Source organism: Psittacula echo (genome assembly GCF_963264785.1).
Source record: "Psittacula echo genome assembly, chromosome: 2".
In the NCBI taxonomy this organism is placed as follows: domain Eukaryota; kingdom Metazoa; phylum Chordata; class Aves; order Psittaciformes; family Psittacidae; genus Psittacula; species Psittacula echo.
This window is the reverse complement of record NC_137737.1, coordinates 78,561,985-78,706,163: the sequence shown is the minus strand read 5'-3', so window position 1 is coordinate 78,706,163 and position 144,179 is coordinate 78,561,985. Positions and strand designations below refer to the sequence as shown.

General features: G+C 36.8%; 1 protein-coding gene across 1 annotated transcript; it reads right to left on the bottom strand.

The window, feature by feature from the left end:
• Positions 1-62,581: 62,581 nt before the first annotated feature.
• CDH10 (cadherin 10) lies at positions 62,582-116,731 on the bottom strand (the record flags this gene model as incomplete). The annotated part of the gene is made up of 11 exons (XM_080609786.1): positions 62,582-63,075; positions 63,901-64,152; positions 65,891-65,999; positions 71,807-71,928; positions 74,298-74,434; positions 76,673-76,926; positions 79,772-79,959; positions 84,166-84,333; positions 84,948-85,067; positions 93,949-94,243; positions 116,501-116,731. The coding sequence occupies 11 exons, from the start codon at positions 116,729-116,731 to the stop codon at positions 62,582-62,584; spliced, it is 2,370 nt and encodes a 789-aa protein (XP_080465912.1).
• Between the last annotated feature and the right edge of the window lie 27,448 nt (positions 116,732-144,179).

Here is a 144,179-nt window from a genome sequence, read left to right as displayed (position 1 = left end):
CAGTCACTCATTAAGATGTTGCACAAGATAGCAAGGCTTATTTGAACTGAAACAGAAAAGGTAGAATTGGACTTATGTGGAACTTGTATATCAAAGAGAATACAGTGCTTAACATGTAGGTGCGCTTTTGACTTCATGGAGTACAAAGAAGCTGCAGTAGTCATGCAGCATTTTTGTAGCCTTAGTTTGATGTGTATGGGAGTGTCATTGTTTTCCTCTAGGTGGCAGGTTTTGGCAAGCTTTGTTGTAGATGTTTAAGTAAATATATAAGTTGTTCAGGATAAATTGTCCAGTTTAACCACTGGCTTCATCCCACTACCTTCTTTCACTAACCAGGATGTGTGTGTGTGTATATAAAAAGCCTTTGCAGTAAGAAACTGGTATTCAGATCCTACCCCTTACTTTTTTGGACCCCAATCTCCATATTTAGTCAGAAGATGAGGTAGGAATTAAACCTCTTGTAGGCAAAGATCTTAAAAGTCTCTTATAAAATGTTATTGTACAAAATAGATCAGGAATGTCTAGTTTTATTTTAAAATGAGTATCTAACTTATAGTAATAGGAAAAGTCAGGGGAAATCCTAGATTTCTATTACTTTCTGAAACTGTTTAGCTGTTTATTAACTTTTGAAAGATATTTAAGCCACGTATCACAATCTTCAAATGAAGGAATTTGTTGTAGTTGCATCCCAAAGGCTGATGGGATGAAGTAACTGTTTTGGAGACTTTAGTTCTTGCTTATAAATTACCATATCTTTCACATACAAAATTCTAACTTTTAGGATTTTGTCTAGTCTAAATACAAATTTTCATATAAGTGGGGGGCTGGGGTGGGGAGCAGAGAGAGGTACTTAATTTCTTAAGCAATGTTTGTCTTGGTTTTAAGAAAATAAAAATGTTATGTATTTACTCCTTCACTTGCCACATTTCTTGTGCATAACTAAGTTTGAATAAGTATGTGCTTGTTTCTGTGTGAAGAAAAGGCAATATGGAAGGAAAAGCTCAGGATACAGAACAACTGCATTATTTTTTTTCCAAAGGAGAATAAAATAAAGCCTGAAATTCAGATTTATCTTTTTGTGAAACTTCTGTGACATTGCTTGTTAACCCACTCATTATACATTATTTCTGAATGTGAAATGACATTGATAATTTAAGTAATATATTGCCAGCATTTCAAAATCACCATTTGGCAATATTCATTCTACACACAGTAATGAAAAATCAATCATAGAGTTTTCAATGTTTTCAATTAGACATTTTTATATCATAAATATGATATATTCATATCAGCTTTTCAAACAAGGCAACTAGGGAACATATTTTCTAGAATCTCTTCAGCTGCAGAAATGCATTGTGACTGAAATGTTGCTAGAATGGATATTGATTGCTGTACTTGCCACCATTTCATGCAGTAATATCCCATGCTAACTCTTTTGTACCTTTATGTCCCATATAACTTTCCATTCAATAATCAAACCCACAGTTCCTGCAATTGCTAAACTCTGGATTTTGTGATGGTAGAGAAAGACTATGATGTTGTGAACAGTATCCTGAAGAATAACTGCTAGGATTCTGAAGATTATACTTTGAAGTATAAATAGGCTTTTGTGCAGTAAGATTGTATTCAAGAATAGCAGACCGCCCTTTAGACGGCAGGGAAATCAAGAAACAGTAAAATGTTCACACAAAATACTTAATGGTTTTCAGGGAACAGAATATTTCTACAATATTACTATATTCATTCAGTACTCAGTTTGTGTGTTGCCTCCGCATGTGAAACTGCCTTTTCTCTATGTTAGTTTTTAGGAAAATGTTCTCTCTTTTTTTTAGTTTTTGCTCTGAACCAGGTTTCCATAAATTACCAAAGGGAGGGTGCCAACAATAGTGTGGAAATTGACAGATCTGTGGCTAAGAGTACCTTGTTTGCTCCCTCTAAAGATGTCACAAAAATTAGCAAGTTCTCAAGCCAATACTAAATGCTCATGGTTTCTCAGTTTCTGCAGCAAAATTTATTCTCAGATAGGATTTCTAGGTGTGGTGGTAATGCCCAAATGAGGGAAAAAATAACACAATGGTAAACTAAAGACATCGGTGTTATCAGCGCTGTTCCCAAGCCAAAAGTCAAAAACACAGCACCGCACCAGCTACAAAGAAGGAGAAAAAATGACTGCTACTGCTAAACCCAGGACAAACACAGTATCTGTAATTTTGTTGACTGAGAGTTATCTCTTCAAGACTGCTTTTATATGCTGTCCTGTAGCACAAGATAAGTTTAAGTAGTTTGGCTTATACAAACAAGCACTAACCTAAGAAAATGGAGAAAGAGAGGAGTTATGTTTCTTGTTTACTGGTGTGAAACGTGCAGTCTCCTTCTTAAAGCAAGCGCATCTTTGATCTCTCTTTCCTGTCAGAACTATTTCCTGACCCTGAGAGTAAAGCAAGAGGGTTTTCAGATGTATGCCAAGAAACGCTCAAATATGCAACAAGATAGCCCTGTTATGTTTGTGCACTGGGATTGTGTACAGGGTTTGTTTTTAGTTTAAAATATTATTTAGCTTGTTTTGGGGTACACTGGTTTACTAAACTCTGATTTGTAAAAGGATATATTTAAAAAAAAGTCTGCAGGTTTTAACAGCTTCCTCTTTGTAATTCTTTACTTCTGTGTCACCAAGGAACAATACTTTTGTCTGCATTCATGATGGCAGCACTTTAGTGCCTCACAAAAGTTATTACCTGTTGTTATCATTGTGTTACCTGTTGTGCCTATCATAAATGTATAAACCCTTGTCCAGGAGGTCCCTTGTATTAACAACTTCTTAGCTCCACCTGTTCATCATACACCCCCCCCCCCCCCCCGAAAAATAAAAGCTGCTAGAGACATCACCTATGTATGCTGCCTGTTGCAGCTTTACTAATGATATTTGAGAAACTGCTACCCACTTTGAGGCAAAGTGATTGTTCCCTAGTGTGGCAGCTACACCTGCCCTGGCAAAAGCCCATAAGCACTTCCAGACAGACAAAACCCCACAAAGAGCTCCTGTTCCACTCACATGGTGGTGGTTGGCAGGTGCAAGGATGAGGAAGTTGGGTCCTGAGCCCATGGGTGGCTACATGACCATGTCTCATCGGAACTCAGATTCTACCAGAGTATAAAAGGAGACCTGTCTCAGAGCCATTTGGAGTTCGTTCTCCTCAGAGCAGTGGGTCTGCAGTCAGGGACTCTCCCCTTTGGTCAGGACATCATCCAAGGGAACTCCTTGAGGTTGAGAGCCCTCCCTTTCAGTGAGTGATTTCACATCTTGGATCATTGCCCATAAAGTTTAAGCACCAGCAGTGCACTGATGAATCCATGTGACACCCCAAATCTGTAATTAATGTTGGTGGAGCTTTAATTGAGTTGGAACAATAAACTTTGTTTACCTCAACTTACTGGTTCTGTGACACTCAGCAAGCAGAATTTTACTCAATTATTTTAAGGTGTTATGTCTCATGGTGACAAAATTAAAACAAAAAAAAGTGGAAAAAAAGCTACTTATTCTATTGTAAACACTGAGTCAGTATATAAAACATATTCATTAAAATCGTATGCTTTTGTTTTTCAAGAAATGATCTGAATGGTTTTGTATTGTCTTCACATAGAAAAATTAGTTCCAGAAAACTGCATGTGGAAAAATTGCATGAGCAGGTTCATTGGAGTTATTACACTTCACTAAAACAAGTCAGTTGCTTAATAATAAGAAAGTCAATATGGAAATTAATTCTAAACAGTTAATGTGTGATATTATTATGATTTGCGGTTTCTGGCTCCACTTCAGTTCTACTGCCTGTTTCTAAGTGTTTTCAGGGATTTGGACACTGGAGAAGGAGAAACAAGAGTTAGGGCACAGGAAAGGGGTGAGGAAGAAAACATTCTGGGAGACAGTGAGCAGGAAATTGAGAAGGGCCTGTTGTGTTGCAGCTCTGAAAGAGATTATAAATTTGCCCAATATCACACAGATGGGTACTCAAAGCTTTGTAGAAAAAACATTGCTATTGCAAAAATATTCCAGCTCCCAAAAACCTTCACAAATAGAAGATAAATGAATGGGGTTTTCTGTTGTTTTGTTAGTAATAATAATATCACAGTATCACAGTATCACAGTATGTTAGAGATTGGAAGGGACCTCAAAAGATCATCTAGTCCAATCCCCCTGCCAGAGCAGGAACACCTAGATAAGGTTACACAGGAATGTGTCCAGGCGGGTTTTGAATGTCTCCAGAGAAGGAGACTCCACAACCTCCCTGGGCAGCCTGTTCCAGTGTTCTGTCACCCTCACTGAGAAGAAGTTTCTTCTCAAGTTTAAGTGGAACCTCTTGTGTTCCAGTTTATACCCATTACCCCTTGTCTTATCATTGTTTGCCATTGAGAAGAGCCTGGCTCCATCCTCATGACACTCCCCCTTTATATATTTATATACACTAATAAGGTCACCCCTCAGTCTCCTCTTCTCCAAACTATAGAGACCCAGCTCCCTCAGCCTTTCCTCATAAGGGAGATGCTCCACTCCCTTAATCATCTTTGTCGCCCTGCGCTGGACTCTCTCCAGCAGGTCCCTGTCCTTCTTGAACTGAGGGGCCCAGAACTGGACACAATATTCCAGATGCGGTCTCACCAGGGCAGAGCAGAGGGGAAGGAGGACCTCTCTCGACCTACTGACCACCCCCCTTCTAATACACCCCAGGATGCCATTGGCCTTCTTGGCCACAAGGGCACAGTGTTAGCTCATGGTCATCCTGCCATCCACTAGGACCCCCAGCTCCCTCTCCCCTACACTACTCTCTAACAGGTCGTTCCCCAACCTATATTGGAACCTGGGGTTGTTCCTGCCCAGATGCAGGACTCTACATTTTCCCTTGTTATATTTCATCAAGTTTCTCCCTGCCCAACTCTCCAGCCTGTCCAGGTCCCGCTGGATGGCAGCACAGCCTTCTGGCGTGTCAGCCACTCCTCCCAGCTTAGTGTCATCAGCAAACCCGCTGACAGTACACTCAATTCCCTCATCTAAATCATTGATGAATATATTAAATAATACTGGTCCCAGTACTGACCCTTGAGGCACTCCACTAGATACAGGCCTCCAACTGGACTCCGCCCCATAGACTACAACTCTCTGGCTTCTCTCCTTCAGCCAGTTCGCAGTCCATCTCACTACCTGATCATCCAGACCACATTTCCTCAATTTAGCTATGAGGATGCTGTGGGAGACTGTGTCAAATGCTTTGCTGAAGTCAAGGTAGACCACATCCACCGCTCTGCCATCATCCATCCACAATGTTATTTCCTCATAAAAGGCTATGAGGTTGGTCAAGCATGACTTCCCCTTGGTAAAGCCATGTTGATTGCCCCTCATAACCCTCTTATCCTTGACATGCCTTAAGATGGCATCAAGGATAAGGTGTTCCATCACTTTCCCAGGGATGGAGGTGAGGCTGACCGGTCTATAGTTACCCGGGTCCTCCTTCTTGCCCTTTTTGAAGACTGGAGTGACATTTGCTTTCCTCCAGTCCTCAGGCACCACTCCCGTTTCCCAAGACTTGGTAAAGATGATGGAGAGTGGTCTAGCAATGACTTCCGCCAGTTCCCTCAGCACCCGCTGGTGCATCCCATCTGGACCCATGGATTTATGGATGTCCAAATTGCTCAACTGGTCCCTAACCCATTCCTCATCGACTAAGGCAAACTGCTCCAGTGACCTGACTTCATCTGAGGTCTCAGGGGTACAGGGCTCTTCAGGACTGCCTCCGGCAGAGTAGACAGAGACAAAGAAGGCATTCAGTAACTCTGCCATCTCTGTATCTTCTGTCACCAGGGCACCCATCCCATTCACCAGTGGGCCAACCTTGCCTCTGGTGTTAGTTTTATCAGCTATGTATTTGAAAAAGCTCTTTCTGTGGTCCTTGACACCTCTGGCCAGATTTAATTCTAAGGAGGCCTTAGCCATCCTAGCTGCCTTCCTACATCCTCTAGCAGCAGCCTTATATTCCTCCCGAGTGGCCAGCCCCTCCTTCCATGACCTATAAACTCTCCTCTTCCACTTGAGCATACCCAGCAGTTCCTTATTTAGCCACGCAGGTCTCCTGGCCCTCTTCCTTGACTTCCTATGTGTCGGGATGCTCAGCTCTTGAGCTTGGAATAAGCAATTCTTGAATGTCAACCAACTATCTTGGGCCCCTTTACCTTCAAGCAGCCTTGCCCATGGGATTTCCCCTAGCAATTGCTTGAAAAGGCCAAAGTTTGCCCTGCTAAAGTCCAGGGTTGCAATTCTACTTGCTATTCTACTGGTCCTACCACACAAGATCCTGAATTCCACCATCTCGTGGTCGCTGCAACCAAGGCAGCCCTCAACCTTTACTGCTTCGACCAGACCCTCCTTGTTAGTGAGGATGAGATCCAGCAGCGCTCCTCTCCTGGTTGGCTCATCCACCATTTGCATGAGGAAGTTATCATCCATGCACTGGAGGAACCTCCTTGACTGTGGCTGGGTTGCTGAGTAGTCCTTCCAGCAAACATCAGGGAAATTAAAATCCCCCACGACGACCACGTCCTGTGACTGTGAGGCCGCTCTCAGCTGCCTGTAGAAGGCCTCGTCAACTTCCTCACCCTGATCTGGTGGCCTGTAACAGACACCCACAACAGTATCGCCCCTGCCATCCTGCCCCTTAATTCTCACCCACAGACTCTCAACTCGCTCATCCCCTGTTCCTGGACAGAACTCAGTACATTGCAGCTGCTCTCGCACATAAAGAGCAACCCCACCACTCCGCCTGGCTGGCCTGTCTTTCCTGAAAAGGACATAGCCCTCCATGAGTATATTCCAGTCATGAAATGAAATGCTGGTGATATGATTTATTACTTTTTGTAATTTATTTTTTAACAAATCAAAATTATGCCTTTGAGGACAACTTCTGATCCTGTTACCTAGGTCTCTTAAGAGCCTTTTTGCAACAGGAAAAGGAGTCTGATCAATCAGTTCTTCCATAGGTGTTAGTAAATATATTAAAGACAAGATTTAGGCAGACATAGGAAAAGAGTTTGCCATTACATTATTTCTATTCAAACTGATGTGTTTTGGAGCCCATATTGTTTTACCTGTTATTGGATTAACATGATCTCTGCCAAGCAGTCAAGGTATGCGATGATTATCCATCTTTTTTTGTGTATATGGAAAGGTTAGCTAGTTGAATTGGGCATTAGGTTTGAAATAAAGGCAATGTAGTTGTAGAGGACTGTCTAAGAGCAAAATGTTGCCTAGAATTTGATGAATATATTTCTCATCAGCGGCCTTATGTAGAGTTGTATGTGAGGTGCAGTTTAGCTGCTGGCATCATAGGTTGAGCAGAAATGCACAGTAGTTACAAATAGTCTGTGAAGTCCAGTTTAACTGTTTGTAGTTCTAGAGAGTTTAGACAAATAGGAGGTAATTAAGGGTACTGGGATTTTGCCATCCCATTCTAACATCTGATTTTTTAGTAGGTTGTAAAGGAATCTTTAAAGAGCATGAGTGATTTCAGGCTAAATTTTATTGTCTCATCCCAAAGTTAGTACTTTGACATTGTTAGAAAGTATCTGCGTATTATTATCTGCTACCAAAAATATTAATATGGTGCTCCCTGGGAGAAGAACTGATGTTAACAGTGCTGAGATGTCCTTCTAGTTAGTGCCTTTAAAGGCTGAGAAAGGGCATAGTCAATGGACTGTAACTTTTCCCTTGTTTTATAAATCTACATGTGCTCATCATATTTGGCAGAATAATCAAACTAATAAAGTTTTCAGCTCTGAAGATGATTCTGGTTCATTGCACTGGAATGACTGCATCCATAAGCTACCCACTAAAACTAAATCATTAAGTAGCAACTAAAATGAAATATGTTTATAAAGCTATTTTCAGGTATTATCTAATGGATGCATATCATTGTACCACACCACTGTATTTTCTCTGCAAATTGTTTTTAGGGGATATGTGCAGCAGAGTACTTATAAAATTTAATGCAATTCAATGTAATGAAGGAATTTGCATTTGAAGCACAGTCACAAATGTTATGGGACTAGCAGCATTCTATTAGAAGACATTTCAAATGTTTCTGAACAGCAGCTGAGGAGGATATTTCTTGATGTGGCTCTATTACTGCAGCACATTTTCTCTTCATGTGTAGCTACTTTTTAAAAATAGAAAAGGCAAAACAGAAACTTCACTTACTGGAGAATACAAAGGACCTCAATTCATCTTTTGAGAGAAGTAATGAGCAGAAGGCTGCAGTTAGTCATCCACTGAAGCTTTCCAGTGGAGAGACTTTGATAATTTGATTGCTCATTTTGAATTAGAAGTTCTCCCTGTCCCCAGAAGGTTTTTCTCTTTATTGGCAGCTCTGATCAGTAGCTTGTTTCATGAAAAAAAGGTAATGAATAATGGCTCATAACATTTTCTCTGTCAGATTCTCTCTTTTCCTGTACTCCTCCTGTTGTTTCTTTCAGAACTTTATTGGAAAAGGACCCAATACTCTTCCTGGATGACAGCCTGCAGAACTAGGCTCTATGTATGACCACTTCATAGAAATCTGTCTGAAGTCAAACCGAGGCTACCAAAATGCCAATGGAACTTCCCTGTTATTTTTATAGTCTCCCACTTTAATAGTCTTTCTCTTCTTGCTGTCCATGCAAACGAATATCTTTACCTTTATTCTTAACTTTGTTTTCCCTGATCTATCCTAAGTTGTTTTGTGCCCCAGAGCCTTCTTCCAATGGTGTATTGTGGCATTCTGCTAAATTGCATTTGTAGAAGATTAGTGCTGTGCTGCTACTACTACAAAACTACTTTCATTAATATTTTGAAATATGATAGACAAGTACAAATTCTCTGTAGTTCATTGGGCAGTTTTGATATGTAGTCAAGAAGAAAGCTAGGTGGCAGTATCAGTGTGAAAGTACAACACTTCACGTGAAAAATGGTAATTTTACCTCTGTGATGATAGCTACCTATCTTCAGCTGTCTCCCTATCGATGTTTTTAAGACTCAATTTAGAAATTTGTTTGCTTTGTTCACCATTTGGATTTTAAACTGCCTCCTGTTAACTATCACAAGTGAGAACTAAAATTTTAACTCCATGCATATATGAAGTACAAACATGAAACACTTATTCCTTAATTGCTGCTGGATTCCTCCCTGTTTCTACAACTTACTTAATGAATCCTGAATGACCAAAGAGAGGAATTATACTTTAGATATTGAGGTTATTCAGTATATTTAAGGATGAAGATATCACACAGGATATAGAATAATAAGTCCAGAATGGTTTGGTCTTTCTGAATTTCATCATCTCAGGAGTATTATAAATCAAAAGCATGTAGTTATAAATGTACCATTCAGAAGCATATGGACTCCGCAACAGTATGCTTCATCAGCTTATTTGGCACTGTGGCTTAGGTGGAGTGACATTACATAATTTGTGATGACTTTGTTCTGACATCCTCACATCACAAAGGATTGATGGACCAAAGTCTCAGAAATGTCATCGGTGATAAATTCAACCTAGACTTTAATCTCCCTCACTCAATGTAACATCAAAGCGGAATAACTCAGGCTGCAAGGTACTGTAGACAACTTATTAAAGAAAAAAGATTCACAACTGACAGATTGAGTGAAAATTGTATTGATAATTTAAGGTGTATTTTTTTCTGAATTTGTAAGGTCTTCACATTTAAAGCCTCAAGTTAACCAGAATTTGAGAAAAGATGTAAACTTAATTCCGCATTGAGCGTATTTCCTCTCTCTCTAGCAGATTTAATGTTAATTGTTAAAAAGACTTTGAAAAAGCGATCTATTCAGCACCTAATTTGAATAATAAAAATACAGTTATTTTTGAGCACAATGCTTCTGACTGCTTGTTCTTGAAACTAGGAATCTAAAATTATACATAGGGCCTTTGCTCTTGAAAACTTCAGGCGTTTGCTTTAAGTGCCTAAAACAGAAATGAGGCTGTTCTTGTGTCTTACTGTAATCAGTGGATAAAGACAGGCAATTCCAAAGCTAGGTTCCAGTGAATTTTTAACACAACATAATACATTGATTTTACTTCTCTCCTTCCATATTAAAAATCATCTTACTTTTCAAAAATAGGAATCACAATCTGTCTGTATTGACCAAATTATGTTTTGATCAGTGGTGTTGACTTTCATCCTTCATGAAAACCAAGCTGAACAGAGTTTGGAGGCTTTTTTAAACCCCTTGCTGTCATCTGAAGTATTTCAGTTTTAATTATCTTGATTACATCATTTCAACAACAGCTATGATCTCAAATCCAATGATGAATAATGTATCAAATTTAATGTCAGTACAGAAGCTAGTGAACAGGCGGTGAAAAATTGGGACTAAATATTGATGCAACATTGTCTCTAAAAATATAACCTCTTTACAACTTCTTTTTCAAAAGCTGATCTCTGAAAAACAAAAACAAATTTACAGTATATCCACATCACGGAGTGCTCAAGATTCATAATTTAAGCCCAGCCAGTAACTCAGAATCACACAACTCCTCGCTCATCCTCTGCCCTCCCCCCCACTCCTAGCAGGATGGGGAGGAGAATCGAAAGAATGTAAATCCCAGGGGTTGAGATAAGAACAGTCAAATAAGTATAATACAAAACTGCTTCTACTACCACTATTAATAATAATGATAAGAGAAATAACAGGGAGAGAGAATATAAAACTAAAAAGGGAAGGAAAAAAATAAAACCAACAATAAACACAAGTGATGCCCAATAAAATTGCTCACCACCCACCACCCCATACCCAGCCCTACCTGGGCAGTGATCTGGGCCTTCTGAGTGACTCCCCCCAGTTTATATACTGGGCATGGTGTGTGTGGTATGGAACACCCCTTTGGCTAGTTTGGGTCAGGTGTCCTGTCTCTGCTTCCTCATGGCTTCTTGTGCCCCCACTCACTGGCAGACCATGAGAGACTGAAAAAGTCCTTGATCAGGGTAAGCATTACTTAGCAACAACTAAAACGGCAGTGTGTTATCAGCATTCTTCTCAGTCTAAAGCTGAAACACAGCACTGTACCAGCTACCAGGAAAGAGAAAAATAACAATTACAGCTCAACCCAGGACATCAGGAAAAATGTATTTTCCTTATATCAGCTAAGTCTTTGATTTTCTTTGTTAAGAAAAATCAGAAGTCTGCAATATTTCAGCTTTGATTTTGTGGGGGTTTTTTGTGTTTTAATTATGGTTATTCATTGAGTAGAAAGTAATATGATATTGTTATACTATTTCACACACAAGTCACGGAAAGCCTTTACTTGCTATAAACTTTTGGCTAGTTCTAAATTCAGCTCAATTTGAACCCATGAACTCAAAGTGAGAGGCTCCAGATCCCATTGCTAAACTTGTGATCCATCTGATTCTCTTCAGTTTATGTTTTTAATCCTGCTGTAGAAGTTCTTTTGCTAAACTGAACTATATTTCAATGCAAAGAAATGATTAGACCCAAGTTTTCATATTCGTAGCTCATTTTTACTTCACTAGCACAGTTGCATAGTTTTGTGAGGGGTTTTTTTGTCATCCTAGAAATGTCACTGTTTTCGGACTTAGAGCTGCTATTTTATGAGACATCTTGAAATATAAAGCAAAAAGCTTACAGAAACCTTCAATATTTCTCTGATTTCTTCTTCAATTTAATCACAAGTTTAATGGGATTAGAATGCAAAACAACAACTACCTCACAGTTTTTTTGACTATACTTATTAAAATATGCAATAATAGAGGATAGTTTGATAGATCTATCAATCAGCATTTCCTTTAAAAGTGATGTCATCTCTGTTCTCTGTTTCTGTAAAAATAATGCAAGGCCTGAAAGGTTACTGACATATCAACAGAAGAAATAGATTTTGAGTTGCTGGCTAGAATCATGTCCTTTGGAATTATTTTTTTTTATATTTCATCAAAGCGTAATTAACCCTAGAGCAATGGATAAAACCCACCATCATCAACTGGCAGAATAACCTTGTCTTCTAATGGCTACTGGTCATACAATGTTCTTTTGATAACACTTCCCTTCATGTAAAAGCTGTATCAGCTTCATTACCACTCTTCACCACCACCACAGATAGAATTCTACACCTTCACCTCTTTATACAAATACCCTCTTCTGTTGTTTAAGAATTGTGGCCTGTTAAAGCAATAACATAGTAAAAATGAAGACAACAACAAATAGTTCTATCATGTGAGGAAAATAGCACCAGTATCAAATACCTGTGAGCTTTATTTAGTAAAGGAGTAGTGGGAAGTTTTTATTTCTCTAATCTAGTTAAAAGTTTGGAAGAAGAGAAGAAAAGGAAAGTTCTTTTCTGGTTTAAATATTTGGTTGTGTAGTGCATCATCCTTATGAATTAAAAAATATGTTATCTTACGCAGCATGATTTACATCTGCAAACAGTTGCTGATGTTAAAAGGAAAAATATAACATGTATATCAGTGAGGGAGTCTTATGAAAAAATAAACATATTCAAGAAGAAATCATAATGCACTTTATACAGTTGCTATAGATCAGTCTACAGTGCTAAATATTTATATAATCATAAAATAGTTTGGGTTGTAAGGGACCTTAAAGTTCATCTAGTTCCAACCCCTCTGCCATAGACATGGACACCTTTGACTAGACCAGGTTGCTTAACCTGGCCTTGAACACTTCCAGGGATGGAGCAGCCACAACTTCCTGGGCACCCTGTCTCACCACCCTCATAGTGAAAAATGTTTTCCTAATGTCTAATCTAAATCTCCCTTGTCAGCTTAAAGCCGTTGTCCTATCACTACATGCTATTGTCAATACTCCCTCTCCAGCTTTCTTTTATTCTAGCAAATAAGTTTTACAGATTTTTCTAAAAAAGGTGCTTAACATGACTAGCTTTATTGCATAATGACCTTTTGAATTTGGAGTACTCCCTTTGCAAGTGCGACGTTGTCGTGGTTTAAGCCCAGGCTGTAAATTAGAACCACACAGTCTATTTCCGCCCCTCCCCGCCCCCCCCCGAGGGATGGGGAGGAGAATCGAAAGAATGCAACTTCCACGGGTTAAGATAAAAACAGTCCAGTAACTAAGGTATAACACAAATCACTACTGCTACCACCAATAATAATAATGATAAGAGAAATAACAAGGGAAGAGAGTACGATACCGCCCGCCGGAAAAGAGCCCGACAGAGAAGAGGACGTGCCCTTCCAGGTAACTCCCGGTTACATCCCTGGGCATGACATGCTGTGGTATGGAATATCTCTTTGGCTAGTTTGGGTCAGGTGTCCTGTCCCTGCTTCCTCCCGGCTTCTCCTCCTCCCTGGCAGAGCATGAGACTCACAAAGTCCTTGGTCAGGGTAAACATTCTGACCAGCAACTGAAATCATCGGCTTTATCAGTATTATTCCCAGGCCGAAAGTCAAAACCACAGCGCTACACCAGCTACTAAGAAGGAGAAAAACTGACTGCTGCTGCTGAACCCAGGACAGACATTATGTAATTCTTTCTTCTAAAATTTTGTGGTGACTTGTGTTGATGGTTTCCTTTACCGTTAACAGATATCACTGGCTCAAAGCCTAATTTAGTTTCTTGTTTTGTTATAAAGCCTAATTTCACTGGGCCAATAGGTTTCAGTGTAGAAAATTTATTCTGCTTATTTCTGTCTCCTGACAAAAACTTAGACTGAGAACAGCAAAAGCAATTACTCCAGGAGATTTTCAAATTATAAAAATACACAATTGTTTTTGGAAATGCTGAGATTTAGAAGGAGTTAATTTCTCCAGATTTATGGGATAATAATGACAAAAAAAGATGTTGTTTATTTTTTCCATGATTAAAAAAAAAAAAATGTCAATGAATGTTTTTTCGCTCCTTTGAAATATTCACAGGTAGCTTTTACTGGTTCTTAAATGTTCTTTCTTCAACAATCCAGTATACAACTGCCAACAAAATGGTCTTAATAAAAGTAATAAATGCCAATGTCATAATCTTGTTCTTCCTTGCAGTTCATGTCTTCTAAGGACTTCATGCCTCATATTGTAGTACAATGGTGCATATTACCATTAGTTCACTACACAGTCCTTCTGAATTGGTCATATTTATCCTATTTTAATTCTGCTTACCCTCTTACCCTCACAGTTATCATCTCCCCTAACCTGAGCTGTTCACAGACTGTGCATTCTAACTTGTAATTAATCTCTTCTTTAAGTAAATAGCTTTTCTGTTCAGCCTCTGCTTTCCACAGTTTCAGTAATTTCTTTTCATGACCTTGCATATTTTATGACTTCTTGGCAATGATTATTTGAACATGCATGTATCCTAATAATTTCTGCCCTCCCTGATCCTTCTTGGATTCTCTGACCCTGGACTAAATCTCCAAGTGGTCACAGCAGTTGTCTCATTACCTCGTCTTCTTTTGACAGGTGCTGTTTTCTTTGGTTTTTCAGTTCCCATAGAAACCTATTTAGATGCACAGCCAATTCAACTTGATATTATAGCTGTCTGTTGTTTGGAGACAGGAGTGGTACCCCAGGTGGAAAGAATGCCTGGTCCTGATTCCCCCAGCCTGAGCATGAGGAGGAAGTGTGCCTACCCCATGAACTCACAGGGGGGGTTGAGTCCAGAGTAGCCAAGAAATCATTAGGTTTGGTGATGCTCATTATAGACCTTCATTTCATAGGTGCAAGCCAAATCACAGTTCATATAAACACTAAAAAAATGTAGTGTTTCCAGTGCTTTTAAGTTTTGACAGCAGCTGCAGGAACAGCAGCTCCTCATTTCATGCCTTTATAGGGTCTTTCTCACAACCACTATGAATAGAAACTCAGCTTTTCTTACAAAAGGGAGAGAATTTTCTTAGAAACCAATGATTTCACGTCTTTCTTGCCTGTGAGAACTTTCTATTTGTGTTAGGTGAGAAGGACTCTGCAAATATTTTTAATGTAGCAAGTAGAGAGATGAGCTATAGTGAAACATCAGTTTGCTGGGCAGAAATATAAGGCATTATCTGTGCCTTTGCCAAACTTTTAGCTTGTCAAAATCACACCCAACTTTATAAAATTAAGGTAAAATGTTTAACAACCTGGAAGTGTAAATTAAAGCATAATACTTTTAATGGTTAGCAATCTCTCAGCCTCAGCTGATGCACCTGCGCACTGAACCTCAGTAACTATATGTCTTAACTTGGCACTAAATCCCACATACCTTTTTCACATGACTAACCTGCTGAATGTCAGCAGACCTGCACCTATGAATAACATTATAACATTTGATTAGCTGATTTTGAGATTCTTGAGATTTTCATGCTACATAAATCCTATGCAGATGTATGGTACTATAAAGCAATAATAACTATTGTTCAGGAGCTTGTTTTCAGCTATTGTTAAAATGTTATGGAAATATGATAATTACGGGGAGAGGGAGAGCTATATCTAGAATAAACTGAAAAGCATTTTTCACCTGCTTATTGCTACATCTCTGGATAGGTTTTTTTTATTCTTCAGCACACTCTGAAATGTGCTTCTGAATACTGATAAGCAGTAATGCATTGGTAGTAAATTTAAGACACACTCAAAGAAATTTTCAATGAATGAGCGCTGCTTGATAAAGCACAGTACTTCTTCCTATTCAGGCACCTGAAAGACCACTTTTTGGTCAAGGTCTGTCAAAGGGATTTTAGATATAGAATATACAATTTGGGTGTACACATGAAAGTCCAAATGAATATAATCATCCTGTTTTTCTCTCGTTGTTTGTGGTTTAGATATATGAAAACCAAAAATATTATATTAATGTTTTGTTTCATTTGACCTTAATGTGGCTGTCAGGTCAAAAGTTCTCTCACTTGTGATTAAGTATTTGTAATTTGTTTGCTGTTTTTATAATTCCAAGGTCTCCTGAAAAGACAAAACAAGTGCAAATTCAATGATGGAAAATAGAAAACACAAAATAGTACAAAGGATTCGAGGCCTAAATCCCTGAATGAACATCTGTGGATCCTGAAAACTTGCTTATAACAGCTGATTCTTTTTCGTAGCATCTGAAAGAGAAAATTATAATTTCTTTGTTTTGTCTCCTTTACAGCACAAGAAAAGTTCTGAGGTTTTATTTGTCTGTTGGATTCTTAATAGTAGAATTATTGAAGAAATATTTGCTACTTAGCATTTATCCGTCTGTTTTCTTAGTGTAATTTTTGATACTTTTTTTCTCTTAAAAAGTAAATAGGGTAAATTATTGATTTGATGAAAAAACCTACATTAGACAAGGGATACAATTATAGGGAAAAAAGTTGGAGATTTTTCCTCTTCTGAGGGGGTAAATTTTGCTAGCCACTAAGGGAACAGGACAAAGGAACATAAAGATGCTAAGTTCTTCAGTATCTGAGTACTTTAAATATTTCTGGTTTTGTTTGACTGGGAGGTTTTGCCACTCATTTGTAAAGAGGTGCATTTTCTTCTCTCTTTTAACAGGATCCAGTGACCAGACAGCTCACCACTTTTCCAGCTTAGGCTTTTTGTTAGAATTATTTAAGGTATGTGGAACAAGAGAAAAAAGCCCTCTTTAAGGAAAAAAAAAAAAAATGGCACAAGGGGTGCACAGGTAAAGAAGCAGAGGCTTGAGTCATTGCAGAAAACCACGGGGAAGAGATGAAAGGAAGATATTTGAGGGAAAAAAGTAATTGTGGGAGCTTTTGAGTGGAAGTAAAGAGCAAATATAAGGCTAGGTGGGGAAGGAAAACACCAGGTTTTAGTAAGAGGAAGAAGAAAGTAAAAAGAATTTAGAGAGGAAATTGAAATTTAAGAGAAGTGAATGAGAAGTGTGTCAGAACAGAAAGAAGCAATGGAAACATATGCATGGAAGTGGAGCAGCCTAGGATAAACATCTGGAGGGAAGAAGGTATTAGTGGTGTTGGAACACAACGTGAGTCTGTCAGATTGCACAGTAGGAGAGAAACAAATGTAAGTGTATTTGTACTTGAGGAGCTGGAAAATGGAATGTGTGAGCTTATAGAGTTATTAAGAAATCTCTTACACAATGTAATAAGCAAAATTGTTCTATCCTGCACATGTTATTACAGATCATATGCTCTTCTAAAATCACCAGTATTGTGATCCACCCACACTCACAAAAGAAGAAAGGCGATACCTGCATTTCTTGAATCAACAATGTGTTTTAGGGTTGTGGAGAAGTTAAAGGCAAGCAATAAAAAAAAAAAAAAAAAAGAAAAAAAGGCTTTTTTGTGAATGTTAAAATAATTCTGAATTATAGTTTATTAAAATTCATTGAATCATCTGACCATCACTTATCCACAATTTTAAAATTAAATGTCACAGGTAGCATTCGGCCCTTCTCAAGTTAGATGTCAGATGTCAATGATGTCAGAATGTAACAGGATAAAAGTGCGTTTCAATCAAATACGCAAAGAGATCATATAGACAAAGTAGTTACCTATTAGATCCAGTGCCATAGCCCTTATGTGCTTTTTATGAGGAATATTCCCTTAAGTAGAATAACAACTTGGGCAGTTATCTTGCATTTGTTAAAATTTTTATCATTGTTATAAATTATTCTTTGTTAGTAATTTTTATTGGCATTGTATTTAGTTGCTTTACTTAAAATTCATAATTGTTACCTAAGTTATAAAATGTCAAAGAATTGTCAGTGATGTTTTCTTTTTTTATCTTCTTACTAGTAATAATCATAATGGAATATGATATACTTTCCAGCTCTTGTTTAATAGAATGTCAATTACATTGGAATTGTTCTCTAATGATAAAAAGAAAATAAAATTTCATTTTAATGGGCTAAGATATTCAAATGTATTTTGATGAATGAGGAGTATGCTGATGGAAATTACACAGTCTAATTAGTTCATGCAGATGCCATAACCAGATGCATGATACGTACTGGTAAGTGTCACTTTTACATTGCTAGTACTGCTTTCATTTATGGATAAGAAAGAAATATCGTATCTCAATTCAGCATATAATAATACACCATGTAGAGTATGCTTCCTTTATCTGTTCAAAGACATGAATTTTTTTAAGATACATATAATTTAGAAATCAATTAAATAGCAAAAGTTTCCAGGATAAGTACTGATTTTTTAACACTTCTGGACAAAGTGAAAATAAAACCTGAGACTTTTGTTTGAAAGATACAGAAACTAATGTGGATTTTAAAAAATGTATGAGTCTAAAACTTAAAATCACTACTTGAATAAAATTTTTAACCTGTGCGTTTTGCCACCTCAAACTGTAAAGATGTTGTTTTAGTAATAATTTTATATATATATATATATGCAATTCCCTGCAACACTTACATTCAGTCACTAAAGACACACAGAGATATTTACATCCCCAGTTTGCTTGTTTAATGTGGTGTTTGTTTGTCTTTTTAAAACAAAAGAACACATGACTTCTTTTTTAAAGATTTTCAGAGATCTGGGCCATAGCAGCTTAAATATAAAAGTTCATATATCCCACAAGAACTCCGGAACAGGCTCTCCTAAAATGTCATTTCTGGTGTAGTTTAAAAAAAGCCCTCAGAGCTTGAATATTTCTCTTCCAGCTGTAACTTCTATATATTATACAAGTCTCAGATTTTTCTTTAATATTTTATGATTTGCATTATCATTTTGAAAAAAAAAAGCAGCAACTAGGGAAACTATAAAATATCTTACTGTGCTATAAGGCACAAATAGACAAGCTTAAGACTACAGTGAAGCACTTACAAATAATTTTGCAAAGATGAATGATTATTTCATACAACATTTAAGCTTGTAGTTATGTTCCCTTGTTGCAGGCAGGAGGAAAGGAATAAGTAAAGATTCTGTTCTTATCTTCCAATTACATGATACAGACCCTTTGAGGCATATTAATTATCTGTTGAATTGCTACTTAGCTAAAGACTTAAACGATATTTTCTAAACTAACACTCTGCTTGTTAGACTTTTTTATAACTAGTGTAATGATTTAATGGTCAGTTACATGAGATGTGTCATTTTTATTTGATTTAATGACTCTTGGTCCTCAAAAGCTTTATCTCTAGTATATTTAAAAGAAAATAATGCTTTCAGTGTCTACTAGTAAAGTTAATCTATTTACTTGAACAGTAACTACTCATTTTTTTCTGCATCCTCTCATCTCAGCAAGAATGTGGTCATTACAATGTTTACTGCAAATGGATAATCTACTACACAGTTTGTGCTCTTTCAAATGAGGTGTGCGGAAAATGCACAACTCACAAACCTATGCTCTCTCAGTTGGAAGTTTGTTAGCTGTCAGCAGAACTTAATGATACCTGCCTCAGTCTCATGGTTGCTAATGAAATGGCCCGATTTCTGCATCGGAGAAGCATAGCTCGGGCCAAGCTAACTTCTATATGCAGTGCAATTTTTAGAAAAAAAATACAACAGAAAGTAGTCAGATGAGCTGTAGTAGAAAAAAAAATCAAGAAGGAGGGCAAATACATACCTTATTATTAATCAGTATTTTGATACAGCCTAGTGCTTTCCAGTGAGAATACAATGGCTGAAGTTCTGCAGACTTTACTAACATGGGTGTCCTGGTTTCAGATGGGATAGAATTAGTATTCTTCCTAGTAGCTGATACAGTGCTGTGTTTCAGCTTTAGACTGAGAAAAATGCTGATAACACACCGATGTTTTAGTTGTTGCTAAGTAATGCTTCAAGCCGGAAGTAGCGTGGGGCCGCGGGTGGGCCTGAGTGTCGCATGAGGCAGCATGGAGGCGCAGCTGGAGGTCGTGTCGCAGTTGGAGAGCCTGGTATTTGGGCCCGGCACTGCCGAGCCTCTGCCGGCCAGCGCCGGGGACCCGCCGAGTCCTCCGAGCCCCCGGGAGGGTGGTGGGGAAGACCAGGCTCCGTCACCTCCAGCTGAAGGGACGCGCTGCTCACCTCCGCCTGCGAGCCCCAGTGTGCCTCCCTCTGCCGTCCCCTTGTCAGACTCGGACAGTGATATGGATTTGGATAGTTCATCAGCTACATCTTCTTCTTCATTTTCACCTTCATCAGTGTCTGGTGAAGATGATCATCCAAATGAGAAGGATAACAGATCTTACTGTATTAAAACAAAAGATGAGTTGCCTATTGATGACCTGCCTCCTGTTGAAGACTTAACAATAATTCTGCCTGATGATGTTGAACTGAAGTTCTTTGGGACAGTTTCCAGCATCATTGAGCAGCTAGTAATAATTGAATCGCTTTTCTTTTTTTTTTTTTTTTTTTTTTTGATAGGCTGAGAAAGTTGGGGCTGTTCAGCCTGGAGAAGAGAAAGCTACGTGGAGACCTCATAGCAGCCTTCCAGTATCTGAAGGGGGCCTACAAAGACACTGGGGATGGACTCTTCGCTAGGGACGGTAGTGACAGGAAAAGGGGTATTCTATTAAAACTTAAAGGAAGTTTAGATTGGATATAAGGAAGTTCTTTACTGTAAGGGTGGTAAGGCACTGGAATGGGTTGCCCAGGGAGGTTGCGAATGCTCCATCTCTGGCAGTGTTCAAGGTTAGACAGAGCCTTGGGTGGTGGCATGGTTTAGTGGGAGGTGTCCCTGCCCATGGCAGGGGGCTGGAACTAGATGATCTTAAGGTCCTTTGCAACCCTAACTATTCTATAATTTTATGAATGCTTACCGTGATCAAGGACTTTTCAGTCTCAAGCTCTGCCAGTGAGGAGTGGCACAAGAAGCCATGAGGAAGCAGGGACAGGACACCTGACCGAAACAAGCCAAAAGGGTATTGCATACCACAGCACGTCATGCCCAGTATATAAACTAGGGGGAGTTACCTGAAAGGGCAGATTGCTGCTCAGGTGGGGCTGGGTATCAGGCAGTGGGTGGTGAGCAGTTGTATTGTGCGTCACTTGTGTTTACTGCTTTTAGTTTTATGTTCTCTTCCCTTGTTATTACCTTTATCATTAGTAGTAGTAGTAGTAGTATACTATACTTTAGTTATTAAACTGTTCTTATATCAGCCCGTGGAGTTTGACATTCTTTCAGTTCTCCTCCACATCCCACTCAGGGAGGAGAAGGGAAGATGTGAGCGGCTGCATGGTACTTAGTTACCAGCTGGGTTTAAACAATGACAATTTAGGACTGCTTTACTGCTAGAGTAAAATAAAGACAATAATATTTACTGAATTCAGAGTTTAACATTTGGTGGTTTAAATTAAATTAAATATGAGGTGAAAATATAAATATTAAAAAACTCCCAAGCAATGGATAGTATTTGCTTGAGACTGTCTTATCTGCCAGCTGTTGCAATTGCAGATCTTCATGTTACTGGTTTTATATCTTGTTCAATCAGTTCTGATAGCTGTAAATTCATAATAATGCAGATGGCTATACAGTGCAACAGATTGCCATAACTTTCTTTTCAATTTTGGGGTTTGCTTGTTTGTTTGTTTGGGTTTTTTTTTTTTATCCTGATTTTGGCATAAATATATAATATTTCAAGATCTGGACTACTTTATAGTCATGTCTGAATAGAAATTTTAAGTTCATATAATTGATGTGATATAATTAAGTTCATATAATTTATGTCTAACATCACAGAAAATTGGTATTTCATTTGAAGCAGAAGTGAATCCTGTTATTTTGGGCCATGTAATATCTGTGCAGAAACTACTATTACTCTCACACTCAGAAATCTGGACTATATGACTATGCAATTTTAAAGCTGATATAAAGAGAGAATGTTGCTACTAAATGAATTCAAGTTCAGTGTACTTTAATTTTGTTTAAAAACTAATAAAAAACCTTCTTCAAATTTTATACTTACTTTGGAATAGAGGATTTTATGTCATGGATCCCAGGTTTTTTCATATCATTGTAGGTTTATTGATTCTTAGAATTTGAAAGGTGTGCACAGTTGATTAAAATGTCTTTGAAACATATTTTTCTAGATTTCCACATCCTATCATATTGGGTTTGCACAGCTTTCTCTGGCCTACTGCTAGTGTGCACCCTTGGTCCTTTCAAGATTTCAGCATTTCAAATCCATTTTGAAATTGGCTGATCATGGGATGTAATTCCACATTCACTCAGGCTTTTATAGATATGTGCATTTAAGCCAGCTGTATAGCAATAAACTATGGGCTCGAATCACTTGAATTAGTAATCTAAAGCAAGCTTTAAAAAATAGCACTATTGCACAGCTACATAAAGCCATAAATTTATATTCTTGGTTACTCTGAGAACTGAATATCTCATCTTGTGCAAAAATTTCGTGCTTTCATAAAATATTGTTACCCTGTGTAACAGTTCATTGTTTATCAGAAATTCTTCTTGAGCAACACTGAATTAAAATTACTTGTTATGACAATGATTAGAGTATTCTAGCCTCTGTTCTGCTTTAATTGTTATTGTGCTCTCAGGTGAAGCCTACCACCTGAAGGGAGACAGTATACTCTTTTTTTAACCTTGAAATTATAGTACAAGAAAAGAGACTTCTGAGTACAGAACACTTCAGGCTAAATCCTGGTTTTAAATGCTTTTGCAACTGAACTTACACATGACAAAATACAGTTTTGTTAGCTGATGCGGCTACACAAGCTAAATTTTCTACTGGTAACAAAATGGTGTTATATATTATGTTTAACATATTTTTTTTTAACATTTTAACATTTTTAACATTTTAAGATTTTTAACATTTTAACATATGTTTAACAAGTACTGTTGAAATGAGAAAACTGATGTTAACAGGTTAAGATCTTGTAGAGAATACAATTTTAGCTTCATCCTGTGACATCATTGTCTCTAAATTGGAGAGACACCAATTTGATAGATGGACCACTTGGTGGATAAAGAACTGGCTGGATGGCCACACGCAAAGAGTCGTGGTCAACGGCTCAATGTCCGGTTGGAAAACCGTAATGAGTGGCGTCCCTCAGGGGTCAGTGTTGTGACTGGTCTTTTTCAACATCTTTGTTGGTGACATGGACAGTGGGATTGAGTGCACCCTCAGCAAGTTTGCCAATGACACCAAGCTGTGTGGTTCAGTTGATACGCCAGAGGGAAGGGATGTCATCCAGAGGGACCTTGACACACTTGTGAGGTGGGCTGATGCCAACCTGATGAAGTTTAACCATGCCAAGTGCAAGGTCTGGTACAGCTGGGTCGGGGCAACCCCAGTCACAGCTACAGGTTGGGCAGAGAAGAGATTCAGAGCAGCCCTGCAGAAAAGGACTTGAGGGTGTTGGTCGATGAGAAATTTAACATGAGCCAGCAGTGTGCGCTTGCAGCCCAGAAAGCCAACTGTATCCTGGGCTGCATCCAAAGGAGCATGACCAGCAGGTCAAAGGTGGTGATCTTGCCCCTCTACTCTGCTCTCGTGAGACCTCACTTGGAGTATTGTGTGCAGTTCTGGTGTCCTCGCCATAAAAAGGACATGGAACTGTTGGAACAAGTCCAGAGGTGCGCCCCCAAGTCCTTCTCCGCAGGGCTGCTCTGAATCTCTTCTTTGCCCAAAGCAGAAAGAGTACAACAGTGATTTTTTATAACATTATTTTCAGGTGAAAACAAATGCCATTAATTGCTGAAATTCAACATGGAACCTCAACTCTGACATCAGAAAAGAATTTGCAGGGTTAATTGAAGGACACTGACAAGAATATGAATAATTTTCGTCATATGTCACAAATAAATGGAGTTGTAGGACAAGATAATGGAATAGCAAAACCCTACCATTCATGAATTAGGAAAGTAAAATTCACACAGAGGCATTGTATCTGTCTCATATCAGTTTGAAATAACATTAAGGCTAGAAAAGAAAATAGTTGTTTTGAAGTTGAAGTATGACAAACACTGTAGGAAGAAAAGTTGTAGAGGCATGGACTTATGGCAGAAGTTTTTCCTAGGGATAGTGCACATCAAGATTTTAAAGCACTATTTCACAATGTTTGATCTGATGAGAGAGAAGCTTCTCAAGTCTTGAGAAAAAATACTGAATTACTGATTAATACTCTCTTCAAATAGTAATTGTAAGTGTATTTCAGCATATAGTCTGAACACTACTATAGTCTGTTCCTATCATAACTGCCTAATGCAAGTTCCAAGACTATTTCAGAGAGAGCTTTGCAAAAGCAAATAAAGAAATCTTAAAATACTTTGAGAGAGTATATAGGTGGAATTTGAAGAAAAGCCTTTAACATTAGAAATTCATTATCTACTTCAAGATAGTGATAGATAAATATTCTTTTTTTGGTTGCGTTGACATTTGACAGTGGGATTTCATAAAAGGGTCAACATCTTTGTGGTGTTTAGCCACAATGTCTATATATTTTATTTAATCCATATGCCAAGTTTATCTAATTGCTATGCACTGTCACTGTTAATAATATCTTTCCTGAAAGATTATTTACTCCTGCCACCCTATTCGTACTTTGGATTGAAATGTAAATGAACCATGTCTGTAGTTTTAAGTTCACCAGTTAAACCTGAGACAGACTTACTGCAAATAAAAGTAAATAAATCTCCTGACACTGTATAGTGTAGTGATCAAAAGTCGAATAATATATATATGTGTGTGTATGTGTGTATGTATGCATGCATGCATACATGTATGCACATGTGCAGGTTGCCATGCCCACCTCAGTTATCTCATTCTTTGGTCTATTGGATAGGTCACTGCTAATTGTACCATGACAGATTTCAAAACTGCGTGTAAAATGTGATCTAGGAAATCATGCTTTTTAACCTAATAATGTTACATGCTAGTATATCATTTTAAATGCTTTTGTTGTCTAGCAAACAGAGGCAAATGAGCAATTTAACAAAACATTAAAATATTTTGTGCATTATGGTTCACTTCATCTGTAAATTGAAATGTCAGAACTTTTTCTATTCCACATGTTCAAAGGTCACTATGTATTTATTTTATCTCTTACTTTACAAACTAAAAAGCAGCATATGTTTGAGTGAGGAAGAGATACTGGGATGCAATGAAATGACTATTTAAGCTATCTCTGCAGTTTCATAGATTTGGCAGATCTTTGTACTTTTTCTATGTCTTTCCTTCTGGTTTTATATCTCTATTCATACTAGTGTAATACATTGTAAAAAACCTGCAGAATTCTGCTTATGAGTTCTGATTAAGATTATTAATATTTTGTATGGATCTACACCAGGTTGCTGTCAGCAGTTTTAATTTGTTGCTTTTTTCAACCCAATATTAAAAAGCATCTGATAAAGGGGACAGTTCAGAGCTAGCAGGTCTACCGCTTTAAGGGCTCCATTGCTGACCTGTAATTTCTCTAACCAACAAGCTGTCTCTGTTTAAGAAAAAACTGGTTTGTCAAAGGGAGATTGCTGACAAATCGCTTAGTTCCAGTAATGATTCCAATCAGGTTTCCTGTTAAAGAGAGAAAGAGGAAAGTCAAAAAAGAATGGAAGCGGAGCTCTGTGATTTTCAGTCGTGTTCAGCAGATAAGGCTGAGGAAGACCATCTGCATCCAGAACCAGAAATGGTGGAGGGATCCCTAGAATAGCCACAACACAACTGCATACACTGGTGAGCATGAAGGCTTTTGTCATTAAAAGGTCTTGTATTTTGCCATCAGGCAAAAGAGAATAAATATGTTGCATTCCTTACTAACAACCCATCACTTGGCTACTGTGAGGAACTCAGCCATATTTACCCCACTGATGGTGTACCTTTATTCATTAGGTTTCCAGGTGAGACTAGGTGATGTTTGGTTTAAATGAGTGACAGTGGTGCTACATATGTTGAAAGTCTGTTATAATTATCTCTCTTTAGGCTGAGTTAACCTGCTGCCTTCTTTGTTTTGGTTTTTATAGATAAATTCTTTTTTCCCACACACTTTTCCTAACCCATCTTTCAGCTCCTTCCACTTTCAGTTCTCCTCCTTATCTATCTCCTTGCTAGACCTCCTGTTGATCTAGGATCTGTAAACAAATATGCACAAAACATCATCAAACGAATGAGTGCAACAATCACCTCAACCCTGGAATAATATTCTGACAGATCATAAATAGTGGTATAGGCAAAAAAAGTGTAATTTGCATTGGTTTGCCATATACTGAGTAGCCAAATTAAGTGCATAAGAAGTGAGCAAGAGATGTTGCAGCAGGAAATGAAGCTGACAGGACGAGGTGAAATAATTTTCTGAAGGAAGAGATAATTTTTTACCCACTTATCTCCATTTTTCCATCATCTCCAACTGTACAATCCAATTTATAGATGAGGTTACTGTGTGATATCCCAGTTTTACTACAAGAATAAGTGATTTCCTTTTTTTCTTTTTAGATGCCATATTTGATCAATACTAAATGGAAATGTTTCGTGGAGCTTTGGAAATGTGAAATATACACAACTTTTTCTGTACTTTTACACAAGCCCTTTTTTTTAATTTTTAGTGCTTTCATTGTTGCTTTTATGTACATTAGGTTTTAAATTTAAAGAGTCATTTCATACAGTCTCTGGGATAAATTGATACGACACTTGCCATTTATGATTGTAGATTTAACAGACAAACCCACAAACTCTGCAAATGAAGACACAGTAAATAAAGAAACACAGGAATAAAAATGCAGGCATTTTCTAGAAAGCAGGGCCTCAGCACCTAAATGTTGCTTGGGAAAAGAGCATAGCTGTGAATGTCCATTTTTTCACCTTTCCCTGAGCTTTTGCTACTGAGCACAGTGTCATAAGGTTTGGGACATCCCTTTAGGCAATTTGGATCAGCTGTTCTGGCTGTGTTCCCCATCCTAGCCTCTTGTGCCCCAGTTTGCTTGGTGGGAGAGGGTGGGAGAAGAAATGGGAGGACAGAAAGCTTTGATGCTGTGGAAGCACTGTTGAGCTAAAACACTGGTGTGTTGCTAACACTGTTTTAGCCACAAATGAAAAGTGCAGCACCATATGGGCTACTATGAAAAAACTTGATTCCATCCTAGCCAGACCCAGTACAGAGTAGCCTGTATGCTGAAATGCTGTATCTGTATACTTATACTGAAGTCAGTGTTCATGAACACAGAAAGAGGAAGACTGTGTTAAAAGACATGTGGGGAAAACTGCAGATTTTTACTCCTTCCAAGTAAACTATTCAGAAATCTTATGCTGGTTTTTTTTTTTTTTTTAAGTATTAATCATACTCTTGTTGTGTGTTTTAGAATGCAGGATTTTATTTTGTAAATAGCAGCATCGACTGTATACGTTTATGTAGCATTTTCCAATTCAAGTTATATTCTGCCTTGACCTTGCTAAGTATGTTGTAATTTGCCAGCCAGCTAACATACAAACAGCTCAGGAACCTATTAGTATTCTGAGATTAAAGCACTCGTCTACTGTTCTTGGTTTCCAAGTATTACTTATTACTTGTTCTCTATTTCTAATGTGTGAGAAGCAACATTTTGACTTCTTTTCCTAAAGACCATCACCAGTTAGCTAATAATGAATGAGGGGAAGGAAAAAGAGTAACCCCTTTAGTAAATTGACAGCTCTATTTTGCATTAACATTCCCTCAACAGAAATTGTCTATTTTAAAATTTTATTTTAATTCTTAGTCTGGTAGACATCAGTATTATTTCACAGAATTGTTTCCTTTACTTTTCTGTTGTCTTCACAAACTTGCGAATGCAGGCTTCTTTAAGATAAATTGAAGTACTGAATATTGTGCTCATGTGCTGTATAAGGAGGGGAGTTTCTTAAATTTATAATTCCACTGCAAACAAAAATCATACTAAGAAAACAAATCTTCTGTGAAGCAGAATGGAGGATTAGAGATACTTTGCAATTTTAGCATCTTCTGTAGAATCTTTGAATTACCCTGACTAACATAAATTCTATTTTTTAATTAGTGACAATTAGCCATAACTATTTTTTTGACGCCTATTCATTGGGGTTTTTTGGTTGGTTGGTTGGGTTTTTTTACTTCCTTTAAAGGTCCTCCCACTGAAAATATTTAGGTTTTGGACGGCAGTGGCTTTCAACAGCATACAATTCTCCCTCCTTCCTCGTTATGTTTAATAACTTAGCAGCATTTTGTGGAAAAGGGGCTTCATAAACTGTTTATAACTGGAATTGATTGGGTGGGAACAAATAGCCAGTGATGGGAGTTTTCAATATCACCTCTGTTGCCAAAGAAAACATAATCTAACTAGATCCATAGAGTATATGCATATATATGTGTATAGATACACACATATATAATTAAATGCATATATCTATATAAAAGACACAGTGAGTCTGAATTTTTTCACCAATAGTTATAAATTTATACTATAAAGAACAGTTAATTTTGTGAAAAATATAAATTTGATCTTCTGACAAGGGGAAGCAAAACTACAAAGACGTTTTTTCCTATTATATTTAAAAGAAAAAACAACCCATATTTTAAAGTGTCATTAGGGATACTAGTTAGCTACTTACTATTAGTTTAAGTAGGATTTGGTTCAAAGGTCAAAAGCACATTTAAACATGAAGATGTGTTTTAGACCTCTAAAGGTACCGTAGTCACTACTTTGTTTCAACCATCTTTCGATAGTCTTCTACGGTATTCTGTTAGTAGTAGTAGTAGTAGTAAGTACTGCTTAGTACTTAGTAGTACTAAGACTGAACATTGCTTTGTAATAACTCAGCAAACAATTGTATGTTGGGTAGTATACTTTGGGAGAGAATTTATATTGTAGGAAGGAGGATCAAAGTTGAAAACTATTGTTTCACAGCAGATGTATATGCAGATAGGGCAGATGGGAACATTTCTAGAAACATCTGTTGTCCATCATTCTTCTGCACAGCAACCCAGATGCTGTTGACAACTTGTATGTAAATCATGCTGACAATTTGCTCAATGTCTTTCCTGCTGTGATTGAGGTTGTTCTGATCATACCATCTATCAGATACAGAAGACATTGTGGCCCTGCAAGAGTGGCTCCAACTATTTTGTTGGCCAATGAACAATGGCAGTCATTAAATCAGTGAAAAAGTTTCTTTACCTATCATTTATCTCTGTCTTACAGAAGGAATTGTTACATCTTTCCCTGATTCTGTGTGAAAATGAGCATTAGGCTACACAGACTAGAAAAATGCTAAATTGCCTTCTGTAATTTTTTCTTATACTTTTTGCTTTATTTTTCAGTGACATTGACAGATATTTCTTTGACCTTGTGTTTTAAAATTACTTTCATCTCAAGAATGTGACATACAAGAGGGAAACTATGCATGAATTATTGTGTAAATGTCAGGCTTTTTAGCTTGCAAATGCTGCCTTAAAATCTTTACATTCATAGGAAGTTGATTTATACCCCATATTAGGCTTGAATTTACATCTTCCTAATATTGTACCCCAAATGAATCAAGAAGATTTTGATATTGTGCTAAGGGCAGGAAGGAAATACTATCTAATGTTCCTTTAATTCATAAGGTTCTCCAAATAATGAACTAACCTGCTGGATTTTAATAGATTAATATAGACATGTTAAGCACTATTTAAAAGTGTCCTCTATGCTGAAAAAAAAAAAAAAAATTGTCTAGAATATGATTATAATGGATTTTAAATATCACTATAGTTATTCATTTTACAAATTAGCAATCAATAATGATTTGGATTCCAGCTTGCAAGCAAGTTAAGGTGAAAAATTGAAAACTTCCTACTTTGTTTTTTCAAAGGTTTTTTCATAAATTAATCCCTTTAATAGAATATTTCATCATCTTGAATTATAATATGCATCTGTAGCAAGATACAGAACATACATACAGCTCTGGAGATGGAAGATTGATGCAGCATTATGTTTCCATATCTGACCAACTTATGATATGTGCATTATCAAGAAACAGGTATAAAGTCTGTACTCTGTAAACTTTTCTAAAGGTAAGAAACCATGACTTCCCATGCTTCCAGCTGCAGTCAGGTATAACATTTAAATGTCAATAGTTGTAATAATCATAACATTTAAATCACAGAGAAGATTGAAGATAAACTGTATGAAGCTGTAACTAACCATAAGATCATGGGTTTATTACAGCTATGTAAATCATATCTTACATTTCATCACACTCCGTAAAAGCATCAGTCCATTGAAGAAAGTACAAACTGGAGTATTTAATACTGCAGACATTTTCATGCTTTTGTGAACTAATGACTTATTTGGAACTCTCCTGTGCCAGAAAAGCCTTAAAATTAATCTCACATTTATAGTTGACATTCTACCTTACATCAGCATTGGTAGATAGATAAGTGACATATATTGTTTCCTGAAATTATAGAATTCATTCCAGTTCTGTGCAATTCTAGCTCTTCTGGGATTAAGAATCAAAGGCTATAAAGGAGCTAGAAGTTTAGCGTTTGTTACACCACTGATATTGTTGGCATGGTGATTTGTATAGAAGTTCATTTTATGGCTATTCTACTTTATCAGAACCCTCTATGACATTCAGAAATCATTGCTCATTTTAGCTATGTCATGAGTTTGTTTTACAGTGGTCTTATGCCTTATGACATAGTAAAACATTCTGTATTTGAATAAAATAATGCTTTCTTGTCTTACAACTATGCTATTTGCTAATATTTTACATATGAATGTGTTTTAAATCCTGATGTAAATTTTTTTGGAGTCCATGTGTTTGAAATAAAGCATTAGTGCTCTAGAATAGAGGTTTGTTCTTGGCCCTACAAAATGCATGGAGTTAATAAAACATATTAAAAAAAATATGAAAATAAAATTTTGTCTCTGTGGAGGTATTTGTGTGTAAATGCTTGTAAGTTAAGGATAAAAATTTATTAAACATTGATTTTGTTCTTACATTCTCTTTGTCTAAACAGGTTTGCCAATCTCATCAATTTTTTTACCACACGCATTTTTCTCCTGTCCTTCTTCACATAAATGCCAGTTAAAATAATAAAGAGTAAAATTTTGTTTTGCAAAATGAATCTGCTCTTTTAACAGATTGCTTATATCTAGGGAGAGGATTTTCATCTCTTTTTGAGCATTTAGGCTCATGGGCCTTTGCTAAACTCTTTATGTTTTCTTTTTTTAAATTATTTTAAATCACATTCAGAGAGAGGTCAGGGTAATTTTATAAACTCAAGTGGTAATTTGGTATACTTTGAGGATACTAATGTTAGTTTCTCCTATTCATGATTCATTTCTTCAATGTAGCTTCTATCAAGGTTCTTTGTAAGAGTGTGGAACAGTGCTTACTTTTTGCATTCTTATTTCTCTTGCCACACCCATTTATAGCTCTCATTTTAACCTCTGGATGCCTTTTGGTTATTTAATTCTATGTTTGCCATGGTAAAATAAGGCTGTAAAGAAAAATGCCACAGAAACAGTGTGTGCTTCTGGAAGACCAATGAGATATTGTTACATTTCTGTTTTAAATTTATATTTCATAATCAAGTTACACTAAAGTTTTAGAGTATATCCCAGACTTGACTCTGTTATCTAATTAATTTTACTTACTTTTTCCTCTATATTCCTCTACAGTTAAAAATATCATTACTATAATACCATTTAGTATGAATTGGTCTTGCAGATAAATTTGAAACCGTAGTGCTTCTGATTTTGCAAAGCATTTATGCCTGGACTTCAATATTATAGGTTTGAATCTGTTTTCTACTTTAGTCCAGCTCCATTACGTTCAGATTACTTCATATATCTGTTGTGACATTAAATTCTTCTCTGTAATGGTGCTCATTACTTGAAACAATTTATACAAGTATCCTTTTCAGTAACACTGTTTTTAATTTCAATAATGCATTTATCTCTAGACATGAATGCCAAACTCTATTTCAGTTTGGTTTATTGTCCCTGTGCAGGAAATAAAAGCATTTGGGAAATCATTACAAGTAGCCAGATATTTGTCATGACTGGGTGAACAACAGTAGGATTTCCCTCACTTGTTCTCTTCCCAGAAGATTAGAAGAGTTTTTGGGGAATGGGGACACATTTAGCCAAATATAACTGATATGGAGCTAGTTCTGAGGAAAAAGAGTTAGGAAACACAAAATTGAGGTTATATATTCATACCGATGACAATAATAAACAGATTCACAGAAGTTACTTCTTTCCTGCTGGGACTATATGAATGGAAATAAAAATAATATTTTTTTTTCTAAAGACTTAAATCTATTTCTATACTTAGTAGCTGCTGGAGCATGTCTTCCTATTTCTATTTGGTCAGAGGCTTTTATATATATTTCTCTGAAGAGTTTGAAAAAAGGGATGCTCCGAATGAGCCCTAATTGGATTGTCACAACTGTTCTTGTTCCTATTGGGAAATATATGCTGGAAACACTGTTATGCAGACTTAGATCCAACTAACCTTTTTTTTCAGGAGCAGCTCTGAAGGTGAGATGCAGAAGTCAAAATGGACGGAAATCCAGGGACTGATTAAATTCTGTGTTATTGCTAGGTACGCTGGAGTGTGAAGAACACCATCAAAGTTGTCTAGAAACTTGGGGTTTTCCTGTTGCTCTCTTGATTAGGAAGTGCATTCCTGTCACAGGGATCATGAAAATAGAGTGAACCCTCCCACCAAACAAGCCACAAAGTTAACAGCTCTCTAGGTAAAGATAACTGTCTTGTTGTATTTTACTTAGGAAAGCTTAATTGTTATTTTCTAAAAGATTGTATAAGTAGAAGCACACTGTTTGTGAAATGTGTTCATTTTAGTTAAGGTAGAAATCATTATAAGATATGAGTTAGTTGGATGGGTCCCATATCTCTGAAAGATAAGAAGGGCAGCTTGGAGACAGAAATTGCGTAATTTAAACACAGATATAATTAAAGTTTTACTATTTGTTCCAAGTTCTATTTAGAATGGTTTCAAATTAACCTTTGGTGGGGGAGCAATATCACCAGAAACATTTGATGGTTTTCTAAAGCAACAGGAATTAAGAGATCAGTGTCTGCCTTCTACCTTTCAGCTCCCATTGTACCTTTTGAACCCATGAGGAATTGCAATCAAATTTCTCAAAGATATAAAAGTCTTAGAATTAACTTCATATATGTTAGAAAGTTGGAAGACAAATAGAGAGATGCATATGTGACCCATATGAAGACTTACAGCTCCTGAAGATTATATCCCTCATTTTGGGCTTTCCCCTTGGAAGGTATAAGTGGTGTGCTATTCCCTTGCACTGGGCACTGTCTGATGTTTCTGTGTATCATTTTTATGATGCTGAAATAAACTGAGATGTGAGCTTTCAAATTTAAAAAATATCAGAAGGCATGTGTGATCTTTCAGCTAATATCCAAAGGTGGAGAAGCCAATATAAAATTTCTAAATTTTCTTCAAGAGGAGTATCATCCTCTCTGCAAACAACCTCCCAATTAAAGTACCTGATTTTGCCTTTCCTTCTGAAAAACAAGGCACTGAAACTAAATCTGTGCGAAGCATTTCTTGCCTTTTCTGTCACATTCTTACCTTTGTAGACTGTTATTTAAGCCTTTTGAACAGAAAAATCTAACATAAAGAATCTGCAAATTTCAACTCTGTGTGTCTTTAAAAGTACTATATTTTTAAAGATTTCCATCTTACAAATTTACCAGCTATTATTTCCTGTCTATGCTCACTTTTCCATAGCTACTTCACTGATGAATTCTGTAGTGTAGAGACTATAGATCTGACAGAAGCCTTTAAAAGCTTCCAGAGTACACATAAAAAAATGAGTAAAGAATTACTTAGACTTCATTCTTGAAAAGCTGGACTATGAATATTCCTGAACCCTAATAAAATAATAGACATCATGTAACTGGGAAATGTTTTTCAACATTTTAGATTTAGATTGCCCTTACTAAATAATTAGAATTTGTGGGATTGTGATTTTGGTTGCTTGTATTTTCTTCTCTTTTTTTTTCTTCATTAGTCTTGTTTTCAAATGCCTGCTTTTTTTTTTTTTTTTTTTCCCCTCAAAACATATTCTATCATATTATTTCTTCATAAAAAGTAAATTAGTGCTGCATTTGATACTGGACAAAATGTTACGGTATTTTATTATTATTATGAATAAACATGGATTCTTTTAAATTAAATTATTTTAGAATTAATAACCTAAACTATCTTGTAGTACAAATATTCAACATCTATTAGGATGCTATGTAGATCTTCTTTATTACACATATCACTGACATCTGTCTGCTGTGCTTTGTAAGAGCTTATTCTATAGTCAGCAAAGTATTTTGATACTCTTCCATCTTAAAAACATCTCATACATATTACTAAAATGCAGTAACCATTATTACCGAAACATCATATATATCTTATTAATATTGCAATAACCATTAGAAAGATGACCTATTTTATTAATAGAGCAATAAATCAGAAAACTATTTTAATATTAATGAAAGTGTATTAAAAAGTCATTTTAATATACAGCCCTACTATCTTCCATACACAGTACAATTATTGTAATGTTAAAATAAAGAGAAAATATTGGTCAATAAATACATCAGACATACATTTTTACATGACGTGAGCAATAGTTTGAAAGAATTTCTACCATCTAAAAAAAACAAAAGCTGTATAGAGATGCATGTTATTCTTAGGTAAATATACTTCATATCTAGATTGATTAATCAGTGAGAGCCTTTCATAGAATCATGCAATCATATATGCTATGTTTAGGTTGAGAAAGACCTTTAAGATCACCAGTCCAACCATAAAACTCACACTGTCAATTCTGCTGCTAAACCACGTCTCTAAATGCCACATCTATGCATCTTTTAAATAACTCCAGGGATGGTGACTCAACCACTTCCCTGGAAAGCCTGTTTCAATGCTTGACAACCCTTTCCATGAAAGAATTTTTCTTAGTATCCTAAAATCTCCCCTGGTGCAAGTTAAGGCCATTTCCACTTGTTACTTGGGAGAAGATACCAACATCCACCTCACTACATCTGCTACTATTAAATTTTACTGCATTTTTCACATACAGATCTTATCTTCATTTTCATAGTGTCCTTAGTTTTATGCTATCCATCTAAGAATAAAAAAAATCACTTTGAATTCACTTTTTGTAGATTACAGTGCAGAACCATCTTTACTGTAAATGGTTCTGCTTGAGTAACACATCATATTTCTTTCTAGAGAATGAAGGCTATATTTTAGTATGGAGAACTGTTGAATGCTGGTGTTTGGCAAAGATACTGCAATTTGTTTCATTGCTGTTCTTATCTTCAAAAATATAGTTTTAATTTATAGATAAATTACAAATGAAATTATGTATTTGCATAAATACTCAGAGAATTTGCAATGAAAAGTGACAGTCAGTAAATATATTGAAGATTCCAAAAGCTTTATATGTGATTTAGTAGATACCCATACATTAGACAATAATAATGGGAAAAGAGGTGGCATTTTCAGTAGACTGAAGCGATCATAAGAAATAATTACTGCATGATTGTAGATAGGTCACAATTACATAAACTCCTAGAAACTTTGATTAGATATTCTCACTTATACGGTGCCTCAGAATTTCATTTTTACATTCATTTTTGAAAGCACATTGCTGTAAACCTATTAGAATGAAGTAATATTCATTGGTGATGTCAAAAATACTTAAGTCTAAGCACAGAACTATTATAAGTAATTTCTCAGTATAAGAAAACTGTGTAGCATGTATTCTTTAAAATGTTTTAAAATACTTCATAAAATAATAATGTTTTAATATTTTAAATTTCTAACTTACTTACATGCAATGAGTTCATAGAATTATACAATAGTTTGGTTCTGAAGGGAGCATTAAAAGTCATCTACTCCAACTCACCTGCAATGAGCAGGGACATCTTCAACTAAATCAAGTTAATCAGAGGCCTGTACAACCTGATCTTGAATGGCTACAGGGATGGGACACCTACAACCTCTTTGGGCAACCTGTTCCACTGTTTCATCACCCCTATAATAAAAAGATATCTTCCTTATGTCTAGTCTGAATCTATCTACTTTTAGCTCAAAATAATTTTGCCTTCTATTGCAACAGGCCAGCTAAAAAGTTTGTCGCCATCTTTGTTATAAGCTATCTTTAAGTACCAAAAGACCACAATAAGGTCTTCCCAGAGCCTTCTTTTCTCCAGGAACAACCTCATTCCTCTCAGCCTTTCTTCATAAGAGAGGTGTTACATCCTCTGATCATTTTTCTGGCCCTCTTCTGGACCCACTCCAACAGGTCCCTGTCTTTCATTGGCTGAAGATTCTAGAGCTGGATGCAAGAGTCCAGATGGGGTCTCACTAAAGAGGAGAAGAGGGGCAGAATCATCTCACTAGACCCCCTGGACATACTTCTTTTGATGCAGACCAGGATATAGTTGGCATAACTTTAGCAGCTGCTGTACATCTAACACCTGCTGTACCAGCAATGCCAGGTGGTTTTGCACAAGGACAGTAAATTCAAAGAATGTCTTCCATGTAAAGTTTTGGAACACATGTAGTGAAGATGAGAAATGGAGAAGCATATCCCACACAGAGGAAGAATAAATAAAACTTTGTCCTGATTTCACATTTCATACTTCTACAGGTTGATAGAATATAAAGATGCATTGGAAAGTGCTTACGAGTAATTGAGAGCAACCTCATAATACTGGGGAGATTGAGTCAGTGAATGTTTGGTTTGTAATCTAAAATATTAATTTTGTAATAATACTAAGGAAACTCATATATACTAATATTCTGAAATTTGCAAACTATATGAAATACATTATTGGCAGACAAGGGATAGTAGGGATTCTATGAATGGGTAGTTGCAGAAAATACCCTAGAAGATAATAAATGAATCTAATTTTAAAGAGATGCTGAGATGATCCTACAAGTACAAGCTTAGCCTACTTTTCCTCTCACATTGTACTTAGGATACTTTGTGCTTGGTAACCAACTGATATTAATCATTCAGGTACTATGAAGTACATCCAAGCCCTAGGGGCAGTACTGTTGCATTTATCTTATTGTGACAGAACTGGTGCAGAGCTCTTAGGATAACTCTATTCCTACCTTGTATATAATATCAGCTGGAACTACCCAATGTAGCAGACTAATCAATTCTGTGAGCTTGGTCCTTTACTAGCTGATGTAGGGAGTGTAGAATGGAGATGGGAAGAGAGGGGAAAATGTGATATTAACTCTAAAGCAAATGTCTCTGGAAAGCTGGAAAAACACTGAGAAATCTTCCATTTCTGTTTCCATTTACTACTTTAACACTTTTTTTTTTTTTTTTTTTTTTTTGACAGTTTTTTCCTCCCTGTATATTAAATGGGCCACAATGTATGGAATCCACTCCTGAACTACAGTGTGTCAAAAGGAGAACCTAGCTCAAAATAGTGCACATGAAAGCTCAATTTTAGTGATATTTTGGTATCTGGCTTGCTTGTCTGTTTGCTTCATTTAATCATTATTCATACTAACAACTGGCAAGTATGTGGTATTTCCTAGGATTTTGCCAGACTAAAAGCTGCTGCCTTGTTCATATCGGTTCTAGGTCAGTATGATTTTGTTTAGATCCTGACAAAATATTATGTGATGTGATCTTCACAGGGTAAAATAGTGTTCTGATTCCTTGTGAGGGTTGTATGCATATATTCTATTCTAATATAATTTGTTGCTCCTAAATGTGTTTGTTCATAGACAGACATGTATTTGAATAAATTTGCTATCTTTTTCAATTCTCAATACCATTGGAAAACTAAAGATGGATTAATCTGGAGTTTGGTTTTTAACATGTCTTGTCCTTCTAAATGGGGCTGGAAAATCAGATGTCAAGTACTTACTTTAAGTACTTTACTTTGTTCTCTAACACTCATTTAATTATCTGTTTTGTTGATCAGAATAATGTGTACATATTGCAGTGAACATGATCCGCAGACTGCCACTGACTGCTAATTCAAACCTATGCATCTTCTATTTATCTGAAGTTTTATAAATTCCTGTGTACAGTGATAGAAAAATCTTGGTGACAAAGAAAATTCAGGACCTAGGTCACAAGAAGGAAACTCAAGTAGAAAAATTCAAAGTTGACTTCTTTTGCAACAAGTTTATACTATTTTTTATTAGCTTCAGCAGAATTAATGCAAGGGTAAGCAAAATCACATCCTAAGTCTTTAGATGTCATTTCAAAGAATGATGATAAAGATATACCCTGGCACACTTAGCTTCTAGCAATTAAAGATTTGGAAACTAAGGTCTCAAATTGCTAAAAAGATTGCATGTATTTAAAAAGGTAATTAAATTTAATTCTCACTCAACTAATGTGTAAAATGAAAATCCAAAACTCTTTTGGCTTCTCTAATTAGATATATTGTTCATACTAAGATTAATCCTTCAAGGAAATATTTAGATGCTGATAATTTTAAACTACTGTATTTAAGGGGAAAAAAATGAAGGTCCTTTGTCATGTAATAATCTCATGGCTGTTCTTGGATCTATACTGCATAGAAAGGAGCGTTGTGGTCTAATGAAGGCCTGCAGTCAGTGGAATGGAAAGGCAAGGGTATTAGACCAGAAAAAGTAGTCTCTGAAGGAATTGTGCCATCAGCACAGAAGGTATAAGTATTATATATGAAAGAGTATTTGAATTTCTGTCACACATATATGCTTTTATTGCATGTGGGATCTGGAGCTATGTGCTCTAACCCACCAACTTATGGATCAAAGACACTCTTGGTCCAGTTATTTATTTGTAGCTCCAGCTTTCAGCCTTCAAACAGATATGACAAAGAATGTATCAAAACAACTGTGTTCATCACTGATCATGTACAACTGTCTGATGCAGTTGGCATTTGGTCAGTTTTGAAGACACTGCTTGCATGCCTGGTCAAATTAAGAGGTAAGCATTTTCCAAAGATAAGGAAGAAAGCTGAGAAAGTTAACAACAGAAGCAATGTATAATGAGCTGAGAAAATTCATAGGGCATGACTGGTCAGGATGGTCTCTAGCAGCCTTGACCAAGACTTTGCTGTCAGCAAAGACGACAAAAGAGCAAAAATGAGCCAACACAATTCTGAGACGGGATCCCTGAAGAGATATTAAAGAAAGTTCTAAGTTGTCACCATACTTTTTTACAGTCTGTGCAAAATGCATACATGAGCTGGCATATGCACACAAACTTGCTGCCTCTAAAAAGAACATTATCACTTCCATCACCATATGTTAATCATCCATTACTTCTAACCTTAAAAAGGCAAGTACAGTTCTATCTCTCTCTGCTGAAAGATTGATTATACTTGGAAAAGCAGGATAATGTGAAAACAAGTGTTGGAGAGATAGGAGTCACACCTATAACCTGAACACTTTGAAGACAGTCTAGTTGGACTTGGTCAGTTTAATTATTCAGTTACCTATGTTTCATATATATAACGTGTGCTTTTGTGATGGTCAAGAGACCCTTTCTGTGTGTGTCTCAAAACCACCGCAACAGACAGAAGGAGCTGAGGGAGGCTGAGTGCCTGTTCATGGGTGAGCAACATGTTCTCTTGGTCAGAGCAGGGATCTTGCTCCATGAAAGCAGGGGATGGTTTCCCATGTTGTCTGCCCTAAGGCTGCAAACTTCAACTGCCCAGCAACAACCTATCAGAAGACAATGCGACAGACACTGTGATGCCTGTTGGGGCACAAAGTTGTGGGTCTGGGGGTCTACCTAATACCCCTGTGAATGAGGCTCCACCTGTGGGAGGATTCCAAGAGACCCTGACCCTATAAAAAGGTAACTGGGGTTCAGTTTTGTGGCTCGTTGCTCTGCGCCACAGCAGGCTCACTGACTGAAAGGTCTCCAAGAACTATAACTGAAAGGATTTCAACTCACTGAGAAGACATCACTTGATCCACAGGGTGGTGAGCCTATTTCTGTTTGGTTTCTTCTGAGAACCTCATAGAGTGTGGTAAAAGATCAACTTCCCACATAGCCACTGGGAGGGATGGGATATTAAAATTGGTGTAGTCGTCAAGATCTCTGTGAGAATCAGGTCAGAGGCTATTTTTTACTGGGATAAGGACCAGAGTGCTGAATAAAGAACTGATTTTCAGTCGAAGCTGAAATCTCCAGTAGAGAGATTCCCAGGCAACCAGGGGAATGCCTGACTTTGCTCTCCACCGTTAGTTTTGTTGAACAGTTCTAAGGCTTGTACAACCCCAAGCAGGGTAAGCTGGGCTGAGGAACATTGTCAGTTCCTGGCAACTGTGGCAGGAAGAATAAAGGACTTGGCAAAGGAAAATAAAACAGGGAAAAGGAAAAGCTGTGGTTTGTGGTGTATTAGGGTAACCTTGATAGCTGCTCAGAGAGATAAGCATAATGCTAAGGAAACTGAAAAAAAACCTAATAAGTCTCTTATCAGAAGTGATTAAGAGCTTACGAAGCAAATTGGAAATGAATGCCAGGTACTGTGGCAGGCTTAAGAAGCATTGGCTGATGAAAAAAGAATTATGGGAAACCTGAGAAATAGCTTGCAGAACACTTTCCAGAGGGAGAGAATTAAATTAGAAATAGCACACCGGTGAGGGGACCAGGATAGTAAAACAGGGTTTTGTAGTCTCACTACGGAGTCCCATCTACTCTACTGGGAAGTTATCTCTCATTATCCCTGGAGAGAGTTAAAAGAAACTAGCACTGAGTTGCTTTCCGACTCTAAACTCAGACCACTCATTAAAACTGAAGTAGTTTACAGTGACTAGCAAGAGGGGCAGAGCCCATCGTCACCGTAGAGGCAATACCTCCTAGTGCCCCAAACTGGCTAAGTTACAAGGAAAATATAGCAGGCAGGAGAAGGAGCCTGAAACAGAATATGTATGGAGGGTTTTTCTGACTGGAGGGGACAGGGTAAAGCTCTCAGAAGAAGCCATGAGGTATGGGGGCCCGGAGGTATTTCTAATAGTAGATGACGGTAAAGAGCCACAGGTCCTGACCCAGCGAGTGGCATACTGGGCAGGAGGACTGTATTCCACAGAATGGGCAGACCCAATATCATGCCTACCCGATGTCTGGGTCAGTTAACTGAAAGTATACAGAAAGCAGCTTGCCTTCAGTTAATGCATACAGACAGCTCGGCAGCCTTCCCCCACGTTACTTATGGCTAATACTGATGGGATGACTCTTCTGATTAGAGAGCTACCCAATTCTTTAAAACTTTATGTTGTGTGAATTCAGGAGGAGCCAGTTATGGAAAGCTATCCATATATATATATCTATAGAGAAAGGCATCCCCAAGAATTAATGGATGGGCAACGACTATCAAATTTTCAGGCATTAGTAAAATGGTGGGGACCAATAGACGAGACACACCAAAGAAGGAATACTTCCCTGTAGCACCTACAGAACCCATAACTCCCACAGCTTCTCTGAATAAATGCAAACCTAATGATGCCCCGAGTAGCAGGCAACTCCTTGTGCAGTCTCTAGTAAGTGAGCCAATAAGAAGAAAATGGGTGTGTATAAGCTGGCTCACGGAGAACAAAAATGGGGATTTATTAATTAGATTTCCCCCTGGCCCTTTTAAAACACCGGTTACCTTTCTAGCAGAGGCAGGAGCCTAAATATGAACTCTAAATGCTGAGATAGCAAAGTTGAGTGACAAAACCCAGAGCTCAGCTAAAATGTTGCTTACATGGTGGCTCCACCTCCACAGAAACTACCATGATACTGAGCACATTTCTCACCAGTACCTTGAGGCTAGATATATAAAAAAGAAAAGCTTAGACAGATACAAATGGGAATGAGTGCAGATTCAGGTCTCCCATTACCTCCATATGTCTTACAATTCACTCCCTAATTTCCTCCATCCAAGACCGTAAATGCAAAACTGTAGCCTTTACCACTGGGTGCAAGAGGAGGGGATCACCTCTGTCATTCATGAGTTAAAAGAGAAGGGAATTGTCTTTCAAATCCACTCACAATTCTTAGGTACAGCCAGTTTGCAAACTGAACAGGAAATGGCAACTGACCTGCCTGAATGCAAACACTGCTGCTATACCCAATGTAGAAAAATTGATATCTATGATAAAGGAGCAATCTCATTCCATACTAGCTACCATAGGTGTAAAACATAAGGGGTTTTTTATGGTACCTATCCAGGAAAATGATCAGAAAAAAATTGCATTTACTTGGGAAGGTATTCAGTACAACTTCACCTGGCTACCTCAAGCCTATCAGCACCCACCTACACTAGTGCACTATGCCCTGGCTCAAGAACTGGCAAAGATCTCCCCTGAGGAGGGGGTAAAAGTATATCCATACATTGATGATATATTAGAGGGTGGGAGAGATATTGAACTGGTAGGACAGACTCAGACAAGAAATACTACAAGCTTAGAGAACACAGAACTCCAGATTCCGCCTGAAAGGTAGCATTTCCCCTACCCACCGAGTGGAAAGGGACAGTTGGCATCAAAAGTGATCAATTCAGTAAAAAACCAAGAGCACCTAAGAATGAGCATTTGCAGTTGTAAACAAAGCTTCAGTTGTGTTTAACTGGAGTACAAAAACTTTCAAATATCTATTCCAAAAATTGGAAAATGGCAATGTTGCAACATATATTTTATTTGGTTTACATTAAAAAACAAACTGTCTACACTGTAGTATCTTAGAAAATACATTTTATGCATAAATAATAAAGACCCAATTTTCACATTCCTGGCTCGAATGATGTTCCACTTTAGTGGAACCTTAGGGGGTGCCACATCCACCTGAAAAATGGCAACAGAAAGCCTTGAACCCCCCCAGTGGCAGCTGTGCCTCTGGTCTTGGCTGTTCCTTGTCCATCTGTTTCCATAGCATTGTGTTTAATCATGAGTTAAAGCCTTCCACAGAGTATTGTGATTTGTCAAAAATAAGTTTCAAACATTTTACATTAATATTTTGTATTTTCCTCTATGCCAGCATTGTATGTTAATAGATTCCTTCTGCATTTGATTACATCTGTTCAGTTCTTAGCCAAAAACTGTTAAATGACCAAGAGAAAAAGAAAACAGTTTATAGACAGTCAAGCCTTGCACAACAGCATGCATAACAGCGGGTGTTTGAGAAAGTCAGAATTCAGGTTTTGACTTTAATAGAGAAGAACTCCTGCCTCACAAGATTATGCCATTCACTTTCTAGTGCAAACCCTCACACATTGCCAGGAAATAAAGAACTGTGAAAAATGTGTGAGATAAACTAATTAGCATGGAAGTAAGGAGTGGGTCATAGGATATAACATCCGCAGAAATAAGCTGTGAAACACCTTTTCAAAAGGGTTAAAGGAAATAAGGATTGATGCTTTTCAAAGAAAACTTCTGACTACTTTTCCTCTACTACTTAGAATTTTGTCAACAAAGGATAAAATAAAATCTCAAGTGCTTATATGAAAAAAAAAAGCATGCCAAGATTTTCTTCTTCCCTGTTAAAATCAAAAATACCTTCATTGAGATGCACTTGCTCTCCTTTAAAATTTGCATGGAGGAAAATTAGATCAGTTTCATTACTGTAGATGCTATGAAAGTAGAAGCAGAATTAGCTAAATCAGGTGTTCTATTGCTATGTTTTAGAAAGCATTTTATGAAAGATGCAATGTTCTACAAAATTACATTTTGTTTTGGCCTGAAAAACGTGTTTCATAGCCTTCTGAAACAGCTGATCAAACTTTCTGGAGAAATTATATGGCCTTCTTTTAAGATTCTGAATGCGATAGTAATGTCTCACATTTAATATGAAAAGGGATAAGGCTTCAGGAAAGCTTTGAATACCATTTCATTTTCATATCTTGGTATTTGAAAAAACAGTATAGGCTCTTTTTCCAGTAAGTGAACCTTCCCAATATTTTCCGATGGAAAGAATGAACAGTCATAGCCTCAGGCATCACACATAGGATTTGACTGACCAAGAATGTCTCTGAGTCTTGAACATGATGCTGTTAACAAGCTGAAAGAGGTAAACAATTCTGAGACTTCAACCCAGAACAGATGCTAAAGAATCACAGAATCATAGAATGGTTTGGGTTGGAAAGAACCTTAAAATCATCTGGTTCCAACCCCCCTGCCATGGGGAGGACACCTTCCACTAGACCAGGTTGCTCAAAGCCCCATCAAACATCCTTGAACGCTTCCAGGAGTGGGGCATGCACGGCTTCCCAGAGCAACCTGTTCCAGTGTCTCACTAACCTATAGTTAAGAATTATTTCCTGATATCTAATCCAAGTCTTCCTCTCCACTCTATCAGATTAAAGCCATTCCCCTTGCCCTGTCACTACATGTGCTTGTAAAAAGTTCCTCTTTTAAAAGGGCATAAGACCAAGATAATGCTTAAATACGAACTTCAAATTCTTTTTCTTTTGAAGACAGCATTCTTAGATATTTCATTAGTATGCAAAATCACTTAACATCTGAAGTTTGTCTTTTTTCTAATTCTTCCTAGTATTATATGAATTGCATTAATAATGCTACTATAGGACCTCTAGTACTTGACATCTAGTACTTTAAATAAAATACTTAATATAGTTGAAACAACAATTATTACAGCAATCTAATCTTTCATGTTGAACCAACTGATGCTATCATTGTGAGATTGAACCCAAAACATTACAGTGAAAGCATTTTGGCTGCATTTTTGCATAATATGCCTCTGCTTAAAACATCAGTCCAGTTGAAAATAAAAATGTTTGGAGGGTAAGGTGGATGAAAGATCCACAAATCAAAATAGGAGGATTTGAAGCCCATTAAAAAAGTCTCTTGATTCCCAGATGCAGCATTAGATTATGCTGTGATTTTACTTCTTTTCTTTGCTTGATCAGTTGGCAAATCAATTATACTGAAAAAGTGTAATGTTTCACTGTATCCTGATTTGTTATCCTAAAGCAAAACCTCACTAAGTTAATAATAGGTAGAATAAAGGTGCTTGGTTAAGCTAATACAAAAATATTTTTTTTCTTGATGTAACTGATTCTTTTCCAACTTGAAACAGTGCTGAAATAAAATGTTACAATTGGGAAGTTGCTTACTTTAGAATGAAAATATTCAGTGGTTAATTTTGTATTTGTAAGATGATTTGTCTGAAGAAGACATTTGCAGTGTTCTAATTCAAAGTTCCTGAGACATTTCCTGTATCCCTCTTAGTCGTATAATTGTGTGTATATTTTATGTAATCACAAAGCTATATTGTTTCTTGAGCTACTCTATCTTTGTGAAATTGATACCTTTAATGATATGCTGAAATGTGACATAGACATGTTTTAATAGAGAGAGCTGATATACCTATATTGTGGAAATGTTGTGAAATATCCTATAGCACTTCTGAAACAATTTCTTAGATCCCTGTATGCTTTAAAAATGTGCTTTGGTAGAATATCATATGCAGCTAATATGGGAGTCAGGAGTTCAGTTTGATACAAGTTCTTGGTGAGAGGGCAAGAGGGAATGGGTTTAAACTTGAACAGGGGAAGTTTAGGTTAGATTATAAGGAAGAAATTCTTGACTGTGAGGGTGGTGAGGCACTGGAATAAGTTTCCCAAGGATGCTGTGAATGCTCCATCCCTGACCAGGTTGGATAGAGTCTTGAGTGACATGGTTTAGTGCAAGGTGTCCCTGCCTGTGGCAGGGAGGTTGGAACTAGATGATCTTAAGGTCCTTTTCAACCCTAACTATTCTATGATTCTACAATTGAAACTTTTTTTTTTTTTTTCATGTAAAAATATTGTGGCTTGCAGAATACTTGGCTTTCTATTTAAGTATACTCAAGAAAATCTAATTGAAATGTGCAGATCTTTCTGCATTAAGCAAAACAGATGATATCTTGCACAGACATTAGAAATGTAGAGCTTCTCACTGAAAGGCAGAAATATTTGGGCATATACAACATATTGTAGAGAGTCATATCTTGAATCTCTTCCTAGATTCTAGATAAATATAATTTCAAAAATATCACCTAGATATTTTTGAAATATATAAATTTTGGAGGGATACTAACAAAGAAGATCACAGACTGTGTTTGCATGATTTTTGCCATCCTTCATAAGTTTTGTGGTCAAGATAACAGCAACCTGTAACCAAATATATAAAAATAAATAAAAGCAGTGTGGTATTATCTTATACATCTGAATCGCAAAGAAACAATGAAATACTAACAGTAACACTATCCCCGAGATACAGTAATACCAGGCAGAAATATATGTCGCCTTCAGTCATAGTAATGCCAGGCAGAGATACAAGTAATCTTCAGTTTTTTGAAAGTAATAAGTTGTCGTGGTTTAAGCCCAACCAGTAACTCAGAACCACGCAGCCGCTCGCTCACTCCCCCCTTATTCCTCCTCCTACTCCCGGAGGGGTGGAAAGGAGAATCAAAAGAATGTAACTTCCATGGGCTGAGATAAGAACAGTCCAGTAACTAAGGTAGAACACAAATCCACCACTGCTACCACCAATAATAATAATGATAAGGGAAATAACAAGAGAAGAGAATACAACCGCTCAACACCTGCCAACCAATACCCAGCCTGACTCGAGCAGCAATCTAGCCCTTCCACGTTAACTGCCCCCAGTTTATATACTGGGCATGACATGCTGTGGTATGGAATACCTCTTTGGTTAGTTTGGGTCAGGTGTCCTGTCTCTGCTTCCTCCCGGCTTCCCCTCCTGACTCAGTCTGGAGAGCACGAGACTGAAAAGTCCTTGATCAGAGCAAACATTACTTAGCAACAACTAAAACATCTGTGTGTTATCAGTGTTGTTCCCAGGCTGAAAGTCAAAAACACAGCACTGCACCAGCTACTAAAAAGGAGAAAAATTACTACTACTGCTGAACCCAGGACATAAGTAAAAATGCGCTATACTGCTTCTGATTGCTTTTATTAATCAGATCAGGATCACAGACTTTGGAGTTCTACTGTCTTTTCCCCAGTATTGTTTTTTTTCCTCATCTATCTGGAATAGATACCATTAAAGTAAATTCTCTCTGGAATACACAAGGAAAAAGTAGTAGAATCTGCTACAAATTCTTTTCAAATTCAATCTCCCTCATGCCCAGAATAATTTATGACCATCTCTGTTGAAAAAAAGAGAGTTAAATAATCCATAGAGCACTGTTTTTCTTTTTATAGCTCTGTGACTGTTCTCCTTTATTAAAGAATAAATGAGGGAATGGTAGACTTTCAGAACGAACAAGTTGGTATTTACTTTGTACATACTTGTTTCTCAGAAACAAAATGTTTCAATAGAAGGTTTTAAGTTTTTATCTTTGAATGTTCTCTCTACTTCCTTGATTGTGCATGACAATACTCACTGTAGTTATGAAAGAAATTAAAAACTTAGAAATCATAAAGTAGATCATCCTGATTAATTCAAATTTTATGCTACTGAAATTACATGAAAGTTGTCTCATGATATATCAAACTCCTTTACCAGACTTAGGACTCTAATCTTTTTTAACATCAGCAGTGGAATATCAAGGTGCCAAGAAGGACAACAGCCTAAAAACATTCACTTACACTGACTCTTGTGCTTACCAGATCCCCTCAGCTGTCAAGGTTGATCATGAAAACAATAAAGCCAGACCAATGACAGAAGGAAATATCTGCCATCTCTGCAAGTAACATACCAATATTTTATTGTTAGATTATTTTAATACTTTGTCTTGCAATAACACTGCACAACAATCAAGGATACTGATTGTTCAGCTTGCAGTATTTTAAAAATAAGGATGAATTTAAACTCCAGTTGCTGCATGAAATTATGTTCATTCATTTCACGGCATTTGGGTGCTAGGCAAAAAATAAAGCATTCTTGTCTTCCATCTGACATTTTCCTTTTAAACATGAATTGCTTTTCCCTTAATACCTTATGTAAGATAATTGTGCATTAAATGGCTTAGAAATTTATAAATAGCTGGAAGTGACCAGGAGGAGTTATTTTCAGTGGGCTTATACATACTATATCTGCACATACAAATGTTGATTACTGCTACTTTTACTTATATTAATTAAATTAATGGATGTAATTATAGTAATGTTTTACTTTCATTGAAATAGATAGAGATGACAAATAGCTTTAAAGTTGAAGCTTAACTGTGCGGACTATGTCCTTGTTAGCTCTGTGGGTTGTTTTGTTTTTTTCTTACAAAAAACTTTGAGGAAGGTTTCTCCTGCTCTTCCTCTTACAGGTCTTCAAAGTTACTCTCAAATCTGGTTATGGGCATCTTCAATAAAGCTTGCTGCCATTTATGTTAATAATGTTAAGGTGTACTTGAGAAATAGATGGGCCTTGCTTGTTCTGTAAGACATGCTGTACTTGATGCTGAAAGAACTAGCATCCTTCTGTAACTATAAATAATCAATCAGGCTTATATCTGTGAAACTACACAGATGTGAACTTTGAACACAAATACTTTGAGGACTGTTTGCTTGCTGACTTAGCTAAAATATACCCTTCCAGTGTGCAAGCATGCTTTATAGCTCCAAGGATGTTACGTCATGAACCAAATGTAGAAGGTTATAGCACCATATGTGAATAATTTCACATTACATATTTGATGTTCTCACAGTTCTTAAAGAGTAAAAGGCCTATGGTATTAGACAGGACATTCTTGTGAATAAAATGACAACAAGAAATCATAGTCTTCTTGGGCATTTCTTAATGTGCTATCAGAAAGGTAGAAAATATGACAAAATTGTTAAATCTACTTTTAACAATACTTACAATTTATTATTCAATCAACTAGGTTGAATATTAGATGATCTTTAAGGTTCCTCCCAAACCAAAACATTCAATGATTCTATGTTTTTACAGTGTGTTCTGGAATTTTAGGGAAATATGTAGAACTTGCTTTTACCTGTCTCCTGATACCAAGGCTTTCCTTTTTTTATGTTTCATTATTTGAAGGGTTGGGGTATTTTTTTTTTTTAATCTTGACTGAAAACAATTCTGAAGTTTTATTGGGCAGTTTAATAGAAGGTTCTGGGTTTTAGGAAACAGTTATCGGTAGACCCTCATTTACAGAAAACAAACAAATGAGGTGTTTTTTTTAGATTTAAAATAAACTCAAATTTTAAAGAATACTACAAAGGAATCTTAAACCTGTTACATCTGAAAATTGTACCTATAAAGATATGAAATTGTTTATTATACATTACAAGACAGGAAAATTTGAACTTATAGGGAAAAATTTGATGAGCTTTATCACATAGTAATTGACATATACTAAAACCATATTAGTTGGAATTATTAAAGGTCCAAAGGCAACTCAGGAAATGCTATTATTGAGGTTGATTGTGCTTATTTCTCTTTTATATGTGTCATCAGTTATTTTTCATCATGTGGCATTCTTATCAGGTTTCTTCTTTACTGAATGAAAGCTGGCCTATGCTTCATAAGTAACTATTGTCCTTGTCCCATGAGCAGCCATACATCTCAGTTTTTCTATTCTGCTCAAAGGGGACTATCAAGTATTTTGTTTTCTTTTTGGCATTCCTATGGTGTTCACCACTATAGAGGATGAGTGTTTCACAATAACCTTTATCAGAAAAATCCTCATTGCTTAAAAGTTTTATTTATATTTTACAAATAAGAAGCTGAAGTATAGCCACTAAAGTAATACTTTCTAGCTGAGATATGTTGCTGTAAATTCTTGGTCTGAAGAACTGATGGTCTTGCACACCAGGAACATTTTTTCACAAGTTTCAAGCTCAAAAATTCAAAACTATATAGGTTATGATTACCAATACTTTAAGCATCTCTAATAGAAGTAGAAATAGAAAACTGCTTCCCTGAGAAGAGCATACTTTTTGTTGGAATTCCATCTCTGTATCAAATAAGGCAAAAAAAAATTAGGTCATTATATAGTAGCCTTGAACCAATCCCAAAACAAGTCTATCCAGTGTGTAACTGAGGAAAATAGAGCAGTATGAACTAAGATAGTGGACCACATACGAATTACTAAAATACTTGGAGTACATGGAAATTTCAATGCGGAAGAAAATTTATTCCTCTCTTTCAACAGTGCACTGATTTAGAAGAAGGCCAGGTTCAGTCCTTGGCTACAAAGGAGTGGTTTTTTATTTCTTCCATCCTCATGTATAGCAAGGATTCTCACGTCACTGTTTTCAGAAGATGGTAAAGGACGGTTTATGTACCTTTGGTATAATTGTGCATAGTAGTTGCCTAAGGTTTTTCTGCTGGGTGTGTCATCTGACATTTACAAAATTCTTTTATTAATATGAATGAAATATGTTGGCTGTTGCCAACCTCATGAAGTTTAACCATGCCAAGTGCAAGGTCCTACACCTCAGTCAGAGCAATCCCAGGCACAGCTACAGGTTGGGCAGAGAAGAGATTCAGAGCAGCCCTGCAGAGAAGGACTTGGGGGTGCTGGTTGATGAAAAAATGAACATGAGCCAGCAGTGTGCGCTCGCAGCCCAGAAAGCCAACTGTATCCTGGGCTGCATCAAGAGGAGCATAACCAGCAGGTCGAAGGAGGTGATCCTGCCCCTCTACTCTGCTCTCGTGGGACCTCATTCAGAATATTGTGTGCTGTTCTGGTGTCCTCAACATAAAAAGGACATGGAACTGTTGGAACAAGTCCAGAGGAGGGCCGCAAGGATGATCAGGGGCCTGGAGCACCTCCCGTACGATGACAGGCTGGGAAAGTTGGGGCTGTTCAGCCTGGAGAAGAGAAGGCTGTGTGGAGACCTCATAGCAGTCTTCCAGTATCTGAAGGGGGCCTACAAGGATGATAGGGAGGGACTATTCATCAGGGACTGTAGCGACAGGACAAGGGGTAACGTGTTAAAACTTAAACAGGGGAAGTTTAGATTGGATATAAGGAAGAAATTCTTTACTGAGAGGGTGGTGAGGCACTGGAATGGGTTGCCCAGGGAGGTTGTGAGTGCTCCATCCTTGGTGGTGTTCAAGGCCAGGCTGGATGAGGCCTTGGGTGGCATGGTTTAGTGTGGGGTGTCTGTGCCCATGGCAGGGGTGTTGGAACTAGATGATCTTAAGGTCCTTTCCAACCTTAACTATTCTATGATTCTATGATTCTATGATTGTGTGCATGCACACGTATATTTATCTAGGGCATACATACATACAGTTACATATACATGGAATATTGATGTTAGAAATAATAATTTCTTTATGTTCAGTTCTGCCGTGAATGCATCAAAAGGAGTGTGGTCAGCAGGTTGAGGGAAGTGATTCTCCCCCTCTGCTCTCATGAGACCCCACCTGCAGCACTACATTCAGCTCTGGCGACCCAACAAAAAAGGACATGGACCTGCTCAAGCAAGTCCAGAGGAGAGCCATCAATTGCTGAGGTGAGTAGCTCGAGAGATGACGCCTTCAACACCCGAGTGGGGGGGAAGCAAAGCGTCCAGGAGCCTCTACTCAGAGCGGCCAGAGCCACTGAGGGAGCCTCAAGTCCTCGACAGGACTTGCCCAGGAGCCGGCAGCTCAGCTGACGCGAGCAGCTGACTCACAGGGGGCGGAGCCACTAGGAGCGGCACCAGCCCTGACTGGTTAAAAACCTGCCCCAGGGAGTGCGGGCAGGTGAGCACTCTCCGTATGACCAGGACCCGGTCTGGGAGCAGTGCTCTGGCTGCTCCGGCAGTGGCCAGCGTAGGCACCCAGACAGAGCCGATGAGAGGGGAGGCTGCAGTGCAGAGCTTGGAGTGTAGAGAATGCCTGCACTGGTCTCGTGAGGGAGCAGTGCACAATGAGCAGGGCTGCACTCGGTGCTCCCTGGTGGAGGTCCTCCTGCAGCAGGGGCTGAGCTGCGGGATGCTGTTAATAGGCTGCAAGATGTCAGAGAAGATGAGAGGAAGCAGGACTGCCTCCTCCAGGCCCAAACTGTGCAGGGCCCTCAAGCGTCCCCTGCGGCTCATGGAGGAAAGATGGAGGCAGTTAACCCAGGAAGCTGGGAAATAGTAACAAAGAAAACCAACAAAAAAAGGAGGAAGAAGACAGTTAAAAACAAGGGGCTTCCTCCTAAATCTGTTGTCCCCACCCAGAACCGCTTTGCTGTTCTGCAGGGGGCTAATGAGGAAACATCCTTGCACCATGAACAACTGGCTGGTGCACTGGTAAAGAAGGTCTCTGCTGGTGCTGCCAGGAAAAAGCGGTGGGGCGTAGTGGTAGGGGACTCTACTTTGAAAGGGACAGAAGCACTCATCTGTCGGCCTCACCCAGTCTCAAGCGAGGTGTGTTGCCTACCTGGGGCATGGATCAGGGGTGCTGCAGAGAGGCTGCCTGCTCTAGTGAGTCCCACGGACTATTACCCACTTCCAGTGATCCATGTGGGGGCTAGTGATATAGATAGCAGTAGCCTGGAGAACATAAAGAAGGACTACAGAGCCCTGGGAGAGGTTGTTAGGGGCTCTGGAGCTCAGATTGTCTTTTTGTCAATTCTTCAGGATACAGGGGAGGACCCCAAAAAGGCTAGGAGGATTGGGCAGGTTAATCAATGGTTAGAAGGGTGGTGCCACAGTCAGGGGTTTGGGTGTCTTGATCACAGGACCCAAGTTTGTAGGCCAGGTTTACTGGGGCTGGTGGAGCTGGTCTGATAATGAAGAAGAGCAGTTTTGGTAGGAGGCTTGCCAGGCTGGTCAAGGATCCTTTAAACTAGATGTGTTGGGGGAGGGGGGCATCATTCCATCCCAAAACATCCAATCAGTTGCCAACACCTACAATAAATGCTCGGAGCGATGCAGAGATATTCCAGCCACTCCAGCCAATGAGCCGGCTTCATTTGGGGCTTGGCTCAGATGCCTCTATACAAACGCCCGTAGCATGGGGAACAAACAAGAGGAATTAGAGATGTGTGCACATATACGGGGGTATGATATAGTAGGCATCACAGAAACATGGTGGGATGGCTCCTAAGACTGGAGTGTTGGAATGGAAGGTTACAGGCTCTTTAGAAAAGACAGGCCTGGCAGACAGGGAGGGGGAGTTGCTATTTATGTTAGGGATAGGCTGGAGAGTATGGAACTCTGTCTGGGGACAGGTGAGCAGTCAACAGAGAGTTTGTGGGTCAGGGTTAAAGGGAGAACAGTGATGGGGGACATTACTGTGGGGATCTGTTACAGACCGCCTGATCAAGAGGAATCTGTGGCTGAAGAGCTCTACAGACAGATAGGAACAGCCTCACACTCACAGGCCCTTGTTCTCATGGGAGACTTCAACCACCCTGATATGGTTTGGAGCAACGGTACGTCCTGGCACAAGCCATCCAGGAGGTTCCTCGATTGTGTGGAAGACAACTCCTTCTACAAGTAATAGAGGAGCCGACAAGGAGAGGTGCCATGCTTGACCTCGTGCTCACCAACAGGGAAGGGCTCGTTGGAAATGTGACTCTCCAGGGCAGCCTTGGATGCAGAGACCACGAGATGGTCAAATTCGAGATCCTCAGTACAGTAAGAAGAGCATGCAGCAAGCTCACTGCCCTGGACTTCAGGAGAGCAGACTTTGGCCTCTTCAGGAACCTGCTTAGTAAGGTTCCATGGGATATAGCCCTAAAGGGCAGGGGGGCCCAAGACTGTTGGTTGTTATTCAAGGATCACCTACTGCAAGCTCCGGAGTGCTGCAACCCAACTAGAAGGAAGTGCAGCAGGAGGGCCAGGAGACCTCCTTGGATGGATAAGGAGCTGCTCAGGAAAATTCAAAGCTAAAAAGAGGCTTATAAAATGTGAAAGCGAGGACAGGCGGCCTGGGAAGAATACAGGGATGTTGTCTGGGAAGCTAGGGACCAGGCTAGGAAAGCTAAGGCCCAGTTAGAATTAAACTTGGCTAGGGATGTGAAGGATAACAGGAAAGGATTCTATGCGGAACATAATGAATAAAAGACAGACTAGGGACAACGTAGGCTCCCTCCGGAAGCTATCAGGAGAAGTGGCTACCCTGGATTTGGAGAAGGCTGAGGTTCTTAATGACTTCTTTGCCTCGGTCTTCACTGACAAAAGCTCTGACCACACCACCCAAGTCTTGGAAGGCAGACGCAGGGACTGTGAGAATGAAGACCCTAGGCCCACTGTAGGAGAGGATCTGGTTCGAGACCATCTTAAAAACCTAAACGTGCACAAGTCCATGGGTCCTGATGAAATCCATGCACGGGTCCTGAAGGAGACATTCAGGAACCTGAAGGTCCTGAATGAAGTTGCAAGCCACTGTCCATCATATTTAAAAGATCATGGCAGTCAGGTGAAGCTCCCAAAGACTGGAAAAAGGGAAATATAACCCCCATTTTCAAGAAGGGGAAAATAGATGACCCATGGAATTACAGAGCAGTCAGTCTCACCTCTGTGCCTGGCAAAATCTTGGAGCAGATTCTCCTGGAAGACATGCTAAGGCACAGGAAAAACAACAAGGTGGTTGGTGACAGCCAGCATGGCTTCACTAAGGGGAAATCCTGCCTGACCAATTTGGTAGCCTTCTATGATGGGGCTACGGAACTGATGGACACGGGTAGAGTAGTTGATGTCATCTACCTGGACTTGTGCAAAGCCTTCGACACTGTCCCACATGACATCCTTGTCTCTAAATTGGAGAGACATCAATTTGATAGGTGGATCCCTCTGTGGATGAAGAACTGGCTGGATGGCTGCACACAAAGAGTTGTAGTCAATGGCTCATTGTCCAGCTGAAGACCAGTAACGAGTGGTGTCCCTCAGGGATCGGTGTTGGGACCAGTCTTGTTCAACATCTTTGTTGGTGACATGGACAGTGGGATTGAGTGCACCCTCAGCAAGTTTGCCAATGACACCAAGCTGTGTGGTTTGGTTGATATGCTGGAGGGAAGGAATGCCATCCAGAGGGACCTCCACAAGCTTGTGAGGTGGGCTGATGCCAACCTGATGAAGTTTAACCATGCCAAGTGCAAGGTCCTACACCTCAGTCAGAGCAATCCCAGGCACAGCTACATGTTGGACAGAGAAGAGATTCAGAGCAGCCCTGCAGAGAAGGACTTGGGGGTGCTGGTTGATGAGAAAATGAACATGAGCCAGCAGTGTGTGCTTGCAGGCCAGAAAGCCAACTGTATCCTGGGCTGCATCAAGAGGAGCATAACCAGCAGGTCAAAGGAGGTGATCCTGCCCCTCTACTCTTCTCTTGTGAGACCTCACTCAGGGTATTGTGTGCAGTTCTGGTGTCCTCAACATAAAAAGGACATGGAACTGTTGGAACAAGTCCAGAGAAGGGCCATGAGGATGATCAGGGGACTGGAGCACCTCCCGTATGGAGACAGGCTGAGAAAGTTGGGGCTGTTCAGCCTGGAGAAGAGAAGGCTGCGTGGAGACCTCATAGCAGTCTTCCAGTATCTGAAGGGGGCCTACAAGGATGCTGGGGAGGGACTATTCATCAGGGACTGTAGCGACAGGACAAGGGGTAACTGGTTCAAACTTAAACAGGGGAAGTTTAGATTGGGTATAAAGAAGAAATTCTTTACTGTGAGGGTGGTGAGGCACTGGAATGGGTTGCTCAGGGAAGCTGTGAATGCTTCATCCCTGGCCGTGTTCAAGGCCTGGTTAGATGAAGCCTTGGGTGACATGGTTTAGTGTGAGGTATCCCTGCCCATTGCAGGGGTGTTGGAACTAGATGATCTTAAGGTCCTTTCCAGCCCTAACTATTCTATGATTCTATGATTCTATATAGCCACTACATTTTCTTAAAATGAATTTGTACTTTGGGCCCACTTATTTTAAAGTGCAAATACATTGAAGGCAAGATGTATTTATCTGAGTACAGTTAAAGTTTTTTTCTGTGAATACTACCTACTATTTTCCTGGTCTACTTCTCTTCTTGATACTGCTTAAGCATTTTCTGGAAATCTATCCCATGATGATTCAGCAGCTGTTGCAGATATAAAGAATGTCAAGGATTGCTGATCATTTGCATTCAGAATTATAGGGTGAGCATGAAGTATGTAATAAAATTTAGAACGTATGAGTCATTGTACCAGAAATCCAATGGTCAATAAAGCTTGTTTTTAATGGCGATCAGTTGTGGATATTTGAGAAAAATGAATGTATAAAGTATGCATGTATTAATACTTTTACGCAAGTTATTTCTATGGTCACTTGCAATGTAAAATCCCAGGGCTTCTTGCATGGTTGCAACTTGCGTTGAAGAGCTTTTCAAAGACTTCCTTTAACAGTTTTGTAATACAGTTGAGCAGTTAGTATCTAAAAAACCCTGCAGGAAAACTCCAAAGTTTTAGGTGTGGTTTGTGTCTGAAAAATAAACTTTTTGAACCTGATGTTTGTTGGCTTTATTAGATGATTTCTGTTACTTTATTGAAAAACACAGTGAATCGTAGATCCTCTATATCATTCATATTTTCATAGATATGTGTCACATTTCTGTCAGCTGAAGAATGTTGACCTGCCTCATTGTACCTCACAAAGAAACCATTTTCTATTTTTAATCATCCTTTAACCTCATTTTTCTAGGTTTACAAAATCATGTATATGGTAGAATGTGATAAGGACTGCAATAAAACCTTCAGTATAAGGACATGACAGACAGCATAATTTTTTTTGTTCTTTTCCTAATAAAGCTTAATATTTTATTTCCATTTAATTTATACTGTGCTCCAGCTTTCCCACAATTAACTATTATAACTACAATATCTCATTTATGAATAACCATGTCCCATCACTGCATCACTTCACATAAATTCATAATGATTTTATCTTCTAACTTATAGTCCAGTCATATATAGCTGCTCTGTGTCACTTCACTTCTTAGGTCTGGCCCCTTTATTTACGGGTCCTAAATGTGATAATGATAACAAATAAGCTTTCTTACCCCATTATTCACCTCCTTTTCCAGATCAGAAGATCAGATCATGAAGGATTCCGCTTTAGCCTTCCTTTATTATGATTGTTGAATATTTATGATCATTACTTCTCTGTCTTTTGCCCAGATGAGGACTTTCACTTTTATTCCATGGCAGCTTAATTTCTTTAGGAGTTTTGATGACATACCTTGTCAAACACCGTTTGGATACCTAAGCAGACTATGAGATTTGGAATTTCCTCCTCTACATGCAAAAATTGTGACTGCCATGATTCATAGCAAGTCAATGATGTTCCTGAAGGTGATCAAATCTTCTGACTTTCCTTGTGAACAATCAGATTACTAGACTCTATGGAAACCAGCCAAAATTACAAATATTCATGACTTCTGCAATTTTTACAATTATGACATTAATGAGGGGAGATGCATACTAGAGATGTGCATTTTAATGGAGACATTCTTTATGCACCACTGTTAAATATACCAAAGTTCCTCCATAAATTAAAGTTTGTCAACACTGTCGCGACTTCCAAAATTTTTCAGGAGTAACTGATTACTTAATTTCTTGGATTTTCTATATTTTTTGTGACTGTACAGCTGAAAGTCATACTACTTTGTCATCCTATAACCTGTTTGGAACATAAAAGATACTTTCTAGATATAACTGTTGGCTTTCCTTTAACCTTTTAATGAATATTATGCACTTAGAATGTGTTCTGTTTCCCTCAAAGGGACAGACAGAAGAGAAGCTTGCTGAAAGTTTCCACACACAGTACCTAAGCATGGGTGCGAGTATATTTAGAAAATATTTTTCTTCTAATGCTTAATCAATAATGAAATTAAAGTTTTGCAAGCATTAATAGAAATGCTCACTAGTTTTTTTGCCAAGTTCAAAATATATCTGATGCCTGGTTCGTAGACAAAAATCAAAGAAAGTATTTGTCACATATCTTTTCAGAGAGTTTTTTATTTTTCATTGTTTATTAAGGTTGACATCAACTTAAAGACAATGAATTTTTCTCAAAAGAAATTTTTGTTTTGAAATATTTTAAAAAAAGTTCACATTCAGAAAAAGACACATTAGTTTAAAAATGATATTTTTATTTAATAGTTACTACATCCCTTTAAAATGAAAACAAAATAAAAAATTTAAAAAATTATTATCTCTGACTTCTTGTATTTATTGATTCCCTTGTTGTTATTACTGTATTTCACATCTTCATTTATGTGAAATGTGTCTTTTCAGCCAGTTCAAGCATATTCAAATAGAGTTTGAATAAGCCTCTAAAAAAAACTGGAGTGGCAATAGAGAAGCCCATTGTTGGAAAAAAATTGTATTCACATGTCTCCTTATATCTGCTATCATCTCCTTTTGTTTACTATTTACATAATGGTTTTGGACATAATAGATAAGACTGTTATGAACAAGAGAAATTGTTTTAGCTGGAAGATCTATCTGCTCATCTTGCTGTAAACAGATTACTGTTGGTGATTTCTGTGCTGTTTATGTGAGTTTTATAGTGATAACACCATGTTTGAAGGCTTCTGGGAACTCTGATAGTCAGATCTCTAGTTCACTCATTTGGCAAAAAGTAAGGAAGCCTAAACTCTTTAGTTGATATGTTTATACCAGATATGTTATCAACTAGCTTCCTAAGTAGTTCATTCGTCTTTTGAATTGTTAGTGATGGGCCAAAAGAAAATAGTTGCTTTTTCCCAAATGTTGGATAAACCTAGGATACCATCAAAAAAATTATTTCTGTTAGAATAAAAGCAAATCAGTCTGAAACAAACCGGAGCAGTGATTGGATTCGTCTCCATTGTTCATGATGAGCATAGTGAGCAGCTCCGTAGCCCTTAACAGGTATTTTTGTAGTTACTCCAGTAGGATTGAATTGTAAGAGGTTTGAAGGAGAATAAGATACTAAATTTGGTTCTTTTTCTTCCAGCTTTGTGTGTTAGGTGGCATAAGAAAAATTTAATAAAACATTATAGGAATATCTAATTCAAGGACAATAGAGTCACACTGGACAATAAGTGAGAAGAATGATGGGTAGACTTTTGGCAGACAGCAATGTAATTGCTGAACAGTTTGGCCTGGAAATACTATTACATGTGGTCAGAGGAAAAAATGGTGGAAATTTGACACCTTGTAACTGGATGAGTGAAAAATATATACAGGACCATCAACTGGTGGATGTTACCTGATGATGTTCAATATGTGGATCCTCATGATTTAAGTGCTTATTTTATTCCCTTTTTTTTTTTTTTTAAGTCTGTTTTAACAGTTCGTATGATTAACCTTTTCTCTGAAGGCCCTATGAAGTATCATTATTTTTGTTGTTAACATAAGATTTTGTGCATGCCTCCTTTGACAAAATCCTTTCTTGGGGGAAAAAAAAAAGGAAAAATAATAATTTTTGCAATAGATTCTAAGAAAGCTAAGAGCATAGGGGGTCCAGCTGCAATAGTTTTAATATGTTTCTTAATTCATAAGGTCTGTCTTGTAAGTCATTTGTAGGTTCCACCTGAAATGTAATATTAACATATTTTCTCATTACTTGGTGTGGTCCTGGGGTATTTTTGTCATGAGAATGCACAGAAAAAGACAAAGAAAAAAGACAAGAAAAGTCATTCAGACTAAACAGCACTAGTCTTGTTTACTGCACATTGTTGCATTTTGTTCAGTTTCATAGAATTTTACATGTCAGGGCTTAGAGGGTACTACTTGGGAAGCAGGTATCGTATTTTAAATTTTCTCCAATTTTAACTGTCTGGGAGTTTTACTTTCCAATTCCTTACTATTGAAAGGGTTCTAAGAAAGACACTGAGAGAGTGTCATTGATTTCTTTCTTCTACCTTTCCATGACATCCAATCCTCATGACTTTTATCTTTTAATGTATGGCCTTACATTTGACTAAGCTGTTGTGACTCATCTCTATCATGTAAAAGCACAGAGAACATTGTGGACTATTCTGTGACTGTATGTAATATTAAGAACTGGACTCAGTTGCTTAAAAGATTTAGTTCCTAAAATAAATTAGATATAAGAGTGAATTATGATTCCCTGAATGCTTTTTTGTGATTTGTCTGCACAGGTGACTGCATATTCATATGCCCACTTTCACTAAACTGAGGTAAAAAGCTATATATTTGCACAGTGAAATGCTATTTGCACAGTAACGTGTATAGTGCTGAAATTTATGTTTTTCCTTCTCCTGAAACATGCTGAGAAATAAAACTCCAAGGATATGGCAAGCAGTAAAAACAAATTTTCATTTATACTATTTATATAATGATTTTAGTTGTATGTTTGTATGTTGTTATATAGTTCCACAATATGTAATACTATTTTATTGAATAATGCATTCAGGATTAAATTTTAAATATTAGGTTCAGATTGTGCTGAACGATTATAAAATAACTTCCTTAAAAGTAGTGATAGACAAATATTCCACAGTTATTATTCGAAAAGAAGTACTGTAATGCAAATCAAAATGATAGTCTTATTTGACATTTGGTGATATGTTTAAGGAGTGATGGAGATGTGTGCATTTGTTTTTTCTTTCTGGGAACAAAACAGAGATTCTTACTGAGTTATATTTCAATGTGCTAGCTGGACTTGTTTAACCAAAATCTTGTTATAAGCGAAGAGGTAAATCCCAGGTTTTAAAATAATTTCAAAAGAGGCTTATTATAGCCTGTTTTATCTTCTGTCCTAATACATACTCAGTTAAATATGTAGCATGTCAATTGTCTCAGTGTTACTGCAGGCAGCAGACACTATTGAAAGTGTGTCTTTTGGCTATTTATGTATTTAATAAACGAATGTTCTTTGTTTCTTTCTATTACATGCTGTTGAATGACAAATGGAGATTAGGAAGGAAAAAAGAATTAGGTCCCTTTCACTAGATAATCATAGAGATCAGCTGCTTGTATGGCCTGTAAGAGTTTTACAAAGCTTTGTAATGCTGATTATCTAAGATGTTTCTTAATATTCTCAGAATTATTTTCTATTCAGGTATATAAAAATTCCTTGGTTAATGAAAGTATTATTGAGTGAAATTAAGAAAAATCTATAATGTTCATAGTTTTTTAATAGATCAAATAGTTTAACTTGATATCAAGTCAATAAAAGTTTGGTCTCCATTGCACCAAAATAGATTTCATAATGGCACTGCATTCAGTTTTCAACTTCATTGGGTTTAATCACTCCATTAAGGAGAAGAAATATCAAATAAGAATGCAGCATTGAATTTTTGGAGGGACTAATATGTTTTCAGTATATGTTGATTTTATGCTAGTAAGAAGTTAAGAGAGACAGAGAAGGGATGATCCTTTAGATATACTTCTTCCATAATAAATAAGTAAATAAGACCATACACCATCCTGCTCTTCCTCTGAAATTATTTCATCTCAGCAATGTTCCAGAAATGCTGTGCTTGTTTACCAAATAGATTTGCATAATATAAAGACTGAAAACAAAAAGAGACATCTTCAAATGTCTTGGGATCCCTACTTTGTTTTGTGATAGCTAAAGTATGATTTCTGCTACAGTTGGTTAGTTGCTCCAGTTTCTTTTCAGTAGACTTTTCCAAGCTATCAGAAAACTCAGTAAATTGGGGGTGGGGAAGGCAGGGGGTGTGAGTGTGTGTGCACACTATTTTTTCTGACACTTTGTCAGCCTTCAGTCTGATGGCTCTAAAGGAGGTTAGTTTACCCTCAGAGGGCTGCAAGACAGCACATGGTATTTTGTCATCAAATGATTTGTCTTTGGGAAAGACTAGTGCTTAAAAATGTTTAAGTATCTTTTTAGACTTTATCCACTGAAGTTACAGATCACCTCTGGTGCTACAATTATAATTCAAAATGGAGAACTATAGAACAAATAAACTCAGTATTTTAGACGAATTTTCTGTGTTTGGGTGGACTACATGTACCAGCATGTCTTTCCAATAAGGTAATTCCAGTTGAGACAATTTTGTTCATCTTTCTAGAACAGAATATCATTAGTTCAGCTCAAAAATAAAATTTCCTTTAAAACGGCAAGTGTAGAAAGTAGCACTTTTGAGCAAGCAAATAGGTCTGTAACTTGGTCCTCTCCCAGTGAACACAAGCACTTCAGACTGTTTTAAACATATGGAGAATACTGCAGCACAGAAGTACTGTTGGCTATGCTGTCATTGGAGAAACTTCATGTTCTCTTCAAGCCTGGAACTCATGGCCAGAACAGGCAGGCAAGCATCAACATAGTTGTAAAAACTGGTTTATTTCTTAAAAATAAATACAAAAATATAAATATAAAACATTGGCAGATAGAATTTGATGAAATGAAGTTGCACAAACTTTTTTTTTTTTTAAACCAGCTGCATATTACACTTATTAACACCACGTGTACATTTTATTTTAATTTTAATGTACAGAACAGGACATACTGGGTTTTTTCTTCTTTGCCATCTTAAAAGCTGCACTTGCAAGGATAGGACATGTACCTAACAGAAGCGGCTTGTACATGAGGTTGCTGAAGGGATTATCACCCTGTTCAAATTTCTGAAGGTAAGATATTACTTATTTTACTTACTAAAATGAACAACACTGAATTCCATAGCTTTGGCTCTTGGAAGGTGGTTAAATAAAATGCTGTATATATTCCAAGTGGCATCCTACTAGAAAGAATGAATGACATTAATGGACAAATTTTAAACAAATTTTAAAAGGAAACCATTGTGCTGAGTGGCAGGAAAATATTCCTGAATATTAAATACTGTTGAGTGCAGAAGGTGTCTGTAAAATTACTTCCGCTCAAAGGAAACAAAAATGTAGCCTACTGTAGGTTAAGAAGTGTCTTTGTCACTTTCTCCTCCACCATACATTTCAGCTAGCTTATTAAACCGAGGGCCCCACTCTCGCAGGTAATCATAGTTTTGGTCTCCTTCAGTAGTAGCCGACTCTAAGGAGCTCAAGGATTCAGCTATTGAATCATTCCCTTCATAGGCATAGGTTGCAAGCGAGTCATATGGTGGTGCAGAAGGATCACTATCATGCTCTTTTAGCCTTTGGTTAATGAAATCTCGGACATCTGTATTATCTGGTGCTGAAGGAGTCCTTCGTGGTATAAATAATGTTTCAGGGATAATGTCTCGTCGAAGCTTCTTATCCTCGATAGCTGCAGGATTCCTCAGTGTGCCAATATCAAAGGCTTGGGTGTCTTCCTCTCCACCGCCTTCATCATTATAACTCACAATGTTGTCTCTGATGTCCTCTTTAGAAAGGATCAAAGGCTCCTTCTTTCGTTGCCTCTTCAGAGCAGCAAACAGCACCACAATAACTTAGAGAGAAACAAAGAATGGGTAAAGATCTCTCTAACAGTTTCTTAGTAGCAAATCCACTGGGTACAAGAGCTATATTTCACCAGTTCATTTCTGTCTAATAAATGGATAAACACATCTATCTGTATTATGGTAGCACATTAAGGTCTATATCAAAAAGTGCTATTTTGCACACACGTTGTGAGCTTTGTTTTACAGAACCATAAGCTTGTCTACATGTTCCTTCTGTAACTTCAATAAGTTTTAAAATAGCCAGGACTATTCTGAAGATCTTTTCCCCTTTTATTAAGCTCAAAGGATGCTGTTAAAAACTGAGGTGAATTATACGTCATTATGTGATATTCTAAACCCCACAAAATGGATGGTTTACAATATTTAATTTTTTTTTTACTACAGCTGGTAGGCAGTGCTTTAATCTAGTAAAAATACTATTTACAGGCATCTTCTGTTTGAAATATATACTGCATGCTGACTTCATATAGTTATTTAAATAAAAAAGAGACATTCCCTCAAAAAATATTAAAATTAAAGACACAAATTTTGATTACGCTATTCCTTTTCTCTGATCATTTTTGGACAACTTGATGAAAGAACAACAATGAGCTTCTGGTTTCACACTGATAGTTTTAACAGTCTGGAACTGGAATTCTTATTTACAATGCGCAATTCACAGGCAAACAGGTTTATTTCTTTTTTCTTCAAGTTGCAATTTAATTCTTCTTACAAAATCCACTATCATTAATTTTCCCAACCTGCAGTTTTGTAAAATGAATCAGGCCTGAAACATCTGTTTATGGCAGGACGGATGCCTTTCTTTTTCTTACCTAGCAGGATAATAATGCAGAGGAGAATGGCAACCAGTGCCCCTGTGCTGAGTCCAGCAGGGAGAAGCAAGGCCTCAGCACTGCAGGACTGCATGTTCCCCCGACTGTCGCAGGCACACACTCGAATGGTCAGCGTGCCAGTGCTGCTCTGGATTGGGTAGTCGTTGTCTGATATCACCACTGGTAGAAGGTAAGTACTTATTTCATGTCGACTAAAGCCATTCCTTCTTGTCAAAATTCTGGCAGTGTTATCTAGATTGATTGAAATATACTGTTGTAGAGTATATGAATATAAAATGCATATTTACAGTACATGCAAACCATCATATTTTACACAATTGGTAGCATTTTGAAACTGTTCCTGATATCATAGTGATATCTCTTTTCCTAACAATATTCCCACTTGATCAGAAAGCTATTTATAAGTTTATATGTACATCTGGCCTGCTCCTCTGTGCCTCTGCACCAGCTTTGAGTGTGATTTGAAAAGAGGATTTCTCAAAGCTTAAAATGATTTTATATATTAATGCATCCAGTGCAGGACACTGTTCCAGTTCAGTGCTGAATTCCTGAAATGAAGTGGCCAACTGAGAAAAAATAACCTTCCACTTCATGCTGTTCAACATGAACTCTGTTCTGAAAGATTATTTCTATGGATCTTCTCTGACAACACCCATAGGAATGCTAGCTGCAAACTCAGTATGAGATTTTCCACACCACAACACTTTCAACATACTGTAGAACAACGAATTATGTACCTTAGCACGTGGAGCATATTTTTAGGGGTAAAAATTGTTTTAGGAATTCAGAAAATGTGAAAGATGGTAGGTATTCCTGCACCATTTTGAGAAGTGAATTTACTGATCTCTATTTGCAGCAGACAAATCTTAATTGCATGCAGTATACTTCAGTATTAAAAGCTATTCACTGAGGGGCCAGAAGGCAGGAAAGCAAGAGAAGGAATGAACAACAGGAAGAGACTATTTCTTCTAGGGCCACGACACTAGAGTGTGAGCCAGCACCTGAACTGTTAACTTTTTAGTCAAAAAGAGAGAAAATACATATAATCTTTATTAGAAGGAAAAAATAATTTTCATCATACTTGTGGATCTCTTGAAGTAAGTCATTAGCTACCTTGCCAGCCAACTTCAGGCTGGATTAAAGCAATCCATGTGTGAAAATAATTACAGATAGGAAAGAAATAACTAGGTCTGTATCTCTATATATGCTCTCGTGAGACCTCACTCAGGGTATTGTGTGCTGTTCTGGTGTCCTCAATATAAAAGGACATTGAACTGTTGGAACAAGTCCAGAGAAGGGCCATGAGGATGATCAGGGGACTGGAGCACCTCCCGTATGGAGACAGGCTGAGAAAGTTGGGGCTGTTCAGCCTGGAGAAGAGAAGGCTGCGTGGAGACCTCATAGAAGTCTTCCAGTATCTGAAGGGGGCCTACAAGGATGCTGGGGAGGGACTATTCATCAGGGACTGTAGTGACAGGACAAGGGGTAACTGGTTCAAACTTAAACAGGGGAAGTTTAGATTGGATATAAGGAAGAAATTCTTTACTGTGAGGGTGGTGAGGCACTGGAATGGGTTGCCCAGGGAGGTTGTGAGTGCTCCATCCCTGGCAGTGTTCAAGGCCGGGTTAGATGAAGCCTTGGGTGACATGGTTTAGTGTGGGGTGTCCCTGCCCATGGCAGGGGGGTTGGAACTAGATGATCTTAAGGTCCTTTCCAACCCTAACTATTCTATGATTCTATGATTATCAGATTTTTGCCATGCTAATTTTTGCATCCCTTACACAGATAAAAGTGTAGAAATGTAGATGTCCCAAACCACAGACATTCACACAGAATTATTATTATTGCTAGCAGCAGCCTTAACAGCTTTTCTATATATTGACAGACATCAAAAGCAGATACATATTCCAGGAAAGTATGCCAGACAGTAAAAATAAAACTCTTTCTGTGAAACAGGCATGAATTTTACCTTCATTATCCTGAACAGTGAAGTTAGGGTTAACGGCAGCTAAACTGAAGAAAAATTTTTGTCCACCAAGAGGGTCGTCTTTGTCTACTGCACTTATGGTCTGAATAAGCTGCAGGGAAAAAAGCAAGCAAACAAACAACAAAAAGCCCAAATACAACTAGGTTTTTGACACAGCTGTATGATTAAGACTAGAAGTGTTAGAAAACTTCATATTCAAACTATACACATATTGACTTAACACTTAATCTGTAGGTCATATTAACTGAACAAATGTTAAACAAGTTATATAAAATCAAGATTTTTCTATCTGCTAGTATACCAAAATACCTCAGTAAGATTCCTGAGAAGAAAAATGCCAGTTGGATTATATACATTTCAACTCTTGTAAAACATTGTAGCAGACTCTACAGATGCACCACCTCAGAGTGGAATGAAATTCTGATGTCACAATTCTCAGAGTAAGATGGATCAGGCCAGACCAATACTTGGATTGACTGCTTTTTGCAATGACTACAAAAAAGTCTGGGTATTTAGGGGGAAGTAATGGCAAGTCCTTTACCAGCATGTATCTGTCAGGGTGGGTGTGTGTGTAGAACATGTGTGCATGTTTTCACTGAAGTTTCTATCAAAATGTCCTTTCCCAAACAAAATGCATTGGTTTACATATTTATTGCTTTATTTCAGAGTGGTTTATTTTTATACCATAGCAATAAAAACTGTACCTATGGCTGAATTTTTGTACAAGCAGGCATGAATGTTCAGTTATATTCCTACATTTAACTTGTAAAAAATAGGTTGACCTTTAGCATAGATAAGTTTTATTATTCATTTCTAATCCATTATTTTAAATTGCTGTGTTTTGCCAAGCACGGAATTACATCCAATTTTTGACACTACTTAGTCCCTGTGTCATACTTGTTAAACCCTCTTTGATTTTCCTCTTCCAGTTCTTCCAAATGCAGCCATTTCTCTTAGTATCACAGCTTTTGTCAGGGCTGATCATCTTTAACATCAATACTTGCAATGTACTCCTGTTTGCCTTAAAAATGCATGATTAACTCCCAACTTCTTTCTGTCCATCCAGAATACACCAACAAATTTCTTCATGAGGCAAGAGCTGGATTTCTTTAAATACAGCAGCTTGCTTGCTTTCTCAACTGCAGTTTTGTCTTTCTCTAAATTTGTTTTCTCATATAAACATCTAATAACTTAGTAAACGAAAAAAATCTCAGATAATACAAGCAAAGAATACTACTTGGTTTTAAGTAAAGAACCTTTGAACTATTTAGTGAGCAATTAGCAAATAAATATTTAGAGGGTTTTGCAAAATTAAGTTGAGAAAACAGTAGTCCATTTTACCTCGTAACTGAAAATCATGAATGCAGTCACTGAAAATCAACTCTTCCACTTCTGAATGTCCATACAATTTAAAAGGAGCAAGTAGAATTTTTTTTGTAGCCTAAAATCTTTTACAGTTTACAGTGATTGTTCACCTAGTATGGCACTGCCAACCAGTATCCCTTATCAGAACAACAGACAGCAAGAAAAGAACTATTAATTCTTCCATCCCTCACTTGTTGTACCAATTAAAGTTCTCAGGGAACTTGTCTGTTCAAATAATGATCATGTTTAACCTTATGAAATAATTTGGAGGCAAATTCAGCTAACTTGCTTGCATTGGGGATTAAAAAAGCTTGTGTTTTTTTGCTGCAAGCATCATTTAGATATGAAAATGTAAGGATAATTAAAAAATGCCAGCAAACATTTGGTTGACTAAATATTACACAGTGTCAGTTTATTTGCTGATACATTTCATTAAAAGGCAAAGTTTTAAGGATGATCTTAGTGAAAATGTTTAGATACATTGTGACATTTACAGCACCTCTAAATTGTAAAATCACAAACAAAAGCATTATTTGCTTTGCTATTCCCAATTAGAACCTAAACTTTTAAAATGTAAATTTATTTTGCAAATGAGGATATTACTGGAATTTCACACTGGAAGTGCATTGTTAGCTCCTTTTCAAATAAGGCCGCATACACATTCCAATAGAGCAAGTACTCATCTGTTTGAGTATGGGAAGTTCTCCTTGTAGTGTCACTGGTGCACTCGAGTTCCTCCTGCATGTCATCACAAGGAACATGCTATTCAGCAGATTGGGAGCTCAGTGTGGGTGAAGTTTATTTAGAATTGGCCTTTGGTCTTTGGAGTGAGCAGCACCTTTCTGTTAACTTTTTGAAGCACTGCATGATCACTTGTGCACTTTCAAGGCCTGTACATGAAGCAAGCTTCAGACAACACAAACAAACACAACATACAAACGAGCAAGTGGGAAAGCAGATTCCTCTTGCCTTGCTGAGAAATAATAAAAGTAGAGATGTAGTCAATTATATAGCTCATTTTGGTGATTTTTTTTGCTAGCCTACACCATCTTTCTTGAAGACAATTACAGCAGCATCAACATTTGGGTATAGTAAGGTATATTCGACTCCCTGATAGTTGAGCAAAAAGAGTTATCACAGCTTCTGTTTGAGAGAAGGTTGAGGTCTGGAATCTGGATTTTTCTTAAATTTTAAAAAATTTTTTTAGGTGTTTTTTGTTGGGTTTGTTGGTTTTGTTTTTTTTTTGTGGTTTTTTTTTTTTTTTTTTCCCAAAATAGCTCTGTTTGTTTTACTTGTTTCCTCCACTGTCCTTTATTTCACTGCTTCTATCAAAACGAAGGAGACAATGAGTGTGGTACAGGAAATGCAGACAGTAAACTCTGCCTTAAAGGTCATCTACAACACAGTGTTAGAGTAGGACAAAGTCGTGAACAACCAAAGGGAAATAAAGAAAACTAATCAGTTTCCCATTTAAACATCACGATATATTTGCATGAGGTGCAGGCGCCCACGTGCTGTCAGCACCAGCAACACTTCCGGGCGTCCCCTGAGCGCAGTGGCCGGCGCTGCCCGGTGACGGACACAGCCGGTCCCAGCCGGCTCCAACGGACCCACTGCAGGGCAGAGGTGAGCCCCTCAGCCACGGGCGGGCGCCTCGGGGAAAGCCTGGCTAAGGAAGGGCAAACGGTGCCCGGCAGCCAGGGTTGAGTGGAAGAGGGTGAGAAACAGCCCTGCGAGCACAGAGGGGAGAGCGGGAGGAGGGCAGGAGGGGCTCCAGGCGTCCGGCAGAGATGCCCCTGCAGCACCGGGAGGGACCCCAGTGGGGCAGGGGTTTCCCTGCAGCCCTGCAGAGGACCCCATGCTGCAGATTTATCCTGAAGGACTGCAGCCTATGGGGAATACCCACAGTGGAGTTGGGAAGAGTGTGAGGAGGAAGAAGTGGCAGAGGAGGTTGAGGATTCAGCAGCTGTTGTCTTTTTCTCTTGGTCGAGTGGCTGTGTGGGCACCTAGCTACTGTCTAAGGTCAACTCATGCCTTCTTTTTCTTTTGGCAGGTCATTTACAAAGGGAGAAGAAAGGGCCCGTCTTCTGACCATTACTATAGTGAAAATGCATATGTAGAAAAAACATACTCAGCTTCCATGTACAGTCTCTCTAAAGCAGGACTGAATTCTGTTTTCTACATGATTCCTGTCTTTTACCTTAAAGGATCTTTGAAGTTGGCTGCTGAGCTGCCAGATGTGTGGCAGCTGGGAGCTGACAAAACCAGTGGGAATTCATCTGCCCAGATGCCCAGCTCCTAACTCTTTTCACCTAGGGGTGGAGGACAGCTCAACTTATTTGTGTACAGGGCTATAGCAGTCTGGGAATTTCTCTGTTTCTTCCCCTCAACTCCTATTGAGTCAGCCTTGTACAGTTCCCATGAATGTCTGTGTCCCTTTATGCCATCACACCAAGGCTGTTCTCATTTTTTTGGGGGTCAAAAGAACAACCACCATTAAAATGACACACATCTCTATATTATAGTGTGTGTCTATATATGTGTATATATATGTGTGTATATTCTATATATACTTCTATACAAATTAAATGAATGGAAATTTCAAGGGAAAATGAAACTGGAAAACTATAATACTCATTTAAATGTTTGTCAGTAGGAGACAGGAAATGTTTAAATGAATAACACAGAATTCATGAATGGTGAAATATTATAATAGTTTCAGTGATCTAACAGAAGATTTCAGTTTAATCATAGATCAGACATAATTATGAAAAGGTGAAAGGAAAAAAAGTTAGCATAAATGTGGGAGGAATCAAATTTAGAGCACCATGTTCACTATGGATTGGTTAGATTCAATCTCAGGACAGCCTGAATTCCAAAATAACAAGTCTAATTTATATCTACCAGTAAGCAAGAAGAATATAATTACATTCAAATGGACTATTCATGTTATCTTGCATTGCAATTCTTTCTTTTCCTGTGGAGGTTTTGGTTTTTTTTTTTTTTTTATCACTTGCAACTTAAATTTTCTTTAATAATAAAAATGAAAGTTTATAGGCCTTTTAGTAAACTTGGCACTTTTTTTCCTGATAAAGGAGACACTGCTGAGGTCTGTAACAACTTGAATAAACATTTATGGATACATAAAACTTACTTAGCTTTTTATTTTAGCCTTAAATGATTAGTGTGGGTTATTTCAACTTTTTAACTGACAGCTTTTTCTGAATGCAAACAAAAAATCAGTGGAATGCAAAAATAACTTTTATATTCTAAATTATACTGATCTGAATATTCTGGATAGCTCAGAAAAATTAGAGTTCCTCAAAACATGTTTATATGATAATATAATTGTTCTAGTGAACATTTCCTGTTCCCTCTATAGTCAGTTGCCTGGACAGAGTAAGATTTGTGGATTAATGCATTTATTTTTTTTAGCCAGAATTCTTTTCATGAAACTGGAAGAGGAAAATTCAGTGCTTTTAATTTTCCAATTCTTAATCCATATCTCATGTTGAGAATTATTAAATATTATTTTAGAATTTATAGAAGACACTGCAACTGTCAAAAGTTCTAAATGTTTAGGCGGTGATTTCTGTTCACCTAACAGCTTGAATTCTCTTGTAACTGTCATGCCAGACAAATGCCCTTGCTTTGTACCATTCTTATATATCTTACGCTTTATAAATTTGGGCCTGTTCTAATTTCCAGCTGATATTTAGAAAGAAGAATGGCAACCTGAATGTAAAATTTGTAATACAACCTGAATACCACACCTGTAGGACTTAGACAATTAAGATAAGCTGGCACTTCTCCCACATTCTGTTCAAAGGTGCTGAAATGATTGCACTGAGGTGCTACTGCTGCCATTTTAAAGGATTTATTATTGGCTGACTGTACTCTTGAACATGCTGTGCTGTAATATGAGAAAAGTTTTTTAACAGTTCTAATAAGCAACTGCCTATTAGGAGCTAGATAATAAGCAGTTCAGTCATTACACTTAAATTGAAGTACACATTCTGTATCCTCTAAGAGGCAAAACAAAGTATTATGTTACCAGTTCAAAAAAATTTATGTTTTCATAAGTTTTTGGTGCTATAATAAAAGATGTCTAACATAAAAAAAAAGGTATGACAGATGTAAATGTATGTAATCACCATCAGCATGGATAGAAATATGTCTGAAATATGTTATTTGATAATTTTTGAAAATACAGATCAAACATTTTGCAGTTGCATGTAACATCTTACTTGGTGAAGATAACAGCAAAACTAATTATGACCATGTCTCTTGGATATACCTAGTGAGGATTTAACAGTAGTATAGGGTTAGCTAAAGGGAAGTGGTAATTCACACACAGATGCTGTTGTAATATATTGATATTTCACTCTAAGCCTCACCTACAGAGCTACTTTGCTTTCATTTTTAACATTTCAAAAGCTATTTCGGACATGATTCCTCGCAGGTGACAGGCATGATCTACAATTAAGTGCCATAGCAAAACTGGAAAATGGGAAGTGTTTACCAAAGGCATACCTGTCCAGCTCTCGCATTTTCACAGACAAAAGTATCATAGAATACTGCAAACTGTGGGGCATTGTCATTAACATCCAAAATTCTTACATAGACAGGAACACGAGTAGCATCTTTGGGGTTGTCTGACAGAAGAGAAAAAAATTAGTTTATTTTCCTACTAAATGTGTTCTGGTTTCTTACAAATTTCATGAGCAATAGTCATAGAATCATAGAACGGTTAGGGTTGGAAAGGATCTTAAGATCATCCAGTTCCAACACCCCCTGCTATGGGCAGGGAAGTCATGCAAGATTAGGAATGAAACAGGTCAAAATTTAGCATATAAACTGATACCAGATAAGAATCAGACCTCCTGAAAAATAAGATGTTTTGCTTAGGGTAAAAAGTAAATTAAAGGCATTGGTATCCAGTGAGCAATTAAGATTTTTACATGAAAATAGGGACTGCAACTGTTAATGATCTATGCAAATATAGTATACGAAAAGTATGCCCACTACTGTAATGACAAATTTGGTTATTTGGTATGCTCAGGAGTATTATTCTGCTGTAAGGTTTTTATTTTAAAATTATTTGTGATTTGTTTTACACAGAAAAGATGTTGCTGACTTTTAGCATTGTGCTGGTTTTGGCTGAGGCAGAGTTCACTTAAACCACAACATGCATATATGTTTCAAGAAATTTTCAAGCCTGATTTTCCTTTCTTGTGCTTTAGTAAGGAGGGAGAAATTCCATCAAAGCCAATGAAAGCATCCCCCAAATAATGTGGTAACAAATTGATTAGAATCAGAGTTTTTATGTTTAAATTACCTTAAAAAATGTGAATGTAAATTTTCAGACCTTAGGTTAAAAAACGAGAATAGTAACCTCCCCCTCTTGCCAAATGCCAAACCCCTATTATTACTTAAATGAGTTCTCATTACTATAGGTTAATTCTGGAATACAGGTGTCCCTATTCTCACTTGCTGATCTAGTTGCCATACCAAGAATCTGAAATAATACCTGGGAGTAAAAAAGGTGCAGGCATTCGTTGGAATTCTGCTGGATATTATTTTGAAGCTTTAATCGAATGGGATAAGTAACAGTAGAGATGAATAAAAATTATAGATTTTTTTTTTTTTTTCCTACTTTTAAGCTGCTTCAAATAAAGCAGTAAACTTTCAGGAGTAGCTGGTGTTAAGTTCACTTGTTATTAATAACACCTTCGCTAAAGAGTATGATGTGGATCATTCTGACATCCTGAATGGTTTAAAATGTCAGGTTTCAGGAACTGTTTTTCATAGCCTTTTGCATTCTTGTACTAACTTTCCAAATAAGTTCTGTTTGTAACACTGCTTTCCGATTGTGTCATGGTTTACAGGTAATATTTTTAAAGACCTAAATCTCACCAGTCACATTTTTCTCCAAAACTAACATACCACTTTAGAGATTGCCAGCACTCCAAGTAGGTCCAAAGTGTAAATGTGTATAAAGTATCCCTACAAGGAAATATGTTTAGCACTGTGATACAATCATACAAGGATACTAAGCTTTTTCATTATATAAATACTTCTGAAAAGTACTTGTACAATACTGGACAGCACCGTGAAGGACTGTAAGCTCAGGACAATGCATTGTGAAGGAAAAAAAAACCAACAAAACAAAACAAAGAAAAGGCTTAAAAAACCCGAAAATACAGCTATCAGGTGTTCTCAGTACAACCAGCCTATTAGTCTGGACCGTAGAAATGGGAACAGGCAGGCTAAGAGTGGTTAATTGCCTGGAGACAATGTTCCATTCAGTTCCCTGCAGTGTAGCTCTTGCCAACCTTGTTCACTGCTGATGAGCACATTTTTTAAATTTTTTTTTTTTTTTTTTTTGACTGATACAGAATTAACCCTAAAAAAATGCCAGTGTCTCTGAATGCAAGTGATCTTCACTGGCTGATTTAAAAAATCAGAGCCTTGTCCCTTAAAAAATTTTCTGTTGGGTGATTATTATTAGTTAATAACATAGTAGGCTTAGGAGGAATTCTGCTTTCCTATTTGTAGTTTTAACATGAAAATATTCCAAGAAATGCTACAGCATTGGGATCGAATTGAACCTAACTTGTAAGATGTATTGATTGCAAGAGCTGTAAGTGTAGATATGATAGGAAGAGATAATGAAATTATTTCCAAGGAAAACAATAGAGACAAAACCATAGATTATCATCCTGATCTCTGCTACCTTAAGAGCAAAATCATGTCATTGTGCTCAAAGAAAAGTAATAAAACAGAATTATTTAATTGGTTCATTTCAGAATGAACTTGAACATTAAAAATCAGTGTTGGATGTAGGTGAGAAAAAGATACAACAAGGAGACAGCTGTTGTTAGCTACCCCCAATTTACTTTCCCAGAATATCTAATAGAAAGGGGCAGGATGGAAGGAAGAGAGTGTTTTTCTCATGAAGTCACAGCTGTAAACTTTGCAGGCTAAGGAAAACTGAAAGGAAGAAGAGACCAAATTGGCTTACTGATCTCAGCTGCTATAACGCTAAGATTGTGCCATTGTGATATCTCACGGTCAAGTGGCTTAGAAGTATAGATGGACCCATTTCCAGAATGAATATTAAATATCCTGTCAAGGTCAGTATGACGATCCAGAGAAAACCTAAATATGGATAAAGAAAGGAAAAGTATTGTCATAATGATAGAAAATGGAAGAAAGCTTACGTCAATACAATTTTTAGGTTCTATGTATTACATTACAAAGGTTAGTTTTGAGAACACATATATTTAGTTTCTATAAACACTTAGGAAAATTCTCAAGGTTAATTCCATAGAATGAGGAATAAAAATTACAAGAATTTAATAAATATACAATATATCTGACCTTTTATAGACATATGAGAATCATAAAAAAAAGTCAGAATTTCAGTATAACAATTACAGGATTTTTTAAACCTGAAAGGAAAATTATCTTTGATGTGCTGTTCCTTCAGACTGAGACTGACAGCTAATTTATGAGCTTTTCAAAATTACTGTTATAAGCTCTGCTTCTGTACTTTACAATGTATTAATTTACTAGAGCTCAAGTTTAAAAAAAAATCAAGTTGAATAAAGTTCACATGCAGAACTTTCAAGAATATAGTGATGTCAAGGGACATTCTGTGTTGCTATAGTTGCTGTACTTCCACAGGCAAAAAAATTCTACTAATACAATATGGCAAAATGTATTTTTCTTTTTTTTTTTCAATGTTTTTCCTTTTTTTTGTTTCTTTTTTTTTTTTTTCTAATATTTAACACTGCCTTCAAAGTTAGGATTGAACCTTTGATGTGGAATTTAATGTAGGATTCTGGCAGAATTGGGCCAAATTAGAAAAAAAGGTGTGTTAGTATACTTGTACAGTGCGACAGAAACAATTGCTCATATTTCCATGAACTTTTATGAGTGATCTAAATAGTTCATTAGGTGCATCTGGATTTATTTACAGTATTTAACTAAACTGAACCAAATGAAAAAAATTGCTATAATATGAAAATAATGTCTGTAACGTTTTGGTGGGTTTTGTTTGCTCACTCCACCACATACAATAAACCAAACAAAACCAAGTAAGTGCAACAGGAAGCCGTTTGCACTCAATTTATAGAAAGCTGAACTTACAATTTTAATAAACAGAAGCTAATATTTTAAAAATAACAGAAAATTAGAAATAACAGAAAACCAGAAATAAACCCACAAACCTGAATCAATTTTACAACCTGAAGCTACAATATTTTTTTTAATAGCAGTGTTAATATATTAGACAAACTTCTCTCATTTCAAAATATGACACTTTTCAAAATCATTTTGTTTAAATGTTAGCTGTTAATTTCTGGGGTAAACAGACAGTACTTTGTATTTAGTATTGATATTGTAACAAGTAAAATCCTGCAAATACTTATTCTAAGTAATTATTGTTTGAATGAATATACAAGGTTGTTCTGCAAGTTGAGGAACAGAGCAAATACTAAAGAGAATTTGATCTGTGCTATGCAAATTGCTTTAATGTTCTTGTCTTCAACTAGATAGCATTAAATGAAAGCTAATGAAATGACTGTACTATGAACAGCATTATCAAATATATCTTTGATTTTATCTTCAAGCAAATTAAATCTAGGTTCAATGGTCCCTGTCACTTTTTAGAAATTTCTTTGCTCTTATTATTGGTTTGCCTCACCTGCCTTTTCTAAATTTTCTATGAGAGAATGAAAAGAAGCATAAACAAAACATAGAAAAATTACATAAAATAATCTTTAGGTTGCTACTCTGTGTAAATAATAGTGATGATACCTGCCATATGTATCATCACTACTTGATTCATCAAGTTGTGTCAGAAACAAATTAAGCTAATGCTCCAAGTTTGTTCTTTTTCCAGTCACGATTTAGAAAATACAACTACTAAAACTGTCAGTTGTCTCATGCAATTAGAGTGGGTAAAAATATAATTCTAAGTTATTTTTATATTCTTCAATTTCAGAGGCTTGGTGTTGTCTCCTATCTTTTCCATACACACGAATCACCATAGGAGAAAATTAGATTCAGTTTCATTTCCTAATCCAGTTTTACCAGCTGGGCCTTGTTAAGAAGTATGTGGCAATTGACTTTAGAGTCAGTAAATAAGGCTGTTTTGCCAGAATATAATTTTTGTACTTCATTCAGTATTGCAAGACAACACACATCCAACTTGGACAGTGTTGCTTACCTGTTTCTTAAGGCTTATACCAAACACACCCACCAACCTCACCCCTGCAAAATATAGCTTACTACATTCAGCTAGATGCAATGTAGCATGTAGGATCTAGTAGTAGTAGAAAAAAATTAAAAGATATTAATTTTTCAATGTCTAATTTCTTACTGGAGTATTACCTTATTGGACTTGAGGCCGAATCAGGATCCCGTGCCATTACCGTTCCTATTATTGTCCCCAACTCAATATCTTCATGAACCTCAAAAAGGTAAGAAGATCTGCTGAAAATGGGAGGTTCATCTACATCTTCTACAGAGATTTTCACAATAGTTGTATCTTTGAAAGGCCCAAGATAATAGAAACGTGGATCCACATGGGTATTCTCAGCTTCTACTTTCAAGGTATAAAGTCGTCTTGTCTCATAGTCTAGTGGCTAAAAATGAAGATGATAACATTCATTAAATTACATTATATATTGACAGATGTTGACTTATATACATAATGGAAACTGAAAAGGACTCAAGCTTTGTCAGATCCTGCCCTGGGCTGGGAGAATCCCAATACAGTTTAAATTTTCCACAGCAGAGTAAAAAATTTCCATTGTTTTTAGAGGAAGTTCCTTTTCCTAAGTATTATTTGAATTATCATAGCACTACAACAAAAAGATTTTTCAGTGCAAATCTACTGATTATTTACATAATTTTTCAGTTGTTTCACAAGAATATTTGAAACTATCATATAAACATTTAAAATACTTGAAATATAGACTTAAAAATAGTGACATTTCAAAACAAGGTATTAATACTAATATTTCCCAGGAAATACTATAAACTCTTGGATACACAAAATGGCCTGAGTATCCTTATTGTCAAACAAATGTAACTGGCCTTAAATATCAACAATGTTTTATGTTTAAGGAAGGGAAGGTGTATCAAAGTTCTCAATATCTAGAGAAATAGTAAGAGCTTAATATTTTTCCATTGCATTTATTTTAATGAATCCAACATCAGGGATTTTTTTTTTTTTTTTTTTTTCAAAATAGATTTGACATTTTTGTCAGAGTTCCTTTTTAAAATGGAAGAAGGGAAGGTTCAAGATTACAATTAGGAACCATTTTGAGTAGAAAAGAACCTTTATTCCTTCAAACTTTTCTGTCATAGATGAAAAGTGTTAGCTAATTAATGATACTCAGGAAATGAGCAAGCTGAGAATTTACCTTTCTGACACAAAAAGACTTCCTGAACTCCCTCAAAATCTCAGGGAGATAACAAACTGGTGGTTTTCATTCATCAGTGAAAAGGGTGATAGAAGACTGGGTTTTTTTTTTCTGCCTAACTGCTTTAAAATACAAACTAATATTCACAAAAGATACCAGAAATTTAAATATTCTATTTAAGAGCAGAAAGTCAAGTGAAAGAATGAGTTTCCCCTTTGCCCCAAATATTTTTTTTAACAGTATTTAGAGCAGAAAGGAGAATATCTATGAATATAACAGAAATGCAACACAGTGCTGCTATTTAACCTAGATCTGAGACTATCAGTGGGTCTTATAAAGTGCAGCATGCTGCTGTTAAGGGATGCTGGTGTCAAGCCTATAAGAAAGAAGCCATGTTAGTCCTCCTTTATTCTAACTAGCTGGCTTAATTTGAAGGTGTTCCATGAAGATGTAAACTTGCTATGAGTACATTCACACCAAGTCTGGACATATCTTCAGGCTATACTGCAAAACATGGATTATGTAGGTATTCCAACATATCACTAGTAATTAACAAAACTGTCCCAAATATATGAAATCGTGGCAAAGCAATTATGTTGGCTGTGAGAATTTGTTCAGAAAAACTTGTACTGAAAAAGCTTTACTGGAGTAGGTATTAAATTCAGACTTTGTAAGCTATGGGCTCAGTAAAGGAACATTAGCTGTAGTTGTTCACCACTGAAAACATAATGATAATCAATGTGGAGAAACAGTTAAAAAATATTTGCATAAATGAACAAACTGATGATATCTTCTTCCTTGCTAGTTAATGCTGTTTTCTGTGCTGTTTAAATAAACTACTTATTTATCAATAGGAGAAAGCATGCTGAAAATTGCAAAGTGTGTCAGATTGCTAATGACAAAATAAGATCTTGTTCATTAGTATTTTTGGTGACATTTTTGGAGCTGCTGTGTTATAACTTACAATTGTTTTTTGTGCTTGATCAAGTTATTAGACTGTTTTTTTCAAGATTATTGATTGAATATAACAGCAGCCTGGTTTTCTACAGTGTGAAAAATCTGAAGCAAGCAAGCAAGCAAGGAGCATCTCAAGGGAAGCCTTTGCAAACTTCTAGGAAACGAAAAATGATCAGGCCTCAAACTCTGTATTTTAATTCTTTCCCAGATAAGCTGCAATGCTGACTATGAACATAGAAGCAAAGAGAGATTTAAAAGGAACACACTGATCTTTGCAGAACTTACCTTTTCCTTGTTTGCCATATCAGGAGCTGTGCAGATATATTTTATAGTAGTGTTTAATTCGCTGTTCTGTGCTTAAGATTTGTTTTAAAAGCTAATACAAACAGTGTTTTATGTTAGAAAAACTGCCTGAACTCTTCAGAAACACTTCTCAAAATCCATAAGAGAAGGACTGAGGGACTTCTGGAAGGGAAATTCATTTGAGAAGTTGTTGAAGATCAGGTGAATTGCATTTCTAAGTGTGAAATCTTACACCTCTGGAAGTGCTTTGACATGCAAGACAGAGGGCAAAGCTAAAGCTAGCCTTGAAACAGGGACACTGTCATTATTCACTGCTCATATGTTAACCAGCTGATGTGTTGGAAATAGTAGCAAAACAATATAGCTTGCTACTCCACTTCTGTGAGTGTGTTTGTGTTCTGGCATACACTGGTAAACTCACTTGATGAGAATATCCTAGAGAAGGAAAACATGTCTCACAGTAGTGAGTGAACTTCATATTGCTTGCTGAAGAAAACAGGTCACATAAATAGTAAAGAAGTGTATTTGAAATCAGAGATAATTAGTACCAACACAGTGGGGATGGGTCATTTTTTATGTAGTTTTCTGGCAATAATGCTTTAAACCTATGCTGCATCTCAGATATTGTTACCACCTGTTACTTACAGTTCATCTTAAAAGGCAATAGTACCTTACTGATGGGGGATGCTTGCAAACATTAAGCAGTTAGAACATATCATCTTATGATCTAGACACTTTTTTTGCAATTAACATTTGTGGCATAACATTGACACAAAAATAATTTAGTGAATGTTCTTAGCACCTTTCGCACAGTTATGATGCCTTCCTGTGTGTCCTTTTGTGTCACAATATCAAACATATCTGTTCCATCGCCATCTATTATTCTGTACTCTACTTCTGCATTTTTTCCAGTGTCTGCATCTGTGGCTTTGACGCTGCCAATGGCTGTCCCAACTGGGGAGGACTCGGGGATGCGGAGGTGGATGGTACCTAGCAAAGAGACAAAGAACCACTCAGGAGCCCCATAGGTGTTAAGTAAGACTGTCACAGAATAACTGATAGCATATTGTTCTGTATCTTTTATTCTAGAGAACTTGTCAATTAATATTGGGGGGTGGGCAAAATGCGAGGCAGACAGCAATACGGAAGAAAACTTTAGGTAAAAGATTGAAAAAAAAATCATAGGAAACAAATTCATTGAAAAACATTATTGAAAAGGACCTCTATTCTATCTCAAAGAAGAACCAGCTAGGTCTGTACTCTTCTGGTCTATGTCATCCCTCAAAATCTGAAAGGACTGCTCTCTGTCCTTTTCAGACTTCACTCTGCCTATTTCCCCTTAATATCTAAGGTATTTGGTTAACTTTGGGACACATCTATATAGATGTATACATTTATATTTGGGATACAGTAGATTTTACATCTATTTTATCATGGAAGCAATGCCAAGAACAGAATCCCCTTCTCTGGCCAAGTCTAAGCAGCAGACTGACATTTCAGCTTTCAAATTTAGATAGTCAGATACAATATTAAATACATTTGAATGACATGTTAATGCAGGATAGGTTTTTGAAAAACCACAAGCAGACAGTATGCCCATACTTGTTAAACCAGTTAATTCATACTTAAATAAGACTTATGAATATTGCAGTTTTGGTTTTGTGCTACTTTTCCAGCTCAGTTGCATTCCTTTATTGTGGTGTCATAGAGCTGGTAAGAAACATAGGAATAAAACTGTCACCATTCAGACATGCTGCAATAAATTGAAATAAGTATTTTACCATACTTTTTAGTATTCTATGTCCTAGCCTTACTGTGAAAACTGTAAATACGGGTTGAGATCTTTGGTCCCATCTGTCAGAACATACGGTAGGAAAACACGTGGGACACATTATGCACTATGAAGAACTGTCAGAAAAAAGTTTTTGAATTAATGCAGATACAGCTGTCATTACAAAGATGAAAGTTAAGTCATCAAAGCTCTACTGAAAAACATTTTCTTCTTTATCCTTAGTTAACTGTTCCAAGATTTGCTGTTTTACTTACAGACTTCCTAAGGTAAGTAAGGTGAGTTAGAAAGACAGTTAACAGTAACACAACAGTGGAAATGGTAAAGGCCAGCAACCACAACAGAAAAAAGTTGAACAGGCTACCCAAAACGCAGCACATTTACAAGTCATCACAAATAAGAAGTACAGAAAAGTACATAAAGTGAGTCATTAGTTTTGTGCAATCAGGAAGAATCATAGGCAGAGACCAGTGGCAAGGCAGAATGGGAAGACCACTGGCAACATGATCTTGTAATATCTTCAGCAATGCACAGGTAAGTCATGTGGAGATTATAAGTGTCTCTCAACAGACTGTATGACAGGCTACAGAGTGACATAGGAACTGTTTTTATTTTGGAGAATACTCACTGAAAAAAACCCTATTATTTATTGGGACATTTGAGACTTAGTTTCTCATTCTACAGAACTCTTTTTTTCTGTTTCAGTATGCTATAGTTTGCCAACACTAAAAAAAAAACCAAATCCAAAAACAAAACCAAAAACCAATGAAAAACAAAAAACCCCAGCAAAATTAAAAAAAAAAAAAAACAAACAAACACCACATTCACATTTGTCATTAAATGTTGAATGAAAAATATTGAAATTTCATTTCTTCATATAAGTTTACTTAGGCAGCTTTTGACATGAAACTGATATATTTTATGGCTACATACACTCCACATTCTAATTAATGAATTTTTTTTTTTTTCTTAGTTACATTTTGGTGTTTCAATTGAGTGATTCATCTTGCATTTGCTCTGACATTTTCATTACCTTTCTCTAATACATAAATCTGTGTACTTTGCGATGTTAATGTATAATCTGTCTGTAATCGCCTGATGGTTAAAAAAAACCAAACCAAACCCAGAAGAAAAACCCCTCTGCTCCAATTTAGTATTTATTCAGTACTGTGAGACTACAATGAAAGACCACCTTTTTCCCAATTAATATTTATATGTCATAATTAGTTTTATAGTGTGTCAACATTCCCCGTATTTTTTTCTAAAGTGCTTAAAACTACACTCCTAAGCTATGCTTTTGTGGACATTACTTTGACTCCAACTGCAATAACTAGCTCTACAAAGTGATGAGAGCTCATATCTTGAATTACTAAAAAGGTAGTTGAAACACAGAGTGAAAATAACCAGAAACCTATAATCTGAAAGATAATTTTATAAGTAATTATCAATTTATAGAAATCTTCACCAGAGTTTGAGAGACTTTGATTTATTATTTTTGCCACTGAAGATATTTAATGCATTGACTAATTATTGGATGCAGTGAGTTTTAGACACTGTATCAGAACACAAACTATACCAAACTACAGTTATTCTTGCAAAATTCTGCTGCCCACCCTTTTTCTCTCACTTCCTCCTCAAAGAGAATAATTGTTTGCATTTACTCCAGTGAGTAATGTTCTTTCATTTGTCTTTCAGGAATAAAAATGGGAGGATCAAGGAAAGGAAAAGCTTTTCCATGTACTGAGGAGAGTGAAAATCAGCTGGAAGATTAAAGTCTATCCACTTATGTCTGGAAATACTTCAGTCAGTCATAAAGAATGAAAAAGTAAACTTATTCATGTTTACCCTTCTACTTATTTACTCTCAAATAGGCATATAAAATAAAGGTGAATATTTTTATAGAGTAAAACAGGCTACAGTCTCACAGAAGATCCAAGTTGCTATAACTCAGATGCACTGAGTTTCAGTCCGACTCAGGCTCCAAAGTCCGTAAACAACTTTTTCCATTTTCCGTTTTTTCCATTTATCATTGGCCAACACCATCTCCTTACTTCTGACAACACTTGTAATATTACAGTTGAAACAAAGCTCCAATATCTGCTACATCAGGTCCTTATCTGACTCAAATATGATGTTGGACTGCCAGATAAGTCATGTAAAATTGGTCTAGAAAGTTGATTCTATCATTCTAAGTATTAATTTAGCGCACTGTTCAAGAAACAAGAAAAAAGGCCAAGCCCAGATGGAAGTGCCGGCATTCCTTGCCTCCATGCCACTCAAATTACTGTAATCCTCTATATGCAAAGGGAACAAGACCAATTGTAAATCAAAAAGTTGTGGAAATACCAAGAACATAAAGTAACAAATTACCAATAAATTCTGTCCAGAATGGGGTCTGTGTGGAAATGCACGAACTGTAAGTATTCAATTGTTCATGATTTTGATAAGAAATCACATGGTGATAAACATCTTAGCTAAACACATATATATTAACTACAATGCCAAAATGAACAAAATTGCATACTGCATTTGTGCTATAAAGAGCATGTAAAAGTCAGAATCATTTGAAACCAATTTTGTTATTTTGAGCCTGAAAACTGATAATCAATAACTAGTGGATTCAGTAGAGTTATACAGAAGAAAGAACAGGTGGTGAGGATACTTCGAAAACTTTAACTACTAACTATGTCCGAACCACCAGCAAAAGGCTTCAAATGTATTTTAAATGCTTCACCTTTAAAAAGCTTGATGTTACATAGTTTAATATTTCCATTTTCCATAGAGACCAAGCTTGGTTTTATATTTTAGTTTGAGGATAAACAGTCTTGATAGTTGTACTATCAGAAGCTAAAAATCATTATAAAAAGCACTGGTAAACTTAAACTGTAAAAAAAAAAAGAGTTAAATGCCTTTTACTTTGGGAAATTTTCTATTAGGTTTTGTAGCACTGTAACTGAAAAAGTTCAAATCTGCTTGATTCCCTTCAAGTAATTTCTTTTCCACGTTCTTTATGATTAAATATTTAAGCAGATACTACAATTCAAACATTTCTGCATATTTAGAATTACTACATGTTTTATTTTCCAGTGGGGGAGAGTATAGGATTTAAGCAATAGGTAAGGAAAAGAACATTGCTCTAATGCTCTTACAAGTCCACCTACCACTCCCTCCCATAATACTGGAAAGTATTCCAGGTTTCCTGCAGTTATATTTGACCATGTAGCTAACAAGCAAATGCTGTAACATTTAATATGCTGCTTTAATAATAGTGAATAAATCAGTACATAAGCCTTTTGTTCATGTGTGCCCCGTAATCTAGATTTACTCTAAATTAAACCAGATGGTGATTGCTTAACTCTTCAGTTTGAAGCTCTTACAGTGCAAGACAACTATTAAATGCAGCTTACTCTGAGGGAATCGAGGTGGATTGTCGTTGACATCAGTCAAAGTGATGTTGACGGTGGTGGTCCCTGATAATCCACCCATCTGGCCTCCCATGTCCTTTGCCTGGATAACTACTTGGTATTGCTCCCTGTTCTCTCTGTTCATGTTTGGCAAAGCAGTCCTGATGATGCCTTAAATAAATAAATAATAATAAAAATGTTAACAATCTCTTTATTTTTGATGTGCAGCAATCTGATGCATCTTTTTTTGCATTAGTCTGTGAAATATGTTTCTAAAATATTCACATTTTAAAGTACAAATTTCTGTTCATAAGCTTTATGAATAGCCTTCAGTACAGGCTATCTTTTTGTTAAAAAAATTTGCTCTGCATCACAGCTCCCTTTACAGTTTACATTTCATGCTAAAATGATTCAAGATATTTATGCACAAGGTTTATGAGTAGAAAGGACACCTTTTATTAGCCCAAGTGGAATCATTAAGAAAAAAAGAAAAACATTTTCTAGGACACAGACCTTTATTCTTGCCTTTATCAGAAATGCTGCTACTTAGATCCTAAGGTATCAATAGTATCACTGTAAAGTTATTTATAATTCATAATGTCAGCAGTAATAACTCTGAACTTTTTGTATTTATTATAAGAATTATATATTATGAGAAAAAAGCAATAAAGATTGTTTCATTTCAGTTAGGTTTTTTAATTATTTTTTTTTAGGTGATAAAAGATTTTCAAAATGAAAAAAAGCCAACAGTTTATGCTAATGGAAATAATGACAATTTGCCTGACCTGTTTCTGGTTCCACAGAGAAATATGGCTGTCCCTGAAGTATGCTGTAAATTATTCTTGCACTGTTTCCATATGAAGGGTCATCAGCATCCGTAGCTGTAACTTGCACCACAGAAGTACCTGAAACATCCAAAGACAACTTAGTTTCACATGGTACTAGGTGGAGATCCAAAAGCATCATTTTCCATTCAAGCAGACCACAAAGAAAATTTCTAATAAGGTTAATTGGACTTCTCAAATATGTTTATGATCTATAGTCAACTTCAGTACATTCTTCCCTATTTCCTACATGAATTGAATCTAAACTTCCCTAATCCCACAAGTGTGCACAAATACAGGCTGGGCAGAGACTGGATTATGAGCAGTCTTGAGGAGAAGACCTTCGGGGTGTTTATCAAGAAGAAGATCAACATGAGCCATCAGTATGTGCCTGCAGCCCAGGAAGCAAACCTCATCCTGGAGTGCAGATCGAAGGAGGTGATCATGCTCCTGTACTCCACTCCCATGAAACCCCACCTGGAGTAATCTGTTCAGCTTTGGGGCCCCCCAAAAAAAGACATGGAACTGCTCAATTTGTCCAGAGGAGGGCCATGAAGAGGTGCTGGAGCACCTCTTCTATGAAGACAAGCTGAGAGAGTTGGGTTGTTCAGCCTGGAGAAGAGAAGGCTCAGAGGAGACCTTGTAACAGTCTTCCAATACCTAAAAGGGGCCTAAGGAATGCTGGAGAAGGACTTTTTACAAGGGCATGTAGTGATAGGACAAGGGGGAATGGCTTTAATCTAAAAGATTTAGATTAGGTATAAGAAAGAAATTCTTTACTGTGAGGGTGGTGAGACGCTGGAACAAGTTGCCCAGAGAATCTGTGGCTGCCCCATCCCTGAAGTGTTCAACACCAGGTTGGATGAGGCTTTCAGTAACCTGGTCTAGTGGAAGATGTCCTTGCCCATGGCAGAGGGGTTGGAACCAGATGATCTTTAAGGTCCTTTCCAACCCTAACTATTCTATGATTCTATGAAAATAAATCTTAAACAATTGTATTTGCTATGTAATAAGATGTGTATAATAGTTACTGCTGCCTTAGTCATAATACACATATTAATAAGTGCAGTACACATACACATGAAACAGAACAAATCATATCAGCTGTCCTCTCTAGCTGCAGGGAGCATGGGTGCATATACTCCCAATAAAATCTATCATACACTTCTGAAAACTGTAGATTTGATCCTTTTCCCTTTGAAGTCTGTGTGAAGAGATTTGGGCTACTTAATTTCATCACTTACACAGCATGGTTTACACAGTGGGTTGTGTATCCCATTACCCAAAAGCAGTAAGGATGAACTATACTTTTAATGTTGCCTCAGCAATCTGGCTTTTGCTTCCACCAGTAGAAATACCTGGTAGGAAAAGTGCAAGGGCAATGCTAGACTTCTGTGTTCCATTCAGGAAGCAGAAGTCGCCACTTTCATATTGGCTGTTGCTTGCAAGAGGAAGAGAAACATGGTCTCTAGGCTTACGCTGAGAGATGAGTGATTATCACAAAAAAACTGTCTGAAACTATGCAAAGAAGCTAACAAGAGGAGTATATCAGCGTATCAGCTATGTTGTGCATGTCAACTGTCAAACCATCAGCTTGCCTTGTTTTGCTTCAGTTCACTGAAGTCACTGAAGATGCTAAATTATAAATGCACTGATCTAATCAGAAGCCCAGACCAGAAATCTGAAGACACTGAATATGATCAGTGCTGTTGGGGGGTTTAACAGCTGCAAAGTGAGTGTGACTTAGGCAGCACTACCAGGTATGGGTGTCACTCTGTCTTTTACATAGGCACAGGTTGTTTCTGATGAAGTTTGTAAGAGTCTAATCTAAACTCTATAGGGCTGCATAAAGGAGACAGTGATGTGGACAATCTGGAACATATAAGAGCATTACAGGAGCTATGTTATTAGTAAGACCTATGAATTCTGTAATTTTCTCCTTGTATACTTGCAAATTTATTATACAGTAAACTAGAACTATACGGTGATGAACTAGGCCCAGAAATAAACAGTCATTTATCAGATTATTGTAGTTCTCAGAAGGCATAATTTAACATAATTTTAATTATAATATTTGAATCTCCCTAGGGTCTGGTACTATAATAGTAATTAATGTATTTGGCCCTTTTTACTGTGTTCTTAGCAAGCATTTTTGAACACCATACAACTATTAATGACTTTGACCTTACAATGTAGACAAATTAGATAAGAATCACTGAAGATAATTAACTAGAAAAAGAATCCACAGAATATCTATTGTAAAGCAAAATTTGAAACTTACATTTCCTTTTCTTACTCCCACTTATGTGATATTTAACTAGAGCATGTACCCTCCATAGTAAATTATCCATAGAAATAACAAGTTTAATTAATAGGAATTTTCTGCTCTTTCTAGTGGAAAAGAGAGGGAATAATAACACACGTTCTCCCCTAAAATAAACTGTTTAATGCAGCAGAATAACAGAGAAGAAGTGGAAAGGGCTCAATTTTCAGAGAAATCAATGTCAGAAAGGTCTTTTGCTACATGGTACTCCTGTAACTTTAAAAACAATAAGCCGAAAGCAAGTACATCAGTGGGTATTTCCAATTCTTTTACGATGTTTGTTTTAAAGAAAAAATGTTTAATCTTGGGGGTGGGTTTTTTTGTGTTTGTTTGGGATTTATTTCCTTTTTTATCTCCTCTCCTGATGGTAGGATTTGTGTGCAAAGCGAAATCAGAGTCTGTAAAAAATCTAAAAAATGTAATACAATATTTTGGGTTTTCAAAACTTGTCATTATGGAGATTCTGAAATTATAAGTCAGAAAATGCAAAAAGTTTGGTGAGATAACTGTAAAAAGAAACAAATCTTTGTTTATAGGAAAAAAGAAGGAAGTATTATAAAATAATTGCTATGGCAGAGAGGACTAAGGATTGGGAATTGGCAGAATAGCACTAATGAGAGAGTGTACAAAAAAACAACAACTATGGAGAAAGCCAAGCAACAGTAGCTCTAACTGCTGTCTAAAGAGAAAGTTAAAAAAAGAACCACAGGTAGAGATGGCATGCTAACTGTGGGATACCCAACCTGTAACTCCCATGTAAACTGAGAGGTAGATTACATTTTATAAAGCATATATTGATATCACTAAGTCAGAAGCAGAAGAGACCAGTGAGGGAGCACGACAGATTGTAGAAACAGCACTGAGGATATGGGATGCAATAAAGATAAGAAATTATTAGAAATAAATAGGCTACAAGAGATGAATAGAGAAATAGCAACAAGTAAAGAATGCGATGATTAAAAAAAAAAAAAAGAGAAAAAAAAAGAGAGGGGAAAAAAAAAAAAAAGAGGTCTAAATAGCAGGAAGTTCTGAAAACTTGTCTAAAAGATACCAGTAGGCAACAACCATGGGAAAAGCTGTATGGAGGAAAATAGACTGATCTGCAGTACTGAAAATTAACCTTCAAATGAGCAGAAAGAGATAGATAAGAATATGATGGACATAAGATTTCTGTTAAAACCGTAAGAATATTCTGAGTTACAAACTTTGAAAGTAAGGAAAAGAAAAAAGTGAAAGAAAATAAAACATCTAGTAATCATACAAAGACTTCAAGAGAACAGGAAGGATGCCTTTGAGGATACTGACCCAGGTGCAAGACCCTAAAGTTGGCCCATTTACCTCTGCCTTTACTATGACTAACGAGCAGCAGGAAAAAGTTGAACAAGATGACAAAGAATTAATGGGCCTTCCTCAAAACACTGTATTTGATAGTAGAAACAGTCACATTCTCAGGTATCCATCTGACTAATACCATAGTTTGAGGAAGAAATCAAGAATTCCGCTTGAGGTCTGAAAGAGGCTGGTGTATGGCTACATCATGATTTGGTAACTCAAGGATGGGGGCAGATGGAGTAGATAAAGACTTAATAGTCTCTCATCTCCTGGCCCCCTTTGTAGTACCTTATAGTACAAAGCATTGCAGGATGAAGCAAACCCTGCACTCCAAGGGGCGCACAGATTTCTTAATGCTTCTTGCACATTTTTGCTACTTGCGCACTTCTGATGCTTTTGGTGAAGGAAGGACATTAGGAAATAACAACCTTCATTTATGAATTATTAATGAAATACTGGTGATTAAGTTTACCATTTTAACAGGTTATTAATCATAGAATCATAGAATAGTTAGGGTTGGAAAAGACCTTAAGACCACCTAGTTCCAATCCCCCTGCCATGGGCACGGACACGTCACACTAAACCATTCCATCCAAGGTTCTGTCCAACCTGGCCTTGAACACTGCCAGGGATGGAGCATTCACAACTTCCCTGGGCAACCCATTCCATTCACCACCCTTACAGTAAAGAACGTCTTCCTTATATCCAATCTTAACTTCCCCTGTTTAAGTTTGAACCTGTTACCCCTTGTCCTATCACTACAGTCCCTAATGAAGAGTGTCTCCCCAGCATCCCTGGAGGTCTCCACACAGCCTTCTCTTCTCCAGGCTGAACAGCCCCAACTTCCTCAGCGTATCTTCATACGGGAGGTGCTCCAGTCCCCTGATCATCCTCGTGGCCCTCTTCTGGACTTGTTCCAACAGTTCCATGTCCTTTTTATGTTGAGGACACCAGAACTGCACACAATACTCCAAGTGAGGTCTCACGAGAGCAGAGTAGAGGGGCAGGATCACCTCCTACAACCTGCAAAGTAATTAAGTAACAGAGATGTGGTATACTGATGAATGATATGTGCAATCTTGCTGAAAATGTAAGAACAGAAATCCAGTATCTCTTAAATCTAAGCTCTTATTTGCACTATATGCTGTGGCTCTAAAAGCAATGAGGCATATATAGTAAGATATGCTACAATGTCTATCTTCTTTCTGGTATTCAGGTAAATGCATATGGAACATATCACTGTGGTTGAAGTACAAATGTGTATAAATAGACAACACAGTTACAAACCTGCAGAACAGCTACGTTTTTGACACTTCTTAAAATAGAGATAAGAAGGGGCCCATAAGGATCATTAAGTCCAACTTCCAGCTCCTTGCTGGACTACCTAAAACTAAATCATGTTACTAAGAGCATCATCCAGACCCTCCTTGAGCTCTGACAGGTTTGGTACCATGACCACTTCCCTGGGGAGCCTCTTCTAGTGACTGTGTACCCTCACTTCCCCTGATGCAGCTTCATTCAATTTCCTCATGCTCTATCATATTTCACCAGAGAGAGAAGATCAGCACCTATTCCTTCGCTGGCCCCCTTAAGGAAATTGTAGACTTCAATGAGGTCACCCCTCAGCCTCCCTTCTTCAAGCTGAACAAACCAAGTGACCTCAGCTGCTCCTTGTAAGTGTTGCCCTCAGGACCTTTAACCATCTTGGTTGCTCTCCTCTGGACACACTCATGGTGTGATGTCTTTCTTACACTGAGATACAAAAACTGCACATAGTACTCAAGGTGGGACCACACCCATGCAGTGTAGAGTGGGGCAATCACCTCCCTCAACCAGCTAGCTATGCTGTGCTTGATGCACCCCAGGACATGGTTGGCCTTTTTGGGTGCCAGGGCACACAGTTGACTCAAATTCAACTTGTCATTGATCCAAATCCAAACCCCCGGATCTCTTTCCACAGGGCTGCTCTCCCAATTTGTATGCATAACCAGGATTATTCCATCCCAGGTGGAAAATCCTTCACTTGCTGTGATTAAATTTCAGATGATTGGTGGCTTCCCAGCTCTCTACCTTGCAAGTTAAGACCTCTCTACCCTTGAGGCGTCCAGCTCCTCCTAGTTTAGTATCATTGGCAAACTTACTTAATGTACAAAACATTTCTGGAAACATTAAAGAGCATTGGCTTTAAAATTAAGCCCTGGGAAAACTAAGTGGTGACTGGCCCCCAGCATGACATAACCCTATTTACTATAACACTTTCAGCCTGACTCGTCAGGCAATTGCTCATTCAGTGTATTATGGATTTGTCTAGCTGTGTGCTGGAGAGTTTTTCACATAATTTTATCAGGCAATTAAGTGAGACAGGCCTGTAATTACCAGGGTCTTCCTTCTTTCCCTTCTTGAAAACTGGGACATTTGCATTCTTTCAGTCAACTGGGACCTCTTCAGACTTCCAAGACTGAAGATGACTCCCAAATTTCTAATGAATTCTATTTGTCTCAAAAGTTCTATGCAGTGGGTGCTTTTAGAACATTTCTCTCCTTGTCCATTTAGCCTTTAGTTTTGAGATTACAGAGTAGATTTTTTTAAGTTGGAAAATTCAATCAGAAATGAATCAACTTTGAGGAATACCTCTTAAAATCACGTCATCCACTCATGGACCGCAGACAAACATATGCCTCTAGGGATCAGCCATAAAGCTAAAAGCCATAAAGTGAAATAAAGCAAATTCTACCAATGAGATAGTCAGTAGTCTAGCAGCTGAATTACCACATTTATGAAATCCAGGGACATGGTAGATTTTAACCTAGTTATAATTCTCTAAATCAAGGTAATTTTATTGACAGAACAGTCTATTTGTTTCAGGGTAAATATTTGGGCAAGACACAGGGTTGCTACTGCAAATGTATCCAAGATTCCTTTTTTTTTTTTCGTCTTAACTATCGTCCTGGGTTCAGCAGTAGCAGTCATTTTTCTTCTTCCAGGTAGCTGGTGCAGTGCTGTGTTTAGGCTTTAGTCTGAGAAAAATGCTGGTAACACACCAGTGTTTTAGTTGTTTCTAAGTAATGCTCACTTTGATCAAGGACTTTTCAGTCTCTCATGCTTTGCCAGTAAGGAGGGGCAAAGAAAATGGGAGGAAGCAGAGACAGGACACCTGACCCAGACTAACCAAAGGGGTATTCTATACAACAGCACGTCATGCCCAGTACATGAATTGTGGGGAGTCACCCGGAAGGCCCAGATTGCTGCTTGAGTTGGACTGGGCATCAGTCGGAAGGTGGTAAGCAATCGCTCTGTGCATCACTCATCACTGCTGTTTATTGTTTTTTGGTTTGGGTTTGGTTTTTTCTCCCTTTCCTTTTTAGTTTTATATTCTCTCTCCTTGTTATTTCCCTTATTAGCAGCAGTAGTAGTAATTTCATATTATACTTTAGTTACCGGACTGTTGTTATCTCAACCTGTGGGGTTTATATTCCTATGATTCTCCTCCCCATCCTGCCCGGAGATGGGAGTGGAAGGAGAGAGTAAGCGAGCGGCAGCATGATTCTGAGTTACCAGCTGGGCTTAAACAATGACAACTATCAGTGTAATTTTTGGGATATTTTGCACTTTCAAATTTTTATGATATATGTGGATGTTCAGATAATCTGGAACCTCACATCCTAAGTATTTTAGAATCAAAGAAATAATGTCTTAGATATTTGAGAACACTTAAGAAGAAGATGATCTTTCTGGAACTGAGACTGGCAAAAGTAGGAATAAATAGATCATAACTGAATGTTATAAAATAGCATAGTATGAACACACTGAGCCATTTTCTTAAAATCTTTCCTCGAAAATTTTAAGTAATACCTTCTGGAGTTTATAGAAAGAACATAAAAATTAAAGAAAAAGCTTTAAGACATCTTTTTTCAACACTACTGTAATCCTGCCATATGCTTCTCTAGAAAATGTAGCAATGCTTTTTCGGGATGCTCTGCCTAAAGCTATATACAGTTACAGAAATGTATGATTCTAGAGAACTTATGAGTAAATTAATAAATTAGTATTAACTTTTGTCTATTTTGGAACAGTAAAGAAAGAAGACATTTCAGTTCTTCTCTTTATGTGGACTAGTTCAATGGAATTCCAGTATGGCCCTATGCAACCATCTAATAGATTTTCTCCTCAATCTTTTTTTATTTTTCCTTTATACTAAAGCCTGCTTGCTGAATGTTCGGACTTTTAAAAATTATTCAATCACAAACTAAAAGCAGATTGAAATATCTTATTAAGAATAGAAACACACATTGCTGCACAGCTTGCTAGGGCCATTCTCTTTCAGTAATTATGTATTTTCTTGCTCTTTTAATACTTTCCAAAGCCCATGAAACTAAGTACTAAAACTTCCAATACCTGTATATATAAAACTCTTTGATCTAGTTCTATCAGTGATAGTAATTAAAATTGTAATAAAGGCCAAAAGAGTTATTGAAGTTATTGTTTTCTGAATACTAGAACATAGTGTTATATCTACAGTTATAAAATGAATAAATGAATATTAATTTTTAAAAAGAAACTCTATATGTTTTTAAGCTTTTTTTGCTAAAGAATTGTATGTACTACTTAGCAATAGTTCATATTCCAAAATGCCATTGTTTCTCAGTCTGACCAGCTGGCATGATCTAGGCCACAACTTTGTAGTTAAGAACTCAAAATACATTGCAAACAGAAGAAAGATTAACTCAAGCAGCTGTTTAAGATCTGTGAAGCTGCCATTCATGACTGAGTTAAGGGAGGAACTGAAATCGCAAGAGGATTTGTCCATACACTAAAAAAAATGAAAGCCAAGAGAATAAAGAGGGTGTCTACTTTCATGCAGTGTATCAACAACACATGACTAAACATGTGACTCTCTTCAGCCACAGAAAGTGAAAGTGGGGACAGCTCTCCATTCAATACTTATCACCACTGGGGACCTCCAGTGAAAATGAACGAAAAAAATTACTGAGCTTTCAGCACACTAATTTAGTAATCTTATTTTAACAGTTCTTCAGGAGGAGAGTAATTCACCACTGACAACTTTCTATTTATATTTATGTCCCAAATCACTGTAAATTAGTAATTTAAATAGTCCAAGTAGAAACAGATCTCAAATCACAAAAATGTCTTTCTGGATGCAATTCCAATATTTGAACAAACAAATCACATGAAAAATACTTAACCCATCAGGCAGAATTCTGAGCATGACTGCCTTTTCAGAGGATGGAGAAACTACTTATCCAGCAACATAGCACAGGTATTTGTGCCTCAGTATAAAGCACTCACCCACTATTGACATTTCAGGAACACTAGCAGTGTAAATTTCTTCTGGAAATGTTGGTTCATTGTCATTGATATCATGGATTTTGATGACAAACTCAGATTCAGGTTCCACTGGTCTCAGAGTTCTTCTATTAATAGCCTGGGCACGCAGGGTGTAAAAGGCTTTCTCTTCCCTGTCAATTCTCCGAGTAGCATGAATGTCACCTGTTTTCTCATCAATTATAAAAAGAGTACCAGCCCCATCTCCTGACAAAATGTATTTCAGGGATCCATCTCCCTTGTCCTGGTCAGAATGAAGCTGAAAAGGAAATAAAATTAGAGCATTTTATTTAGAAGCAGTTTATTTTTTTTTTTTTTAATAATTATTCTATATTAAATAATTCTGTGTACAAAAAAACACGTTTAATACCAACAAAACACAGTAATCTTCAGTCACCATTGACTAACAGTCATGATGACATACTGAAGCATTTGTTTCCTAACAGCTCTAAGAATCTTTTGACTTGACTGTTGTGGCAGATTTAGCTTTGCAGCAACACCTGTTCTCTGCTAAGAAACCTTTGCACCACAATTCTTAAAGAAGATTCTTATGTTAATACTGACCTTTTTCTTCCTCAAAGAGATCCTATTAAAAATTCCCAACCTCCTGTGCTAGCTATAAATTCACTATGTAGCTAAAGACATGACAGAATACACGACGATTAAGGAAAATCGAAAAACTGGTTTAATGTCATACTAATTAAAAAAAAAAAATCATATTATTTATATTTCTCCTAAATTGGAGAACATTTAATTTCAAATTATTATCATTTTCACTCCATCAACTAATGTAAGTAGCCTAAAGGAAAGAAACAAATTTATTAAGCATTCAGTATTGATTTAATACTCATTATGTAAGTAATATAAAGCTTAACTTCATCTCTTAATGACCTGTGGTACTGACTGATTTTAGTACACCCATAACAAAAAAAAAAAAAAGAAATCAGTATTACATTGCTTTGTTCAGAACAGCAATGTGGCTGGCTCATTTGATCTTTTGCATACACTAACCATAATTTCTGTTGGAAAGTTCCCTCCAATTTCACTGATTGCATAATTAACTGAAAGAATTTGACATTCAGATTAATTTTCAGCAAGAAATGTATACTTTTTTATTTTGGAGTTCATCAGAAGTTTGAAATCAAGTAGAAGCTCTGATTACAAAAAAGAATTGCAAATATACTTGCAGTGGAGCTTGTGGAATCCTGGATCGAAGCATTTTTGGTAGAAATTCAGAAATTCATCATGGCTCTGAACTTTGATTTTCTACATAAGAAAATTTTCTTTCAGTTCAGAAATAAACCTTGGGAAACACTGTAAATATTTATCAAAGAATGACAAACTTTACTTACATTACATATGTGTATGTTTACTTTACAAAATAAGTATTTCCTTAATCTTTATTTCATTCTATAACAAATAGGAAGTTCCACCAAAAAATGAAGAGTAGGAAAGTAGATGTTAAGAGGAATCTTTCCCAAATACATCTTATTTTTTTCTTTACCTTCTGTTTCTCTTGCTGAATTCAAACTGAATGCTTCAGGCCATTCTTACTCCTTTTTTGGGAGTGAACTGTGAACTTTAACCCCCCATGCTCTTCTCTTGATGGCCAATTAAAGTTGTGACTTCTCACCTTTCTAAGTAACATTCTTTTCAGGGGACTGGACAGTATCTTGCAGGCTGCAGCCCATTCTGTAATGTCATTTAGTGTAACTAGTTCTGGAAAGACTTTAAGTGTTTTCTTCTCCAGAGAGGAGACACCACCTTATCTTCAAACATATTGTGGTATCAGAGCTTACTAGTGGCCCATGACCAACATGGTATAATACAGTATTTTCACAGCAGAATGATGAACAGCAGTTATAGGAGGTTGCTCCTCCTTAGACATGTGTGCTAGAAATACAAAATAAAGCACTGTTTGAGCAAGAAAGATTGGGAGGAGGAAGAAAATCTTTAAATTAAATGCAGTTTTCCTATATGCTTTCCAAAGACAAATCTGGTATTACAAATTCTTACAAAAGTTGATGATAGTACATTGAGGCTGCAATGCCTGTTCTTTTATTCAGAAATCAGTAGAGTCTGGAAAAATACGTTCTAATAAATTCTCTATCTCCAGAATAGCATAACCCCATGGAAACAGTTCCCAGGAATAGGATCTGGCCAAATTTAACTCATGAATCATGCATGTAAATTGTTTTGGAGAGTGATAGTTAGCAAAAGCATGCCAGGAACTTTAAAAAAAAACAATAGCAATTCCAGTAACCATATTCTGGTGCCTGAGAATGCTGCTTGGCACTAGAAGCACAAACACAGTGTAGTGACCAGAACTAAATCAGAAAATGAAGAAAACTCCTACACCACATATATATATGAACAATTTCAAACAACTATATTTTTATCGAAATCTAGATTTAGAGTTAAATTTTTCAGCATACTTATTTGTCTAATATGGAAAGTACCATCAATGTTGATGGTTTCCTATTGCTCCTCTGTAGCTAGGTGTGTGTCAAAAATTTTTCCTAAGGTGATTTGGAAGTTCACTTACTAAGTAAAAAATTCTTACTAAGCTTTTTTACACTACTCACCTCTTACCTTCACCAAATTCAAACTTTATAGCTTTTTCCCACCTATATTAGCCAAAAGACTGGAAAAGGATTTTGAGACATCCGCATAAAGGCTTTTAGGGAGCTGCTAGTTGCATTTCTGAATAACATATTTATAAGGAATATCAACCTGCATAGTTTAGAGCAACACTTTAAGCTATAACACTTTGCATTTTCTAAAGAATGCTGATAACTTCCCTTTGGATTGGCAATCCAATTTGAATTTTATGCCTAAATATAACAGTCAATAGTTGTTGTAGGAAAACTTCAAATTCAGAATATTTCAGAAGGTCTTGTGGGTGACCATGAAATAAAAAGCTATATATACAACAAACAAGGCTTCCAGAGATAATTAAAGGAATGAAAATGTGTATTATGTGTAAGTTAGAAAAAGAATACCTCTTATTTAATTTTCTTAGCTCTTCATGCAATCCAGATGTTATCAGAGGACTCAAGATGGCTAAAGACCAGGTACTTGACAGCCTTTAACACTGAATCTCTACTCAGTTCTGAAATGCATGAGCTGTGTGTCAGTCAGCACTGCAAAGTTTTGTCATTTTACTCTAGTATTAAAAAAAGTTCTGCAAAATATTTCTCTGCTACTTTTAGTATAAAGTGTTTCCTATAGTTATTTTGGCTAATGGGCATCTGTGATTCATGTCAGCCAAGCTGAGAAAAGCAGAGACATCTGTTTCATTTAGAAATTTTATTGCACAAAATGATCAGCTGTGAAGATGTGGTTTTGTTTTTGTATCTGCCACTGATATTTTGCAAACTCCTGTTTCAGTGAATTTTTTTGCTGTTCTTCCACAGAAACACTTCCCTTTTCAGCTGTCAGTGAAACATACTTTATATATAATTTTTCTCACTTTATAAAAACCAGGGCATCTGTTGGTTTTATTATATATAGCCCCATTTCATCTTACAGGAACTGCAATTACTGTGGAACACAATTTTGCATATTTGTACATCTACCTAAATTGGTGGAACAAACTTTTAAATTGAGAAAGATTTCATATACATGAAAAAGGAAGGTACTGTAAACCATTTGATATTATTAATTCTATCATTAAACAGAAGATAGTTAATATTTAGAGAGGGTAACAAAATGGATTGTTATGTGAATGCTTAAAAAAGTAACTGAGTTACCAATCCAAGAAAGAGAGAAAAACATGTTCTAACTGATGGATTTCTTTTTTTCATTAACTGCAAGAAAAAACAGTTCATGAATATATATTATCTTATTCTTAAAGGTAAATGTAACCAAAATTAAAATGAGCTAATGAAAAGATGCCACAATCAAATTCAGCTCAGTATCTTTTAAATCTGTAAAGGATCGTTGTGAAATGTCTTTCAGAAGTCTTTAGATGAAGAACATAAGAATTCTGCTTTAAAAATTACTTGAAAATTACAATGTGTGGGTTCTATGTTAACTGAGATCCAGTGATTAAAATCAAACCTGCCAATTACAGCAGCGATGGTTTTCTTCCCCTCACACACTTTGAATTCCACCACAGTCTGAAATCTACTAACTGAATATAAAGGTCATGGACTTTTTTTGAATAGCATACAAAGTGTTAATCCTATTTTCACAAAAAAGCCAGAAGACGCTACTGTGAAAAACAGAGCAGATTAGTTTAGTCAGATCCATTTTAGCATACAAACTACTTCTGGAATTGGAGATTATTTATGACAATGCCAGAGGAAGACTTTAAGATTTGTCACACCTATTTCCATTTGAATTTCAGATTCAGAAGTCCCTCTATGATTCAGTGATTGGTATTCAGATAACTAGAGACCAGACCTTCCTACTGTAGGCATTAATACAGTTCAATATGATTTTTATCTTAATTTAATATGCTATATCATATAGGAGAACTTCCAATCATAGAATCATAGAATGGTTAGGGTTGGAAAGGACCTTAAGATCATTTAATTCCAACCGCCTGTCATGGGCAAGGATGCCTCACACTAAACCATGTTGCCCAAGGCTCTGTCCAATCTGGCAGAGTTTACAGTTTTCTGTTTTTATACTCTTTTCCAAATAACAGACTATTCCAATATTACCTCACTAAACACATTTTTACTCTCCTACTTTATAATAGTAATTTTTATTTGTAAAATCTAGAAAATGGGATTCTACTTTCTTCTGCAATATATTTGTCAACATTTCAATTTAATCCAAGTATCACAGAAACAATGAGACCTCAGTACACTCCTGAATTACTCTTTTAGATTTTATTCAAACAAGTCCTTATTTTCTCCTAATTCTGACGTCAAATTTCAGGGAAAAGTTAACCTATTAGAATGTAACCTATCAGCTGTTTTCTAAGTAATCACATTAGCCACGTGATGCCAAAATATACCTGTGGAAGCATTCACAATTTCACTCTGAGTTTTCAAGAGCACACATAATATTAGCAGATTCAACAGGATAGAATAATGATGATAGTCTCTCTAAACATAATCTCAACAGTGAGCAGATTTACATGAAATCAGCAGATCATAGTTGATACAGAATTCCCACAATGGACATATTTATTTTAAGCATCACGAACTGAATTATTAAATGATGCAATTTAACATTAGCTACTCTTATTTTAAAAGACTGTCAAAATAGCTCATATCCTATGCCATATTCTCTTTGTTGCCATATTTAACCGTCATGGTTTTGAGCCAGATTTTACCCACCAAAAAGATTCACTTATTTCAATTTATCCTTTAGGTAACATTTAAAGCAAATCTCTTCAGTGATGCAAGGTTTTGAACTAAGTTTTAATGAGAAATGTCACACATTTCATTTTCTCACCCAGTTATGTTGTCGCTTTGCCAGTCCTGTGCTATTGTGTGTTATTTAAAAGAGGAAACAAGTGAAAAGGAAAAAGGCACATTTTAAAAGGAAAACTTTGTAAGACTTTGAAAGATAAAGCGAGAGCAAACTAAAATGGAAGCATAGCAAGCAATGCAAGATAAGGAGACCTCTGAAATTCTTTTCCTTGCTGAGAAGTAGCAACAAACAGAAATTAAAAAGTCCAGTCTGCAGTGCATTTTCAGATAATATTAGTTTACTTTAAATTGATTCATTATCTAAAGGAAAGATAAAAGTCATTGTTACCATTTTTATTAAGAAACATTACAGTAGTTCCTTGCTGTTCAAGATTTTTGTTTGTTCCTACCAAAGTTTTACAATAGTAAAAGATAAATTAAAATTAATAATAATTCTAGGATTTCTTTCCACATCCCTGGTGAAGCAATATCTATGACAGGATTAGAAATATTATTTTCCCAGCTCCCTAAAATCTTCATGACAAAGTGATATCATCTTCAAGATTCTCAATTTCCACAAAATAATCATACAGTAAAGGTACTTTTTCATCACTAGACTTGCATTTTTGTTCATTATTGTAGCTTTTTCTAAATGCTTCACAATCTGGAGAAGGTAGATGGTCCTGTCACTGACAAAATGTTCTAGAAGTTCACCTGAGAAAGGCAGTTTCTTTTTTTTACAACACATCATACAAGCAACAAAGAATCTTATATAGATGCACTGAGTCAACGTTCCAATAACCAAACTCCCTCCTCAAGCCAAGGTCTTTAGCTGATGTTCAGAGAGCTAGAACAAGAAAGTTTCAGCTGAACAAGAAAGTTTCAGCTTCATTAGACTGTTTCAGCTTCTACACCACAAGGCACACAAGTGTTGAGCTAGCATGACCTAGAGACTAATTGAATTTCATACACCAAAGAGTTCTTGCATGAGCCAATATGCATGCTGTCTTTCAATTTTATTGTAATAACACAGTCCATACATCAGGTGGAGACAGAAAGTAGAGAAGTGCAGTGAAACTGAATGATTAAATAGTTTACAGAACAGTATCTCTATTCCACCAAGGATTGGCCTAGAAAGTCTAATAAGCTAAAGCAATACATATCTTTCATTTACTGAATTCAGAAGAGCTTTTATATATTCAAAAGCTTTGGTTTTGTCTGTTTAGCTTTGGTTTTTTTTAAAGGAAAAGTCACCACTAATCCTCATGTTCTTTGCATTAATGACAACAAAGAGCTAATTAAGAAGCAATTTCAGGTAATTCCTTTTTTGTTAAAAAGATGTCTTTTCTTTTTTATTATAGGTTATATATGTTTTCCTAAAATATCTGCGTCATTAACAAAATAATCATTAAAACAGCATTAGTTTTTTATATATCCTAATTTACAATTTCATTTATCCTAATTTACAATTTTCACTATAGAAAAAAAGCATTACACGCTTTTTTAAACAAATGCAGAACACCATTAAGAATAGTGATGCTTAGTTCATTTTGCTTGATGCTGGAGGCCATTTAAAAACAGGTTAAATAGGATCATCTTTGTTTCCACCTGAAATCACCGTAACATGTAGCTTGGTAAGAGCTGTGAATATTTTCTGCCTTTATTATGTGTGCATTTCTGTTCATGAATATTCTAAACTATATATATATGTATCTTTGGAAGAGATCTACTTAAAGGAAACAAAACAAATATACCACAGAAAACTGAATGACAATGTCTTCCAGCCGGGAAATGGAAAGTGCCAGCTAAGGTGAGGGTGTGTGTGTATATATATATTAGAATTAAGGCATAAAAACCATTAAGGGGATATTTAAATGATCTCCCAGTGATATCCATGATAATACAGTGTTATTGTAAAATTTAATCCCAAAGAAGGGAAGAAAAGAGAGAGAGTAGACATTTTTCATATGTCTCAGGAAAGTAATGATGAATCTGAAGTGATGCTACACCTAACACGGTAAGATTTCAAACAATGAGGGACGAAGATGTCTTCAATAAATCTTGGCTTCATTTATATCACAATGACATCAGTGAGGCTATTCATGTAATAGATACATATTCCAGAAGCAATGTATTGATATCTTAAAACCCTACAGACGTAGTCAAGATTTAAAGGTAGATCTGTGAGAGAAGAGAGGTGGAAAATGTATAAACTCTTAAATGTAACTCACACTTATTACCCATCAGTTTTCCCTCTCCTTTTAGTAAATTATGAAATCCATTATTCTAGAGAATAATATTCTCAAGAAAAATATTAGCTACATACCAATTACTAAGAAAAGAAGTTATAGTTTCAATCATAAGATACAATTACATTACAGAAGGGCTGAGGATTGTAGGGATCTCTTCAGGTCATCTGTTCAACCCACTCCTGCTCAAGCAGGGCCACCTGGACCCTGTTACCCAGGACAATGTCTAGACAGCTTTTGAATATCTCTAATGATGGAGGCTCCACACCCTCTTCGGGAAACCTGTGCCAGTGTTCAGTCATCCTCACAGGACAAAAGTGTACCCTGATTTTCAGAGGGAACCTCTTGCATTTGATTTGTGCTCACTGTCTCTGGTCCTGTCACCTGGCACCACTGAAAAGAATCTGGCTCTGTCCCCTTTGCACCCATCCTTCAGGTGTTTGTAAATATTGGTAAGATCCCCTCTGAGCCTTCTCTCCTTTAGGGTAGCGAGTTCAAGCCCTCTCAGCCCTTCCTCATGTGTGAGGTGCTCCAGTCCCTATGTCATGCTTAAAGTCCTTCACTGGAGTTTCTCCAGTATGCCCCATGTCTCTCTTGTACTGGGGTGTCCAGCGCTGGACACAGCACTCCAGGAGGAGTGGCCGCACCAGTGCTGAGTAGAGGGAAAGGATCCCCTTCTTGACCTGCTGGCCATACTTTGCCTAATGCAGTCAGTAGCCATCTTTGCAGCAAAGGCACCTAGCTGGCACCTAGTTCATCCTAGTGGCTAGTAGAACCACCGGAGTCTTTTCCGCCAGGCTGCTTTCCAGTTGGCCAGCCGCCAGCATATACTGGTGCATGGGACTGTTCCTGCCCAGATGTAGGACTCTGCATTTAGAATCATAGGATAGTTACGGTTGGAAAGGGCCTCAAGATCATCTAGTTCCAACCCCCCGCCATGGGCAGGGACACCTCACACTAAACCATGCCAGTCAAGGCTCTGTCCAACCCGGCCTTGAACACCGCCAGGGATGGAGCATTCACAACTTCTCTGGGCAACCCATTCCAGTGCCTCACCACCCTCACAGTAAAGAGCTTCTTACTTATATCCAATCTAAACTTCCCCTGTTTAAGCTTTAATCCATTACCCCTTGTCCTGTCACTACAGTCCCTAATGAATAGTCCCTCCCCAGCATCCTTGTAGGTTCCCTTCAGATACTGGAAGGCTGCTATGAGGTCTCCATGCAGCCTTCTCTTCTCCAGGCTGAACAGCCCCAACTTTCTCAGCCTGTCTTCATACGGGAGGTGCTCCAGTCCCCTGATCATCCTCGTGGCCCTCCTCTGGACTTGTTCCAACAGTTCCATGTCCTTTTTATGATGAGGACACCAGAACAGCACACAATATTCTGAATGAGGTCCCACGAGAGCAGAGTAGAGGGGCAGGATCACCTCCTTTGACCTGCTGGACATGCTCCTTTGGATGCAGCCCAGGATACGGTTGGCTTTCTGGGCTGTGAGCGCACACTGCCAGCTCATGTTCATTTTCTCATCGACCAACACCCCCAAGTCCTTCTCTGCAGGGCTGCTCTGAATCTCTTCTCTGCCCAACCTGTAGCTGTGCCTGGGATTGCTCTGACTGAGGTTTAGGACCTTGCACTTGGCATGGTTAAATTTCATCAGGTTGGCATCAGCCCACCTCACAAGCGTGTCAAGGTCCCTCTGAATGGCATTCCTTCCCTCCGGTGTATCAACCAAACCACACAGCTTGGTGTCATTGGAAAACTTGCTGAGGGTGCACTCAATCCCCACTGTCCATGTCTCCAACAAAGATGTTGAACAAGACCGGTCTCAACACCAATCCCTGAGGGACACCACTCGTTACAAGTCTCCAGCCGGACAATGAGCCATTCACCACAACTTTTTGCATGCAGCCATCCAGCCAGTTCTTTATCCACAGAGGGGTCCATCGATCAAATTGGTGTCTCTCCAATTTAGAGGCAAGGATGTCATGTGGGACAGTGTCAAACGCTTTGCACAAGTCCAGGTAGATGACATCAACTGCTCTGCCCCTGTCCATCAGTTCTGTAGCCCCATCATAGAAGGCTACCAAATTGGTCAGGCAGGATTTCCCCTTAGTGAAGCCATGCTGGCTGTCACCAACCACCTCCTTGTTTTTCATGTGCCTTAGCATGCCTTCCAGGGGAATCTGCTCCAGGATTTTGCCAGGCACAGAGGTGAGACTGACTGTTTCTGTAATTCCCTGGGTCATCCATTTTCCCCTTCTTGAAAATGGGGGTTATATTTCCCTTTTTCCAGTCATCAGGAACTTCACCTGACAGCCACGATTTTTTAAATATGATGGACAGTGGCTTGCAACTTCATTTGCCAGCTCCTTCAGGACCTGCGGATGGATTTCATCAGGACCCATGGACTTGTGTACGTTCAGGTTCTTAAGGTGGTCTCGAACCAGATCTCTCTTACAGTGGGCCTAAGGTCTTCATTCTCACAGTCCCTGCGTTAGCCTTCCAAGACTTGGGTGGTGCGGTCAGAGCCTTTGCCAGTGAAGACTGAGGCAAAGAAGTCATTGAGAACCTCAGCCTTCTCCAAATCCAGGGTAGCCAGTTCTCCTGATAGCTTCCGGAGGGGGCCTACGTTGTCCCTAGTCTGTCTTTTACTCGCTATGTACCTACAGAATTCCTTCCTATTATCTTTCACATCCCTAGCTAATTTTAATTCTAACTTGGCCTTAGCCTTCTTCACCTGGTCCCTAGCTTCCCAGACAACATCCCTGTATTCTTCCCAGGCCGCCTGTCCTTGCTTCCACATTTTGTAAGCCTCTTTTTTCCTTTGAAGTTTCCTCAGCAGCTCCTTCTCCATTCAAGGAGGTCTACTGGCCCTCCTGCTGCACTTCCTTCTAGTTGGGATGCAACACTCCTGAGCTTGGAGCAAGTGATCCTTGAATATCAACCAACAGTCTTGGGCCCCCCTGCCCTCTAGGGCTGTATCCCATGGAATCTTCCTAAGCAGGTTCCTGAAGAGGCCAAAGTCTGCTCTCTTGAAGTCCAGGGCACTGAGCTTGCTGCACGCTCTTCTCACTGTCCTGAGGATCTCGCATTCGACCATCTCATGACCACTGCATCCAAGGCTGCCCTGGAGCGTCACATTTCCAACCAGCTCATCCCTGTTGGTGAGCACAAGGTCAAGCATGGCACCTCTCCTTGTCGGCTCCTCTATTACTTGCAGAAGGAAGGTGTCTTCCAAACAATCAATAAACCTGCTGGATTGCTTGTGCCGGGCCGTACCATCGCTCCAAGAGATATCAGTGTGGTTGAAGTTCCCCATGAGAACAAGGGCCTGCGAGCGTGAGGCTGTTCCTATCTGTCTGTAGAGCGTTTCATCCACAGATTCCTCTTGATCAGGCGGTCTGTAACAGATCCCCACAATAATGTGCCCCATAGCTTTTCTCCCTTTAACCCTGACCCACAAACTTTCTTTTGACTTCACCTGGTCCTTCATGATGTTCCTGTCAGCCCATTTCTCCTGCTGAGGTCCCTCTAGATGGCAGCACGACACTCTGCCATTGTCAGCCACTCCAAGTTTTGTGTCATCTGCAAACTTACTCCGCCCTAATGAACCTGGTCCAGTGGAGAGTATCCTGGAAAGGTCTGGGGGCATTTATCTGCAATGGCGCCTTGTAGACATCTTATGGACACCTCAATTACGTACAGAATTACAATTACATAGTGAAATTTAAGTGAATTTAATCAGTTTTGTATTAAGACTAGGTAGGTAGCAATGATTAAAATTTAAATTAAAACTTCTCCTACCATAGCAGCCTATTTTATTCCACTATCAGACTAAAATACCAAAATAATCAGACTTGGATATAAATTTTGGCTCAAATCACACAGAGTATTACCTGTTATGTACATATATACAAGACAGCATCATCAGATCAGTGAACTGTACTCCTCAACTTCTTTTACAGGATATATGGCATAAAGCCCATCCTGATATTTCCTGCTACAAATTAAGAACCATACTACATTGTAATTGCTTTCCTTTGCAATATTAATTGCTGTATTAAAAAATGTAGTCTGTGGACTACATCACTGATGAAAAATTATTTCTAACTTATGTGAACTCTGGTAATCAGCTGATAGGCCCGGTCAATATTTCCATAAAACTTGCATGACTTTTCCGATATTTGTAAGACATGAGAAGCATGCTTTTTCCTAATCTCCCTTTTCCTAATTTCCAATAAAATATATTATATTGGTTATGCTGTTGGTGTTTGGGTTGTTTGGTTTTTGCTTTTTTTTTTTTTTTTTTTTTATATCTCCTTAGTTTGGAGATTTATCCTGCTTTATCATTTATTCTATAATTCTATAAAAAGAATTGTACACCATTTGTAGAATCACAGAATAGTTAGGGTTGGAAAGCACCTTAAGGTCATCTAGTTTCAATCCCCCTGCCATGGGCAGGGACACCTCACACTAAACCATGTCACCCAAGCCTCTGTAGAACCTGGCCTTGAACACCGCCAGGGATGGAGCATTCACAGCTTCCCTGGGCAACCCATTCCAGTGCCTCACCACCCCTACAGTAAAGAACTTCTTCCTTATATCCAATCTAAACTTTCCCTGTTGAAGTTTTAACCTGTTACCCCTTGTCCTATGACTACAGTCCCTAACGAACACTCCCTCCCCAGCATCCTTATAGCCCCCCCTAAAAAAACCTAGGAAATTCCTAGAAAAACTTCCTAATTCTCTTTTATGGTACACAGTCTTACACAGCACTTGAAATAGTATTTCTTGATCCTTCAGTTATTTTGTCTTCTGTAGCACATCATTATCCCTTTCTGGCAAATACAGCAGTATTACTGAAATCTCTACCATTATTCTTAAATGTTAAGCCTTGATTAATCCCATGCAGCTCTTTTCAGTATCACACTGCTCAGCAGCCCTGTAGCTATTGCATTTATTTTATGTAGCTTTTACTAGACAACATGCCATTCCTTACACATAGCCAATGGTCTGTCACATAACCTGACATAACTAAAGAGATAATCATAATTTTCCTTATCTTCCAACTGTATTAGTTATCTAGCAAATTCATTACCCTTTTCCAATGACCAAAGACATCTTTCTGAGTCCTAAAGGTATTTTTAAGTCATCTAAGGAATCTTCTCCACTGACATCCTCACTAGCATCACTATGTAAAAATGTGGTCATACTCTTGCACAGTACCTCTTACAGGTGACAGGTATTTTTAAAGTACAGAAGGACTGCTCCATGAAAATTTGCAAGTAAAAAAATTCGTATCAATTTACAGAAGTCCTGTATCTTTTCTGGCTGCATTCCATCATAGGTACTATTTGGCTATACCCATTTAGCCTCTCCTGAAACTCATATATTCTCTTTGTCACATTAATTTAATGTTTCACAAGTACCTCCACTTCATTAAAAGTTTTCTTAAATTTAAGTAACATGGCTTGGAAAACTGCATAACCCTGTCTATCTTTTCTGTTTTCTTCCTCAAAATAGATTTTCCTCAAAATGACATTTCTTTAAATTCCTACTCTTTAAAACACAAAATTCAAATAGAACCCTCATTTTTTTTCTCCCTGCTTACGTCACCTCTTACACAGTTGCATTAGTCATTTTTCTCACCATTAAAATTTAAAATATCAATATCATTTTTATCATTTAGTACTAAGCTAGATAATTAATAACCCTGATTGCCTAAGTAGTAATAGTTTCTGATTATTATATTCATGTCGAAATAATATTTCTTAAATAATTCTACTTCTTAGAGATCCCATTTGTAGTGGAATTAGCAATCATAAAGATGGAGACTCAGAAATTTTAATTTATGTATAGTTTATATCAAATGCCATATCTCAAAAAAAGGTACTCAGAAGTTCTCTTTGGAAGATGGAGTTCTTAATATAGAAGTAAGAAATCTTTATTGCTACTTCATGTCTCTGCATATCAGGTGTAATTTGTCCTACTAATTTATTCGAAGATTTATTCTACTAATCACTGTATTGAAGCATGTGTACTTCTAAATCATATGTCATTACAAAAAATTATTAAAACTTTTTAGGAAAAAAAGCAGAAAAGTATTTTTACAACATAAAACAGTTTCTAAACTAAATGGGAGAAAATATAGTTATATGTGTACATATTTAGAAGGTCATCTGCATTTGATTTAAAAAAAGAAATCAAGAGGGAAAAAAAAAGAGGCCTTAGAGGATTAGCCTTTGAACTCCTGCTGAAACTATTGGCTATTTATACATTTATAGTTTTTGAAAAGGCCTATGTCAAACATTTCTAAAGCTCTCTTTTCTACCATGTTTTTTAATTCCTTGAATGAATGCATGAATGTACTGTGGTGAAGAGAACTCTACTTTTCCTGATGTATGACTTCGAATATAAATAATTTCAGTTTTGTCAGTTCTTTCCTTTCTGGAATATCTTTTGTGACAAGCAGGCACAATTTTAAAATTGAAAGAAAAACTGAACTGAAAGGAACTGGGGAGTTCAAAGTAAACTATTCCCCTGTTTCTTGTAGTATTTTGAAGCATGATGCCATTTTAAGAGCAATGCATAATCAGATACAACCTCCAAGTTTGGAAACCACCCAAGAGGGATACAACTGTTCTCTCTGAAGGCAGCAAAATGCATCTTACTGGTGATTTTACACCTTTTGGAAGGTGTCATAGCTTAAACTATCTTCCTTCTAAATCTTCCCAACAACTGATCAACAGTATTGCAGTTTTTTTTCTTGCAAAGAGTGGAATTGTCTCTTTTAGAAATTAGTTTCAAAATGGCTATTAGGGGATTATTAAGTGAAAAAATACCCAAACACATGTTAAAGTAATTTTCTCAGAGACTGAGAATGGCAGTGGCAGAAAACCTATCCCAGTAACTAGCAGGACCATACTGAACATTCAGTATCATCACTTTAAGTTCTCATCAAATTGATAAATGTCTTGCACTCAAGTATGAATGTGAAAGAAAAAGTTAATTTAATTTTCAACTGATTGATAACTCTGTTTAGTAGAATTTAATGTTTCAAGCCTTATTTCCTGTACTTTGTACTCCCTACAAGAAACAGTATACAGTTTTAGTTTGTTTTCCTTAAGGAGATAAAGCAAATAATGCTTAAAACCACCTCATGTTTTTCAGGATCTACTGCATCTTCCATGCATTGAATTTCAATTAAAGACCATTAATAGTGTTAAACTTATGTTTAACAGTGTTAAACTCATTAAATATAATACCTAAGGTCATATAGAGGCCAAGGAGAAATAAGAACAGAGTATCAAATTAGCATTTGCTTGAAAGCTGAGCAAATATAACTTTTAGAGATGATATCCTGCTTCATTCACTATAACTCTTCCAGCTATCATTACTTTTAATAGTATGCAAAGTACACATAAAACTGTACCACAGAAGTGAAAAAAAGCCCTGGACTTAGTGTTTAACTTCAAGCTGCTGTCTACAAGCACATTTAGTTGTGTCTACCTAAGACAAAGACATGCCTACCTGAGCAGTGTCTTACAGTTATTTTTCATGTAGTTCTTCTCTATTTTGGAGTCCTATAGTCTCAGAGCATGGTTTCTGTCTTCTTGAGACTATGGTTCAGTTTGGTCACCAGAGCATCACTTGCCATGTGACACAAGGTCATCTGGCAATTAGGTAGGTAAAGAGATATATGATATGAACCTGGAACAGACACCGATTTCACTGCCAGTGAAGATTTGGTGCAGATACAAACCTGGAACCAAGGCATTTCCCCTCTTTCACCATACTAGTTGTTAAAGAAGACACATGTATTTGTTTACAACTAGATTAGCATTATTAGCCAGAGAGTTTTTCCCTAGCAGCACCCATGCAGGCATTGGCAACCTCTGAGCTCTCTTCCTTGTGTCCGACTTATACAGTAAGAAAAATATGCAACACACTGCCTCCCAGTTCTGTCAAAACAGATATTCTCTGCAAAGACAGTTTGGATGACACCACTGTTAGACTTCTTTTTCATCTTTTTTGGTTTACTGTTTTCATTCTTCTATCCTTGCCTATATTCTTCCTTCCCTTCTTCCTTCCCTTCTGATGTGTGTTGTAGCACAGAATCATGTAGTTCCAACCACCCTGCCATAGGCAGGGACATATTCCACTAGACCAGGCTGTTCATAGCTCCAGCCAACCTGGTCTTGAACACTGCGAGGGACGGGGCATCCAGAACTCCTAGGGGCAACCTGTTTCACTGTCTCATCAACCTCATAGTAAAGCATTTCTTTCTTGTATCTAATCTACATCTACACTCTTGCAGCTTAAAGCCATTCCCCCTTGTCTTATTACTACTGGCTCTTATAAAAAGTCCCTCTCCGGATTTCTTGTAAGCCCCCTTTAGGTACTGTAAGGCTGCTATAAGGTCTCCCCCAAGCCTTCTAGTCTCCAAGCTGAACAAGCCCTACTCTCTCAGCTTGTCTTCATAGCAGAGGTGCTCCAACATTCTAATCACCTATGCGGCAAGCACACACTGCCTGGTCATGTTGAGCTTCTCATCAAGCAACAACCCCAAGTCCTTCTCCTCATGACTACTGTCAATTCAGTCTCTTCCGAGCCTGTATTTGTTCTTGGGATTGCCCCAGCGCAGGACCTTGAACTTGACCTTGTTGAACTTCATGAGGTTTACACTGGCCCACCTCTTAAGCCTTTTCAGGGTTCCTTGAATGACATCCCTTCCCTCCAGCTTGGTGTTGTCAGCAAATCTGCTGAGGGCACACTCAATCCCATTGTCCATGTCACTGACAAAGATGTTGAATAGCGCCAGTCCCAATACCGACACCTGAGGAACACCACTCATCACTGGTCTCCACTTGGGCATTGAGCTGTTAACCACAGCTCTCTGAGTGCAACCACCCAGCCAATTCCTTATTCATCAAGTGGTCCAGCCATGAAATCCATGCTTCTCCAGTTTAGGGACAAGGATGTTGTCTGGGACAGTGTCAATACGTTGCACATTCAGGTAGACGATGTCAGTCACTCTTCCCTTATCCACCAATGCTGTAACCATGCTGCAGAAGGCCACTAAATTTGTTAGGTGTGAACTGACCTTAGTGAAACCATATTGGCTGTCACCAATCACCTCCTTAATGTCCATATGCCTTAGCATAGTTTCCAGGAGGATCTGCCCCAGGATCTTGCTGGGCACTGAGATGAAACTGACCAGCCTTCAGATCTCCAAGTCTTCCTTTTTTACTTTTTTAAAAATTGGGGTTATATTTCCCCTTTTCCAGTCAGTGGAAACTTCACTGGACTGCCACAGCTTCTCAAATATGATGTATAATGGCTTGGCAACTTCATCAGCCAGTTCCCTCAGGACCCATGGATGCATCTCCTCAGGTTCCATGGGCTCGTGCACCTTTAAGTTCCTTAGATGGTCTCGAACCTGATATTCTCCTACTGCGGGTGGTTCTTCATTCTCCCAGTCCCTGCCTTTGCCTTCTGTGATTTTTTTTTTAATCTCCTTTAATAGGTCACTTGTCCATTTGAGCTACCGGCACCTGATGAAGCTTCACTGGTTTTATGAAACAAGTCTATTGCAATGCCAAGTATTTCTGGTTGAATGAATGGTCCTATTGACTTTATCATTTTAGAGAAAAAGCACAATCCCAAAGCAGTCTGCCTGTTTCATTTGTAAGGACAGATTTTAAGCAGAGACACATTCAATACATCCATCCTTAAAAGAACAAATACTGACACCGAACTCTCTGAGTGAGGCAAGTTACACTTGGAATGCCTTGGAACGTCTACCCTCAGATCTGTTGGATGTGTCCTTAACCCAGTAATCCACTCCAGTACTATTTCACTGTGAAGCACTGAATTTTCACTGTAGTCTCTGTTCTTCTTCACCGCTTCCAGTGAAGATTTGCCAGTCTAAAGGGGCAACTGAGAATTCTCACTTTGGTGTTTCATCTACAGTGCCTGGCACATATAAGCAAAATTACCATCAGATAATTTGGACATGGGGGATTGGGGATTATCCCCTTAAGCAGTTGGGTTGAGTATGCCCTGAGTATGCCTTACCCAAATGACTTAACTCCTCTTCCCTTGTTACCAGACAATACTTTTGAGAAACTCACATGCACATCTGCTGAAGTCTGAGAATCCACAGCCTTCAAATACATCTGGCTTTGGCTTCCTGGTGGCTTCTTCAGTCTTCACTAAAAGACTGGTGGATATTACAAAGCCTTTGCATTCCTCAACAATTGTTAATTCTGTCCTCTGTCATCCAGCAAAAAACAGTGCCTTGTAGGTATACATCCAGTACTGTATTTAACAAATAGTTCATTCTTTATGGGAATAAAAACTTACTATTCAGCCAGGTTAGCTCTTTGCCACCAACCAGTACCTTCTGCTGCTGTTTAATGAATCAAGACATCAGAGACTCCAAAACACACTGAGGTTTCCAAAGAAATAGTCCATTTGCAAAAAGAAATTATAAACCCTCTACTTTAAAACTTCAATTTAGAGTAAATGATAGATCTAACCAGTTATAGTAATAAACTCCCTACTAAGCTGTATTCCAAAAGAGTTTGACAAAGAATTTCATCTCAGAGCTCACTGAGAAACAGTGAACCTCCTGGACAATCTTAAAGGAAGCTTTTGATGCCTCTGTTACGGAAGAACAATGGATGTTCTCGTGTTTGGAGAAGCCATTTTAGCTCCTGTAGTCTGGACTAAAAGAAAAGGCAGAAAGAAACCAGTCCTTCAAAAAGAAAAGAATCATATTTCTTAATCTGTGCTGAAATATCTACAAGCAATGGACCCCCAAAAGCAAGCTTCCATATCCTTGCCAAAAATTGGTGCCTTAAATAACCCTCTTCACAGCCTATGTGTTAAGTCTTGCTGAGAAAGACAAAATTTCTAAATGTCTCTGTCCCTTAAGCGTCAATTTGACCCCACTGCTGTAACTTCAGTGAGTGAAGGTTTTTGAAGGTACACAGATGTGAACAGCTTGCCTTTTGCATTCAGCAGAGTTACACCAAAACAACAACAACAACAAAAAAGAAAATCCCAAGTGGACACTGTCAAAGGACAAGCTGTCCTCTTTCACCTTGGCAGCTGAGTCCTAGACACAGCAGATCACAATTAATTTATTCAGTTTGCAGAGTGTCTTCACTCCCATTCCCATCCTTCTTTATTTATGCCTGTCACAGGAATCTGCTCTAGCTGAAAATTCAACCTCTACAGAACTTCAGAGCCACAGAGCTGATTTCATTCACCTGAAAGGGAAGACATTTTATGCTTCTTCACACTAAATATTAAGCCTGCATATGAATACTTCCAATTAAAAATCCTACTCTTTAGTCTTTCATGGTACCAAAGGTTTTTAAAAAATAAAGAGTTATGATAGAAACATAGAATAGAATTCAGGAATCAAAGTACAGAAGTTTTTAAAAGGGTTTGGTAAGTCTTCATCTTGCCACTACACCAGAAACACTTCCCTGGGATAGGTTGGTTTTTTTTTACGTCTCACTTGATGGTGAACACATTGAAATCAAGACAACATAGTCTTTTTTATTACCTTTTCCAAACCAGTATTTTTCATAGCTGCTTCAGACAGGAAAGTCCAGTCAAAATTCCTGCCCAGTAGAGTTTCTGGCTTTCATTTCACTCAGGAAATTTTTTTAATCTTTCTTTAAAATTGACTGTTTCTCTACCAGTGACAACTCTATGCACTGATCTTAGCTAATCTTTATCCCTGTATGTTGACAGAACATGAACTTTCAAGAAACTGCATCTTTTTACCTCTGATGTTGCCAAATTCTATGTAAAATATTTATCATTGTCATATGGACTATATGAAGCAATACTAAGCAATACATGCAAAAATTCATATGAATTTACATGCAATTATATGATACATTTTATTTTGAGATACTAAAAACTACTGCATTGCAACTAAGAACTTCAGTGTCCCAAAGTACTGAAAATTCACGTCAGATGACCCTTTATGCAATAAAACTACTAGGATAAAAATTTCTGGAAAATGTCACTATCTCAGAAATCAAACTGGAAAAAAAGTATCCACAAGAATGAAACAAATGGTCAGATCTAGTGAAATTGTAAGGAAGAAAAATAAATTTCAATGTGGCTGAAGAATTTATTTGTAAATTTAATTTTTAATGACTACAGATTAAGACGTTGTTATACAACAGTGCTTCCTTTAGGGGACAACTATTAGAGTATAAATTTTAGATTTAAAAGATTTTTTTTTCTGGATATACCTAAAATAAATTGAAGTTTTTCTGAACAAGTTTGAAAATGTGCAATTCTTTGTAATTGCTCCACTTTATTTGAGAAATAATAAATGGGCTTTGAAACTATATACCTCAAATATTAATAAAATGGCTTTTCTGATATGAGGTTTAGGCTTCTTTTGAACATCCCTGAATTGTTTCTCTGAAATTGAGAAAAGTTCTTTTACTCAGAATTACTGTCTTCTATTATATTTTTGCCAAGATTGCTCAAAGATAAACTGTGTAACACATATACAGGTCTGGTTTCCAATACTATTTTTATGGCTTCAACCTTTACTAGAAACTACAGTTGCAATTATTATTTGAGGTTCTGCATATATAAAATTCACTTACATTGTTTTGATCTCTATCCTCAGGATCCTGTGTATTACATAAAGGAAAGGATGACCATCCTCCTTTCTTATCATAATAATAAATATTCACCTGAAGAAACCAGTGAATGCCCCTAATCAGTCAATATGTACAGTGCCACCATTTCACAATGGCTGACTTAAACAAGGAACTCTTCAGCTATTATGAGATTACCTATCCCATTCATTCATTGAACCTAATTTCCATCATGTTACTCTAGATAACAATCTCAAGCCAACTTAAAGAGGGAATAAATTAATGCATAAATAACACTGTAAATTGTAGATACTGGTTTCAAGAGTAATGTGATATTCAACAGTTTCTAAACTCCCTTGCTCAAATTAAAACTTTTTTGCTCTAAGCAGACAAAAAAAGTTGAAAGCATAGTCTTGACTACTCCTCAAGTTTCTTTATTTGCCATTTTACCTATCTTTACATAGCACTTCCCATTTGCAGACACTTATTTTCTCTCAAACTAGTTCTGTGTTTATCAACATCCCTCTCTCTTTTTCTATTGCAGATGAGTTAGCCTATAAAAATGTTAACCATTTTCTCTCTAAAGCGTCTTCCTTCACTTATTATCAGTGGGAGAAAATTACTAAGTAACAACACTCACACTTTATGACTTAGGATCATAAATATTCAGAAATAATGCAAGAAAAAAAAGCAATCAGCAGGTTTTTAAAGGAGCCCAAGTTATTTGAATTTCAGGGTGCCCTGCAGAATTATTTATTTCCTGCGACTTGTGTGAGCAATACGCTTCCAAATACAATAAGTTACTGTTTTGGTACAGTGACACTTCTCATTTTATAGGCAAGGTCAATTTTTACAAGCTACCAATCTAGCCTAGATACACTGGAACCCTTGGGAGGCATGACTTTACAATTGCTAAGTGTATGAAATAAATATAAGGTTTATTTGCAACACTTTGGAAATGGTTGTATCATTCAAATGATGGTGCTAAAATTACAGACAAAGCAACAAATAAAAAGTGGAAACAAAAAGGCAATTTACTCCTTCATAAGCTTGCACTCTTCAATTTTTACTTAGTACTTAAATCTCATAAATTTTAATATGCATTTCCTTTCTCAATCCCCATAACATTCTTAGTCCTTTCAGGTAATATAGTTGCTGGGCTGTATCAAAAGTATCATGGCTCGTAAATTGAGGGAGGTGATTCTCCCCCTCTGCTCTGCTCTGGTTAGACCCCACCTGGAGTACTGTGTTCAACTCTGGGGCACTCTACACAAGAGGGATGTGGACCTGCTCAACCAAGTCCACAGGAGGGCCACAAAGATGATCAGAGGTCTGGAGAACCTCCCTATGAAGACAGATTGAGAGAGCTAAGCTTGTTCAGCCTGAAGACTAGAAGGCTCAGGGAAGACCTTATAGCAGACTTCCAGTACCTAAAGGGGACCTACAAGAATCTGGAGAGGGACTTTACAAGGGCATGTAGAGACAGAACAAGAGGAATGGTTTTAAACTGAAAGAAGGTAGATTTAGATTAGATATTAGGAAGAAATTCTAGAAGAAATGACCATTTCTAGAAGAAATTACTGTGAGGGTGGTGAGGCACTGGAACAGGTTGCCCAGAGAAGTTCTGGATGCCCCATCCCTGGAAGTATTGATGAAAGCCAGGTTGACTGGGGCTTTGAGCAACACGGTCTAGTGGAAGATGTCTCTGCCCATGACAGGGGTGTTGGAACTAGATGATATTTAACATCCTTTCCAACCCTAACTGTTCTGTGATTTTATAATATAATAATATAAACATAATATATCCCATGCACCAGTACGTGCTGGGGCCCAAATGGATGGAAAGCAGTTTTACAGAAGAACCTTGGGGTCCTTCCAGCAAATAAGCTCAACAGCACCCGCAACTCCATTAGGAAAAGCATCACCAGGAGATCAAGAGAGATGCTCCTTCCCCTCTGCTCTGCCCTGGTTAGACACATCTGGAGTTCTGTGTCCAACTCTGAGTCCAGCAAAAGGCCACTAAGTTGATTAAGGGACTGGAGCATTTTTTGTAGTTTTCACTGATTTAATTCAAATATTTCTGAGTAAATGTAACTAACAATATTAATTTAGTGATTGTAGTACAACAAGCAAAATATATATATATTGTCTGGAAATTTGCTTCTCATGCATTAGAATAAAACATAGGAACGATGGTTCTCTAGAAAGATCATGTAAACTTGACAATTATACAGAAATCTTAATGAGAAACCTACCTTGCCTACATACTGATAATCAGATCCTGTGTATTCCTCTAAAAGAAAAAACTGGTTCCACATCCAGCCTCGCTTCTGGCGGTGAATTGTTTTTCCATCATTTCCTGATACACGTCCTCCAAAGCTTTTAGGTCTGAGATCAGGAGTCCTTCTGAACAGCATTTCTGTATGGCAGGGATGCAGCAGCCACATCCAGAGCAGCAGAAGTAGTAGGACTTGCTGTATTGTCATAGCTCTCCACTGCTGAAGTTATTCAAGCTGGTCAGCAATGGAGTCTACAATTTTGTTTTCTGGACTTCCTTTTGATGTCTCTAGTTGCTGATGCAGCCAAGCAGTTTCCAGCAACTCATTTCTGAACTGTATAAAGTAACCAACTCCTGAATGTAAACAGAGAAGAGACAATGTAAGTTGAAATGCATTCACTCCCCAGTGTTCAACATCCCTGCTGCTGTATCCTGCAGATACAAAACATTATGACAGAAAGCAACCTGGTTAGGAATATAAAGGTTATCCAGATAGGGAGAACACTGTGAATATGTTAGGTAGTTGCTCCCAAAACATTTCCTAAGAAAAAGTAAGAGTGCCAAGAGATGACCAACTATTTCCTATTAAAAACTTTCAATTTAGAAACTTCTAGGAGTGTTCTTTATATAGACTGTGGATTTAATATTGCTGAAACTTGCACATTAAATACTGCTCCCTTTGCTTCAAATGTTTTCCACCTGACTTGATTTACATGAATTCCAGTGTTTTATTAATCTTACTATCAAGAGAACTGAAAAGCCAACACAAAGTGGTTTTAGAAATTAGGAAATAGTAAAACACCAGTTCTTCAGGGTATTTTAAATGGTGAAAGAGAACATCATATGCATTAGAAGAAACACAGCATGACCAGAAGCAAATTTTTAGAGTTCTTGAGATGATCTTGCAATATGGAGTGATGCAAACTTAGCTTTAAAATGTAGGAAGTGTTTAAAAAATGAGGGCTTTTTTTTGCAAGTATCCTGAATAATTAATTTTGGATAGCACTGAAATTAATCTCATTCTGGGAAATACTATTGCAGAGGAAAGGCAAGCCTCTCCTAACTCATCTTTGTTTTCCTTCTGATAGAGTCATGAGATGTTATTTCAGCAAGACAAATATAGGCAAGCTCTCTTCACTTCTGTCCCAGATCATTTGGTAATGTTTTGGTTCTGTATGTCAGGGATGTAAATCAAGAAAACCTAGGATTTGTCATGTTAATAGGGTATAGTTTCGGCAAGTTCTAATCAGAGTTGTTTGGATTTTTTTCTTTTTGCCGTGTTCACAGAAAACAAAATGCATGGATGGTGGTTGCAGTCCCTTGTATATTCTTCCACATGTGGCACAAAACTCAAGTAGTAAAAAGCTTGGGTTGTTTTTTTCTCTTCTTTTCTGATTTTGATAGATAAGTAACATTGTACACAGCGATCCCATGTGTCCCCTGGTTTCAATAACATCATGTATAGCTCACTGTCACCTTAAATATTTTTGATTTTTCAGAGTAGAGCTATGTAAAATTAGGGGTTTTTGAAAAGCAGATACATTTTCTTTGAGGCTTTTTTTTTTTCCCCACTTTCTTATTGCTATCAGTATATATATTCCATTATTCACATATTATTATTTGATGTAGAAGTGTTGTTAAATTCCTCTTGGGAAATAATGCTTCAATATTAGGAGTTGTTATTGAATTTCCCTCATGTTAAATTAGGTCAGCGGAATGAAAACTCGGATGAAATTTGTTAAAGTTACAAAAGCAGCTAATGCACATGCACTTGGCAAGCATAGCTGCTTACTGGAGGTACATACCACTAAGGTCTTTTCCCTCCAGTGAGACTCCTGGTGAAAGTCAGCTTCCTGCTTTAAATGCAACGATTTTGATAGTAATCTAAGCTAAAGCAATAAAACATTTACCTTTAAAAATAAGATAGCAAGCAAGGAAAAAACAGACTCAAGTAACAACAATTAAATAAATAAAAGCACTGAAATAATGGACATGTTTGAAGAGAATTAGATGAAGGAAACCTTTCAATATTTAACTACAGAAAAAAGACAGAAGTCCCAGTTCTGTAATGCATTTAATATTTGGTTCTGTACTACTCTGCCAGAGCTGGAACAGTCAATGGAAGAAGATAAATTTATTCTTATTTTAATTCCCTGGAAAACTAACTGGAAAAAATGTCTAAATTTTGGTGAAAATCTTATCTTAGAAGAGGGCCTGAGAACTCAGCAGAATTCTAATACTTTTGCTGGCTTCAAGTAAGATTTTTTTTAAAGAACAGAAATAATTTTAAATAGGTTAAATAGTTTTAAATGAAACTATTTCACCAGTTGTTCTCTTCAAATTTCTCTGTGCCACTTCTTCCAAAAGAGTACTTCTCAATTTTTTCCCACAATAGAAAAGAAAAAAAGAAAATCAATATTTTTTTTTTAATTGAAGCTTTCTGAAAACTAATAAAATATGTTTTTTTCTGAAAACTAATAAATATGTGCTATGTTCCATATTTATGTCCTTCTAAATAATATTAAACTTCCTACAGAGGAATACTGTGCCCAATTTTGCTCTAGTTTATATAGAGTTTTGTTTTGGAATTATTTTTACTGAATTTTCTTGGCTCAATCTCTAGTATGGAGAAAGTGGATCAATCATCACTGAAGCTATTAATAATTACACCATTATCTTTCAGCTAACAATTTTAAAACAATTAGGCCATTCTCCCTTTCCACAGCTTAATCACTTCTATATCTCTCAGAACTTAGAAGAAAATGTTTTATTGCATCTGCAACTGTATTCATGTGATTTCAAATGTAATTTTTGCAAAATCTGGAAAATACATTTTGCTTACTCAGTCATGCAACCCCCATAGTAATTCTAAATCATATTCATACCATTTGAAACTCATGAGATTTAACTGAAATCTAAGATGGGCCATGAGCACCTCTAACTGATGTACTTCTCCTCAGACTTCCATTTACTGGTTGCTCCATGAGGACTTCTTTCTTTCGTAAGCTATTTCCTCTTTTTGTCTGTCTTTCTACATTAATGTATGGCTACTTTTGGAAGTCAGCAGATCTAATCTACAGTAAATAAATAAAGTAAGAAAAAAGTCAAATGCTTGTATACATATAATTTTTTACTTCAGAAATTTTATTAAGCTCCTCTTTTGTGAAGAACAGATTTGAACAGCAAAAAATTTTACTTGGGACAGCTATCATTTAAGAATTTTGTTCTGTATTTAACATTGGTCAAATGAACTGAATTTTAATTGCATAACATTTGAAAAAGCTTGTTTAAAGAAAGGTATTTATGCAATGCCATTTCTGTTTTTTCCATTTCTGTTTCAGTTGGGAGCTATTATCCATTTACATCTCTAATCTTGTCTTTCAGTCCTTTTTGCTATGTTTGCACAAAAGAAAGACATTTTTGGAACTGAAGATGCTTCATGACAAATTAGGTTAAACTACTTCAGAATTTTATGAGGAGAACAATCTTAAATTTCATTATAATGGAAAACACAAGCATACTTTGTTCTCTTTTTGTTCTTGCTCTGCAAAGGTGACACCAATAGAGTTATTCTTATATACAGCCACAGTGAAAAACTCTTCTTATTTTCTGCCCTATTTCTCTAAATCTTTGGTCCCTTTCAAACCCCAGCATAAAGCTGCTACCACAGGCTGCAGAGCCTCTTTCATAGTGTCTACAGCCATTAGCCATAAGACACAATTCCTACCATTTTGGTTGCCTCCTTGTAGGAGGTAACTTGGTAAGGTGCCTCTATATTTCACCAGAACTCTGACTCCTGGCTTATGATGTAAGAAATGAAATTAAGCAATCTGGCTAGGTTTTGAAATAATAAGAACTATTTAAAAATAAAAATAGAAGTTAAGTGCAGAAAAGCTAAATGCAGAAAGGCTGAGTTTTCAATAAGCCTGAGAAGAATCTCCAGCTCAGCTAATTTAGTTCTTTTGACCTATTTGCCATCTCTTTATCAAGACCAGGTATAAAGTTATAATGCTTTAGAGCACAGTATGATGAACAAGTTCTTTAAACAGACACCTCTGCAAGAGACTGTAAGTGAAAACACTAAAAAATATTTCCCTCCGTAACTGTAAATTAAAGGTGTAAATTATCTGTTAAGAGAAAAAGACAATAATACTTTTTATAAAGATTTTTGTGTCTACCTGAAGCAAACTAATGAGATCTTCCAATTATAAATTCTTAATGGATATTCTAATCCCATCATTCCTTGTATTATAGGTCTATGTCCCCTGCTTTATATATGATATCCCAATGAAGTTGTCTAAAGCTGTTCATAATTTAATTACCCAGTTCTGACCTAAGGAGATAATTGGTAAATTGTAAGCCGCTTATTTCATAGCCTTCAGCGGAACGCTTACACACCACAGTGACCATGCTTTGAGTTATTAAATTATAACATGAATTTGCAAAGTAGTCAGCTATACCTTTGAATTTTAGAACTTGGTCCTTTTTATGAAGTCCTGCAACCTTGGATCCACTTAGGAATCTGAAATACATATGAACAGTTTGATGCTAAACTGAAAAAAAAAAAAAAAAAAGCAACTAAGTTCAAGAATTATGCATTTTAGTTAGTAATACTAAATCATATTTCACAATCATCAAAGCTACTTCACTCAAACGAGAGTTTTTCATACTATTTTTGTAGTTCACAGGGAAAAAGACTGAAAAACAAGCAGAGGAAAAAAGGAACAAGGGAAATACTGACAATTATAACTTTTCCTACAAAAGTCAGATTTTGGGCAACAGTGAGATTACATAGAAGCATACTTTATGCCTTATTTTTAAGCATATTTATATAGTACACATCCTAATTGTTTTTACAAAAACAAATTAATATGCACTATAGTGATTCTGAAGTGGAAAAAGATTTAGTCTACCTTCCACTGGTAGTTCATAAATGTGGTACTCAAAGAAATGCACAATATAACCCCAAGCAGACACTAAACTGAGGACGAAGAAAAGGTTAAGACCTCACTCCTCCCAGCTCCCCTGCAGGGGGGAACATTGTCCTCCTCCCCATAAAGGTTTCCAGGTGCCTCACCACAACCCTTCCCTGTCCTTCTTAAAAGCAAGACTGGTACCCTCAGTCTTAAGACATAGCAGGGCATTGAAAGGGTGAGCAAAACAACAGAGAAAAGGCAACAACTACAAAACCACCACAATTAAAATTCAAAATATTCCCAAAAAATAAATGAAATGTGCAGGATATTATTTTAAAAAAAGAGAAGTCAAAAGATCATAATAGGTTGCACAACATAGGAACAAACTACCTAGGCACAGTTCTGGAGAAAATTGAGGAATAGGAGTATAATAGTTCTGAACATTCTCAATATGGTGGATCTCCTTATCACTCACCTTTAAAAAAAAATAAGGGGGGGGCAGGAATGAGATATGTAAGCTGGAATATTATTCTTAAGAAGTATGAAGTAATCCTCCCTCTCCACTCATTTCAAATCCTCTGTTCAGGTTTGAACATCACAGTACCAACATGTATATAATCAGAAACTAAACTAACATCACAATGTTCAGGAAAAAAAGTGCAATTTTGGAGGAAAGTACAACTACATCTACTTACTTACTCTACAGGAAGAAAAAAAGATTAAGAAGGTGGTAAGACTAATTTTCAGAAACACTGCTGAAAATAAGAAATTATTCTCAATGCACACCACAGATAGTTAAAGCAACTGACTTCAATCGCAACAATGATGAGTTAGGTCATGCACTAAGAAAAACTTCCTATATATTTGCTGTGGTAGTCAGCAGCCAAAAGGAGATGTGACTAAAGGTTTGGAAGAGCTGTCTGAACAAACCGCAGTCTGGCTGCTCTCCTCATTGTGTTTTCCTACGTCTGGTGTCACTATTACCAGTGGCCATTCTATTCTCCTATATATGAATATCTATTATTCATTACAGCTCAACCCAACCCCACCCTTTTCCATTTATCTGATTTAATCTCAAAAGCATCTGTAGATTACTATTGTGGGTTGAAAGCAACTTAAATCCTCTTGTTTGCCAGTCAGCATAGCATGCTTTTCCACAACAGATAATATAGTCCTAGTCACACAGTTCCCTCCCATTTTATAAGGTCTGTCCTACTCCTCTGAGTCTCCCTCTGTAAGTTTTTGGAGTTTCATTTCTGCCTTCTATTGTCTGCTACATTCTCCCAGATAGTGAATTTAGCTCTTTCCTACTCTACCTTGAATTCACCCCATGTACCCCATCCTAAATGATTATCCCTTTGTGCTTAGCCATGTCCATGCAGCCTTCTGAAACATCCATATTCCATTATTAGTCTTTTTCATAAAGTAGCTCTCTACTTCATTTATCGAAAAAACAACAGAAATCCCACAACAGCTTTTAGCATTTGATTATGCTTTGTTTATTTAAAAAAAAACCCCACCCAACCAACAACAAAAACCACACCAAAAAACACCTCTCACAATTAAATAATCAAACAAACAACTGTTCTGATATTTAGCGTGCTAGGGGAAGGGGAGAAGAAAGTGATAGTAGAGAGGAGGACAGTTACCAGTTCTGATGGGAAGCAGGAAAAAACCAAGTTTCAGAATATTGTTTTCTTCTCTGAAGAAGTGTGAAATAGAAGGGGAAAAGTGGTTTATCAGAGAAAGTAATTTGCATCACTGTAACATTTTAATTTGGACACAAGAGCATATGCTAAAGAGATTTTGTTAACACAACATTTTCTTTCTCCCATTCATTACCTTCCATCTTTGACAGACCATGATATTCCTGGAAAAGATCAGCAAATTCTGTCTCAATATTGCCAAGAGCCCAAACAGAGAGATCATCGAATATCTAGACCTGGGGACTTAATATTCTTCCTCCCTGTACTAAAGGGTTTTCCCAAACAGGGTGAATTGTAATGGATAACGCCGAAGAGTTACAAAAAAGACATTTTTTTCCTTCAGGACAGGTGGAATTTTAAATCTCCTAGTCTTTGCGATCAAACGATTTCACCTGCCAGCAAAATCTAAGCCTTATGAGAGAAACAGAATAAGCACAGAAGTGTGCCAAATATCTAAAAACTCACCATAATCTCATCAGGAGTTTTTATCTGAGGCTGAGGCTGAAACCTCACAGCTTCAGAGAGTAGAAGCAGTTCACTAAGGCATAAAGAATTGGGGCATTGAGAGACCGTGCCTGCTTAGAAAACTGTGTAATTTAATAAAGTGTTCATTGATGTCTACACAGTGGCTCCTCAAACTTGTGTTAGTGCCTGTGCCTGCAGCATGGATAGTCACATTCCTGCTAATTAGATGATAGCAGAAGGATTACATCCTTTCTTAGCAGACAGGAAGAAATGGAAACAACCATTTCTCATGGAAACTCACAGTTGAAATGTAAGAGAGATATATATTAAGAAAGTTTGTTAAAGCATATGATTGTATCTCTTACATTTATTAGAATAAAAGTGTAAGTATTGATAAAATGCTGTTTAATATTCACCATAAATATTATATTTGACATTAAAAAAAACCCTCAAATTACAAGAAGGTATATTTGCAATGCATTTGAAATTTTTAACTATAAGTATTTCTTAAACTGCTTGGAGTTTCACCTTGTGTTCAATGCCTTTATAATTATTTTAGCATATTAAAAAATGCTGCTATGGCTCTTTGTATCATGCTCATTTACAGCAAAGCAAAAGTCCCTTTGTGGGGTGACCACAGTTTGTTGGGCCAGGATGATTTGAAATTATGAAAAAAGACAAAATAAAAACAACAACAACAACAAAATCATAATTTCTTCACCATTAGTGAGTCAAAATTATAGAGCCCCTTTTATAAATTTTCTTCTGAGTTGTTTTAAATGTTAAATCAGGACCAGAAAGCTCTTAAGGATATACTACATATATGTACAGTGTATAGTAATCTGTAACCTGTTTTACCTAACATTATGCCATCTACAGTGCACTGCAAAAAAAGATGAAATATACCACATATTAAAATTAGGCAATATAAGATTTGATATTGCCTATGCAATGTGAAACAATCAGTTGTAGGAGATATGCTGATATGCTCCTACATCATACGTGGGAGATATGATGATAGGAGCTAATTAGATCACATCCTACTTTTTCCCAAATGGTACTTGCTTTAAAACAGTATACAGCAGGCTAAAGCTGACATCTTTTCAAAATCAGTTTTACACCATGGTTAAGTATAAATGCCTGCAATTCATATAATTAAAAAATCACTATAATTTTGCCTATCTTAGTAACGAAAAGGCTGTGTCTTGACTAGTTTGGAAAGAGAAACCTGCTTTTAAGTAGCACATCACCCTTACAAGGCATGACATATGGGCATGATAAATTGGTGATGGACATGGGTCAGGTCAAAACTTTGGAAGTAAGGAAATTTTCTCTTAAGAGTGCTTCTGTGTACTGTAAAACTCCACCAGCACTGTAATTATACTGACACTCAGAGAGCTCTTCACACACTTAGTAAGCATCCTTTATACATCTACTGGCAGTGCTGTTTAAGAACATAGAGGTAGACACATAGATCAGATAAATGAAATTATTCATAATCTGACTATGGGCTCTACACTTGAATCAAGACTGTTCTGAATGCCTCCCACAGTAGCTTTATAGTCCTATGCTTTATATAATCTCTATTACTGCCTCAGTCTTCAAGGTAAGAGAGATTAGGCCAATGCAATAGATTTGACTGGATTACCAATCTTAGCTGGAAAAGTCAGATAAACTTGTGGGTTTCAGAAATCTGATGATATTTATGAATATGTTTGTATAGTACAACTTTTCTGGACTTGTCTTTTAAGGTTGCTGTTTATAAAGAGATGTATATGTTGGTTTCCTAGTTTTCTATATGCTGCATTTTAGTGGTCACGTTTTTTGATGTTGACCACAGCCATCTGAGAAAATACTAATAATACAGGACTATCATAGAGATAGTCTGTAGACAGTTACTGAATTTTTAATGAAGGCCAGTAAGGAAGTGCCTACTTTTCCTGTCCAGATGTCATCTATGTAGAACACTGCTTGACAAAACAAATATTTAAAAAATATTATTTCAGTAAAAAAAATGATTACTGAAGAACACTTGCACTCCCCATCTCAATAATGCTAAGAGGAACTCTTCCCAACAAGAACACTCCTCTGGAGAAATAGGTCACCGAATTTTACAGTGCTTTTTCCCATAATGTAATATGTTTCACACACTAAGCTGTATGCTTTTCTGAAAAATACATGGGTGGAAATCAGCAACCACCTTGAACTGGAATGAACTTGCACAGGTAATTGGTGAAAGGCTACATGCAGCTGCCAGAGGAGACATTTTTTGTCAAAACAGACATTCCATCTCTGATCTTTCACTCCTGATTTTCAAGGATAACCAACAAAATACCTTTCAAAGATAAACCTGGATCAGAACTTCAAAACTCAACTGGAAGCCAAAAACAATGGACTCAAATGAGTTTCTGGTTTTATTACACTTTATAGTATATCTCTCTTCCCTTCCAACCTCTGCATGTCCGCAGGTTATAAACTACCCAACCCTCCCTTTCCTTTGAGAACCAAGTATCTTTCTTCTTCTTCTTTTTTTTATTTTATTTTCAGCACCCTTTTCATACCACTCTATTTCACTAGTGAAAACTATTAATACGTATATATGTTTTTCTTTACAGAGTTCATGTAATTGACAGGTTCTAATTAAAATTAGATAAATTGTCCTCAAGTTCTGTTTAGTCTGTAAGTCCATCTTTTCTAATTTAGATATAAAAAAAGGGACCCTATGCCTGAAAGGATTTATTTTTTTTTCCAAATGCAAACAAACAGGCTAGTAAAATATTTTGACTTTATTAAAAAAGATGTATTTCATCTGTAAAGTCCTTGGATCATTACTACTACAGAAACACTGGCAGCCATTGTAGCATTCATTACTGCTTCATCCAAGATGCAGAGAAGTAATATACCCTTTTCTGTTACTCTAAGAATATAAAAATAAAATATTATTCTATTATTCTAGTCTGCTATTCTAAACTGTATGAATTCAAATCTCAAGCAAAAACAAAGTGGTCATCTGAGATTGCAGAGCAAGTATGTGGCAGGCAAGGAGGCAAATTGCATCTTTCAAAATCTCTGAGTGGTCTTGTATTCATCCTCTTCTGAAAGGCTCCTATTCTGTTTCCTGTATTTATTTACCCTGTTTCAATCTTCTTTGATGAGATCATCAAGTTTGTGAATAGTAATGGACTTACTATATTAGTCAAGTAAAATCATACAGCTGCTCAGTGAGTGGGGGGGTGTGGTAAACAAGAAAAATAGTAAGCTGCTCCTACCCCTAGGATAAAGTATGCTCTGAAGAGCCATAAATACAATGAAATTATTGCAGCTGTATAAGTCAAGTAATAGAACATTGACATAATTGCACATGAACTGATAAGCAACTAGAAAATGGAATAACAAGCAGAATTTGCTTAGTCCGTAGGAAGACTAACAATGTTTTATGGAAGTTAATCTATGCTATTAGGTGAGGGAAGATGTACAGGCCAAGTAGATGTTACTTTCAAATATGAATAAAATTAATTTTAAAAAAGGTGCTGGCTGTCATTAACGTTTTTGAGGCTACATATGAGAAGATGAAGTTGGCAACCTGTTAAAACATAAATCATACAATGTATAAGGAGCCCATAGAAATATACAGGAGAGACATTGTTCTCCGGTAAGAAGTTGCTGAAAACTGATATCACTGAAATAGTAAAAGTTTCCTATGTATAGGTGACCAAAAACTGTCTGCTTTGCTTCTCCAAATGAAGAAACCTATGTGTCAGATGAAATATTGAGTGAAGTTGTTTGGGTAAGCATGAGCAGGCTTTGTCTTCAAGAGATGTGAGATAATAAGGTAAATTTAGGGAGACATTTGTGATTAGTGCATGAGCAGTTGTATTTTGAAGGTCTAAGCATGGTTCCCAGTGTCTGGAGAATGAATAAACACATTGTGAATATGTGAATGAATGTACATATTGTCAATCAGGACAAAGTGAAGAGTGAGAGGAAAAAAGACCCTTGACTTCTTAATGTCCTCTCCCACCCTCAAACCTTGCTTAGCAGCAAGTAATGAAGTAGCAATGGTGTACAGCATGAAGATATTCCTGAGTAATGACATGTGCAAGTAGAGGGATCAGGTGCCAAGCAAAAAGGTAGTTCTGATCCATGGTACAATTTAAAATGAACGATTATCCCGACAGATGTGATACTAGATTTTCTTTTCTCTTGGTTTCTCCTATATCATCACAATAATCCCATTAAAAATTTTTAATACAGGAAAGGAGGCTTTGTTTAAAGGGAGGGAGGGGGGCTTTCCCCCCAACATATTTTCTCTCCAAATTGTGACTTACATTAACTTAAAAATCATTCACAAATTCAGTACAGATGGCAGCTAATCAAGCAGAGATGTTAACCAAGGCCATTCCTCTCCAGAAGACTCTTCTGATCACCAAGTCTTAGGACCTCTCACAGCCCCTCTCACTGAAATTATTCAACACTGTAGTCTTTTTCATTGTTGATGAAACATACAATAAAAGGTAAGAGAGAATGACAGCTGCCCAGCAGTCATGCCATTTAAGAATGTCTCAGAGGCAGAAAAAACAAAGCCAGGAAGAATACTGTATTATAGCTGTTGCTAATCTGCATTCTGGCAGTCTTTCACTGCTCCTGCCTTCTGTTCCCAACACCAATTAGTATTTCTAGGAACCACACAAAAAAATTCAATAAAATTGTGCTTTCATCAGTGATTTCCAAGGTGCTAACACATTCTGAAAGCATATTGTGAGCCTTGAAAGACCTTTTTTTCATGTAACAATCATAAAAGTCCAGTTGCCCATAAATTTCAGACTAACATCATTGCACTATTTAGGGACTTGAAAACTTAAGTGGTCTAAATTTGTGGACACCTGAGCAGGCTGTCCATGATCCATCTGACAGAAAAAAATGTCCTCCTTTTCCCTCTCCCCAAAGATCACTAGTATTGCTCTGAAACAATCATCCAACATACTGCATTAAACTGTTTCACTCTACCTAACAGAATATGACCTGCATTGCCTACCAATTTCAGGTTTTCAGGTTTGAGTTTGTTTGTTTTTTGTTTGGGTTTGTGTGTCTGTGTGTGTGTGTGTGTGTCAGAATGGCACAGAGTACCATCTCCACAGTAAATGAGCTTTATTTTGTAACATTCCGTAGTAAAAAGAATGAGGTTTCAGTATCATTTGCAGATAAATTCTAGACACAATTTCTTTGCAGGAGACAATTGAGAAAATGAAAGGACATTTCTACTTTTGTGAGCTTTTAGTATTTGTAAAACAATGATGGGAAGCTGAGGATTACTTTGGTAAAAGATGTTCCCTTTTTGTTCTTACGACAGTTTTTGTCCAAGCAGTCTTCTAAGTTAGAATACTGAAATATAGTGACTCGGAAATCAGCGGGTAATATACAGCAGCTACAGTGCCTATCAGTGTATTATTTAAAGCCAGCATTTGCTGGTGAGTTTTCATCCTTTTCACTCATAAGAAAGGAGAAATCCTCCTTCCAGACAAAAAAAAAAAAAAAAAAGAAAAGGAAAAAATATAGTCATATAAGCAAACCAATAGTGTGTAATTTTTTTTTTTTTAAATCATCAGGAACTAGGATAACATAAAAAGCTAAAGGTAAAAAAAGGTGGAGAAGTACATGTTATTTGACAGATTTTAGTGTTTCACTGGTTTCTTCCTCAGATGAATTCTGTGAGATAACCTCAATTTCATGAAAGGTTTGGAATCAGGATTACAAAAGTAGAGCTCTTCAGACAGTAACAGTTTTATCACAGGTCCTGAGTGGTGATGGACAGCTTATAAAGTTTTAAGTTACTTAGTTTGAGTGCAGTTACTTGTTTGTTTTGTTTCTACTTCTGTATGCATGTGTGTATGCATAAACTTTGCAGACACAGAGATACTTATTCAGCAAAGTATGTAATATTCCTGCTATATAAAGATAGAAAAGTTTCTGTTCTGAAGGGAAACAAAGAGAAAACTGAAAATATTCAAGGCTTTGTTTTGCTTTTAAATTTGTATTTTAGTCTTAATGCTATTCAGCATTCTCTTTCAAGTAAACCTGCTGGGTTTTCTTCTTTTTGTTGTTTTTTGGTTGTGGTTTTTTTTTTTTTCTGTAGCACTACAGTCACAGATTTGGTTTACATGGCTGTTGGAAACCTGTGTGTACAACCAATATTAACTGTTGAGCCAGTAATTACCAGCCCTCCAGAGCCTTTGTGTTGCTTCCAGTGAGATTATTTTTGCCTAACAGCTCTCTTTAATCCAAACTGAAAATGCAAATCTGGAAGAGCAAATCTACTATGTAGAGTACTTGCTTGTCCACACCACACCCAAAGTGACAATGAGTCTTCTTATTTCACTCAAATGCTTCTCTACCTGCACCCACAAGAGCCAGAAAACAATTCACATATGTTGTAACAATTAGCTAGCAAGCAAACAACTAAAACAAGGTGCAAGATGATTTAAGTCTACTTTATTACAATAACAAGGTAACTGTCAGGGTTAAAGTGAAAATGGATTCATATATTACAGGTTTATCCAATTCCTTCTTTTGTAAAACTAACAGATAATTAAAATTATGTATTTCCACAAATACAGTTAGCTACAAAATCAATAATTTTTCCGACAGATTTTGGTGTAGGATTACACCTCAATGACTTACAGCAATACACCTGATCTACTGTTAATTTTGTGGGTAAAGAAAAGATTTTATGATGCAAGCAAAATTTATGAGATTTTCCAATCTGTATTTTGAATCTGAGATAAATAAATTACTACTATAATTTGAAATCAATTGTCTATAATTTAACTGCAATCCAATTGTCAAAGCATACTTCTGTGTGAAAAATACTCTGTTTTGTATTTAATTTGGCTGAATAATTATAGTCCAAGAGAAATACAAGACACTTAGATTATTGTATTTTTTTTTTATCTGTCAATTATTATCTTTCTGGAAAGAAACAAAAAACTGTTATATGTACAGCTAATAATTTAATTATTATGTTTTTTTTTTTTTAAACAGCAGTCTCTTTTTTCAAACTTAAAACAAATTATTTGTGGTTGGATCGTCAAAGTTTACAGCCTAAAAAGCATTTTTTTCTACAAAAAGTTTTAAATTGTTTTTACAGGGGCTTATGCCTACTGTGTGCTGTATTGTATGCAACATTTTAATATCATTTCTGAATAAGTGATTCTGTCTTAGGCAATATATGCACATTTTTCTCTACAGAATATTCTTCTGTAAATTTACCAAAGGTCTAAAACAGCAAGTGAAGAGAAATCTCTTTCGTAAAGATCACAAATAGGTAATCACGAGGAGACTGCAGAAAAATAATTCTCTAATTCCAAGAGTCAACAATGTACTCAAACAAAGTGTCTACTCAGTGATAAACAGACTTCCATCTCATCCTATCCACATAAGTGAAAAAATAATGATGTAAATACTACCTAGTTCCCTGAGAAAACTGCCTTGAACAAAGGTGTTATTCTTAGGACAGCTGGAATTTGATAGCTCTCCCATATTTAAAGGCAAACCCCTTCAACTATGCATATGTGAAATACATATAGATATACGTGGCATATAGCTAAGATACTTTACATAGAATTTTTTGACACTATAAAATAATAGCTTTAGTTAATGACAGACAAAATATTTTTATAAAGCAATTCATACCTTAAAATACTCATCTATGGCAAAAATAAATCCAACTTAATCCAACTAGATGCATAACAATAATAAACTATAATGTTTCAATTCATTTCATCATTGTACTGATTTTGCCTAGGATAGAGTTAAGTTTTTTTCACAGTAGCTCATATGGTTTTGTATTTATACAAAAGCTGTGTTTTGTATTTATAACCAAAATGGTGTTCATAACACAGGGATGTTTTAGCCCTTGTTGACCAGTGTTTACACAGAGTCAAGGCCTCTCTGTTTTTCACACCACCCACCCCTCCCCAGCAAGTATGCTGGGGGACGCACAAGAATTTGAGAGGGGGCACAGCTGGGACAGCTGATCCTAACTGACCAAAGGGATATCATACATTGGATGATGTGCTCAGCAATAAAAGCTAAGGAAAGGAGAAGGAAGTGGGGACATTCAGTTATGGTGTTTGTCTTCTTGAGTAACTGTAAACATGTGATGGAGCTTTCCTGGGGATGGCTGAACACCTGCCTACTGATGGGAAGTAGTGAGTGAACTCTTTATTTTGCTTTCCTTGTAAGCACAACTTTCTCTTTCCCTATTAAACTGTCTTTATGAGTTTTCTCACTTTTATCCTTCCCCTTTCACTCCTCCAGCTCACTGAAAGGGGACTGCAGAAGAGCTGTGTGGTGCTTAGTTGCCTACCAGGGTTAACCCAAAACATCCATCCAAAGCATTTTTGAAGGGGGTGTTTATTTTTTTGTTTGTTTGTCTGTTTGTTTTGTTTCATTTTGTTTTTCAGAAATCTTTCAGGATAACAAGAACCAGACAACCTGTTCTTTTTTTACCAACCGACTCCTGTAAATCACTTGCAAAGAGGGAAGCACTGTAGAAGACCACAGAACTGTCTGTAATAAAATTTCCTTACTATTCTTGGGTTGCAAAGTCATCAGGAAAATCTCGGTCTTGTATCTTCTAATACACTGCCATCTAAAAGCTGGATAGGAAATAAATCCACAAAGATACAGATAGAAGAGTACACATACACAGTACATGCAGATACCTTCTGCAAAAAAATATTCTGGGAAGTGACAATATAGGAAATATTGACCATCTGCAATAAAATCACTCCTGGGGAAGCAAATCCATTTCCATCAAAAGCATACCATGACTTAACTAGTAGCTAAAGAACTACTGTTTTATCCAGTGTGCCTTGATATTTTTATTTAACAGCATCCAGCTTCTCACTTCTGGAAGGCTTTTGTCAGGCTGAATTTCTGCCATACTGCTACAAATATTATTTGTTGCACCTGCCAAGAAACATGGATGGACCCAACACTACTGTCAGTGTGGGAAGGTGCAATGCTGAACATTTAAAGCTTCCTATTCTCATTTTTACAGCAAAGCAAGCACTTACAAGAAGTTTAGGACTTAGTCTGGAAGTTTAGACAAACATAGGGGAAAGGCTCCATGACATCTTACATCCATTCATTATGGTCCAAAAGAACAGTGACTCCAAACTGCAAGTAAAAGTGACTCCTAACATGCTGTAAAGGTCACATAAATTAAACGGTAATACATCAAATCAACTCTTTTTTTCTTATGGCTCCTTCTGTTCACTTTTGTATTTTTTACTCAGTGTCATTCATGAGTTATTTGCTCTAGCGTATATTGTGAACATTCATTGGTATGTTCATAGCTATACCTTCTTTTCCTAACATTTTCATTTTATCCCTTGTGCTTCTTTTAGTCCTTTTCCAAACACTTGTTTGAGAAAGGCAGGCTAGCATAAGAATATAATGTCAATGAAAGTGTTATATTTATGTTACTACCAGAATGTCAAGGACCTTTTGTCAGTTTCAGCAGCAAAAAGCCAGCTACTTCAGTGACTGAAGTGTACTTGCTGAAGATACTCACTGGTGTCACTCAGAGCACAATGTGACATATGTATTTAAAGTGTATATTATCATATTTAGAGAATAGGGATTAAAACTATGGGGATTTTTTTCGAAGTGATGAGAAGCACAGAACTATGATGCTATAAAAAATATAGACGCACACATTAGCAAAACTTTGAGAAAGTGTCAAGCAATGATTTCTTCCCTCTCCTTTAAACACTATTATAAAGTAAAATAGAGATATCATCTGTAATAGCTGTTATGTGAGTCAAGATCAAAGAACTCAAGTGTAAATTTTTATGTGACTATGAACAAACCTTCCGATTTGCAATGTCTTTATCACATTACTCAGTGCAATTCTTCCGAAAGACAACTGTATGAAGGGGAGGTGAGGGGGGAAGAAGTCATCACAATGAATATACCTGCTCTAGAAGACAGATACTTGTTTAAAAATATGGCCATACACTGAATATGATACAAAGTAATTTTCACACTGTTGAAAGTTTTGCACCTTTCTGGCAACCTGGAGGTAAGACATCAAACACAACCAGACAATGAGGTCAGCAAGAAGTCATATCACAGATCGCTTAGGTCACAGCAGCAGCACTGCTACTGCCATTTCCATCTACTGTCCTGACAGGTGCTGCATGTGTGTCCCTTCTTCTGATCTGCAACTGGACAGCAGCCTCTTCAAAGCCTCCCTCCCTCAGTGTTTTGGCAAATCCTGTTCTGCAACTTTTTCGATGAATTTGGAAAATTTCTCTCCCAAAAGCTCTATTTATGCAAACTGCTGAAGTCTGCTACAAATGCTCATCCATGACAAGGTATGCAAGTTTTGTCCCCAGTATCAACCTCTGTAACCACCTCTTACTCTTTTCATTAGCAAGTTTGTTTTATTCATTATCTTTTAGAGAACCTTCTCATTAGGAAAGAAACATCAGTTCTATAGAATAATATTCTGGAAATAAATTTGTGACTTACAGTGTCACCTGGACTGCTTTTTCTTCCTAATTTAGGGGATATTTTTCATTGAGCTATTAGATAAAGATGAATTCTTTCTCATGGGACTTGAATGGAAATAAGGAAGATTCAACTACTAACTTGGCAAAAAGGATTTTAAAGGAAGATGAAACATGGGTACAAGCAAAAAGGATTTTAAAGGAAGACGAAACATGGGTATACCAACATAAATATGCAATTTAGGCGAAGGAGGAGAAAAAGAACCCATGACAGCAAGTCAGAAAGGATGAAGAAGGTACTGTATTAGTCATCAATCAAACACCTTCAACATCTGTATATTAACAGAAAAAATGCAGTAGTAAACTGAGAAAATCTTGAAGTCTTTTGTTGTAAAAGTTGAAAATCCTATCATAAACATAACCTAGAGCTGGTGAAGTATGCTATAGGACTGGAAGATTATGTGCAGGAAAGACAGGAAGACCAAAGGATGGGGTAGTATTTTCAAAGAAACTATATGGCACAAACAAAAGCTTTTCTAGTGCAAAAGTGGGATAGGAAAGTAAAGAACAGACTTTGGCTAAGCCACTATCACTACATTCAAAATATAGGGAAGCAAGCATGTAAAAAATATAAAATATGTTGTATTGGTAAATATAAGTAAATAAAGAAATATAAAGGAATGGCACACAAAGAAAGGGGTAAAATGGACAGAGTCGAGGCACAAAATGAGAAGTCAAGTGAAATAATTCTGTCAGAGCAAGACTAAAACCTTTGGTTCAATAATCAGTGGAAAAATAGTGCTTTTATGGATAGAATTATGAAAGTTAGAGAATTCAGTGTCTATTTTGAGCAGCATTGTTCCTAAAAGTAAATTTAGAGCAAGTAGCTAATACAATTAATATTGGCAGCAAGATGTTATATCTCAACATCAAATAAGAAAAAGTCAGGATAAAGATTAATTGAAGAACTTCAATGAGAATGGGCAGCCTTTGCAATCCTATTAGCTGTGTGACAAGCCAGTTTTGCAACTAAGATCCATGAGACATCAGAGAAAGCCATAAACAATTCATAGGTGGGAAGTGATGTGAACTCCTGAAGGGGATGGAATGACACTGGATAAGGTGTGCAGCTGTGAGCAAGGCAACTCAGTTATGTTAAGTTACGGGACTCCTTGTTCAGTGACAAGACATTTAGAAAACCCAGCAACCCAGTACTGGCATGTTCATGTGTTGATAAAATAAAACCACCTCAGCATGGGAATCAGGCTTGCTTCAGGAACACATACTTTGTACTGCAAGTTACAGGTCTTTAAAGCACTGGGGCCTAGTTAATTTACTAATGAATTTACTAGTTTTTTACTACTAGTAAAAAACATGAATTGGCTGAAGCAGTTTCAGAGTAATTATTCATTCTCTTATTTAAAAATATTTTTTCCACTCCAATTCCACTCTAAATTCTTTCTAAATTTCTAAGTTGAATAATTATTATGCCTCTTGGACAGATAAAAATCAGTAAATGTCAAATATCTTAATGCTAGTGAAGCAAACAGATCACTGAATAGGAACTAACAGCATCATCTGGATCCAAAAAAATAAACTATAAGGAGGATATATACAGAGGATTATTACCTGTAAGAAAAATAAAGTATATCTTCTCTACTCAGGCAATACCAGAAGGACTTAGCTAAAACAATAAATTCGGTTTTGAACATCACACCTTAAAAGAGGTGTGAAGAAGCCAGGGTAAAAGAGAAGTCATTGTGACTATCCTACCACAAGTGAAAAAACTAGTGCCATTAGGTCAAAACAGAAAAGCAGGTGAGAGGGCAGAACAAGTTTCAATTTTCAAATATGAAAGACTTCTGTAAAAGAGACAGGGGATAATCTGTTATCCGTATCTACTGAACATGACAAAAAGTAATGGTTGAGAAGATTTATAGCTAGGGAAAAAAACAACCAAATGAAAAATCCCAACACAAAAACCAGCCCAGTGAATTTTTTTTTTTTTTTTTTTTTTTTTTTTGTAACTGTAATGATAATTACATCTACAGACAGAACTAGCACACATTTACATAGTACAATTCATCTCTTAAGACCATCTTGGAGATTAACTTCCCTTTTCACATTTATCTATCCTTAATCTTGTAACTGCTATACCCAGAAGACCAATCCTGAACTTCATTTTATTTACACTGTAAAAAGTAATAAAAGGCTATTATACAATATATACTTCTAGATCTTTCACTTTCACATATTAACTGAGCAAAGTAGGACCAAATTATTTCAGCCAATCTTAATCATATAGACCCTATTTTGTGAAATAAAAGTAATAAAAATGTCTGCTAACCTACATTCAACATAAAATAAGTAATATTTGCAGGCTGGCTTCCACAGCCCTCTAGGGATTAGACATAATTTGAAAAAATAAATGCCTACTCATATTTTGTTTAGTGGCAGCTCACTGTACATTTGCTTTTTTAGAGTTGTCACTTTAGACTACTGGATTTTCAGAAGTACCTTTTAACATCACTGGAAACAAGAAACACAGCCCAAGGGCCCAAACACACAATGGTTAATGCTTATATACCCGCTGTGTCTTCAAGGGAAAGAAGATGGAATAATTCCAAGTATGCTGAAGAAATGCTGTCAGAGAGGAAAAATAGTATGAAAACTGTAATCACGTTGCTATTAAGGATGACCTGTCTCCAGTATAATGTTTTGATTCTTTTCGATATTTCAGCCATTGCAGATAGCACTTAGCTCTGATGTGATATGTCATTTATCATGAAATTTAAAACGTTATGTTTCCAAAGTTATTTTGGTGGAAAGAGGCAGAGCAAATAAACCAATATTTTTAAACATATAAAAAATAAAAAAAAAAAAAATCGACATTTTGTTAAATTAGTAAACTGATTCTTCATCAGCCTTGAAAGATCCCAAGGAAGTTATCTTCCTCTTCCTACTTACAGACTAAGTAGAATGAACACAGATAGTGGGTGGGGTAGGTGTTCATTATTTATAAGGCCTGAAGCTCTTCAGTGATGCTGAAGCCCTTGCTGTTCTGCAAACAACCAGGCAGTGCTCAAACAGATAGTACAGTACCTAAGCTCACTGTTGCAACTTAAACTCCCCCCACTACTTCATATACCTATTAATAGCTAATAAGTGATATATGATAAAACCTGACTTTACCATTATTTAAATTTTCATAATTAATATCCACTATATGCTGAAAACTATCCAGGAACTACAGCTGTACAGCATGAACACTGCTGATAGCACCGAATATTCTCATGAGGTCCAAAGCATATCATAAAATCCATGGTTTAAAATGAGCAAGAGACTGAAGAAATACAAGAAATAAAAACTATTTGTAAGAATATGCAAAGGATCACAAAGTATCATAAACTATCCAAGAAGTATCTGGATGTGTGTACTAATACCTAGACTTAGTCTGGCTTTGTAAGTAACTGGTTATATTTGCTACTCAAATTAGGTCTATCAAAGCTTAACCAATTTTTGTGCATCTTAGTGATACAGCTTAGGAACAGCATACCTGAAAGAGGTATCACAGTACTTAGCCACCCACTAGAACAGAAATTTTATATGCTTAGCCAGAATTCACATATTTTCTTTTAAGAAGTTCTACATTTCAGCTACATAATAAAATTTCTCACAGAGAACTTCAGGCTCCTTTTAACCTGTCACAGTGAACCCCAGTCTTGTTCACAAAACCCAGGATTTCAAAGTACTAAACTTTTATTTTGCTATATTAGATCGTACAGATGAAAGTCAAACACCCCCAGTTTGAAGTAAAAGCAAAGAATGCAAGAAGTATGTCCTAAGCAAAGTACTTGACATGTAAAAGGAACACTAAAATATCAGCACCGGCACAGCACAAAAAGTAGGTGATCAAGTTCTGAGTAACAGTTGGGCAACGTGGGATGTAAGAAACATTACAAAAACATCCCTTTTAATTCTAGAAAGCTTGTGAAGAGAAACATAAAGGATAACACAAGAAACATTAAAATTTCAGGAGTAAAATATGTGGATAAAGAAATCCCAGAAAAGAAAGCTCGCAATCAGATTTCCCTCATAATTTTAACGTATAGTCTTACATTTTTATTTAATAATTCTAAAATATTTGGCAGTGTTTGACTTACAATCCTGTAGCCTTTTTAGTGAGATAGCATATTGGTATTTTATTAAAGATGTAATTCTGTATATTGCTTTGGATATGAACATTTCTGCTTAATGCATCCTGAAGCAAAAGTGCATTTAAGTACTTCCTAGGTAATAAGAATGATCAGCTCAGTGTATGTTCTCATTTTGCACTTCCCTTCCAGGACAAGCTCTGATCACATGTATTGTATATATAATTCATTCATTCCACCTGGCCTCCACATTTCACTACTAAGGCAGAATGTTCATCTTGGTCTTTAAATCAATTAAATCAACCACTGACAAATACTTACTGGAAAAATAATTCTAAGAATTACGTGGGGAATGAAAATTACTCTTTTATTAAAATCTAGGTGGAAACCAACAAAATGTCTGAAAAAATTAGAAGTCCTGAACACAATACTGCTAAGCACAAACTGAGACAAAGACAGATGATGTTGATGGCTAACATCCAGTTCTTATCAGAAATACAGAGCCATTTTATTCTTATTTTCTGTTGAGAAATTAAAGTCTCAGAACAATGCATAACCTTGGTTAAGGACTAAGCTGGCCAAAGCATGTGAGGGTGATGAGTGTGTATGTATCTGCAAACTTTGTTTAAAAACATTTTAAACATATTGTTTAAAACAATTTAAATGTGCTAAAATTTATAGAGATGATCATATCCTGTCAACACTAATGGAAATTAAACCCAAGCTTAAGTAAGTGACAAAATGCTGGTATCTCCCACACATGAAAGCACATTAACAACATACCAAGGCACTCAAAATTCTGTAGTTTAGTGCATCCTCCAAGACTGCAATACATAGTATGAGATGGCTTTTAACCTTCCCTGAAGGCAAACTCTTTCCCTCTAATTAGGAGGATGGTATCAGAAATCTACTGACAATGAGGAGCTTCTGCAGTGCTGTCCAGCCCTGCATCTTAAGGTTCCTCAAATGCATGCCTCTTACGCATGAGCAAGTACAAAGTATTTCAAGCATGACCTAATTGACAAAGCACCTGACTGCTGCTGTTAACCAAAATGCCTTTCAGAGAAAGTACCAAAACACACAGAAGGAGGCACTGTAAATTAACTCTTATTTACCCTCCCTTGGGATTTTGGGGACTCTCCTATGGTCTTTTCAAAGCGCAAAAACTGTCTCGTTCTTGAGGATAGCAACCAGGACTAATGGAAAAAAAAAAAAAAAGGCAGGACAGCTGATCTTTGTTACCATTCCTTTTGCATGTTAAATCAGCTGTCACAAACTCTGAAGAGCCAGGAAAGAGCTGTAACCTGGTCTAAGAGTACCATAAATCCACTGGAATTTCTGAAGATATATAATTTTTTTTTCCTTCGGCTGAGAAGAACTTGATTGAGTGCCATTGGACAGAGACAGTTCTAGAGACACAAGGTTTTAGTTTCTCTGAAAATTTTTGTTTCCTGCACAAGACATTGTGAGACTATTGCTGAAATATTGTTAAACCAGGGGGAAAAAAATTATATAACATCTGTTAAGGCAGGACTTTTGCTCCCATTTTTAAGGAACTACGAATTCTTTCGTGTTTTGTTTCCTGAATTCTCTTTACAATACTCAAAAGTGACAACTATCTCCATGTCAGTGTTTCACAGTGTGCTCTGCATCAAAGGACCTGGATATAAATCCATTGCAGGAAAATACAGTTCTATTTCTGAAGCACATACACTTAATTACACCAGTGAAATAAAATTTAAAATTTTGTCTTATTTTTATATTCATACCTCAGAGAAAGATTAAATTATTTCTACACTGTAAAAGGTAGGGAAGGAAAAAAGTCCTTCATTTGCACTGAATACATAGGCTTCTCTGTTCCTTTTCATGAGAAAACAGCCAAGTTCACTTTGGCAAAGAAAAGATCTTTTAACCTAATGCCAAAATGTAGATAACCTGAAATATCAGTGTCACTATTCTTATTTTAGAAAGTTTCAATTTAAATAGCATGTCCTGATTTGCCCTAAATACTTTAATCTCTCAAGGACAAAGTCATAGTGACAAACTCAGTCAGCCTGTTTCTGCAGGTGTCTGAAAAGACGGTAAACCTATGTCTGGTATGTAACAACAGCACCCATGGTTGTTGGGATCCTGTACTTTTGTGACCTTTATGTCTTGTTTAGACTTTCTCTAGGCATTCAGGCCCTGAAACATGTCAGTTATATATAACTGCAGTTGTAGGGTAGGATGAATTTTCTTTTCATTGCTACAGCCTAGGTGCATGCTGCTTAGACTGGCTTGTAGTCACACTAGACATAAATAATTTTGACAGTCAGGAGAACACACTAAATTTATGACTTCCACAGCTCAGCAATCAACCAGATATGACAGTCTAACCCCAGAAACAGTTTTAAAAAACATTTTTTCTTTTTGATCATCTAGACAAGGTTTGTGACAGGCATTTTTCTGTCTTCCCTTTATATTCAGGATCTAACAGTTTCCAGCATAAATAACGTATTTACTTACCTACCTAAAATTCTAACTAAATTATGCACACTAGGATTAAAAGAAAAAATGTACTATTCAAAGGTGTAATTTGCAGAGAAAGCATATAAGGGATATGGCAACTGAGATGAACATGGTGACGTGGTTTAGTGAGAGGTGTCCCTGCCGATGGCAGGGGGCTTAGAACTAGATGACCTTAAGGTCCTTTCCAACCCAAACTATTCTATGATTCTATGAAGAAATTCCAGCAATTCCACTTCTTTCAAGCACATGTTGTGAAATGGTACTATACAGAGTTCCAGGTGTTCCTGATTATAATCACAAAATCATTAATTTCTGGGTTTTTTTCACAACCAGAAGCTCCATTGACTATTAAATAGGAATAATCAGTTTAATGGGCCATGTTTCCTTTTCCCTGTCTAACTTCAATGGAGCCATTGATACTTCGGATTATTTCATGTAAAACACTTTCCTAACTATCTACATTCTCTTTTTACCCCTTAAATTTATGTTACATCCCTCTTATCCACAAAACACTCTCTATAAATTCTCTTAATCACATATCAACATAATTTCTGATTGTACCCTTGGCCTAACCAGTATGACTTCTATCACTATCACTCCTCTTTTGCATATGGCCTGTTCCTTCATTTTCTGAAGGCTGGCGGTGTACGTTCTCATGTGAATTAAGAGATACAATCTTGACACCACTTTCTCTCCAAGTTTCAAAATTCTTCTGTTCAAATAAGGCTTTACTCATTTCCTGAAATGTCATCAATCAACCCAAGAAACTCTGTCCCTCCACAACATCCATTGACTTATCACAGTTACATTTCTGCTTTTTGGACTGCATAAACACAACCACTATTCATTGGAGACTCTCTCTTTGGTAAATTCTGATATGCTACATCATCTTTCTACATATGTGCTTGATTTGTTGCCTGTCTCTTTCCACGTTTCAGGTGAAGCATGCTGCCTGCCTTACTTATAGTTTTTATAAGTAAATACATTTAAAGATCCCATAAACCGAATTTTAAAAATCTTTAATATATTTAACAGAGTTCTACTTTTCCCCTCTTGAATAGTCTTTAAAATATTCTTCATTCAGTTTGCGTTAAATGTAGCCACATGAAAATTACAGTGCCAGGCATACACAAATGTGCATTCATCCAGAATAAGATGTTAAGAAGATGCAATTTTGGTAAACAACTCTCTACAAAGCTTTTTAAAACGTCATTTTTACAGACCATTCACAGGTTACTTGGAAATGACAGAAAATACTGTTAAATGACTAAATACTGACTAAACTTTTCAAAGTAAGAAAATTTACACTCTACCAGGCCTAGGAACTGTAGTTATAGAAAATCCCTCTGTTAGGCCTAGAAAGATCATAGAATGATATAGAAACTGATTTTATATGGATTGAAAAAGCTACAAATGATATTTTGGATTTATTATTATATATGTCATAATATCATAACTTTATTTATACAAATACTATTTAGAGTCATGTCTTATGCTTCACGCCTTTCTATCAAAAAGACTATGTCACATATTTAGGCTGGTCTTCCTTGTAAGGGAATACCACATTAATTCACTGGAATGGGCAATTGCAATTCTTTCTTTAATTCCCCATCCACTTTAATCTTGTGGGCAAAGTGTACTATAGAAGGCACCAAAAGATACAGAAAGAGAGAGAAGCATTCAAGTATGTTAGGTGTCAAGAGAATTTTACTGGAATCAGAAAGAAAAATTCTAACAATCACATCATCACATACATGCACAAAACTGCTTCAATTCTGTATGTTATTACCTTCATGTTATGATTCATCTTTCCATTCCTGTTGATAGGCAATGGAGTTTTATCTCTACCTAACCCAGCTAACCCTAATCAGAGAACTCACACAATCTCTAACCATCCAAAATTAATGCTTCAGCCGTTGATTGATTTATTGCAGTCAGGAGGTGGCACAGTATACAACTGTATGCTCAGATAGCGGCTGCTTATTAAAAATTGCATTCAAGTGACAAACATTTTAATACATATATTAACACATATTTTAACATCCTTATATTTTTATTTTCTGTATAAGTCTAGAAAGCATGTAAGACACAACAAGGCAGTATTGACCATGTGTACATGAAGGGATGGAAGTATTTGACATTGCAAGAGTATTCAGGTGGAGTACTACTTCCATTTGAAAGATGAGATTTTCAACTGTTCTCCTTTGATACTCATTTTGATTCATAGTATTTCCTCCTGCAGCTGGGAGGATATACTATCAAAAATACTGTATTTGTGTGTGTGTCTTTTGTGGCTATAGTACAGGACTGAAATTCAAAATTACAGTCTCTGTTCTAGCCCTGAGGTAATAGCACTTTTAATTTTTACAAGCTTGCATACCCCTTGTCTGAAAAAGGGTGTTATTGTAAATCCCAAAGCTATAATTTGCAATTGATCTTTGAAATTGACTACAAAATATTTGGATGTTATTTGGACCAGACTACAATAAATGTCTTAAAAAAAAAAAAAAAAAAAATCATCCTTCCTTTTGAAAGAATGAGAACAATTGGATTCAGTAAAAGCAGGACTGACATCTTGATTTTCTTTCCAGCTATTGACAGGGAGTAGTATTTTTGCATCTAGAAACTTCAGCATGACCGGAAGTCAGAGATAAATAAGTAAACAAATATGGACTATCACATAGAAAACTCTTTAGGAAATTGAGCAAGAATGTGATCTGTACTGATTGCAGATATCTACAAGCATTATCTTCAAAAACCCGGGTATCAAACTAGCATTCATTTAGCGCAGAAACAAAATCACTCATCTTGCTGAATCCCAATGAAAATATCAGTAAAATAAACTGCATTCCTGTGCTGTTATTGCTTTGTTGGATGCAGGCTGGTATGAATTTTCCCAAGCCAAAACTAGAAAATAAAATTAAAAACAAGAATGCTAGCACAGACCTTGGCTTTCTGTTAAACATTACAGAATGTTGAAGTGAATATTGCCTTGAGCTAGCTAAGAATTATTCTACAGAGATTTAATACACTAATATAATAAAAATCTATTGACAATTACCTCAAACTAGTTAAGTATTTAAATATCCTACAGAGATCTAATGCATTACAGACTAAAAGTCTATTTCTATGTGGCAATTATACTAAATTTTTGTAAGATTTCTCAAATCAATATTTATAGTAATGCACTTGAAAAGATTAAAAAAAATAGAAGAAGATGAAGCTGCAACCAGAGAGAGCTTTGTCCTGCACATGATTTGGTTCACTGCTTTACAGTCACTATAAAAATTCAGACATATATACCTATCACCAAAGCAAGATATTTTGCTGGTAGGCATAGAAACTGGGTTAGAAAAGAGGGTACCTCCTGGTTTAATATAATTATCCTTT